Source organism: Carya illinoinensis, chromosome 11 (genome assembly GCF_018687715.1).
Source record: "Carya illinoinensis cultivar Pawnee chromosome 11, C.illinoinensisPawnee_v1, whole genome shotgun sequence".
Classification (NCBI taxonomy): Eukaryota; Viridiplantae; Streptophyta; class Magnoliopsida; order Fagales; family Juglandaceae; genus Carya; species Carya illinoinensis.
Genome location: NC_056762.1, coordinates 363,493 through 507,671, shown reverse-complemented (window position 1 = coordinate 507,671; position 144,179 = coordinate 363,493). Strand labels below are relative to the sequence as shown.

At 36.4% G+C, this 144,179-nt stretch overlaps 7 protein-coding genes, 1 long non-coding RNA gene and 1 pseudogene across 22 annotated transcripts; 4 read left to right on the top strand and 5 right to left on the bottom strand.

The window, feature by feature from the left end:
• Positions 1-9,251: 9,251 nt before the first annotated feature.
• Positions 9,252-12,145, bottom strand: LOC122281756 (transcription factor bHLH137-like). Its single transcript, XM_043093519.1, has 8 exons — positions 11,645-12,145; positions 11,274-11,456; positions 10,976-11,041; positions 10,817-10,885; positions 10,628-10,711; positions 10,320-10,517; positions 10,023-10,147; positions 9,252-9,826 (listed from the first exon to the last, which is right to left on the bottom strand). Exons 1-7 carry the CDS (start codon positions 12,014-12,016, stop codon positions 10,055-10,057), a joined length of 1,065 nt encoding a protein of 354 aa, XP_042949453.1. The 5' UTR covers positions 12,017-12,145; the 3' UTR covers positions 9,252-9,826; positions 10,023-10,054.
• Positions 12,146-45,253: 33,108 nt separating this feature from the next.
• On the top strand, positions 45,254-52,352 carry LOC122281475 (poly(A) polymerase I). 7 transcript variants are annotated; one of them, XR_006230239.1, is made up of 15 exons: positions 45,254-45,516; positions 45,676-45,781; positions 45,892-45,993; positions 46,266-46,363; positions 47,362-47,469; positions 47,602-47,735; positions 47,888-47,960; positions 48,046-48,091; positions 48,270-48,379; positions 48,482-48,589; positions 48,666-48,725; positions 49,253-49,314; positions 51,355-51,667; positions 51,858-51,973; positions 52,111-52,254. XR_006230239.1 is itself a non-coding variant. In XM_043092974.1 (14 exons), the coding sequence occupies exons 1-14, from the start codon at positions 45,427-45,429 to the stop codon at positions 52,306-52,308; spliced, it is 1,605 nt and encodes a 534-aa protein (XP_042948908.1). In that variant the 5' UTR covers positions 45,254-45,426; the 3' UTR covers positions 52,309-52,352. The 7 variants fall into 7 exon arrangements, 6 of the variants coding, with proteins under 6 accessions (XP_042948908.1, XP_042948913.1, XP_042948910.1 ...); XM_043092974.1 differs by lacking the exon at positions 51,858-51,973 and having other exon boundaries at positions 45,895-45,993; positions 52,111-52,352; XM_043092979.1 differs by lacking the exon at positions 51,858-51,973 and having other exon boundaries at positions 45,255-45,516; positions 45,652-45,781; positions 45,895-45,993; positions 52,111-52,352.
• A 237-nt stretch (positions 52,353-52,589) lies between these two features.
• Positions 52,590-56,314, bottom strand: LOC122281476 (mitochondrial phosphate carrier protein 3, mitochondrial-like). Its single transcript, XM_043092980.1, has 6 exons — positions 55,870-56,314; positions 54,465-54,826; positions 54,326-54,369; positions 53,319-53,533; positions 53,098-53,222; positions 52,590-52,948 (listed from the first exon to the last, which is right to left on the bottom strand). Exons 1-6 carry the CDS (start codon positions 56,170-56,172, stop codon positions 52,888-52,890), a joined length of 1,110 nt encoding a protein of 369 aa, XP_042948914.1. The 5' UTR covers positions 56,173-56,314; the 3' UTR covers positions 52,590-52,887.
• A 7,794-nt stretch (positions 56,315-64,108) lies between these two features.
• LOC122281538 (coiled-coil domain-containing protein SCD2-like) lies at positions 64,109-72,381 on the top strand. Of its 2 annotated transcripts, XM_043093110.1 has the most exons (17): positions 64,109-64,648; positions 65,069-65,238; positions 66,123-66,198; positions 66,373-66,414; positions 66,500-66,562; positions 66,998-67,047; positions 67,127-67,154; positions 67,897-67,971; positions 68,091-68,201; positions 68,270-68,330; positions 68,589-68,705; positions 68,812-68,930; positions 69,190-69,259; positions 69,739-69,780; positions 70,814-70,854; positions 71,387-71,513; positions 71,970-72,381. In XM_043093110.1, the coding sequence occupies exons 1-17, from the start codon at positions 64,277-64,279 to the stop codon at positions 72,104-72,106; spliced, it is 1,701 nt and encodes a 566-aa protein (XP_042949044.1). In that variant the 5' UTR covers positions 64,109-64,276; the 3' UTR covers positions 72,107-72,381. The 2 variants fall into 2 exon arrangements, with proteins under 2 accessions (XP_042949044.1, XP_042949045.1); XM_043093111.1 differs by lacking the exon at positions 69,739-69,780.
• A 15,401-nt stretch (positions 72,382-87,782) lies between these two features.
• On the top strand, positions 87,783-94,909 carry LOC122281795 (dual specificity protein phosphatase PHS1). 7 transcript variants are annotated; one of them, XR_006230320.1, is made up of 11 exons: positions 87,783-88,176; positions 88,331-88,417; positions 88,500-88,678; positions 89,152-89,356; positions 89,998-90,174; positions 90,309-90,469; positions 91,308-92,397; positions 93,044-93,199; positions 93,341-93,568; positions 93,928-94,174; positions 94,302-94,445. XR_006230320.1 is itself a non-coding variant. In XM_043093578.1 (11 exons), exons 1-11 carry the CDS (start codon positions 88,105-88,107, stop codon positions 94,666-94,668), a joined length of 2,880 nt encoding a protein of 959 aa, XP_042949512.1. In that variant the 5' UTR covers positions 87,784-88,104; the 3' UTR covers positions 94,669-94,909. The 7 variants fall into 7 exon arrangements, 5 of the variants coding, with proteins under 5 accessions (XP_042949515.1, XP_042949516.1, XP_042949512.1 ...); XR_006230319.1 differs by having other exon boundaries at positions 93,928-94,185; positions 94,302-94,442; XM_043093578.1 differs by having other exon boundaries at positions 87,784-88,176; positions 93,928-94,085; positions 94,302-94,909.
• Positions 94,910-95,620: 711 nt separating this feature from the next.
• On the bottom strand, positions 95,621-105,243 carry LOC122281796 (chaperone protein ClpC, chloroplastic-like). Of its 2 annotated transcripts, none has more exons than XM_043093584.1 (10): positions 105,091-105,243; positions 103,348-103,932; positions 102,732-102,847; positions 102,494-102,616; positions 102,207-102,392; positions 101,729-101,944; positions 99,120-99,337; positions 97,701-97,776; positions 97,527-97,616; positions 95,621-97,168 (listed from the first exon to the last, which is right to left on the bottom strand). In XM_043093584.1, the coding sequence occupies exons 2-10, from the start codon at positions 103,916-103,918 to the stop codon at positions 95,990-95,992; spliced, it is 2,775 nt and encodes a 924-aa protein (XP_042949518.1). In that variant the 5' UTR covers positions 103,919-103,932; positions 105,091-105,243; the 3' UTR covers positions 95,621-95,989. The 2 variants fall into 2 exon arrangements, with proteins under 2 accessions (XP_042949518.1, XP_042949519.1); XM_043093585.1 differs by having other exon boundaries at positions 105,023-105,148.
• Positions 105,244-109,627: 4,384 nt separating this feature from the next.
• LOC122282791 lies at positions 109,628-111,878 on the bottom strand. The gene is made up of 4 exons (XR_006230467.1): positions 110,961-111,878; positions 110,750-110,821; positions 110,354-110,488; positions 109,628-109,880 (listed from the first exon to the last, which is right to left on the bottom strand). It is a non-coding gene; the product is annotated as an uncharacterized LOC122282791 (long non-coding RNA).
• Positions 111,879-116,954: 5,076 nt separating this feature from the next.
• Positions 116,955-121,508, top strand: LOC122281244 (annotated as a pseudogene).
• Positions 121,509-128,685: 7,177 nt separating this feature from the next.
• Positions 128,686-134,730, bottom strand: LOC122281478 (auxin response factor 2A-like). The gene is made up of 15 exons (XM_043092983.1): positions 133,758-134,730; positions 133,551-133,663; positions 133,139-133,234; positions 132,890-132,946; positions 132,639-132,794; positions 132,445-132,529; positions 132,095-132,185; positions 131,684-131,848; positions 131,364-131,483; positions 131,186-131,261; positions 130,939-131,110; positions 129,882-130,825; positions 129,608-129,798; positions 129,284-129,483; positions 128,686-129,073 (listed from the first exon to the last, which is right to left on the bottom strand). The coding sequence occupies exons 1-14, from the start codon at positions 133,870-133,872 to the stop codon at positions 129,306-129,308; spliced, it is 2,559 nt and encodes an 852-aa protein (XP_042948917.1). The 5' UTR covers positions 133,873-134,730; the 3' UTR covers positions 128,686-129,073; positions 129,284-129,305.
• Positions 134,731-144,179: the final 9,449 nt, after the last annotated feature.

Genomic DNA, 144,179 nt, shown 5'->3' with positions numbered 1-144,179 from the left:
GAAAAAAAGTGTAGTAGCACGAAGTAGTGCAGAAGCTGAGTACCAGGCTATAGCTCATGGAGTATGTGAGATATTGTGGTTAAAAAGATTCTTGAAGAATTAAAAAGATCAATGGAGATGCCTATGAAGCTATATTGTGACAACAAAACTGCGATTAGCATTACTCATTACCTAGTACAGCATGATAGAATCAAATATGTTGAGATTGACAAACACTTCATGAAAGAGAAATTGGAGGAAGGTACTATTTCTATACCGTTTGTTCCAACGATACAACAAATAGTTGACATTTTTATAAAAGAATTGTTCAAACCAGGTTTTGAGTTTCTCATCAACAAATTGGGCATGATAGATATTTATGCACCAAATCGAGGGGGAGTGTTGATGATTAGGATAATTAGTTTTTGTTTCTAATAAATTCAAATTAAGATTGAATAAGTTTGTTAGGGTAGTTTATTAATTGTTCCTATTTTTTTTTTTTTTAATTTCCTATTTTTGTGTAATCTGGTAGATTATGATAGATTTATGTGGGAAATACTTTGGATACAAATACTTCCTGTAACTCGTATATAATTATTAAGAAATGATCAATTTTTTCCTTCTAAAAAACTTTCAAGTGGTTTATGTCACTATCATGGCACTCTTGCCCCAAAGCGAGCTCAATCACGCCATGCATACACATACAAAAGTTGGTAGGTTGCACACCAGTTGGGAAAGCCTCATCGGCTTACCAGCCTCGCTTTAGTAATAGGCATGTAGCCTGCCATCTTATCAACAGTGATGGGCAAGCTCCAACTCACCCTGTCTTAAACCTCATGGCAAGCACTTGCTTGCCAATCCAAGGTCATGGCAAGCACAAGGACTTGCCAGCATGAAACCTTCAACATACTAAGGTGAGTAAGTATTCCTCGCTATTAAGGTGCACATACCATGGCCATTCTCGCTAGAAGGTTGAAAACTTCCAGAAAAATCCTTGCCACCAAGGGCTCTAGAGGTTGGCGAGATGAATCCCGCTAGCTATCCACCGAGCAAGGACTAGTGCACACCCATTGCCCACGACAAAAAAATGGACTAGCTTTGAAGCTTGCCCACTATGACTTGCATGGTGAGCATGGGTGCATTGAACTCATCGTATGTGATTGGCTCCCCTCCACTTCTAGTTTGCATGTTGCGGTAGGTACATTTCGACAAGAAACGGTTTAAGAAGACTAACCAATGCCCACATGTGCTCTTTGTCACATGCGTGGTTGCTCGCATGAGATAGAGGGTATCAAGCACACCGCATTCACTAAGTCGCCACACCTCAACACCATATCTTCACCAGAGTAGAAGCATACACTGAGCAATAACATTTGCCCAAATCACCAACGCTATTCCCGATCAAAAAAGGAACTCTCCAAGCAACAAACTTTCCAGAGGAACAATGCTCTTCCCAAGATACGAGGCTATTCCGAGCAACGAAAGCTAAACTGAAGCACTAAATAGGGGGATGCCTTTGAACAACATGTAGGCATATCAAAACCCTGTCTTCACTAGAATAGACCATCATAGAGCACTCGTTCAGACAACGCAGTCTTCAAGGCAACGCAGTCTTCAAGGCAACGCAGTCTTCAAGCCTCACTTGAGTCTCTCAAACCCTCGGTCCAAGAAAACGGCTCAGATTTGTGAGTCTCAAACTTATAATTTGGATTCCACTAACTAGTTTGGTTGTTGGTGAAAACTTCTCAGATAACTAGAGTCAAGCACTCAGACCTCTCGCCACAGTAACGCAGTCCAGCATGCCTCCCATCACAACAAAGCGGTTGAGCAATCCTCTCAGTCACTTGCAAAGTTGAGTGTTAGCAATACTCATGAGATCGAGACTAACATTCACACCTCAACAACGCAATCGAGTACATGACCTGATGTAAGGGTATTCGGGTATGACGATGCTGAGTTGGCAAATTCAACGTTGATAGTGCTGGACTACTTCAAGAAGGCATATCAATGCAAAATATGGCATGAAAAATGTGAAGATTGGTCGGATTTGGGCATTTTTGTGCATGCGTTAGTATTTGGCTATAACTTTGGCTATCAGTATTAGAATTGTACATATAACCCCATTCGGAAAACTCTTTTTAGCGCACATGTCCTGTTCACCATGCTACATCTAGTGGTCCCTGCCTCGACCTCTAAATCAGCCATTTTCTCACTTGTAATCATTAATTTAAGTTTTTTTTTTTTTGCCTTTTATGGTAATATTTTACTATTGCTTTTAGAAATGATTCTTATTCTAGCTGCACTAGATTTTGGCAAGATTCTTTGTTTAATACGGATTTTATTTTTATACAATAATTGGGAATTGAAATTTTCGAGCAAAATTCTTAAAAATCTTTGGTTTCCTTAAGCCCAAAAGCCAGGCTTCAAAACCAATTTTCAACTTTGACGAATAAACCTATTCTTAAAGTTCTCTCTATGTTTTGCATCCTTTCTGTTGATTAACTAGCCATAAAAATAATTCTTATTCTACATGGCATCAGGATCAAGGCTAAAACTTTCACTATGACCACTGCCAATAGTTTACCACCAAGAACTATCCTCCAAGCTCCAAATACGCCTCGAGCACATTGCCTCTAAGAACAGGTTGACGGACTCAAAAACTACCTGAGATAGACTCAAGTAGTCGACAAGCTCCCTGACCATTTAAGTGAGGGTTATAACAAACAAACTCTAATCTTAATGCAAAAATAACAACACTAGCATGAAATCACCTTAAAGAGGGTAAGAACTCCAATAGTGCCAACAAAAATGAAAAAGATATCAAATATAGAGATATGTGCTTTTCACAATGTTCGCAAACGATAAATAGTAACACGTGACCATGGGTACGCTTGACTATCATATAAACATTCACACAAACAAGAGTCCCAAAGGCCCATCCTTAGTAGACGTTATTCGTATTTACATGTCTTCTCGAGGCTTGCCCTCATAGATCTTCGTTACTTCATGCAATAACAAAATATCAAGGACATGTTCCCAGAACTTATCTTTCTATTACTTTTGTAGACTATCTCCATTATGATTAAGTTGAAGATTCTCAAGACTCTTTTGTTGGGCAAGTTAACCTTAAAAACCATGGGCATGTACTGTTGGGTATGAAATAAACCCAGCCTTGCCCATTGGGAAACAATTACTAATTGTGAAGGAAGAGATAAAGCAAAAGGAAGTTGACTCATATAGGGAAAATGTGAAAGCAACATAAAACTAGTATGAATCAACCACTCTAAAGAAGAGAAGAAATCTCGATAAAAGTAGAGGATCTTTATAGATTTTAGATGTATTTTCTATACACACATAGGTCCCTTAGATCTTCTCTCACCAAAAGAAATGCGTCTTCTTCAACCTCCCTATAACTCAGATTTCCTTATGTGTATTGAGAAATACACAAGACCATGAGAGACTATACAAATCATCAAGCATAATAGATTTTACTCCAAAATAATCCATAAACGTAAGGTTTTCAGCTAACTCACGTAAATATCTACATTTCTTTCCTTTTATATTTAAATGCTTTATTTATTATTTACTCTATGTATGAGCATTTTGTATGAGCATTTGAGCACCATGCAGAAAAAAATGCATTAACATGCATCACAAAGGAAAACTTTGTATTTCTCGATGGTTGAGTAATAAGTCGTTCGGGTTTACATCAATTCAATAATATATATTAAAAGAAGCTTATTTTGGACTAAAATTCTCTAATAATTCTCAGCCCAAAGCCCAAATATGAATGGGTATGGGTTTATATTAGGCTAACTTGCTGTGACCCAATTAAAGGTTTGGACTTAGGAACTCCTCCGTTGATCTCTACTACCTACCAACGATATTGCGCTTAGATTTTTCAATTCAACTAGCTAGCTAGATAGCTAGGTCGGTCAAGAGATTTTGTAGTAGTAAGAAATGCATGTTATATCTTGCCTAGCTAGCTGCCAATTGTGTACTGCAATATGCATGGTCAAGTCAAAGGCATGCAAGTTGGACATGCATTAATTGGCGTATATATATATATAATACATGGACGGTGCTACAGGCACCGCTGGTAGAGTCACCGTTAGGTAAAAAAAATTTTTTATTTTTTTGATTTTTTTTTAAAATTATTTTTTAATACTTTTAAACATTTTAAAAAAATATAAAAAAATTATAATAATATTATAAAAAAATTACTTAATTATTAAGAAAAAGAAAAAATTAAAAAAAAAAATAAAATAGGGCCAGCGGTGGCCCAGCAGGAGCCACCAGCGGTGGCCCTATCATTTTCCATAATACATATATATGGCATGGCAAAGGCAATCTATATACTATATGTATGTATAGTACCTGATCATCATCGATCATGTCGTTTTGACGGCCGGCAACGTCCAAGCTCAATTTGTGATCTATGCATAGAGGGAAGGATGAAAACCCCCGGCCTCAGTTCATTTTCCTGGGACAGCTAGCCCATGCTGTAGCTGCAAATAAGAGATATGGACACCAACAAATTAATATATTAAGTCGGCAATACTGTCACAGTCTAGCCAATTTTCTTCTACTCTCTCTGTCTCTGTCTCTCTCTCTCTCTCTCTTTCCAGGACAAAAGGGACAAAGGCAATTTAATGGCCTAAGGGGCCGTGCCATGCGGTCTTGCACCTTCAACACCCCCTGTGGACCATCGGTGTGGACCCCGGCCCCACTCGCCTCTACCATGGTCTGCACCGTCCCAAGCATTGCGTCCAGGCCGGTGGTCCCTCCCAGTCCCAAACCCTAAAGCTAGCGTCTCAATATATATATATATATATATGGGACACGCTTAATTCATAATGTATTCATAAAAATGATAAATTAAATATTAATCCGATGTACACTTACTAGCTTATCTTTTACCTAAAACAACAAAAGAGGGCTTGCAAGTAGCTAGAAAGAGAGGTTTTTTTTTTTTTTTTTTTTTTGAGTAAATGCTCTTGCTAGCAACTTTGCTTTTATTTTTTATTTTTATTGTCTTTTAGTTTCAGATAATTTGTCCAACACCCAGAAACATGACCTCCAACTAGTGTTTCCTGTCGTCTCTGTGATGTTTCCAGGAAGGAGTAGTAGCTGTTGATGACATAATAATTATGCATGGCGCCCTCATGTTTTTGCTAATAATATATATATATATATATATTTCTGTGGCGTTTAATATTCTTCAAATGGTACGTACAGCTTGTTGGAAGAACTAGTAAGTTATAGCGAGAAGGAGAATTAATCTGTGAGATTTTGTCCCAAAAACCAAAAAAGAGTTTCGTTTTATACGTTGTTTTACGTACTGATCATCATCATCCAACGTACGTACTCAAGAGGTTCTTCTCTTCTTCATGTACGTACGTCCTTCATGTACTTAGTCGCACGGAGCTGATAGAAGAAACTAGTTAAAATGAATGAGACACTATGGGAGGAAATTACCAATTACGTATAAAAGTTGAAGAGAGCTAGCGGGAATAACGACTTAACTCTACAAAGTACGTACATACACACCAACAATATATACCAAATATTTCAAAAGCAAAGATCTCGATCGATGCAAAGTATAATATATATATATATATAAAGACCAAAAGAAATTACATATCATATATATTGATTGTATGTGAAGGCATGCATTTTGTTTGGAAATTGCTAGCTTCAAGAGTTACGTACCTTATATATATATATGTGTGAGTAGTACTGTTAAGTAACTAATTATTGTTGTAAATATATAGCTAGCCGGCCAGTTACGTTACGTACGTACCTGGAAATTAACTAACATGAAATATATATTCGATTCTCTAATTACTAAAATATTAATTTACATATATAGCCAAGATATCGATCTCTATATGAAATATTACATACTATAATAAATATATGTACGTACGTCAAGGCCTATATAATTAAGCTAGCTCATGTAAATAATTGTATTCTTCCCAAACATTATTGTATCATGATTTAACCAATCGATTAAGCCGGCCTTCCAATAATTTGATCCCCGACATAACGTAACCCTATAGTTAGATCCTTGTACCTATTAGCCTACAAAAGCTCCATTAATTATCATGTAAGCTGTTAATTCAGTCCAAATTAATGATCACTTATCATTATTAATTAACGTACACGTACAGCTAATACCACGTACTACTGATCATAGTGATCTATATGATTAGTATCGAGAGATTAACGTCTAGTGGCCGGCCTGCCGGTTAGCATGCATATACATTAATTAGTACTGTTGGATCAAATTAGATGTGTAGTTAAGGTTTCATTTTAAGTCAAACATTAATCGATCCGCAGGTTGAGATTCTTAGTCGCAAAAGCAGGGACTACTCATGATGAACAGTACTTCCAAACTAATAAAGAATAACATGACCATACATTGATGTCGGGCAAGGCAACATGGACACGCAAATTATGTAAATGATCTCATGTATCATGCCCCAGTATGTCCCCATGACATGTAACTTTTCCAAACCATATATATGACATATGTTGACATGAGATTGTGACGACACCACAGATAGATCGGTGTACCATACTACTCTCCGAAGATCAGACAAGGATCGAGAATTTGCATATTGCATGGCCATGAGGGCCTCCACGTTGATAAATATATAAAAGATGATGGGTGCATGGGTTAATTATACCATTAATATCCGCCGGTGCATGTCTAACTCGAGATTTTGATATATCATGCATGTATATATGTTCGTCATGATAAAAGTCGACACATGAACTGATATCGAGGAGTGGTGCTTGCTTAATTCATGGCCGGCATTTAACCCCATATCAAGATTAAACGTCCTGATTATGACAATTAGCATGCATATATCTATATATTATTAATGCAGTATATTTTAGAAGGGTTTCCTTTCTTTTCCCATTATATTTTTCTCTGATCTCTTTCCCAACTTGAAAATTGTTTTCATTTTTTGCAGGGTAGTTTTACAAGTTTCGAAATAATTATGGATAATGCTTATCTATATATATACAAGTCGATCGGCTAAATCTTTGGATGCACAATTAAGGTACGTACTTACGTAGTCGTACGACCAATATTAATATGGACATTCAAATTATAAGAAATCTCGATCTGGAATCACCATTTTGTTAGAGCCGAAGCTAACATCATTAATAACATCCTCGTAATAAATTTCAATATTGAGTAAGGAAAGAAGATGAAGAAAGCAGTAATCTATTAATTTAGTCGCCTAGCTAGAAGAATATATATTACTGTATTCAGCCTGACATGATGATATCATGATGGACACAATGTCATTACATGACTAATCAACATGAGGGAACCAATAATATATTTCAATAAGTATGAAAGCAAAACATGGTGGACCCCAGAGAACAAATTGACGAGTTGGTGAGATACAAGCATGGTTAGAGCATTTAAGGACTTGGTTTCTATATTTATTTATATATTAATGCTAGCTAATATATATCTAGTTCTGTACTTGATCCAAAAAACACTTGATCGAGGAATTAAGTTCAGATCTTAATTATTTGTGAATATGTTTCTCTTGCAAACCGGTTCTCAGCTAATTGACAAATGAGAAATAGTTAGGATATATAAAACAACTAGTTGGGTGGGCCATATATCTCTGGAGAATTCTGTCATATATCGATCAATGCTATAAATTAATTATGGTTATCCCTCAACTTCTATAAATAGTTTATATAAAGTATACAGCTTAGTCGGCGGCCATTGCTCAAAGCTAGCTGCTTGTAGAGGTGATCAGAATAATCAGTTCAACCTGTGGAACAGATGGGACTTAAAATTGCTAAGGAGAGATTGAACTTTCTTTCTAAATCAGATATAAAAAGAAGCAAATTACTTTAATCACAAAGGGATTTCACAAGAATAATCGTATAAATTGACATGGTTTGATGTGATTCGTCAAATTATAAAGTTATTTTTATTGTAAAATAAATCTAACAGATCAAATTAAGCTATATGATCAGTTTATGATATTATTTTGTGTAAGCATTATTCTACAAAGAAAGCAAGATATATAAATAGTATGTGTGTCTCTCATTGAAGAGCACATGCAAATGATGGTCCAATGAATCGGTCTGCAGGACATTGCAACATGTGGGTCAAACGTAAAAAAAGGGAGGAACACCAAAATCACATGGATTGTCACTATCTGTTGCTGCACCTTAAGATACACACACTCTTATACTGTCCTTTTTTTCTCCTTAAAGTTGAAAAAAAGTAAAAAGAAAAAAAAGAGTTTCTTTGGATTGCGCGCAGATCGATGTCAATAATGGTATTTGAAGGTTGCCGGATTAATTGAGCATGCACATGATCATGAGTGTCCATATATAAGAGCATTTTTTTTTATAATTAAGCACGATTACATGATCAATTAAATATACAAAAAAGAGATGTAATTTACCCAACAAACACTGCATTTAATGATTGGGTTACCGGTCAACCATTACATTGTTAAGTCTCGCATGCATTGGCTACTTATAATTATTAGGTGAAAGTAGGCTTTTTAGAGAAAATATTGCAAATCGACTAATCGTTTCGTAGTTATGGCTTAGATATGACTGGTTACACATTGTTGTTTGTTTCATTAAACATGTAGTTTATAAGTAGTTTCAAAACAAATCCTAATTATTCAGTTTCTTTTAATTTATATTTATTTTGGATGAACTAAACGCGGAATGCGGATCAATAGTTTTTACAAGTTTTGATAAAAATATTTTATAGACAGTCTGTGGATCACACAATATATTACATACTGTGTGTGGTAATGTAAATCACAATATTAATTATAGCGGGATGATCCACTTGTGCATGCATGCATCATGTTTATATTACAGCTCCATACTCTAGAAATTAAGCAGTTTGTAGAAAATTATAGGGAATATATATGATCTGAACCTAATTAGTATGATCTCTCTGTCTCTGTCTGTCTCTTTCTCTCTCTCTCGTCGAGTCCACATCTGATGCAAAAGCTATGCCAATTAATGACTCCTGTTTTTTTTTTTTTGGCCTCGTGCATGGGATCAAGACGCATGACATAAAAAGAAAAGGTTGTGCAAGTATGAGTTTCCACACTGATCATCAGTTATTGCAAACTAGATTTTCGGGTTCTTTTGTATTCTTCTTAATTCGGAGCAAGGAATGCACGTACACTTTGTTTTGTACCGAACATTGCCTAAAAGAGCAGTTATTTGCTACACTGCTAGGCGCGCAGAGCAACTTGTAATACAAAAGCCAAACAAGTGGCTAGATATCATTCAGATTACTGACCAGGAAAAGCAAGTATCTTTAGGTAGGGGATGCTTCTGTACATATAACATGGGTAGGGGGAATTCACTTCAGAAGCTAGCTAGCCTCATCCCTATAATACTGCCAAAACACAGAAGATTCCACCGATACAAATAAAGCCAACTAAACCAACAAATGCCTGACCGGTCATGTCAACAAGGCATCAAGCTCTAATTTGTTAATAGAAAATAATGGTAAAAATAACTGTAATAACAGAATAACTGTAGCCACGAGGATCATCTTTGTATATTTCTTAATATATTTTACATATATTTTTCAGAAGTCTCTAGCTAGCTTAATTAACCACCAAAAGCTCTTCGAATTTGTGCGCGACTTGGGTAGTCAACAAGGCTACAGAAACAAGGCATCTATTTGGTCGGTTATATCTGTCCTTCATGTTCTTCGACCATTGATTTCGCAGCCCTTTATTCATGTTCAGGCATCACTTTAATCTATTGAACATGGAGAAAGAACTTTTAGGTGAATTAGCCCCCTCCACTGGAACCGATGCTGAAAAGATCATAAACCCAGAAAAAGAGCAAAAGTCATGATATTGTAGAATACAACAAATAATTAAGTATAAATAGAACGCTCACGTAAATATTATATATATATATATATATATAAATGTATGTCTTTTATTTTCATTATTATTTATTTATTTATTTTTTCTGATCGTATGAGTCGACAGGATTTGAGGGCTGACCGGTGTTTGTAGGGCAGTTGTTTTATTTAACATTAATGTAAGAAACACAAGTTGTTGCTCAACCCAGATGGATTAAGAAACTTTTGTCTTTGGTCTTCCGCCTCACAAAATATACCAGCAATATCCTGAAAATGATATGTCTGCAACCGTTAGGACAGCAGAAAAGAAGGCCGATAATTAATAACTTTCAAAAAGAGATTTGGAGGGTACTAATTAAACTTTATGGCGATTGATCGTACGCACCAGTAATACATGAAAAATACATGTGTGTGTGTATATATATCATGTTACATGTACCTGGGGGAATGCGTTCGGTCTTTGTCCTGGTTGGAGTAAAAGTGAGGCAGAATTGTTCGTGATAGGATGGTTATTTTCTGTTGTAAAGGCGGAGGTCGTGGGTGTTTGACCAAAACCTGTGGGCAGGGTAAGGCTGCATTGTGTCACAGATGGCAGTGGGGATGCCATAGTTATTTGCTGTTGCATGCTCGTCAATCTCTGAATATATCAATATAAATTCATGTCAGAGATAAAGATCTTGATCTCTCAATATCAGCCTTAATGAAGGAAGATGGGTAATCCACACACACACACACACACACATATACCTCAGGCCTGGCGATGAGTCCATCTAGGTCCATTCCATAATCATAGAACATGGGGTTCACCGAAGCAAGCTTCATTGAAAGGAACTGAAAAATCACAAAAAACATTATTATCAATAACTACGTACGTACGTTTCTTTCAACAAATGTATTAATTACAACTGACAAGAAATTAATTACGTTTGATATTACCTCTACTTGATTTTGTAGGGACTGAACATAATTGATTATCTCATCCAACATGAGGGCCTTTCCAGTTACCTATTTTGAACCAAGCGCACATGAAGTTGTCAGAAAAACACTGTAAAAGAATCTATTTCCTTAGAAAGACATGAGAGAACTGAAATCCACCTTATCACAGCCTGGAACCAGTCGTTGTAATATCTTCATCCTCTCGCTTATTTTCTCTCTTCTTACCTGGAAACAATTTAGAGAAAAGATTTACGATGAGACACTTACGTATTAATGGTCATACATATATATATATATATATATATATGTATATAAGCATGCATTTAATTGGGTAGGTATGAGTACTTTTGGCACAAAAATTTGGTCTTTTGTGGTGGATAAAGTGGTAATATTTATCTAGAATGATGAGAGACCCTGGGATGAATCCGAGGGGTGTTTAAGAAAGAAATTAACATACTCTTTCTGCAAGGCTGTGGCTATCTGTTGCCTGACCCCTTCTTGCCCTTACGTGGATGTAACCTGTTGGAGGCTCTTCAGAAACTTTCTTCTGATCTTTCTTTTCAGCTTTAGGCTTCTTCGCTTCTTCTTTCAGGGCACCATTCCATTTCTTTTGCTTCTTACTCTTCCCTTCTGTCGGATCCTAATGAAATGAGTACATGAAGAACGATTCAAATCCATTTTGACTAACAAAATTTAGAACTAAAAATTCAAATTCTTGAACACCAATAACAGCTCACATCCAGTACTGTAAATTAACTTATTATCATTGTTCTGCTATGTATAATTTGAATTTTTATATCATTTAAGCTCGATCTTGGAGTGGGCTACCTTTGATTGAGCAGTAGTCAAGGATACCCCATTTCTGTTCTTCCTTTTCTTCTCCATGGGAGTCACTTTCTGCGTAACCTGCTCCCCACTATCAAGCTTATCCACCACTGTTGATGACTCTGTACTCTGCTTTTTGGCCAGAGAAGGCTCATTATCACTAAAAGCAGCCTTTGAACTGTGGTCAAGACAGCTACTTTCACGAACACTAATATCAACAGGAATCTCTTGGGTAGGTTCTGGCGGGTAAAATTGAGAGAAATAGTTGATGTTGATATTTTCTTCTTCCACAAAGCTAGACATCTTAATAGGGGTGTTTGGCAAGAAAATTGGGTCAAGAAGAAAAGGTTGGTGTTGGTATGAAAAGGCTGCCATTCAAGAGCTTTAGAATTGGAAATGAAAGTTATCAAGAAAGTGATAGGAGAGAAACTGGGCTGATGATATTTGAAGGCAGGCAGAGGAAGCAGTCGAGGAAAGTGGGTCTGATTCTGCGACAAACTAAAGAGGCGAGGTTTATATAAAGGCCCCCCGGGGGGGGGGGGGGGGGGGAGGGGAGAGAGAGAGAGAGAGAGTAAATTGCTAAATAAATTATGTTTTGGTAACTCATTACCATGCAAAGTTTGTGTACATTTGACCATCATCTCTCTCTCTGTGAACCGAAAAAAGAAAAGTACATAAAGGAAATGAATAGTGCATCCGGAAGGTGGGGGATTGTAAAGCTTTTATATGTGTAGACATCATTTTTTGTTTTTTATTTTAGGATAAGATGCCCTTTTCTTTATTTTTCATATTTCTAAATGGTAACTTGAAAAACCATTAGAACCTTACAAGTATATATTGTTACTTTGTAGTAAAACTTGCTCCAGGGCGTTGTGTCAGCTAGCTTCTGCTATATTGTATCATTATCGATCAAGACAGTCCTTTGCACAACCCTCTTTTCTTGTAAATGATCAGGAAGTAAGTACTAATTTTAACGTTGTTGGTCTAGTTTGTGGTGTACGTTTAAAAAACACACACACACAACAACAGGCCGGTCAGCTGGGTTTTTTTAACAAAGTTTCAATAAGAACAGTACTCGTTGAACAGTTGTTCCTGTAATTTATATAAATCAGGACTCAATAAAAGTTTAATTAGGTTGTAGATGATCAGGAGGCGCATTCCTGCCTGACCTGCTCTGGGGCTGTAATTTAAAAAAAAAGGTCGATGGCAGGTACTCTCATATCATAGTCAGCAGAGACCGAGAGGGGACAACTGATATCTGATCACTGATCTCTTTTAAATATGCTGCTATTTTCAATCAGTGAATAGTTATTAAAAAGAAAAAGAGTTTGACGATCGATCCGGATGACATTCACCGGGCGGCCGGGCCTGCGTAAACCTGATCTTGTTTTCCTCCAACCCTTTCAAGTTTGATGGGATGCTCCTCTCTCATTTTCCAACCCTTCTTAAAAATAATGCACGAAACTTACACTCTTAAAAGTATATATAATATTCAGTACTCTCTGCATGCAGAAATAATACTCTAGCTCGCTAGCGTAATATCGAGGATATGGATAATTAATGAGACATGTATGCAGTACTGATGATGAGCTAGGTATGAAATCTTAATTAGGACATACACGCGCATACGTATACGTTTGGGCGAAAAACAGCTACGTACCTTATATATAGTTAGGGAATATCAATATACGTCGTTCGATCAAAGGACAATATCATTATCCGTATATATATATATATATATATATATATATATATTCATTAACGTGTTATATATACAAATTAAGGAACCTGATCATGATCAGTATCATGCAGTTCGGACTTGACATTAATATCCTTATTTTATATATTCCGGTAGGCGCTCCATCGGCCGTATGAATTAACTAGCTACCTGCTGGAATATGCCCCCTGCATCCGGAATCATTAACTTTGTCTCCGTTCACCTCGTGATCATAAGATAAAAGGCTAGCTAGCTGCAGTCTCACGCAAGTATATTATATATAAATATATATATATATATATAGCAATGACTAATTTTGTTAAGGGGTGTCAATATGTGAACCCAACACAAATATGATAAAAAATTAATAGATTTGAGTTTGATGTTAACAAGTTCAGTTCAAATCGATTCATTAAAACTTGATTAATAAACGATTTGATAATGGACCAATTTGTTTTGATTCATTCATATTTATTTTAAAATTATAATTTTATTATTATTGTGTTAATGTAATATTAATGGTAATTTATAGTATATATGCTTATATTTTTATTTTTTAGATTGTAATTTGGAACTAATGCTCATATATATTTGTAATTGTAAAGTTTGTAATATAAATTTAATTACATGTTAAAATTTGAAAAATATTAATATTTTTTATAATTAGTAGATAGTCTTATTTTTTTTAAAGATATTGTAACTTCTAATAAATATAGATTTTAACTTTTATGTGAGAATATATTAATCAAGTCAAATAGATTATGTGTATCAGTTTAACTTATTTACATAAAACGAGTTTAAATGAATCTGGTAATATATTTCTAATTAATTATTATATATGTCAAAACATGTGACACGATACGAATCGTTTTCTAAATGGATCGGGTCATTAGAGTTTGAAAATTTGACATATTTATCTTAAAGGGTCGGATTCGGATTGATCCATATAGTCTAATTTTTATGACTTGATACAATCACATAAATGCGACCCAAAACACGAGTTTCCACCCCTAATTTTGACCTCGGCTCTAATATATAAATAATAATTTCTTAATTAGATCGATCCATCTTTGCATGCATGTCGAGAGTCTAGACTGGATTGTGCATGTATGTGATGATCAGCACGAGTAAGAGGCTCTATCCTTACAAGATTAATGGAAGATCAACTCCTTTCTATTTAATTAGCACGAGGTTGGTCCATGATTGGCATTCATATTGGAATCATTCCTCCATAATTTGTAGGCTCAAATTAGTCTACAGACATGAATTGAGTCTCTCTCTCTCTCTCTCTCTCTCTCTCTCTCTCTCTCTCTCTCTCTCTCTCTATATATATATATATATATCACAACTGAAAAACGATTTCCATTCCAATTTCAAATGTGTCACAATCTGATATTCTATCTATGGAGCCCATCATGTTTTTCAGCAGTTTCAGATAAGATAGTATCCAGAATATATAATTGGTACAACCGGCCACCTCGTGATCAAAATCTGCAACCACCCCCGCCTGCCCCCAACCCCATTCTGCAGATAAAACAAACCGACACGTAGAACTCGCAAATTAATCCCAAACCAGTCGATGTTTTTTTAATTTTCTAGGCTCAAAGGTCGAATTAAAGCCACGATGAATTTTATTAATTATTCTATTGTCCGACTAATATTTCTTTATTAAACAAAGAGAGATCGGAACAATAAATAGATAAAAGAAATATTAAAAAGAAGGGCCATTAATTAAATAGATAAATAAGTGATTAACTTTACAAAAAATATATAATCGATTCGTTAATATATTATATATTCTAGTGTTATATAAATATAAATATATATATATATATATATATATATATATATATATATATATATATATATATATATATATATATATATATATATATATATATATTATCATTCGTTTAATTGTATATCAGGATCTGAATTGTGCTTTATTTACTTGTTGACTGACAGAGAAAGAGTTATGATTAGCCATGCATGTGGTCATTGAGGCTACCATAGAAATGTCATTCAGTCATCTCTACGAGGCGTACGCGTGGTGGAAGAGAGTAATAATGGCGGAGGGTCCTCTCGCTGGTGTTTTATTTTTTTTTGCTGGATCTCTCACTTGCCTAATATTTAAACTGCATGCATGCTCCCGTTGAGGTACGATTCAGACATGGTCTGGCTGGGAAACCCCCTTCCGATCCGTGCACGAAAGTATTCATCGTTCACTAATGAATCGTAAGGTATCTTTTTCAGGTTTTCAGGGGTCGATCAGCCCTGTTCGCCATGAAAAGAAGCACCAATGTAACCAGCCCCAAGGACTGGAGACTTTTCAAATGGTCGCCGTTATTGAAGCAGCCCTCCACCAGTACTGGTGATCGAGAGGAGTAAGAAAATGTTCCCCTGCCCCATGCTTGGGCATGGATTCCAGACTAATTATTGAAGAAAAATTTAATTATAAATATAATTACATATTAATATATGCGTTAATTTAATGTGATTGATCAAAAAATAAATTTTATTAAAAATATTGTTAATTTAAATTTTGAATATAAAAGAATCAGTATTGATACGTAAATTAATATACGACTTTGCTTATACGTAACAAAACTCAATTATTAATTTGTTCAATATGCTTATATATATATATATATATGTGTGTGTACGTACACAAATAAATTAATGAGTAGGAACAGTGACTAATCAGATTGCTGGAGCTGCATGCTTACTTAATTATATATATTAGCTAGATCAAGAAAACATAGAAATTAAGCTAGAATTTATTAAAAACATAATATATATATATAGTACTACTACATCTAAAAAGGAATTATATAAATTAATATGGTTTCATCTGATCTGTTAGATCTATTTTATAATAAAAATAATTTTATAATTTGACTTATCACATCAAGTTACGTCAGTTTGTAGAATTTTTTTTATATAATTTCTTTATAATTAGAGTATTTCCCATATAATATAATTACTACGATTATGATAAAAAGAAAAAAAAGAAGGATCACTGGTTGATGGCAGACCTTGCACTACAAGTTAGTGTAAAACTTGTTACATCAATGGAGTCTCACCATGCCAAAATTCTCATCTTAGGATCAACAAACAATTTATTCAAATAAGCAAAAGTGTCCATTCCTTTATAACCTGACGCCTTTAATAAAATTGCTACAAGTTGATCCTAGAATAATAAACAAAGTAGGAATAGAATTCCTTAACAAACTAAATTTCTAAATACTAAAACTAATGGATTAATGTCCTTATTGATAATCACTAATGGATTAAAATTCTTATTTCCTTGTAGCTAACTACGACTTAATACAATTACTATGACTTATAGACTCATTCTGGTGTTGGACTCCGTCAATTTTCCCAACCTCAGAAAGAATCTGATTCCAACGGATGTTGAAATTGATAGAGCTCTAAGATACCTGGGTTGAGACATTGTACCTCTTCAGTTTGAAGCCAACAACAGTCTGACAATGTTCTACCCTTCCATTTAATGAGAAATTTTTGGTACCCACCTTGCCAAGTTGACACGACTTGGTCGTCTAAAACGGCCTCAATATGCTTACGCGGCTTGTGAGTCTTTGGTAGATCAGTTGTAGTAGTGCTTCCATGAAAAGAAGAATCATGCCTATGATAGATAGTATATTATCAACATTGAAAATGGGACTAAATTGCATCTCTGGCAGAAGCTCCAAAAGATAAGCATTAGAGCCCAAATGCTGTAACACCTTAAATGGCCCTGCTTTTCTTGAGTGTAATTTCATGTGTGTACCTCGTGGAAATCTCTTAGGTCGTGTAAGCACAAAATCCCCAAGTTGGGATTCTGCCTGTCAACATCAGCATGTTTCTTGTAAGTTTCATTGTTATTGGTTATTCGACGGCGCACCTCCTTGTAGACGTCCTACATATGGTCATAAAACTCCTCGGTACCTTAACTAATGCAGGGTGGCAAAGGCAAAGGAACTAGGTCAAGTGGGTTCCTTGGTTTCATGCCGGTTACTACTTCGAATAGGGAATGACATGTATTGTGGTTGATTGAATTGTTGTAGGTGAGAAGTAGGAGATCCTAGGTAGTGTTTATATTTAGCAACAAGACAATGTAATAAGTTTCTAAGGTTACAATTGATAGCCTTGGTATGTCCATTCATTTACAAATGGAATGCACTTGAAAACTATAGTTTGGTTCTTGTCTTGGCCCACAACGTCTTCCAACAATAGCTGACAAACTTGATGTCTTGACTAGAGACTATTGTCTTGGGTAAACCATGGAGGCACACCATTTCACTAAAAAATACAGAGGCAACCCAGGAAGCATCATATGCCCAGCAACCAGGAATAAAATGAGTCATTTTCAAAAAATGATCAACCACCGCAAAGATTGAATCATGCCCTCGAATTGTTCATGGGAGGCCTAGCACAAAGTCCATGCTGACATCCTCCCATAGCTTTTCTGGTACTTGCATAGGTGTGAATAATCCCGTATTTTGCTTGTGACCTTTAGATAATTGGCACACATGACATTGATGAATAATTCTGTGCACGTCATATTTGAGATTGGGCATAAAAAAACTTATCTTCAACAAGATGGATGGTCTTGTCAGGCCTAAGTGTCGCGCAATCTCCCCTGCATGCAATTCTCAGATAACAAAATCCCGAATGCTAGTGTCGAGTAAACACAACCTGTTTTGAAAGAAAAAAAAACTACTTGTGAGTGTATAATCAAGGTGGGACCTGGGTGTTCTTGATGAAAGAGCACCATATATAGTTCTGAAAGTCTTATTTGCTTTGTAATCATCTTTGATGGAGTTCAATACCTTGTGGTGGTGATTGTCATCGTAGTGAATAAGGAAGCCTTACTTCTAAGAGCATTGGCAACCGGCAACTTGGTTTTCAACTCCAATTTTGTGCTTTACGATGAACGAGAACTAATAGTCGACCCAGCTGGCATACTTGGCACTCAAATGCTTTTGTGACTGAAGGTGGCGAAGAAGTCATGATCCATATAGAGAACAAATTTTTGGTGAATGAGATAGTGTCTCCAATGGTGTAGGGATTGGACGACTGCGTAGAACTTGATATCATAGGTAGAGTAGCGACGCCTCACTTTATTTAACTTCTCACTAAAGAATGCAATGGGTTGTCCTTGTTGACTAAGTACCCCTCTAATACCTATGTGGGATGCATCATAAGCTACTTCAAACTGTTGCTTGAAATTGAGGAGACAAAGGATGAGGGCTTCATTGATGCGTCTTTTCATTTCTTTGAAAGCTTTATCAACTACTAGAGACCACACGAAGGGCCATTTCTTAGTGCATTCCATAATTAGGGCCATGATGCTATCGAAGTACTTGATGAAACACTGAAAGAAAAAAGCGAGGCCAAGGAAGCTATGTGTTTCATGTACATTTGTTGGTGCTGGCCAGTCAAGAATGGCTTGCACTTTTGATGGGTCAGCTGAGATGCCGCCGGTAGAGACTACAAACCCCAGGAAGAGTACAAATCAGTGTTGGGTGAAACAACACTTCTTGAGGTATTTGTAGAAGCTCTTGAAATACAAAACTTGCAGGACTTGGCGGAGGTGGTGTAGGTGATCTATGTAGCTGGGGTTGGAAAATGAGTATGTTGTCAACACTACCACAAACTTGTTAACAAAGGATTGGAGGATTTGGGTCATGACTCGCATAAAAGTGCTAGGAGTGTTTATGAGTCCGAATGGCATAACTAGCCATTTGAAAAGACCATCCTTTGTTTTGAAGGCCATTTTCTACTCATCTCCTGCTTGTATGCGAATCTTATGATATTCGCTCCGAAGAACAATCTTTGAGAAAAACTGTGCACCATGCAGAACATCTAGCAAGTCATCCAAACGTGGGATATGGAATCTATATTTTACTATTATCTGATTAATAGACCGACTATCAATACATATATGCCAGCTACCGTCTTTATTTGGGGTGAGTAGCATAGGTACCGTGTAGGGGCTGAGGCTCTCCTGGATGAAGCCCCTATCAAGTAGTTCTTGGACCTGCCATTGGAGTTCCTTGTGCTTAGTGGGACTCGTACGATATATGGGCATGTTGGGCAGCATGGCTCCAGTACTAAGTCCACAGCATACTGGATGTTGCACATGAGGGGTAGGGTGAGTGGTAGCTTCTCGGGTGTAATGTTTGAAAAATCTTCTAGAATTGCACTGACTTCGGCGGGTAGTGCTTCGACATCCGATTGAGGCACACTGCATTTGGAGACTAGAGCAAAAATGACCCCATAATCATGATGATCTCTTGTAATTTACAAAGGGTGAGCACTCTATCCTCTCCACCATGTGTGTCAAAGTCATGAATTTTCATAGGCTGTAAGTCACCTTCCTGCCATTAAACACAAAAGAGTAAGTGTTCTTATACCCATTGTACCTGACCCACATATTATAGAGCCACGACCGACCCAATAGTAGGTGGCATGCCTTCATTAGAATCATATCACAGCGTAGTGTATTTACATAGTATTTTCCTAATGAAAAAGTGACCAAACACTAATGTTTGACAGGAATCAACATATCATCTACCCAACTCAGTTTATATGGGCTGGGATGTTTCTCCACTTGCAAATTTAACTTCTGCACTACCTCATGAGAGATGACGTTCATTCCATTGCCGTTATCTATGATAAGGTTCAAGGCTCTACATTGGTGCTCAACTCGTGTATGGAATATGTTGCAGCACAGCCTGTCATCTCCACTTGTCTCTTCCTTCTTATGCCCTATTAACACTCTCGAATGACACATAGAGGCAGCTTGGAGCCTTCCAGCACTTCCTTCGTTGTTCCTTCTCCATCATCATCCCAATTAGAGTATGACCCTTCCTCTTCGGATATCAATTTATTTCACAGGTTAGTGTATGTTGTTGTTCCTGCGTGGGGCAAGCCGCAACAAAGTGTCCCTTTCCTCCACACTTGTAGCACTCTTTGGGTTTACTTTTGTTGGAATCATGCTCAAGAGTGAACTAATTTGGGGTGTTGTTGCTTCAGTTGATTGTTCGTTCTGCTTGGACGGTTGTGGGTCACTGTGCTGTGCCATTCTTCAATGTGGGTGCTCCCTAGGTGAGGGCTAACTTTTTTTTGATGAAAGAACCATACTGCTATTCAACACACAGGCTAGTTGGTAGGCTTTTTCGATACTTACCAAACTGACAATGATGAGCTCCTTTTGTATATTATCCTATAGTCCAGCCTTGTAACTATTTTTTGAATACAGGACTACGGATGCTGAGTTCATGAAACCTATTGGTGTATTCATCTACAATGTGTCTTCTTGTCTCAGCAACAATAATTCCTCGAACAAAGTTTCTTTATAATCAATTGGTAAACATTTTTCTTACAATTTCACTTTCATCTCTTCCTACTTGGCAATGGGTGGTTGGTGCAGTCAATGTAGTTATTCCTTTACACTTTGCCACCACACCCTAGCTTGTCCCTTCAATTTCATTTTGAAAAAATAGTGATTGGCTGTTACATTGAACCAGTCAAAGTAATCCTCCAAGAATGTGATCCAGTCTTGGAAGGCATATGGGTCTACTTTGCTATGAAAGTCAGGTACTTCAACATGTACTCATTGCATGGCAACATCATGATGGGGTTCTAGAGTCTCTCGTTGATTTAAATTAGTCTCCATGCAAGGCTGGAAATTATTGTCCCTAACATAAGTGCACATAACCCATTGAGAATTTTGAAAGGGGGTAAATGGTGGTATTTATGAATGGTCACCGCCATTAAAATCACCTTCATGTAGTATCTTGGGCCCCTCCTTATTAGCTTCTTCCTCTAGTTTGGAGTTGGTCGAACTCTTTGGTTTGTCGAATACGTGTGCCCACTTGACATCGAACTTTTTCGCAATGGATCCCACTTGATTGACCACTTCCAAGAGGACATCATCGCGTTGTTGCCACGTTAGGTTAGGGGTATTATACAGCCTGGTACTACATGCACTCATCGTGGGACAATGGAACTTGGCTCTGATCTCAAAATTAATGGCAGAGCATGCATTACAAATTAATGTAAAACTTGCTATGGCAATGGAGTCTCACCACGCCAAAATTGCCATCTCAGGATCAACAAATAATTTATTCGAATAAGAAAAAGTGTCCATTCCTTTACAACACGACGCCTTAAATAAAATTGCTAACAAGTTGATCCTAGAATAATAAATAGAGTAGGAATAGAATTCCTTAACAAACTAAATTTAACTAAATTTCTGAATACTTATAAAATTAATGGATTAACATCCTTATAGATAATCACTAATGGATTAAAATCCTTATTTCCTTGTAGATAACTGTGACCTACACTACAAGAAATCTGGACTATTCTGGTGATTTTCTAATCGCTGCAAATAATTTCGTTGGCAATGTAGACTTTTGCTAGCGATTTAAAAATCGCTGTGGGTTTTAAAACCAATCTGTCTCAAGGTCCATTAATTGGACTATTGGCACGATGGTTAATCATTGGGAAACTTGAGTTTTTTATTTTCTACATCGCCATTGTGTGGGGTGCGAAATCGATTCAGATATATTTTTATTTTTCCCTGCCCCCTGCCCCCTTCCCCCCCTCCCCCCATCCCCCCCCAAAAAAAATCTAATTAAGACGAACCCTCGGTTGGCAGAACTGAAGTGAGGCCCCTTCCTAGCGTTTGCACATGACGTAACTAGAAATGGCTGAATAGTACCAGTAAACTTATAGCGAGTTTGTTATCGCCAACATATGGAATTGGTGGAGATTTTTCCACTTTTCTCGACCATTTATAATTATCGAGAAAAGTGCCTTCTGTTATAGTGCTAATAAGATAACTACAACTTATAGATTCCTTTTGGTGCCGAACTCCATCACTGGCCTAGTCACTTTGTCTAAGTCATTTATATATAGGGCCATGCACTTCTAAGAACATGCAAGTACTGCATGGAAAGTTGATATGAGAAATTAATTCACTCGAAACAGCTAGCTAGCATATATAAATATAATACCATTAGCTAGTACATGACCCGAAAAGGCTGGCTAGTTCATTAAGGTCAATTTTGGCGTCCAAAACTATCCAATTCTACAATATCACGCAAGTATAATATTATACCCATAAGCTACCAACTATATAACTAGCTAGCCAGCAGCTTATAATTAATGATCACGATTGAATAAGCAGCTAGATAGCGCGCATGCACGCATATGTTCGACACCACCTAGCAAAATCTTTTGATCTTAATTAGCATGACCATATATATATAGGATATCATTGGAAATTACGCCTAGCTTCTTAATTGTAAACTTTAGAAAAAACAAACAGGCCGCGGACGTACTCATGTTATCTTTTTATTATTATTATTATTTTCCTTTCTTCACTTGATTGTCTCCTGGCCTGGCCGGGAGATGAAGGACTTTCTACGGCATCGATCAGTTTGTCTTTTAATTGGTGTGGGTGCAGCCATTGTACAATAATGAAGAGGACCTCCTCGGGGTTTTGTGGTGCGTATCTTTTGAAAGTAACAAGTCGACCACGCTTGCTATTAATTGGACGTACGGTTTGTTTTTGGTGCATGGGATCGTGATTCCTTTCGTCACTGTATTCAATTCTGGATCCACAATCAATTTTAGTAATTAAATTAATTACGCGCAGTCTTAATTACAAATTTAAACCACGTACCTATATATATATATTAGTTTTTTCATCCAAGGGTTTACATGAGGACTGGATCGAATCATGCAGGGGAATGACACAAATAAAACCCAATAAACGGCGCGCGCGCGTATCATGCGCGCACCATTCTAGCAAAATTACGAATATTAATTAGTACTATTCATGACACTGCGAGAAATCTGGGATCTATCTGCAATATCATATTGTTTTCTTTGAAGTTCATATATCATGAACTTGTGCTGATGAACAATATTTGGCAACATATACAGTATTTGCATGAGTTGGATGATCTGCATCATGAGCTCAATAAGAAAAAGGTTTTTATCATTTTACAATCATGTGCGCGCCTGATCTCTTTTCCATTCGAGTACTACAAAAGAAATTAACTGCGCCAGACCATGCATATATAATTTTCAGCGTGAATGTCATGGGATCGGACTCTTCAGTATCGCCGCCTCTAATAAATTTGCACAAATATTGGACATACATAGCGTTCGAGGATCGATGTACGTTCTATAAGAAATTTCTGTATATGCATATTGCTTTTGTTTTTTTTTTTTTTTTGGTTAATATATATGTCACGTCTCCGACTCATGATCATCTAGCTTGTTACTTTGTCATACACTCATCGGTTCGTACGAACTTCACGTTTTTTTAGAATATCAGCAGGTGTCTTTCGGTACTCCTAGATTTGGTTAAATCATTAATAATTAACGCGTCGACTAGTCTGAGGACTCTTCGTCGACCATACATGAGGTAAGAATAATTTATGGCGCGCGTGACAGCTAGCTAGCTAATTAGGTCAATTGCCTGCAAATTAATGATACTAGATCTTTCCTTAACAAACAAAACATCATGTACGTGCATCATGAACTGCAGCTAGCATTGAGATCGTTTAATACTACTATTTAAGAAAACTTGCTACTACGCACTTCTATTATTTCTTATAATTAATGCTAATATATATATGTATATACACAAATTAAAGAGTCAAGCTAGCTAGGAATTATATAGTAAACTGATCGATGAAATGTATTGAATGTACGTACGTACTCGTACAGGAAAATAAGCTGATCATGATCAACATGACTAGTAGTAGTGCTATCAAACAATATTAATAATAAGAATTCATGAGCCCCACCCCTCCTTTCCTTTGTCTTTCTCAAACATTCATAAACTAGTAAGACAAGCAACTGTCCAGCCTTAATTTTTAAGCTCATGTGATGGAAAGACGTTGGTGTCGTTAGTCATAGTTAACAGGTCATGAATCAAATGTTGCTAGTAATGATCAGATTTTTCTGGCGATATTATATCATGCGGCCCCTACCTCTAATTGCGGCGCCTAATTCGGTGGTTAATAATTAAATTATATGTATATTAATTATGTAGCCAGCTGATCGATCCCTAAATAACTGACGTCTACAGAAGGCAATAGGCGACGGATAACAACAATGTGGTAGGAAGTTTACACCACAAAAGTTAATTATATATTCATATACGTACAGCTTAATTCCACGAAATTGCATGCATGCCCACATAGATCATCGATCGAGCATCCAAGCATGCACAAGGCTTCAAGACCATTATTAATTATTATCATTTACTGAAATCACTTTTGAAAGCATTCAATTATACATATATATAAACGTTGCTCGTACGCGGTATCTGGCCTTAAACGCGTAAATTAACATTGATTCGGACAAAATACATCTAGCTAGTATACGTCCGTACGTACGTAGGTCAGCACTGATCTCTAGATCATATGCAGCTAGGGAGCTTTGAGCCAAATTACGTACGTGCAAATGTAATTTCGTACGTACGTGTTTAATTTGTGATCAAGCAAATGCAAAGGGCAGTGGTCAGTACCATATGTGTGTGTCGTGCGTGTGATCTTAGTTTAAAGAAATACACGATTTTGTCTCCTTCGAAAACGTCATTCAATATTACATGATTTTTGTCTGTATGTAAAATTTTCTCGACTAGCAGTGAACGAAATCCCTCTCTCTCTCTCTCTCTCTCTCTCGGATGCTTTTAATTATCAGCCAGCTAGCTATTACTGAATAAGTACGATGGGCCTACATGATTTATATGTTCCACAGTTATCGGCTTGTTTAGATATATAGCGATAGTTCTAGTTTAACATATGTACGTGATCAATCATGATAAATCACTACAAAAAAATAGACCTTTTATAACGATTTTTATTTTATTAAAAATAAAATCGTTGTAATAATTAATAAATTATCAAAAGCAACGATTTTAATACGCTGCAGACTTTTAAAATAGTAATTTTCCTTTAATTGTATTTGCAGCGATTTTTAAGTTATTGTAACGAAAAAAATCGTTGCAAAATAAAATTCCTATTCATTCCTGAAATTTGCAGCGACTTTTTGTGTTATTAAGATGATTTTTATTGTTGCGTGTAACATTCTTATTTTGCAGCATGTGATTTTCGCTAGGATTGAAGTGCCGCGCCAAACACCGAATTTCACTTTGGAAATTTCCCCCAACCTTTTTTTTCCCGTGTCTGCCCACTTCGACTGAGATTGGAGCTCATCTGCACTTCGACCCATTCCCACAACAAACTCCAGTTTCCATTCTCAATCCTTGCTTTCGAAAACCCTTCCCAGCGTGCAACGACGGCTTCAGCTCCTCACTTGGGTTACCAATTCTCCCATTCCCATTTCCCCGCGATTACCTTCTCTAGAGCCATTTCTGGTTCACCAATTGGGAAGAAGATTTTAATCTTTGATGTGGGCAAAAAAGATGCAATTATAGCGGCGAACGTGCAAGGAATTTAAAATCGCTGGAAATGAGTATATGCAGCATTTTAGAGGGGTTTTTGCAACGATTTTAAGCGCTATAAATGACCTGATTTCTTGTAGTGAATTGATAAAAATATATAAGAAATATTGAATCTAATTTCACGTACATAATTTAAGCAACGGAAAAAATACTAGTATAGTGTCTTGGCCGTATCTCTGGGCAATTATATTATAGTGGTAAAAACAAGAAGAGTACCAACGCTAGCTAGTACTCATGAAATGGTAATTGCCTTCAATGAGAGTGAATTAAGTTAAAATTCAGCCTAGATGTAACTCAATCATGAAAAGGCAACCCGAATTTGAAAGACCAGGCTGCGCATACGGTACTGGCCGGTGTACTTAGATGATTGATGGCTCCTTTATCTATGGATTCTCGGTCTTCTTTGGGTTTGGAAATAATGTCTTAACATAAATTCTTGCTTCGAGGCATGGCTTGTTACAATGTTATCAATTGGACCTGTACAACATTATACTAACTAATAATTCCTTGACAGTTGTGGACTGGATCAAAAAATGGCTCATATTCCCCTTAATGGAGTTACAAAAACCTTTGGGAAGATGTTGATCTCTCTCCTTTTTATATCCTCAACATTAAGTTGGCCTGTTCTTATTAGATAAAGCTAGAATATTCCCAAATTTTCGACTGTAGCTCTTAAAGATAAATGAAATCAAGTGTTTGTGTAAATTCTTTCTACTATATATAGTGTACGTATGTACAAAGGTGTATTGGGAAATACAAGCTATATTCATAAGTGAAATGGCGCCATTTGACAAAATGGCACCATTTCAATACCTATTAAGTCCCCCCTCCTCTCTCGAGTCTTCAGCCTTTTCAAACTCTCTCTGTGTCTCTCAGACGCTCTCGCGCCTCTTTGTCTCTTGCTCTTGCTCTCGTTCTCTTCTCTCTTCTCTCTTCTCTCTCACAACGCACGACATCTATCCAGTATCCTCTCTCGCCGTCGCATGGTATTGCATCAGTTGCGCCAAAGGTAAGACTTCGTTGCTCGATTTCTCCATTTTTTATTTTTTATTTTTTGAGTTTAAATCGGAGATTGGAGGAATGATGGGCTGAATCGGAGATGGAGGATGTGAATGCTTGTGAATTTTTTTGCTGTGGATTTGTGTATTGTGATTGTGCATGTGTTTGAACCGATTGGTTAAATTTTTTTTTTTTTTTGGTAGTTTGTAGGGTTTCGAATTTTTATATTTTGACAACCAGCTTAAACCGAACCAAACAGGTATACATATATATTTTTAATTTTTTATATTATATTATATGTATTATATGCTAAATTTCTAATTAATAAAATGAAATTCTAATTTTATTCTTCAAGTCTATTAATCTTATAACATAAAATTAATATACCACTTTATGTAAGTTAGACACTACTTATACTAGTATAAATAGACATTAATTATACTATTTTAATGTTATTATTCAAGTTTATTAATCTCACTTATAAGTTAGACACTACTTATATTATACTAGTATAATTGAGCATTAATGAATTAGTAATTTTTAATAATAAATAATAAATTATAATAATTAAGTTTAGTCTTGAAACAATTATAATATTAAACTTATATAGTGTCACCCGTGTAAATGGTAAACTGGATAGGAAAAATTGAAAGTTTCAGTTTCGATAATGAATCGGTTCGTATCAGTTTTTAAATTTTCAAAGTCGATGTATACCTATTCGATTCTAAGATTTGTCCAAAATTAGACTCATTAAACCTCTAATGGTTTGAAATACAATTAAAGGATTTTGGGCTTAGTTGCTATATAGGGTTTTGTAGCCATTGGGTCTCTTTGAGAGGTGGTCTTGTGAGTGTCTTAAATTATGCTGAGGGAGGAGGTCAAGTTTGGTACATAGAGAATAAATAGCAAGTCATCCAAGCGGTTGGTGAAAATATCTACAAGTTGGAGTTGTACAGAGACATGCTGAGTTTGGAAAAGGCCAAGAGCAACTTGTTCACGGACATAGAGGTAGTCAATCTCAATCTATTTGCTACAAGCATGAAATACATGATTTACTGTCATATGAAGAACACTCAAGTTGTCATAGAAGATGACAGGTGGCGATGAGATATGGACACCATGCAAGGTAGTGAAGTAGAAAAGAGATCCATGTAAGTTTTGCAGTAGTGTGAGCCATTGCATGATACTCAATTTCGGACCTAGATTGAGAAACAATGTGTTCGTTTCGTGGAAAATCATGATATATAGTTGCTACCCAGGAAAAAGCAATATTTGTTTGTAGAGAGACGAATTTGAGGACAACTTGTGTCAAAATTGTAAACTTCTTATTTTAGAAACTTAATTTTATAGTGAAAGAATAGTCAAATATATAGATACAAGGGACTAAGCTATCTATGGTAACTAATAGAGTATGGAAATAAGTTACAATTACAAATAAATGGCTAATTCCTAAAATCAAGGTGTTGCTAATTTTATGTTGATTTTTGCTGATTTTGTGCAAGTGTGATCCTGTCAATACTCCCCCTCAAGTTGGTGCATGGAGATCTGTAATGCCCAACTTGCATAAAAAATGATGAAAGAGATTTCGTCCTAATGCTTTAGTGAAGATGTTAGCAACTTGCTCATGTGAGGAGGTGTGAATAGATGTAAGAAGTCCTGACTGAATTTTATCATAGACAATGTGACAGTCATTCTCAATATGTTTGGTGAGCTCATGAAATACAAGATTGTGGTCGATATGAAAAGCAGATTGATTGTCACAATATAAGCTGATAGGCTCGAAATGAGAAACACAAACATCAGTAAGAAGATGTTTCAACCATGTGAGTTTGCAAGTGGTGACAGCCATGACGCAATATTTAGCTTCAGCAGAGGAATGTGCCATGGTCGTCTATTTTTTTGTCTACCAGGAAATAGGCCATACTCGTGCCAAGCTGAATGAAGTAGCCTATGGTGGAGCAACGGGTAGTGGGGCAGCTAGCCCAATCTGAATCGGTGTAGGCAGTAACATGTGAATTGCTGGAGGAAGAGAAAAAAATGCTTTGTCTTGGACTGCCTTGATGTAGCGAAGAACACAAGTAATAGCGTGCATGTGAGGGACATGAAAGGCATGCATGAACTGATTGAGAATGTTTATTGCAAAAACAATATCAGGACGTGTGATAGTCAAGTAGATGTGACGTCCAACAAGTCGTTGATAAGCACAAGGATCAGGAAGAAGGGTGTGTCATGATCAGTGCCAATGAAAATGGTAAAGAGCAGTGGAATAGTAGGTGGGTTCAACATAAGTAGTGAGAGTAGATTAAAAAAGCAGGGTGAGAAGGTAAGAAGCAAGAGTAAGAAAGAAAAGCAGATAAAGGGTGAATAGTACCTGAGGTTAGTGTAGCAGGTGAAGATGCAGTAAACTCCGTGTGTATGGTCGGACATACATAATCTTGAAGGTAGGCAGGTGGAGTAGTTATGCGACGAGGGCGAAGAGATGGAGGTGGATCGGGAATATTAATGGGGGGATAGGGAGAAGAGGGCTGTAATATGGGCTCAGGGACAAGAAGAGGAAGAATAGGGAGAGGTGTATGTGTCGGATCAGAAATATCCTAGAATGGAAACTGTTGTTCGTGAAAAGTGACATCATGGGAATATAAGATGACTTGGGTATCAAGGTTATAAAGCATGTATGCTTTATGAGTGTCGGGATATCCAAGAAAGACACATTTAGAGGCACGAGAGAAAAATTTGTCACTGGAAGTATGGAGGGTTTAAGCATAACAAAGATAGCCGAACATGTGTAGATGACCATAGCTTGGTGGGTTATCAAGAGAAGCTCAAAATGAGATTTATTTTGGAGAATATGGCTCAGGGTGTGATTAATGAGATAGGCAACAGTGAGGATACATTTATCCCAAATGTAAAGGTAAGTGAGCTTGAAATCAGAGGCTACGAGTGACATTCAGGAGGTGTTGGTGTTTACATTCCGCAACGCTATTTTATTGTGGAGTTTCAACACAAGTATATTCATGAATGATGCTGTGATTGTGGAGATAATTTTAAAATTTGTGGAAAACAAATTCTTATCCATTATCATTTCTAATTATTTTAATCATGGTGTTGAACTGATTTTGGATTGTGTAAAAAAATGCTTGAGATGAGTATAAATTTTAGATTTATAACGCATGAGATAGATTCAAGTAGTGCAGAAAAAATCATCAATAATTGTAAGAAAGTAATGAATATCACAAATTGAAGAAGTATGATAACCACCCCATGTATCGCAAAAAATATACAATTAAAGGCAAAAATAATTTTATTAGCATGAGAAGGAAAAGGAAGTATAGTGTGCTTAGAACGTGCACAAATATCACAATTAGAAATAACACAAGGATTATTATTAAAAAGACTAGAAATAATTAAGCTGGAATGATGACCTAGGTGTTGGTGTCATAAGATCTTATTAGCAGTAGTTTGAGTAGAGAAAAACATGATGGTTTTGGTCTATACACATAAAGTCCATTGCAAAGCTCACCCGCTCCAATCAGCCTCGTTGAGTGTGGGTCCTGAAAAAGAAAATTGGTAGAGGAAAAAGAAACAATGCACGAATGATTAGTGGTGAGTTGAGGGACAGAGAGGAGATTAAAATTAAACTGAGAGACATAGAATACATTTGGTAATGTAAGGGATTAGGTCAAGGTGCAAGTGCCAACACCTTCAATTTGAAGAGTACGGCTAGTGCGTAATATGACAAGTTGCTCATGAGAGGAAGAAGTATGGCTTGTGAAGAGGGTTCGGTTGTGGCACATGTGGTCACTAGCTCTACTGTCCATAACCCATTCACGGCGGCTATAAAAGGAGTGAGAGGTAGAGACGTTATCCACAAAATTTGCAAAGGAAGGTTTTGGGCTGAGTAGATCCAGAAGTTTTTGGTAGAGATCTAGGGACAGACCAAGTAACGGCGATGAAATGGTGGTGGTGGAAGCTTGATGGCACATTGGCGACAAACTAGTGGGTGGTTTGCTGAGAAGAGAAGGTGTTGGCCTGTTCCAAGGTTCACGGCCTATTGGGTATCCCACAAACTGCCAGTAGCGATTACACAAGTGACCTCGTCTGCCGCATTCGGTGCATCGAAGTGGTGGTTTCATGGAACCACTGGAATGGGTGGTGAAAATTTGAGACTCTGATGAAGGGCATCGAATGTGTAAAAGGCATTGTTGCTCCTCCTAAAAAAGAATAGAAAAAATTTTCATGATGGGGAGAAGGGGTTCGATGGCGAGGATATGTGTTCTAAGTTGGGAGAAGGAATTGTTGAGTCCAAGCAAAAACTGGTAAACTTGTTAATCCTCTATTTGCTGTTGTAATTCTTTGAGGTCACTACTATTTTGTAGATGGTTGAGTTTATCCCAAATTTGTTTAATCTGGTTGTAATACTCATGGATGAAATGGGTGTTTTGGTGTAGGGATGAGAGTTCACCTTTGAGGTGATAGATACAAGCATTGTTCCCATGGCAAAAAGGGGATTGGAGATCAAGCCAGACTTCATAAGAGTCGGTATGAAATTCAAGAGAATTGGCGATGGAGGGACTAATGGAGTTAAGAAGCCAGGGAAGGACAATGTCCTTTGTTTGATTCATTCGGTGTAGTTGGCTGAGTTGGTATCAGGTGGGGAAAGTGTGCTATCAATGAAGCTTAGTTTGTTTTTGGCATTGGGAGTATGAGTCATGACTTTTTGCCATTTGAGAAAGTTATCCCCTGTTAGAAGGCCAGAAACTAGAATGAGGTTAGGAGAATTGAAAGGATGAAGAAGGTATGGGGAGGGAGGGGGGTTTGAGGAAGAAGCCATGGAGGTGTTAGAGAGAGGATTGGTGAGGCTGGTACCATGTCAAAATTATAAACTTCTTATTTCAGAAACTTAATTTTACAGTGAAAGAATAGTCAAATATATAGATACAAGGGAGTAAGCTATCTATGGTAAGTAATAGAGTATGGAAATAAGTTACAATTACAAATAAATGGCTAATTCCTAGAATCAAGGTGTTGCTAATTTTATATTGATCTTTGCTAATTTTGTGCAAGTGTGATTCTGTCAATAACATGACCAATCTGCATTAGAAAAGGTATAAAGAACATGTGTAGATTGGAAAGTGAAGTGAATGCCAAGATTAATAGTACCATGTAAATAATGAATAATGCTTTTCACCATTTTGTAATGAGTAATAGACAATGAATATATAAATTGTAAAAAAAAGTTAAAACTATAGGCTAAGTTGGGGCGAGTGAGAGTAAGTTATTGAAGAGCACCAACAATACTACGATAATAAGCAGGATGAGAATAGAGAGCTTCACTAGTGAGTAGGGCTGTGCAGGAAACTATCTGATCCATCCTACTAAAGAGCAAAGTTTTGAATACCGTACCGGATGTCGTACCGGTTAAGGCACTGGAACGAAATATTTCGGTACCGATATCATTTCGTGTACCGTTTCGGAATAATATTTCGATATCGATACCGTTTCGGTACCGGTACCGTTTCGTGTACTGTTTCGAAATAGTTAATACCTGAATAAATTATATATATATATATATATATATATATATAAGCATTTACTGTATTCCAAAATAATAACAAAATAAGTCATAAACTTAATACTTCTCAATACAAGTCTTAAGTTTTAAGTTACAAACTAAATAAGTTCTTAATCCAACTACTAAAATAAAATCACTCATCCTCATCAAAAAGACAATAAGGATCAAGATTCGACATGTTAATCAAAATATTTTCATCAATGTCACCACCATCATCAACATCAACACCAACATTATCAACGTCTTCTCCATTTAGTGAGATTAATGGCTCCTCAATACTTGCCCAATCCAAATCTTCTCCATCAAGAAGCTCAGATTCTTTACTCACCCATTCTTCCATCAAGTCAATATTTTCAAGATTGATTGGATTTAAAGCATCTCTTCCCTTTTTTATGCTCCTGTAAAAATAAAATCAAACATAATTGAAAATATTATATATATTTTCAAAAGTGAAAGACATTAATAATAAAAAAATTTACCTCTCTCGCAGCTTTAAGTTATAACGAACAAATACTAAGTCATTCAAACGTTTATGTACTAAGCTATTTCTCTTCTTCGAATGAATAAAATCAAATGTACTCCAGTTTCTCTCACATCCAGTTGCACTACAACATTGACTTAGTACTCGAACAGCAAACTTTTGAAGCGTTGGAACCTCGCAACCAAATTGGGTCCACCATGCAACTATAACAATAATGTAATTATAAATTATTAATTAAATGCAAGTAAAATAAAATAAGATAAAATTTAAAGTACAAAGTCACACTATTTAACAAATGATATTAATAAATGATAATACTTGGATTAAGCTTATCACGCTGGCGGATTGCTAAAGCATGTCCAAACTCACCTACTGCATTATTATACGAGTCAAGTTCTTCAATGATCTTATCTTGATCATCAGGATCAAGTTCCATCTTCATAACACAACTGTTGAAACCTCTTATAACATCATTATTTTGTTTTAAAGCTGGGGCTATAGAAAATTCCAGGGTTAAGAAGACAACACCCCGCATGTAATGGACTGTGAAGCTGCTTATCCCATCTAGAATCAATGATCCTGGTGAATGGACTGAATATACTAACTTTGTTATTACATCTTGCTTTTATGTTCTCTTTGGCTCTTTCCATTGTATCATACAATTATCCCATCGCAGGCTTCTCATTCCCGTCAACAAGTCGTAGAACACGAACCAAATGCTCACTAATTTTAACAATAAATTGACATTGAGCCCAAAACTCTTTATCTTCTAAAACAATCTCAGCTATCTCTTTCCCTATGATGCTTTTAGAATGTCTTGATGCAATCCATTTATCACAAGTAAACATTTGTCTCAGTTCTTTCTTAAACAAAAGCAAGCATTGGATACTTAAAAAATTTGTCGCAAACCTTGTAATTGCAGGACGACACAAATCATGACCTTTGGTGAACTCTTGTCTCATCAATGCCAAAACCCAACCATGGTTTTAGATGAACTTTGTTATCTTTTTTGCCTTTTTTATAGTATCATCAATAAGGGGAAAATATCTTGGATCAGAAAAATTCTCCAACATCAAGTCTATGCAATGAGCTGCACAAGGAGACCAGTAGAAAGAGCCATACTTCTGCTGTAACTTTTTTCCTGCAGCTTTATAACTTGCATCATTGTCCGTTATGAACTGTACAAGATTCTCAGCTCAAATTTCTTGAACAACCTCATCAAAGATATTAAACAATGTTTCAGCATCTTTTCTAAGGCCAGATGTATCAACAGACTTCAAGAACATTGTACCTTTTGGACAATAAACTAAAAAGTTGATTATTAATTATTGCTTCTGATTTGTCCAACCATCTGCCATTAGTGTACAACCGGTGTCATTCCAAACCTTCTTAATTTGTCGCAAATAATCATGAACCTCATTCACAACCATCTTTAACAAATTTCCTCTCAACTCATATAAAGAAGGGCCCTTAAATCCTGGCCCAATAGCATTCATGGCATCGATAGCTGGTTGATAAAACTTGGATTGAGCCGCATTGAAAGGCAGATTAGAATCATACCACCAGCGTGCTACAACCATCTTTGCTTGTACAAGCATCTCATTCGAACACATAGAACTCTTAATTGAAGGTTGGGCCCTAGGAGTTGTTCTTGGAGCAAAAAATCTACTTAATCCCCCCACTGACTTTCCAGTTCCAGATTCTCCTGACTTCCCCTTACCTTTTGAAAGCTGAGACTATCCCTCAATACTATTACTATCATCAATATCATCAGATGTTAAATCTATATCGCCTCGAATCTCTGAGCTTATTTTTCTTTTCTTCTCTTTGCTTCTTTTCATTTCATCAAGCAACTCCTTCATTTGCCATTTTACATCTTCAGAGACTTTTTTACATGCCTCTACATTGCCTGGAATTCCAGCTAGATGATACTTCAATCGAGTGATCCCGCTACCTCTAATTACTTTATTACAGTATAAACATTCGGTATTATTTCTTGCCCCTGGCACTGCACTTGCATGGGCCCATGCTGGATCTTCTGATCTTACAGGAGCAAGTGTCGTAGATGTAGCACCGGTTGATTGATAACTAGACATTTTTATACTCCTATAAAACAACCTCATAATTCAACACTTATTCAAATTAAGTGTTCAACACTTAATAGATTGAAACTTAACATAATTTATCAAATGGATTAAAAAATACTGCTGTCATTTGTAAATTAATTAGCCTCAATAAATTCAAGTTTCTATACATGCATGCATGCGTGTATATATATATATATATATAGAGAGAGAGAGAGAGAGAGAGAGAGAGAGAGATCCAACCTTTTCAAAGTCTAAACTCCATTCACAAACTATGCTGACAGAAGAAATGCTAGGATCATGACTGTGATCATGAGAGTGGTGATGATCATGATTTCTGCATATGAATACTAATATAACTGTTATAACTTATAGATTTATATAGTTATAAAACCTAAAAGAGTAACAATAATTTTTTTTTTTGTTATTTGATATTTAAATAACAAAATTAAACCTACTCTTTTTGTTTGTCTGCTGTAGTTTAGTCTTTTCAGCTATAATATTTGCTTTCTTTTTTTAACACGTACAGAGCTTTTCCTAAACATTCTTTTATTTATTGGCATTGCATGCAAATATAAAATAGGCTAGCTTGATCCATCATAGAGATATTAACGATTGATTTTAGAAATAAATTTAATATTTAAATTATATTTTATAAGAATAATGTTAGATATAAATTATAATTCTAACACATGTAAATTTTGCACTCTTTTTTTTTTTTAAAGATTTGTCATTAAAAAATAATTTTTTTAAATATCAAATTTATATACTTATTGCTAATTCTTATTGCTAAATCATGAAATGTTATTTTTTTATTTCTTATAAAGATTAAAAAAAAATCAATAAGTTAAAACTTGAAAATTAAAAATTAAAAATACCTTCATTATCAAATCCGAATGGCCAACCAAAACAATAACAAATCAGCAAGTAAAATGGGACAAGCAAACCAGCAAGTGTACTGCATAGGCCAAGAAGAGAAGGAAAAAAAAAAAATCACAATGCCGGCAACAAGATCAAATCATCAGAGAAGAGAAAAAAAAAATAAAAAAGAGAAATAGGCCAAAATATAAAAAGCAACTAATCAATTTAATATCTTTTTATGTATGCTACCTGTAATGGAGAATTGGAGATGATGGACTCCAGGAGGACGGGCTGCAGCTGCACGGCGCAAAGGAGAAAGCAATTCATGGGGAAGAGGAGAGTAAAGACTAAAAGTAAAAGCAACTAAAAGTAAACCTAAATGCCTAAATGACATAAATAACCTTGACTTTTCACATAAATTACAAAATTGCCATAATAGTAAACCGGCTGAAACTTTCTTCAGAAATTCAAATTATGTACCGGCCGAAACACATATTCCGGCCGAAATTCGGAATACCGGCCGGTACAGTCCAGTACCGGCCGGTACACCCGGTATTTTTACCAGTACGAAATACATATATTTCTGTACCGGTCTAGATACCGGTACAATATGTACCGACCGTACCGGCCGGTACGGTATGGTATCAAAAACACTGCTAAAGAGACCCGACTTGACCCAAATCAAAAAAATTGGTTTTAAATGGTGCTCAGGTTCGACCCGTTCAACCTACTAAACCCCAGCAACCCGCTAAATGTCACTCAAAAATCAAAACTGAGAAGAAACCCCAACAAAGAAAGCTAGGGCTGCTTCATTTTTTTCAAACTTATTCATGTATCTAATCCTTATCTTTCCATTTAATCCTTTTCTTTCTTACTGATGGAAATGATGATGCTTTGGCGTGCGAGGGTTGTTGAGGGCAAAAGGGAGAATAGCACGGGAACAATGATGGCAATGGAGAAGTTATAGAGATGAATGATGATTGTTGTAGATTCACGAAGAGAGATCAAACAAGTTTCAAAAAATCCAGATCCATACAACCGTATGTGTTGCTATACGTTTTTCGAGAACATGTTAGAGATGAAAGAGCCACGCTCGGAGAAGACAAACTAGATGGTGATGAGGAGGACAATGGGGAGGAACAGAAGTCCCGCAAGGCCCAACAGCTCGGTGATGGCAACAATGATGGCCTCACCTTGGTCACTGACAGTGACGACACCACTAGCACAAGAGCCACCACCATAGCCAGTAAGACACCATGGCGTGCACCACCTTGTGTCTCTTCAATCATTTTGTGAGTAGGAGGTTTCGTGAGTTTTGGAAGTTGTTTTTCTTCCTTTTTCAACTTTCTTGATGTACTTCTTTTGTAATTGGAGGGAATGAGCTAAGATACATGAGTCGTCGTCTTGGAAGTGTGTGTTTCGCATGGGTTGATCCAACATTGGTTGGGTCGGGTCAATTTGTGTTATTAGTACCCATGGGTTTGCAATATTGCATTTGGGTGCAATCTAGAATGTCAAGAGCATATTTGGCTTGTAACAAGATGAGACCATCAGGAGTGTGGATGACTTGAATGCCTAAGAAATAGTGGAAGGGACCAAGGTCTTTCATAGCAAATTGTTGACCAAGAACATTAATGAAAGTATTAAGGAGAATAGGGTTTGAGCCAATTAAAAATATATCATTAACATATAATAAGAGTAATAGGGTATCGTGAGCAGAGTGATCAATAAAAAATGAGGGGGCAATCGTGCTACAGGAGAAATGATAAGAAATAAGAAAGTTACTAAACTTATCAAGCCAGGCATGAAGGGCTTGTTTTAAACTGTATAACGCCTTGTTTAATTTGTAAACATGAGAGAAGAGAGTAAGATGGATAAAACTTGGAGGTTGATTTATAAAGAAAACTTCTAGGAGATTACCATGGAGAAAGGCATTCTTAACGTCTAGCTATCGAATGTTCCAAAGATAAAATAGAGCTAAGCTAAGCACAATTCAAATGGTGCCCTTTTTAATGACAAGAGAGAAAGTCTATGTATAGTTGATACCAACAGTTTGATGGAAGCATTCACAACAAGACACGCTTTCAAGTGATCAAAGGAGTCGTCAACATTGAGTTTGGTCTTGAAGACCCATTTGCAGACAATGACATCCATGTATGTAGTCACTACAAGAGATTGTATTTTTTGGGATGAAAATTTTTGTCCCAAAAAAGTTTTGGAGATGAAAATTTTTAGTCTCCAAGTTGTCTTTATAAGACCATTGCAGAAAGTATTTTTCAATGAAAATATTAATTTCATCCCAAAAAATATTTTGAGGTACAAAATGGATCCAACCTGTTTAAACTAGTTTGGAAAGAATTTTTTTGGGGATGAAATAATTTTGTCCTAAAATTTAGTTCAAACTGACCATATTGTGTTCGAACTTATAGTTTACTATTTGGACAAGTTTGTAAATTAATTCGAATGACAATAATTTGATTTCTCCTGTTTGAATGAAAAGAGTGTTCAAACACTTTCTTGTTATTCGAAGGTTTGAGTTATTATTCAAACATAGATAATTTGATCGTACAACGATGAACATAGTTTGAATAAAACTTTATACTTGAACGTTCAAACAAACCAAATAAGTTCAAACAGTTAAGTTACCGTTCGAATATTGATAGGTTTAGTTCTAAGGAATTTTATGCATTCGAATGCGCACACATGCACTGTGTTTGAATGTAGTAGAAATCCATTCGAACTGGATTGGCGATTTTTTTCTTTTGAGTGGTTTTTATGTTGGTCATTTGAGTGGTGATGGTTAATGTGTTCAAATGTTAATAAATAATGATTATTGTTTGAACAATAAGCAATTGTAGAGGAGATTATAAATTTAAAATGACAAAACTACATTTAAAAATTATAATTCAAAAATCACAATTGTTCAAATATTGCATTCGTACAAAATTTCAAAAAGACAAATAATAAAAGAATAAGTTCTAAGTTGATGGTGGCATAGAGTTTTGTGACATCATTAACTACACATGTTTGAAAATTTTTTGTGTTTGAATTTCCATCTCCCTCTATAAGTCTTTTTGTTGTTGTTCTCTTAATCGTGTCTCCATATCTGCTGCATAATGTAACTGATTCTCCAACTCTTATTGCTTAGACTTCAATTGTTCGATCTCGAGAGTTGTTATTCAATTTATTTTGAGAAGATGATGAAGTTAAGAAGGAAAGCTTCACGCAACGTCCTAAACCCCTCAAATATCCAAAATGGGATCCAAGAATCTGAATAAAAACCTAGACATCATAAACTGAGGATTCATCATACACAACATTTTACCGAAGTGCAACCATCTTCTCCTACGAAAAAAAAAAAACAAGTAAAGTGGTTAATCATTGCATTTAGTATAAATAACATAAATTTTATTAGACAATAAAAAAGAATTAAAATTTCATAATTTGCTTATACTTGAGGACTGATCCAAATACCATCTCTATTTGTAAGCAATTTAGTATGAAATTGGGTTAAATTATAATCAGTAAGACTATCTTGTTCCTGCGAAAGAAAAATTAATGTTACAACTTCAATCACAAATGTTCATATATTAATATTTAACATTGACTAGTATAACGTTACCAATTGCTTTGATAGTCAATAAACAGATCTAGAACCCACATGAATGTATATCTTTAAATTTAATCCACTTGCTTTGTTGACAATACTTCATTGCTACAAGAAAATAAATAACCTTATTACTATATTAGTTTCATGCATCTACCATATCATAATGAAATATAGAAGTGAAATGACTTAATATGATGGATTTTAAAACATATCACAAGAGTCTCTCAGGCCCCGTTTGGTTACACAGATGAGATGAGATGTTTTAAATAGTAATGAATAAAATATTGTTATAATATAATTTTTTAATATTAATTTTGTATTATAATTTAAAAAAGTTAAATTGTTTATTATATTTTGTATGGATGTTTGAAAAAATTGTAATGATGAATAGAGATGAGATGAGATGTTTTGGGTTTTGGTAACCAATCATTCGTCTGAGTTTATATCTTGGAATGGGTTTTGACGTGCCTATGCTCCACTACTTCTTAACTTTTGATAGTTTACATGACATCTACATTTGTACATCCAGAATGTATTACTCATAAGCTCATCATATAAGTAAAAAACTTGATTTGCTTGGTAAGCATGACGAAAGGATCATCCTTATACTATGTTTGAGATGTATTGAAACTTACAAAATATTCATTATTACAAACTCCTAATCTAGGATTTCTTACATCCCACTAATTACACTTAAACAAACAAATTATATGCTCTTCAAGTGCATTAATCCAATGATATCAATGATCATTTCATAAAAATCAATATTATCCTCCTTATGCTTTCTTCGACAATGACCCCACGATTTTAAATTTTTCTATATCGTTCTCTGTTAGTCGTATGAAATCTATATCCACACATTACATAGGCTGAGTATTGAATTACTCGTATGGATGGACCCTGTGCTAAAGCATACTGTTCATTTGACATAAAGTCTTTTGAATTATTATCATATCTCAATATAACCTACATTAATAAATTTAAGGTTGAAATTCGAGCCTTTATTAGAGAATGTGATGTGTGCCAGAGGAATAAGGTTGAAACCATCTAACTTGCAGGGTTCCTTCAACCACTTCCTATATCAAAGAGGAGTTGGGTGGATATTAGTATGGATTTCATAAAAGGGTTGCCACCCTCACGAGGGAAAATTGTTATCATGGTGGTAGTTAACAAGTTAAGTAAGTATGCTCATTTTTTGTTACTCACACATCCATACACAGCTTTAACAGGAGCTAGACTCTTTATAGAAAATATATTCAAGCTACATGGGATGCCATAAACAATTGTAAGTGACAGAGATCCCATATTTACAAGCCAATTTTGGAAGGAGTTGTTTAGGATTTGTGGGACAAATCTGCTTATGAGTTTGGCCTACCATTCTTAAACAGATGGCTAAACAGAGGTAACAAATAAAACACTAGAAAGTAATTTACGATGCTTTTCTAGTGACAGGCCCAAAGACTGAACACGATGGCTACCCCTAGCAGAATATGTCTACAACACCTCAAGACATAGTTCAACACAAATATCACAATATGAGGTTGTATACAGACAACCCCTACCACGGCTATTGCCTTACGAGCCAGGGTCAACTTATATACAGTTAGTTGAGGAGGAGTTGAGGAGTCATGATTTTATAGCCAAGCTGGTTCGCGAGAATTTGCATAAGTCACAGAACAAAATGAGACAATATGTTGATAAACTCAGAACTGATAGATAATTCAAAGAAGGAGAGTGGGTTTACATGAGATTAAGGTCGTATAGATGGCGAAGAGGAAGAATCTGAAGATTTCACAGAGATATTACGTCCATTTCAAGATTCTCCAGAAGGTGAGAAAAGTTGCATATCAATTAGATGTGCCCTTGGAACCACAAGGATTCCCAACCTTTCATGTATCGTACCTCCAAAGGAAGTTCAGAGCCCAAGTCCAGCCAATACCACAACTTCCCCAAGTCAACCACAATGGAACCCTAGCTCCTAAACCAGAGTAGGTATTGTAGTAGTGACTTATGAAAAGAGGGCATCGTGCCAAAGTTGAGATCTTGATACAATGGAAAGGGGCAATAGTGGAGGATGCTACCTGGGAAGATGAGGAGTTGCAAAGGAGGTTTCCTGATTTTGTGAGCAAAATTCTTTGAGAATGGAGCATTGTTAGGTACAGCGCAGAAAGAGCAAAGTGTCTGAAGGTTTCTTAGGGTTTCTTAAGAGTCTTACGTGTTTTATATGTACTCGATCATTATGTAATTTCTTATGGGTACTTCTGTAATTCTCGCATGATTCATGGGCTGGGTTAGTTATCCCAAACTTAGTTAAGAAACTTATTTGTTTAGTTGTAGGGCCATGTTGTTTAGATAATGGGTCAGTCGGTTATTATTTCAGTTATAGAGTCTATGTTACAAATAGTAGTCCCTATTTACAAGTTGAATCAATGAAAATTGTGTGTTCACCCAAGTGAGTGTGTATGAAGGTTCTGGTCCTCAGATAACCAGAGTTCTAGTTTTACTTTTTTCATTTACAAAATCTGGGCTTTACTTAACATGAATGACCATGTTGTGCAAGGTGGAGAGCATGGGGAGGATCCCACGATTGACAAAGATGGAGTCTCAGAGTTGTCAGTCTTAAGAGGATCGTCATACTAAGTTGTAAGGCAAGGAGGAGAAGCAGTCTCAGGAGCTAGAGCAAACACGACAATTGATGGAATGGGGATAGAGTTAGGAGGAGACCTGCAAGGAAAAAGTACTAGTAGCATCTATAGTGTTGGTGTTAGAAATAAGATAGTGTCAGGCATGAAACATAGATAATACTTGAGGAGTGGAAGGGGTAATATGGAGATTCCCAAGTTGTTTGAATGGAAAAGTAGACTCATCAAAAACTACATGACTGGAAATGAAAGTTTTTCAAGAGGGAGGATGAAACATTTGTACCCCTGATGGTGATCACTATATCCCATGCACGATAGAGTTTTAGGGTCAAACTTATTGTGCTTAGTGTTCCATGTATAAGGATAGAATTTGTATCTAAAGATGTGAAGATAGGTATAATTAGGAAAATGGCCATAAAGAAAAAAAAAGTGGATTTAAGGTGAATGGATGTGGAAGGAAGGCGATTAATTAAAAGACAGTAGTAGTAAAAGCTTCAACCCAGAAGCGCTTTGGGGCACCACTATGAAAGAGCATTGTCATACCTATTTCTTGAATGATGTAGTGTCGGCGTTCCATTGAGCCATTTTGCTTAGGAGTATGAGGGCAAGAGTATTGGTGCAAGATACCCTGTTGTTGCAAGTACAGGTTGAATTGGTGGTTGGAGAATTCATCGCCTCGATTAGACTAAAAAAATTTTATTTTTTTCCATTAAATTGATTTTCAATATATTTTTCAAGTAAAAGAAAAGAATTAAAAAAAATTAGGAATGAACCTTGAAAAACCCATCAACCAAGCATGCATAAAACTAAAATTTTGCAACAGATAAGATAAGTCAAATATCTTTCAATTTAATGTGAGATTTACCTGACCTAATAATAGTATCACTAGTATGTGCGATTTCATGTAATGTGCCATTGCCAATAAGGACAACATCATTACTAAGGTAACGAGGAAGAGTTTTAAGCATACTTGAGTTACCTATCATGTTAGTGGATGTCCTAGTGCTGACTGTCCATTTAGTATCATGAATAGTATTATTAAGAGTAAGAGCAACCACCACTTGTGGGACATCCTAAGGTTGAAGTGCATGGTCGAAACGATGCCAACATTTGAGTGCCGCATGTCCCTTCTTTTCGCATATTTGATCGGTTTCATTTCGGTGAGTGTCATGAGCTAAGTTCATTCCAGCAGGTTGACGATTTTGAGAGGACCATTGTGGGAAACGTTGGTGGGTGGCTGATTGGGTTGGTTGGACTGGGTGAAGCCATATCCCTTGTAGGGAAAATTCTAGCCAGAGTTACGCTGCCCTTGGGTACATGTTTTCTATCCAAAACATGCAACAAAGGGATCAGAGATTGAATCATGAAGGTGGAAATGAAGTTTGAACCTTTAGCACAAGCTCTATGTAAGATGGCATTGGCGACTTGGCATGAAGGTGGTGAAAGGTTCATATTTCGGTTTGAGGCTGTCCAAAAGAGAGAAGACTTTCATTTTATCTTCCATCAATTGGCCAATAGCTACAAGATTATCAAATAAGCCCTTGAAAAGACGCAAGTGTTCAACAATGGAAGCAGTCGGTTCTTTCCTCAAGTAAGCTAGCTATTGTGTCAAGTGAAATTCCCTCTCTTGGGAAACTTGGGCATATGCCTCTTTAAGAGCTTGCCAAACCTGGTTCTAAGTTTCAAGGCCAAACACTAAACCGAGAACTTCTTCGAACATAGTTCAAATGATCCAGTCATGGAGAAGGCGATTTGCCTTACGCTAGTGTAGGTAAGATTGGCTTAACTCTTACTTTGTAGTGAGAGATTCATCATCGGATTGGTTGTCGTATCTGGGTGGTGATGAGAGTTGCTGGTAAGGTGATCGACTAGGTCTTGGCCTTCAGCTAAGGCCAACAATTGCTCCCTCCACAAGGTATAATTCCCCTGATTGAGTGAAAGGGTGACAAAATGATTGACACTCAGATAAATAGATTCCATGAGACTTGAGTGGAAGACTCTCTTGCACTCTCACATGGCTTTGATACCATAAAGACAAATGAAATCCAAGTATTTGTGTAAATACCTCACACATAGTAAGAGCACACATGAGAATCTTCTATTGTATATAGTGAATAAACAAAGGTGTATTGGGAAATATAAGTTGTATTTGAATGTTACAAAGAATAAATTACGGGATATGGTTTAAAATACAATTAGAGAATTTTGGGCTTAGTTGCTATATGCAGTTTTGTAGTTGTTGGGTCTCCTTGATAGTTAATAATCTTGTTTCTAGCTGTTGGGTCTCTTTGAGAGGTGGTCTTGTGAGTGTCTTCATTAGTTCTACACTTTTCTTGATATATACCTTCCAATGACCTTTGGGTGTATTATACTTGTTTTTACATTATTTCTATATATAGTTAAGTACTTGGATGAAAATTTGGTTTTTGGATTATTGAATCCAAACAAGCCCTTAGAGTTTTGGCCAACCAATAATTGAAAGGAAATAACACATTGTTAGGAGAGTTATGTTATATGTAAGCTTGGTAGGAGAATTTTGAAACATGAAAAGGTAGTGTGGTTTAAGATAGGAAATTAAACATCGTTACTTTTTTTTTTTTTTAAAGAAAGGTTCAAAAGTTGATGATCAATATTACCTTATCAGAATAGAATGACACTCACTAAAAACTCACGACTCCAATTAATTGAACAAAATGCAAGTTAACATCACCTCACAATCCAAAGAACATAACCACAACACATCATTATCAAAACCCAAAAAAAAATCCACATTTACATCTCAAAGAAATTGGTGATTGATATCATTTATTAACAATCCTCTCATCTCATTGCAAAAGATCATGCCATGCAATTACTTGTGAAGATAACGGCTACAGTAATTAAAACTAAAGCCTCAATTGGCAATACAAACCATTTCATTAAGAGAGAGAGAGAGAGAGAGAGGTGTCAAATTCTTTCCAAATCTTAGCCCAAACCAAGCCCGCTAAGTGAGTTTCGAAATGAAGTGCAAGGTCCATAAGCTATTATCGTATTCTTTAGGTGACCCGTGGCGCTTTCAAGCAGGCCTCTCTATTTTCATACTAAAAATTGCTACCCTGTTTATTTTACTTTTCAAAATTCGATATATCAGTTTAATGATATTTTTGATAATTTAGAATTTTTTTTTTTTTTGTTTGAAACCTTAATACTTCCCTAAAACAAAACAAAAACCTCCTCTGGTTCACTCTGCTGCTGTTCTAAAACCCTACTTTGCAACGAACGAATTGAAGCCATTTTTGGCGTGGCGTTTAAGCCCCATCATGTGAATCAGCGGCCCACCCATGGCCATCTCCTGCTTAGGATTCGCATGCAGACCCCATTTCTCTCTGCGTCTCCCTCTCCTTTACTGCGTTTCCCTTCGCGTTTCCAAGGTAATCCTACCCGTACTTCTGCACCCACACGTGTATACTGTATGCTATATGTACGTATATACATACATACACACATACATACAGGTTAATATGTGACTATGATTGTATGTCCCCTTTATAAGCTCTCTGTATCAGTCGTTGGCTTTCATGTCTGTTTAGCTTCGACTGAGTTCGGTGGCGGCAGTTGAGGCGTTTGAGGAGCCAGAGTTTCTTACTCCTATCAAAGACACTGGTGAAATCAATTCGGTTCATGGAATAGGCAAAAGTAAATCTTTTTGCTTTCCTTGCGAATTTGGTTTTTATTTCGCTTCCGAGTTTTCATGCATTTTCTTATTTCTTTATTATTTTATAATATTTCTTTCTTTTGGGGTGAAGTAGGTGGAGACTGGAAAAGGTTGAATTCTGAAGAGCTCGGAATTAGAACTTCGATGATTCCAAAGTCTACGAGAAAGGTTCTGAACGGGCTCAAGAGGAATGGTAGCACTGTAGCACTTGGCTTATAGATGACTTTTATATAGAAGAAATTGTGAAAAAGTTACATTTTTAGGCTTTTATATTTCAAAAGTTAATTTAATTTCTGTTACTTTTGTTAATGGAAACTGGTTACATTGGAGTTGTGAGCATAATTTTCTCCAAGTTAACATCAGGGGAACATACTCCTGGATGCTAAATGACATTTAGAAGACTAACCTCGGTGCATTGTATCCGCACTTGCATTTAATGCTATTATTTTATGTTTTATGTTTTAGGATATGAGGCTTACCTGGTAGGAGGCTGTGTACGGGATTTTATCTTGAAGCGAACACCAAAGGATTTTGATATAATAACTTCAGCTGAACTTAAACAGGTTAGCCTCAATTTCTACGTTCATCCCACACTGTGGCGATGCTGATGTTATAAGTTATAACATGCTTCTTTAATTTGTTGCTTCTTTTACATGAAACTGTTTGTCATTTAAACGTCTTGATAATTATATACTGAGTGACAAGTTTCACGAGAGGCTAAGTAGTTATTATGAATCAACTTTCACGACAAGCTATGTGATTCAATTCTCTGTGTGCTATTTTCTTATGAGTTTTAGGCTACTGGTGATTTTTTTTTTGTTATGTTTCAAGCCTGCTAGAAACAATTATCAAATTTGGAAGTTTCTTAAAACCAATAATTTGAAGAAAATATTTCATTTATGAGTACAGATTGATTGAGTCACTGCTACTGCCAAGTCAATAACAATTGTGGAAAACTTAATAAAGACGCTAGCCACAAAAAAAAATCAAAATCAAAAGAAAAAGAAAAAGAAAAACAGATTAAAAAAAGTGGATTCTATTATTGTGTGTAGTTCTAAAAACCAGCATATGTGTGAGTGAAGAAAAACCAGGCAACTTAGATGAGAGTTGAGCAAGGAATGGCCTACTTAAACCATGATCGTCCTGGTTTAGTGTTGCTGTACATATTTTATATCAAAGTCTAGAGATGTTGTTTTCTGCTTGGATAATCGCATGCAGAACAGATGGCAGACTGCATAGTAGAAGAGTAGTATATAGTGATATTCAGTTTAATCCAAGAGGATGATGATGCTTCCATTTTGGCACATGAGATTGGTATCAATATCTATTTATTGCATAAAGTATTTCAGCATAGAGGATTATGAGGTTTCCCTTTGAAATCATAGCATCTAAGAAACTCTTTTTTTTTTTTTTTTTGGGTTATGGTCAATATTCAATTCACAAACTGATTTAAAGCTGCAATGTTCGTTGTTCTTCAAACCTGTATTATGAGCGCAGTATCACAAGAAAATCAACCATTTGGGATTTAACAAACGATTATGAATGTTGGCCATATTTTCAGGTTATTAGAGCATTTTCATGTTGTGAAATTGTTGGCAAAAGGTTTCCCATATGCCATGTGCACATTGACGATACCATTGTGGAGGTTTGTTATCTTCGTATCATCCTGGTATATCTTTTATCTAGGGGTGAGAAATCTGGTTAGCTTGATTTAACCGTTAGGGCTGTCTTAGCAGACTAAATATTATCAGAGGCTTTTTGTTTGTTGTTTTGATATAACTTAATTGTCTATCCAAATTAGGTTTCAAGTTTTAGCACCTGTGGACGGAAGTTTGAAAAGGATTTGAGTGATGATTTTAATAGGCCTGCTGGTTGTGACGAGAAGGATTATATTCGTTGGAAGAATTGTTTGCAGCGGGACTTTACTATTAACGGGTTGTTAATAAGACCCTTGTAACCTTTCATTTACTTTCTGTGGTGTGGCTTGTATTTCTTTTCTGTAGTTTCTTTGTTTTACAACTTGACATTCATTTTGTTTTTGGTTTTTCCTTTCTTTTCATGATGTTAATGTGTCCTCTGTATTGCAGGTTGATTTTTGATCCATATTCGAGAATAGTTTATGACTACACAGGAGGAATAGAAGATATTAAAAAAGCTAAAGTGTGCATGTATTTCTTAACAGTTGTGGTTTCTTGAATCTATATGATGATGTTCGTTATCCTCATTTACTCTTCTATGGGCATAGGTTCGAACTGTGATTCCTGCAAGTTCTTCATTTCAAGAGGATTGTGGTACGATAGTCTGCAGTATTGCCTATTTACAATTCACCATGTAACATGGACACTTCTTTCTTTCTTTTCTCTATTATGTGAAGAGGTTAGGGGAGTAGGGGGGTCACTCACACATAAACATTATGGACAATTTTGCACGGTCGCCAAGAAAATAATGTCTAACTGCTTATCTCTGCAGCTCGCATTCTGCGTGCAATAAGAATCGCTGCTCGTTTAGGATTTCGTTTTTCAAGGGAGACAGCTCATTTTGTTAAACATTTAGCTTGCTCAATATTAAGACTTGATAAGGTAGTTGAAGAGGCCTTACTTTCTCCCTTTGTGGCATTCTCTTGTAATTACCTTGCATGAAACTGTTCTTGGCTAACTTGTTTCTCATTTCAAAATGTTTAGGCTAGGCTTCTGATGGAAATGAACTACATGCTAGCCTATGGATCTGCTGAAGCTTCTTTGAGGCTATTATGGAAATTCGGACTCTTAGAAATACTTCTACCCATTCAGGAATAGTTTCATAGTTAAACTTCTTTTGCTACTTGTTACCGACGAATTACAATTTTAACATAGCTTCATATTGCAGGCAGCTTATTTTGTTCACCATGGTTTCCAGAGACGTGACAAGAGATCTAACATGCTTTTGGTAACTTCGATGACTTATCCTTTGATCATGTGCTTCTTGCTTTGCAAGAATTTGAAATAAGTTGTTCTGTAGGAAAAATACTTGAAAACATGATTTTTGGAAGTTTACACACTCTTGCTTCAACATTGTTCTACAAATATCATAAACTAACTCAACAAGGGTTTACTTCCTCCACATAGCAGGGCCATGATTTCATTTTTAACAAGATTTATGAGGCTGCCTTGTACATATTTTTAGAAGTTCCTAAAAAAAAAATATATCTTTTAGAAGTTTTAAGGCTCTTGTATTGCCGCTAATGATACTGCATCCTGGATGTATGTATATTGCTTTTCTTGTAACTTAATTATTCATGCATGCTCTGAACACTACCATTTTGATGCATTAATAGAGAGGATTTGAAGTCTATATATCGAGTAATGGTTTTTAGTTGCATCAGTATCAGAATATCTATTATTTAGGTATAATTAAAGGGGCCTGGCACCCAACCAACATGAAGTTGACCCTGTTTTCTGGTATTTTGTCTGCAGTCTCTGTTTTCTAATATGGATAAACTCCTGGCACCTGATCGGCCATGCCACAGTAGCTTATGGTAAGATCTTTATCTAAAGCAAATACTTATTTATTTTCTTAATTTTTTAATCCATATTTTAGTCATAAAATAATGTCCCAATGCTTGAAAATGTCTTCAAACGGTTTAAATGCTTTTAAACATTAACCTATCGTATATTTTTCTCTTTAGTCTATGATATATCAATATGTGTTTTAGTTATGAGCAAAGTTTATGTATACTTCTCCTTCAAGTTAGTTATCAAAAAAATATTTCTACTTCAAGATCTTTGCCAAATATAATTAGTGGATCACAGAGAAAATTAGTCTTAATAGCTTATAAAAAAAATATAAGAGCTGAGCACTTTCCAGTAGAATATAGATTTAGCTCGCGAGACATCCCCACATGGTATTTCTAAAGTTCTAGGCCCTCTTCAGCACTGCTGTTCATAAATCAAAGTTTACAGATTCAATGCAGAAGCTACCTTTTCTTTTCTCTTTTGGTTTATCATTTGCAATTGAATCATATAGAGAGTCAGTTTTGTTATTTGAAATATTTTTTTAAAATATTTTTTAAAAATATATTTCGTTTGCTTGCCACATAATTTTCTAATATGAGTTTAGTCCGGCAAAAATACTATATATATATTCATTCCATTGCCGACTAGGTTGTATTATTTTAAGCAATGAACTTGTGGTTCTTCATTTCTCAAGGTGGATAAATAATTGTGACTTAATTCTCATCAAGGGTTTGTCCTGTAAGTAATCTAGACTCATCAAGGGATTTTTAATTTCTTTTTAAAATGAAATGTCTCCAGGGACACAATTCAGTAACTTTATTCTAGTCATGGCATTTGATTTTGTGAACGTTATTTTGCTTTTCCTTAGGATGTGGGCAATGTGACCCAAGTAGACAATGATATAAACCATTAGTAGTATCATCTCTCTCTTTCTCTCCCTCTCTGAAATTTTATCTCCCTTCACTCTAAATCCTTATAAACTTCCCCTATTTGCTCCAATAGGAGGGCTTGTCTCCTCCCTCCTCTCCCTCTCCTCCTCCCACAAGCCCTTGTCCATAGTTTCCTCGTTATTTTCATTTTCTTTTCCTCTAGGGGTCTGTTTGTTTTCCTTTAAAACAATTTCTGGACATTGAAATGCCATATGCAGCCACACCCCTATGCTTGTCACGTACCAATTTTCAAGACAGAACTCGGAGTGCCACCAAAAGATAGGCGCCTATGTCACGTGAGCTTCATGAGCCGCTGCATATTTGGGCCTCCAAACAGCGCATGTTAGGCTAGCTTCTTGAGCCACTGTTTCACGGTTGGCACTGCTGGACTCCTCAACTTCGTCTATTGGTGCTAAAAAGATGGCACCCGAACATGTCTTGGCTTAAAGAGTAGCAGTAGAGAATTATCCTTAAATCTTCTGTCCTTTGTCTTTTCTTGGCCCACCCCCACCAGTGCATGAGCCCCCCATGCCGGCTCAAAGTGTCCTTGGTGTGCCATCATCAATCGAGGCCGTCTGATTCTCTTTTTCTATGTTTTTACTTTCACTAATAAAGAGTTTGGAGGAGGAAGATGTGGAGATCTCTATCGACAATACCAAAATAGCATACTGTAGTTCCCCTTTCTGGATGTGGCTTCAAATTGCAGGAGTAGTCCACCAGTTGAACTATATGCAAACCCCTATTTTAGTAGTCCCCTCAGGTCAGTCAAGGAACATGGGCTCCAATTCAATTATTTGGATCCAATGCCCTTTTTTATTTTATTTGCCTGCATTGCGTCCACAGTAACAGGGTTTTTGTTAGAGTCTCCCACCCTCCTCTTGTATTCTTAATATTTACATACACATTTTCAAAAACAGAGAGGACCCGGGGGGGGGGGGGGGGAGGGAGAGATAGAGAGAGTCCATGTATGTTTACATATACATTACTTGGAGCACACATTTTGAACTTGTTAATGATTTTTTTTTATAACTTGAACAAAAGATTGTATATTGACATACATGGAAATAGTTACAAGCTGATCAGAAGTTGGACAAAGGAAAGAGTCGAAAGACTAATGATGGTTTATGTTTTCAGGGTTGGGATCTTAGCATTCCATATAGCACTGTCTGAACAGCCTATGGATCCTGTGGTGGTTGCTGCATTTGGCCTTGCAGTCCACAATGGTGGAGATATATTGGAAGCAGTAAAGATAGCTATGAAAATCACCACACCACATGATGTTAGCTTTCATGAATTATCAGAACAACAGAATCTTGAGTCCCAGGCATTAACAGATGCAGTGATGGATCTCACGGCATCCGTTAAACGTGCACTCGTTAAGATAACTGATGAGCAATTTGTATCTCAGGCAATGGAGGGTTACCCTGAAGCACCTTATTCAGATCTGGTGAGTATTTTCTTTCTTTCTTCTATTTTTGTTTTTATTTCTGTCCAGTTTTAGGTAATCACTTACATAAGGCTGTCAGACTAGGTCTACCAATAGGGCATCACCTATGGACTTGAAGTGAAAATAATAGTTTCATCACTTCTAGCAGAAGTACAACCTCTAGTTTCAAGCCTTTGAAATTAATTTACAGGACCTTTGTGTATGCAACCAAGGAAGATCCATTGTCACAAGTTAGGATCTCATTGGATCTTATTCCAAGTTAACTACCACCACCACCAAGAATGACAATCTGTTAGGCAAAGGATGGTCAGTGACTTCTCAGTTTTTCTAGGTCTTGTTTTCTTTTTCAAATATTGTTGCATCTTGAGGAACTTGATGTATCTCATCTTGGTCGATTGGGAAATCCTCTAGATACACCTGATGTTTTGAATCTCGATTTTCAGGTATTGATCCCATTGGGATTATATTTGAGGGTATGCAGGATTTTTGAGTGTGTGAGCGAGGGTGGTGAGAAGGGATTTGTGGCAAAGCAAGGCAGCAAGATTGACTATGAGTTGTTGGCTCGAGGGGGACTTCAAGAAGTAAGGCACGTTTTTGCAAGAATTGTATTTGATACGGTTTACCCTATTAGACTGAATTGACAGTATGGTCATATATAAATAATGAAATAAAATATTTTCAATCATGTTATAAGCTGATGTATTGTTGATCTTTAGTAATATTGTTGGGAAGACCTAATCGCCTTGCAGAGTTTTTTAACCTTACTTAGAAGATGATTTTGGGATATTTGGCAGACTCAAATTGAGAACAAAATTGAAGCCTTCTGGTCGAGGAGTTATGCCCTTAACACCACATTTGAATTTTGTAAATTATAATAGAGTTTCTTAATTAGTGGGTTTTAAAGACCTATAAGAGGAACCAATTGCCGTAAAATCCAATTGCAAAATATGTGATTCATATTACCATGTCCACACGCACATATATGTATGTATGTCCTATAAGAGGAACTTGATCCTCCAAATTCACAAATTACTAAATAAACACCGATCAGTTCAAGGACGAAATCAAAACCATCCCTAGAGGGATGAAGAACTCGAACAATATCCGGTTTTAGAATAGTATACTTCCATGGCAGGCATCAGCAACCCCAGTAAAATGATCTGTCAATGAAGAGAATACAAAGACTTTGCTGACATTTGTCTGTCGGCCAGCATCTAAATTCACACCTTTGCAAGCTCAGTAGCGGCAACAGGAGCAGGAGAAACACCACCCGTAGTTGGACTAAAAAAAACAAGACAAGCGTCATGATTGAATAATAATCATAGGGAACGTATTTCCTACATAGACCACTCAAGAATGCTAGACAACACAACGAATGTAGCAGATCAAAGTAAAAAATAATCTCGGATGAAGCGAGGGAAGAAACTTACAATCCAACAAAAACTTTGAAAGAATCATAAATCCCCCATTGGAGTCCTGTAAGGGTTCCAATCATGACTATGCGGAGAGGAAGGCCACGGGTAAAAAGACCCCACAACCCTAGGTTCTTCACAGCCTGCAATGGATAAATATGACAAATAAAGTGAGCAAATGAGAAGAACTATATATAGGCACACATAACCATGATGTTTTGTGCAAAGAATTCACGCACATCACCAACAGTAGCACCCTTGGCATTGTTGAGGAAAGAAACCAGGTTGTCAGCTGGGTGTGATACGACAGCACATAATATACCAGCCACATATCCACCAGCAAAGCTAACCCCAAGTTGAAAAGACTTGCTGCACTGGTCTTTTGGGGTTGGGATGGCATGCTTGTATAGCATCTCCACAATAGTCTCGAAGGATGCGAATTTCATCATGGTATCTGCAAGACACCAACTCCGATCATCAGAAACTTTCCAAAAAGGGAACTAGCAAGATTCATCTTCTTGCAACCAAGCCAATTACATAAATGTAGATTGATAGAGACGAAGGACTAATACAAATCTATAGTTGATGCTGCTACTCTTTTGACACAACAATCATGACTCAATTCCCTTGGTCAGGCTTCACTGGCACATACATTAATTAGCAGCTACTTGGTTTTTTTGTTTTTTCAATGAGCAAGTTGAAGACAGAAAAGACACTATAGAGCACTAGGTGTGGGGTGTCAAGAATGGAGTTGGGGCAGAGAAAAACTACCAAGAGAGAGTACAAAACGCAGCTAAAGCTTTGTGCTAACGAACGCCTTGCAAACTATGCTAGCTCTAACGAACTAAAGCTAATTTATTTATGCCAGTTATAATATGGGGATGTAGGGCAGGACAATTAGAATGCTTCCAATGTCTATTTTGCAAGATGTACGCAATGAGATTGACATTCATCTGAACAGTTTTACATGATAAATCATCTATGAGGATCCATTGAATATTGAATATGCTTGATAATTGGAGAAATTTTTGTGATCATTTTGAATCACCATTATGAAATCTAGGGAATAGTTTTAAGAGATCAGTGTAGTTGCACAGAGCTCAAAGTTTAGCATTCATGGCATTAAAAGCACTAACGTCCAAAGACCAACAAAACTAAATTTTCTTTCAGTTAACCGGTTAAAAACAAAGCATGTCACCAGAACGGTACCAAAGTAACATGAAAATATGGAAATGCTTCCCCTTACATGGAATCTGACGTCCCCAAAGAGGAACAAGTCCTTTGTACAATCTGCACAAGCAAACATAAATATAAATTTAAAGTTCCAAATGTGAGAACATAGTTACCACATAACAAAACTGAAGTATTTTATACAAGTTCCATACCCAAGGGCTCCTTCAGACTTGATGAACTTGGGAAGTCCATCTGACAAACCTCGGGCAAACCCAGGCTGAGTTTGGACACGAACTTTCACAGCCTCCATGGGGCAGAGGGCAACATCAGCAATCACTTCAGCAGAAGCTGAACCAGCAAGATAGATCAAGGTTTTGTACTTGGTTGCATACTCAGGCCCGGCAATGTCCGAGTAGTACTTCTTAAAAAACTCGTATAGTCCATATTTGCAGGCGCCCTGCGCACTGTAACCAAGAAAAGTGGGCGCCCAACCCCTGAAGAAACCTCTAACTCCCTCCTCCTTCAGCAAAATGCCAAATCCAGACGAGATGCTCTTATATTTAGCTGGATCAATCTGCAAGATTTCATAAAATAATCATGGTTCAATTCTTCCAATGAAAGTGAGGATGCATACAAACGTAATGTATATATTTTCTTAAGGAAAATTCTGGTACCACACTCATATCCCATTTCTATCATAGTATGATGAGCTGGCATTATACATCCATTGTTGAATTTTTCTTTAAAAAAATTAAAGGAGGATCCAAACTACTATATTTAATATAATGAAATGGAAGTGTAATGGTTGTGATTGGTAGCATTAACTCGTTTTAACTATACATACACTTGAACCGAATAGTAATTTTAACTATTCAGAATCGGCGGCCCCATGGATCCTCTTTTCCAACTAATTTGGAAATTGGATCCGCTATCTTGTGTATGTTTTCCTGCTCCGCTATTGGAATATCAAAGAGTACGTTGACATCGAATATAGGTAACGAATAAATTGGATAACCGTAATTAAAGGAAGATGCAGTTACATCACCAGGACTTCAAAATGTGACAAATCTACCCGTTGACCGGGACGGAAAAATAAAGACGGTGTCTTAGCCGCCGCTGCATTTAGAAAGTTCAAGGGGAGACAGTCGCATTTCAAAGCTTTGAGGAGACCCAAATTTTCTGCACATTTTGATGAGTTTAACGCGTACCTCTCGAGCCCACCAACCAAAATATTTTAGAATCATTGCGTATAAGGTTGAAAGCTGCTATACGCCTTAAAAGCATACCATCAATTCCAAATACAAATTGGCATCTACCCGGGGAACGAAAAATGCAAATCTGCTTCCTTTCTCATATTCATTTAAAAGACTGATGATAAATATAATAATAACTCAGAAAAAAAGACCAATGTCAATCTCCTCATTCAGAATTGCGTATCCAATCATAAATCAGAATTCAACGTTACGTTACAGGTTACCCTATTAATAGAAAATTATGAGTCTTCCAAATAAAACAGAGGAAAAGATAATAGAGTGAAGTAGATGTTTAGTATAAACAAGTAAATAATTAAATTTTGAAAAGAGAAAAAAAAAAAAATGAAAGCTAGCGATGAATGACCTGCATGTTGCACTTGACGACATCAAGAGGAGTAAGGGCCGTGTGGGTGAGGCCACATGCGAGGGTCCCGCCGGCCGTGCATGCGGCATAGAAAGCTGGCGAGTACATCTTGATCTTCTCCTTCGGTGCAGGGACAACGAAACTCTTCGACGAAGATGATATTGGCGGTTGTCCATGAGAATTCGTCACCCTCGTCGTCGCCAAGGTTTCCAGATCAAACAGGCTTGTTTTCTTCGATAATGAAGGAGAAGAGTAGAGGAAGCTTGGGATAAGAGATTTGCGAGATTCGTTTGGGATAGACATTTTTGCCGTTTCGCTTCGGTTTCTCTTCGCTCGCTCGCTCGCTCGCTTTCTCAAATGTGTTTGGAGCGAGAGAATCGAAAATGAATGGTTATTTGTTCGAAGCCCTTTTCCAAGCTTTGCGCGGTCTTTAGTTCGTTGCTCTTGTTTTTGCTTCGTTTACGGCGTTGACTCCTCTATGCCTTGTGACTTGTCGGCATAAACTTTTATTTGTAAATTTAAATATTTAATACATTAAATTAAGCGTACACAGACGATATCGAACATTATTTTATTAATTAATATAAAGAAATACTTCTTTTCATTATTATTTTTTTTATAATTTTGATAAAAAAATAATTATTCTATTCTCAAATCAGTATTTAAATAATAAGATTTAATTGTTAAAATTTAAATTTTAAATTAAATTAAATTATAGAAATATATTTTTAATAAAAAGATAATAAAAGGTTGGATTAATGTTAAAAAGTTTTGTTATATATAAACCTATTTGTCACAAACCATATATATATATTTTTTAAAAAAAATATTTTAGAGTTTAGAATTTTCCAATGTAAAAACTGAAAGGCAGAAGTTGATGATTAGATTTGAGAAACTTAAAAAGTTTGACGGTCTTTATTGAGATTCAAAAGCTGACAAAGTCAAAGGAATCGTAGGTGCTTGGAAAATAGTAGATGATGGCGGGGAAGATTATTCGAAGGTAGAATCGTGGTTGGCCTTCCCATGCAACACGTTAAACGGTTATGGTAGTTTACAATTACAAGGAAAGATCACGCAGCCCAATCTAGGTAAGCACTGACGTGTGTGTATACAATAAATGTATATATATATATATATATATTTATGTATATAATGCTAATCATCGACCTAATGTGCATGGGTAATTATACTCTTATTATACTTCTTCTATTAATGCTAATCATCGACATAATATTGTTGTATAATTTAGAATAAAATAAATTCATCAATCAATGTGATCATATAATTTAATTAAAAATAAATTTAATATTTTAAAACTGATTTTTTTTTTTTTTTTACTCTATGAGTTTCAAAAACGCTGTTAGAAAAAAAGATGTCCCTTTTCAAAGCACTTAAGTGTGCTATATATATTGTAAGTTATAAGGAGAGTATCAACCTTATAACTTTTTTTTTATATAATTTTATATTAAAATAGAAGATATTTTTATAAAATTAAATTTATTTTTAATTAAATTACATGATTATGTTGATTGAATGGATTTATTTTATTTTAGATTATGTAAAAATGTCATGTTCTGGTATTTTTAATTCAAATTCAAAAAGTAAAAGAAAAAACAATAGTTAGATAGTAGTAAAATAAGTGTAAAGATATCATTATCCAATATATATGCCTAGTTTGCCTTCTCCCCAATAAACACACCCCACCATTAATTTGTATGAGAAATGATAGAGTTATTGCTCTATGAGAATTTGTTTACACCTATATAATAAATTAATATTATTTTAATTTTAATTTTTTATTTGATGGATTTAAAATTAATAGAAAATATTATTATATTTAAAGTTGTATATAAATTATGAATGATTAGTAAGCCTATCACTTCTCAATTTGCAACCAGTACCAATTGTTCAAGCAAATCTACCGTATTACGCACCGCTGAACATGCACTAGTAATTATATTGACCTGATCACCATTTTTTACTATCGTACATTTATCACCATAGGTACATGTGCATAATGAAAATATCATTTTGAATTATCTGTATGATATTACTATTGCCACAATAAATATGAGGATAAGTCATTTGAAGGGCACCCATATCTGTCAAAAGTCAACGTAACAACATAACCATAAAAGTTCAAATGTAGTGTTAGCAAGAGCAAGATAGTCATAATCTATACTAGAGCGAGTAGCAACAAACTGCTTCTTACTATACTAAGAAATCAGGGAAGTCTCTAATAAGAAATAATAACCGGTGGTGGATCGACAATTAGTGGGATCTTTAACTCAGTTAGCATTAGAATAAGCCCCAAACTAAAGATATGAGTGTGAGGAAAAATAAAGTCCATGAAACAGAATTTCCTTGATGTAGTGCAATATACAAAGAATGACAGCATAGTATGTAGATTGATGAGCACTTATAAATTGGCTAACCAAAGGTAACGCATAGGAAATATATGGTCATGTGATGATGAGAAAAATAGACTATTGACCAGCTGCCTATAGAGTGTAGCATAAAAAGAGGCTTGCTGTTAGTGGCAAAAAGCTTGACATTGGTCAGTCTTGCTATCCGTCAAACCAGCCAGGGAAAGCAAATCAGAAGCATATTTAGATTGAGATAGGTAATAACCATATGTGTCAAAAGTAACTTCAAGTTCAAGAAAGTAGTTGAGTCCTACCAAGTCCTTCATCTCAAAATTCTAACTCAGAAAGGTTTGAAGACTTGGAATCCCAGAAATGCCATCTCAAGTTATAATCATTTGGTCAACATATAGAATGATGATAATAATACCAACATTAGTGGTCCAAACGAATAGTGCATAGTCATGTAAGTTGGGAGTAAAATCTTGTTGAGCGAACACAAAATTGAATTTGGCAAACCATGCATGAAGAGCTTGCATGAGACCATAAAAAAAGTACGACAAAGGTGATAGACTTTGTGAGGAGGATGCCATAGCCAGTTGGAGGTTGCATATATACTTATTCAACAAGATTATTATTCAAAAAGGCTTTATTGACATCTATTTGAAGTAATTTCCATCAATGAACTGCAGTAACTAGAAGCAAAGATCTAACAAAAGTTAGTCACGCAATAGGTGCGAAGCCTTCCCCATAGTCAATACCATATTATTGGGCAAAACCCTTGGCAACAAGGCGAGCCTTATATTGCTCCACCAATCCATCTGCACAACTCTTATTTTTGTATATCCGTTTTAATCCAACTGCAGATTTTTCAAGAGGCAAATATGCTAAGTTCTTAGTGCGAGTTATGATGAGTGCGTCTAATTTATTTGACATGACTTTTTACCAAAGAGGATCAAAACTTGCTTCATGATAAGTGGAAGGCTCATGAAGAGCGACAAGAGCATATAAACAGTGATAATCGTGGGCAAAACCAAGGCGAGTCTTATATCGCACCATTGATCCATCTACACGAATCTTAATTTTGTATACCCATTTGCATCCAAGTTCGGATTTTTCAGGAGGCAAATCCTCTAAGTTCCAAGTACGAGTTTTTGTGAGTCTATCTAATTCATTTGACATGACTTTTTTACCAAAGAGGATCATAACTAGCTTCACGATAAGTGCAAGGCTTATGAAGAGAAGCAAGAGCATAAAACTAGTGATAATCTTGGAGATGTGCAATAAGAGCTCTTACTCGACTAGGGTGGTGTAGTTCAAATACCTAGGAGGACTCTGGGACATATGATGTAGTTGGAGGATCATCAGACTCATTAGGCATATCAGGAGAGGCCATAGTGAGACTATCTAATGAGCTGTACGGCTCTGCAATGAAGTCATGGATGGAATTGATGAAAATTTTATTAAAAATAGGTGAATATCGTGAAAGTGAAGAATAGAAACAAGAAATATTGGTAAACATTCTTTGTTTCGAGAATATCACAACAGAAATACAAAGACATCTACTAACAGGATCATAACAACAATAACCCTTTTGGGAAAAGTCATAACTAAGAAGCAATATAATCGAGAATAGTTTAAGTTATGTACGTTCATATGGAGGCAAAGTGACAAAAGAAGCACATCAAAAAATGGAGTAAAGAGTAAATAGGGATTTACCATAGAGAATCTCAAAATGTATTTTGTTGTGAATAGTTTGTGAGAGAATCCGATTGATAGTGTATACAGCAGTGAGAGCAGCTTCACCCCACAATTGTTTAGGAATAGAGGTAAAGGTAAAAAGAGTACGTACAATATCTAAGATGTGTTTGTGTTTTCTTTCGGTACATCCATTTTGCTGAGAAATATAGGGAATTGTTAGGTATAAAGTTACAAATGTTGTTTTATATATATAAATCATGGGTTTGTTTCTCCTGAACTAAATGAAAATTTTTAGTTCTTATTCCGAAAAATAACCAACCTGAGAGAGTAATTGAATATCAACCCATTAGTCTATGCAATGTAGCTTATAAGATTATTGCCAAGGTCATTGCTAATAGACCTAAAACTATTTTGCCTTTTGTGGAATTTGATAGTCAGTGTGCTTTTATACCAGGTCGACTCATTATTAATAATGTACTTCTTGCTTTTGAGACTATTAATAGTATTTAGAAGAAAAGTAGAGGAGAAAAATGTATTATGTCAGTGAAACTTGATATGAGCAAAGCCTATCATAGAGTGGAATAAGTTTTTTCTTTAGCAAGTTTTGTTAAAATTAGGGTTTGATTCAAAATGGGCAGCACTAGTTATGTCTTGCTTAACTTCTATCACTTACAAGGTGTTGCTGAATGGGATTCTTTGTGGCATCTAGAGGTTTGTGATAGGGAGACCCATTATCTCCTTATTTGTGTTATGTGACGAAACTTTATCTACTCTTCTTCAACATGCTGAATGTAGTAGTTTGCTTAAGGGAGTTAGGGTCTCGCCAACTACTCCTCCTATCACTCATTTATTATTTTTTTATGATAGTTTAATTTTCTATCAAGCAACAAATTCTGCAAATGAGTGTATTAATTATTTCCTAATCTTTATGATATTGCCTTTGGTCAGAAAATTAATTTGGATAAGACTGAGTTGCTAGTGACCAAAAATGTTGAAGATCAGGTGGTGAATGATATAAAGAGCCTTTGGAATGTCACTTCATTGCAACAACATGATCGTTATTTAGGTCTCCAATATTTTGTTGGCAAATCTCGTAATATAACTTTTAAGGTGTTTAAAGAGAGAAAGCTGCAAGGTTGGAAGGAAAAAATGTTATCACAAGTTGGTAGGGAGATTTTAATTAAAGCTGTTGTTCAGGCATTTACCAACACACACTATGAGTTACTTTAAACTACCTAAATCATTTTGCGAAGAGATGTTTGCAAGATTTTGGTGGAGCCAACAATGTCACACTCGTAAAGTTCATAGGGAGTGTTGGAAAATGCTGTGCACTTCCAAGTTTCATAGTGAGATGGGTTTAAATATTTGGAGTTATTCAATATTTCCTTACTTGCAAAACAAGATTGATGATTATTACATGATACTCATTCTTTACTTTATAAAGTGTTTAAGGTTAAATACTTTCCCAAAACAGATTTTCAGAGCTCTAGTATAGGGCATAGCCCTTCTTATGTAAGGAGAAACATCTTTGCAACTAAACAGGTTTTGCAACTTGGGCATTGGTGGCGCATTGGTCGAGGGGATAAAGTTCGAGTCTGGTAAGATAATTGGCTCCCAATTTCTTCATTGCATCAATTTCTACTTAGCCAATAGCTCTTACCCGCCCATGCTACTGTTAGTTGCTTGATGAATCAACATTTATAGAGTTGGAACCAAACTCTAGTGCATGCAGTTTTTTCATCTTTTGAAGTTGAGCAAATTTTAAAAGTTCCTTTATCCCCACTGTATTGTGAAGATCAAATCACTTGGGCATGTGAAAAAAATGGTCTCTATTCAGTGAGTTTTGGCTACCATTTACTATTAAATTCATCATATGCAGGTCTTGTTGTGGAATGTTCAAATTCCTATTGGAGATTGACTTTTTGGAGAAAATTCTAGAAGTTAAAATTACCAAATAAGGTGAAGAATTTTGCATGATGGGCTTATCAAGACAACTTGCCTACAAAGGAAATTTTTTTTGAAAAGAGGTATTATTAATTAGGATCTATGTGCCCATTGTAAGTTGGATGCAGACACGTGTAGTCATGCTCTTTTTCAATTTTCATTTACTCATGTGGTTTGGCTTGTTTGGTTTCCTAAGGTAGTGGATATGTTGGATACTGTTTGTGATTTTCAACATCTGGTGTGTGAATTGATGTAGGCAAATTTGAGTAGTGTTTTACTTTTTACTTACTATTGCTTGGGGTTTGTGGAAATATAGAAACAACTGTTTATTTTAGCAACAAGACTGTGGCGTTATGGGCAAGGTAAATAATTGTTTTGCCTATTTTGAGAGCTATATAATTGTAAAGTCTCATCATTTGCTACCAAGCAAGAACTATGTACTTTCATGGATTCCACCACCATAAAAGTAAGGTTAAACTTAACTTTGATGGTGCGTTCCAGTCTTCTGGTCATGTTGGCCTTGGAGGGATTGTTCATAATGATAAATGAGAGAGTTTATTTGCTATGTGCCTTAAGGAAACTATTGTGTTTGATGTTGATGAAATAGAAGTTATGGTTGTATTTCGAGGTTTGTAGATGGTTTTACATATGGATTTTTCTTATTTGATATACTAGAAGAAGATTCCTTGGTTGTTGGTTTCGATTCGAGCAAGTGGTGCTACTTTATCAAGTCAAAATTTCTTGACAAGGTAGATTCAGCTTATCCTTCGTAGGTCCATGATTTATGAAGTATTATTGACTCATGTTGGACGGCAAGGGAATGATGCAGCTCATTTATTGGCTCGACATACACAACTTATTGATGATACTATTGATAATACTTCTCATTCCCATTGATACTTATTGACTTTCTCCCGAGTAGAGTCTCGTTAGATGCTGAGATTTAATGTGTTAATCAGTATGTATTAATACATTTTATTGTGAATGAAGCATTTGATATTATAATATATGTATATATACATATAAATCAACAGTATGGATACCATTTATAAGCCAACACCTCACACGACAGCTAGCCCAAACTCGATCCGTCTACAGCTTATGTTTACCCTGTTAGTTTTATCAATGGGAAGAAGTTTTCAAGTTCCCAGCTTGTCCAAAGTTGTCTTATTACGTAATACAGATCGACTTCCTCTTTGCTGCGCTTTCTTGCCAATATTGACATACAAGTCAAATTAGTCGATGACATTGTGGATTGTTTTAACAACTACGTACGCACGTAGCTCTATTATGGCAACTCTTTTTGGGGCTGAGGAAACATATAAATATATGGGTCGAGATCAAATATTTTTGTTCACTCCAATTTTCAAATATTTGTTGCTTCTCTTTTGCACTATAACATTAGTTGTTATGTTTCACGTAATCATGACATTGCCTAGCCCATAATTTGGAACCTAAATTGATGATTTCTATGGGTAAATTTGAAGGAAGTCGAACTCATGATTTGCCTTTTTAATTGGCAATTGATGTAAGCTTCAAGCAACGGATATTGTATAATTTGGCTTGAATTTCAAGCGTGATTGAAAGTCGATTGGGAATTAAAAAGAGCACGAACCAGTACGTCCTGTCCTGATCTTATATATGCATTGAGGCATCCCGGCCGGCCTCATGCATGGTCTGTTACTGTTAGCATTCTATGATCAATAACAATATTTGTCTGAATGCATGGCAAATCTCGATCCGTGTACACTTTTTCACAAGCTAATGTTTGATGCTGCATGCATGCGCGCCATCCGCGCGTCCTTCCCAGGCAACTAACCATTTAGCCTTGTACCCATTTAATTGTATTTATAAATAATTGTGATTGTAAGTATAACTTTGAGTATAAGAATAATTTGAAAAATAATGGTGAATAAATTTGTATGACCAGAAAAGTTATGGAAAAGCTTGGTTTCTCCATTCTTGAGAAAAGTTGAAGGGTAGGGATATATAAGTTAGGGCTGATTTGGATATCCAAATTAAAATTATTTCATCGACACTCGATTTTTATTTCACTTTGATACTTGTTATCGGACTTATGCTTACACGTTTAACACGTCATCACTTGGTTCAGATCCAGCTACGACTCTGTGGGGGCCCAACCCATCTGCATTTTTTTTTTTACCGTCTCCCACCCGCGCTACGTCAAGTTTATTTTTCAGTGTCAAACCAACGAAAACGTCACCGTTTATTACTACTTCTGTTTGACCACCTCCAAACTTTAAACCCAACCTCCGTCTCTCTCTTTCCCCCGACTTTCCTTCGACTTTCTCGAGAAAATCTAGCTCCGATAAAAATCTCGGCTTCACTCCACAAATACTACATACATACCTATACGTACAAATACTACATAAATAAATATGGATCGGAGGAGGCCTGCGAGTCCGGTGTACTCGCGGCAATGGAGCGGGTCAAGCAGCACGGGGTCATCGTCGCCGGCTATGTCTCCGGCGCATCCGAACTCGCGCCAGTTGACTACTGGATTCTCCAGCGTCAAGCGCACCCAAAACGCCGCCGCTAGAGTCGCCGCGCAGCGGCTGGCTAAGGTAATGGCATCACAGGCCACCGCCGATGAGGACGAGGACGAGGACGACGATCTCGGCTTCCGATTCGGAGCCCCGCCTCCACCTGCACCCTCATATCACTCTGCCGCCAGCAGTAATAGTAATAATAGTAGTGCTACTATTCCTGCGATTTCGGTTACTCGGCCTAATCGATCTCCATCACCTGCAGTAAGTTCGAGAATCTGTGTTTTTGGATCCATTAGTGACCGGGCTTTTCTGAATTTGGTTTAAAATTATTTGAGTTATGCTGAAATGAAGTTTGACAGAGAATTGTTGTCTCTAAATTTGCTTAAAAATTTTGGATTTTTCTTTTAAGGATCTGAGTAGAATCAAATTTTGATGTTAATTTTAATAATAAGATAAAATATGATCGTACTTTTTTGAATTATGATTGAGAATTTGAGATTTTATTGATTATTGAGATAAGTGTTGGCTTTAATGTTTGTGCTTATGTTTTGGGTTTTATATATGCTAAATTCAATCTTTCAAAAAAAAAAAAAAATTTAAATTCAAATTGGGTGGTTTTACGATTTATATGATAATATTTGGTGCACAGGAGGCTAATTGGGTTTCTGATATTTTGATTAGTTAGGTCGGAACTTTGTAGAGCATGTTCCTACTGTTCGCTCCACATCGACTGGAAGACCGTCAAGGTCAGTTCGTTCAACGGCTTTCGTGCCACCCAGCAAATCGTCACTTAGGACACCGATGACCATACCTCCGATCGAACCTCCTACTAGTAGGAACAGAGAGAAAAGGTAAATATGCTGTTTTGTTACTGTAGAGAACCTGTACCATATATAGCAATAAGGTTTTCTTTAAATCTCCTTTGATTTGCTTTGCACATACAGTATGGGTGTTTATATTTCTCATCAATGGGGTAAAATTCGTGTTCCAAGTATACTGATAAGAAAAAAATCCATGTTCTAAGTAATTAACTCCGTTGACTAGTGCTGTTAAAAAAAACTCTGCTGACTAGTGTATAATTTAAGCTCTCGCTAATAATGATTTGTTTCGTAGTTCACAATTTAAGGGCCCTTTTTGTTTTTGACTGAATTGTTTTGAGTCCTAGTCAAAAAAGTACTTGCATAGGCAGTTGTTGTGGATGTTGTAAACCTGTAACATTGAGTTGGAGCAGTACCCTCTTTTCAATCTAGGTTGTGCATGTTGTTGATGGGTCAAACATTATTCATGAGTTTGTGTTAAGGTCAATATCCCTCTCACTCAGTCCTCATGGATGAAGGGCTTCCCGGCCTCTGGAGTGCAGTAAAAGTGTTTTCCCCTACATTGGTACTTTCTGATCCTTAACTTTGGTGCACATAAATGAGCCAATTCTCTTCAGTATCTATCCTTGTCCATATACATGGTTCTTCCTTATTGTTATACAAATCACAATCTGCCTTTGCACTCTCTATGCTGATTTTGACTACCTACTGATGGTGAGTGGGATCAACTTTTGCTTTGCATGAATTCACATATGTGCCTATGCCTATTTTACATATGTAGGTGTTTATAGGTACAGCCGGCGCATCTATCTGCTACTTGATGAGGAGTTGACAAAATTTGTTTTCTAGGGTGTTTATGCACAATTGATATTGTGCACTTTGTTGCTCGGATCTCATGCATTGGTCTTATAATGCAGGTATACACCAGATATTGGTCAGCTCAACTTAAAAGATACAGGAGATCAGCGTGAGGCTTCTGCCCTTCGCGATGAGGTATGCCATTCACATCCATCAATTATGCTTTCACAACAGTCACCAATAGCCCTTGAAATATTTTAAAAGAATCCATATAGGGTTTGCACCAACTTTTAGCACAGCATTTTTTTATGAGCTAGCATTTTTTAGAATCTTAAATGTAATTATAGAAAAACTGTATCAAAATTGCAGCTTGACATGCTACAAGAAGAAAATGATGTCATAATTGATAAGGTGTGCAGTCCAAACTCAAAATAAACTTATTTTTATGCATTGTTACTTGTGATGTATGACATTGATGTCCAAGAATGTTGTACAGCTTAGACGCGCTGAAGAAAGACGTGAGGAGGCAGAGGCTAGAGCTAGGGAGCTTGAGAAACAGGTCAATTATAAGAGTTACTTATTATTACTGTTGTTATTCTGAGTTTAAATTAGGTTACCTCTATTTGTAAGTTTGGGTTTCACATTTATTGCTCAGGAATATTACGAATTTCCCTCCTTGTTTGATAGAACATGGACAGGGCAACCTAAATGATAGAAAACTTATTTTCCCCACCACTTCCCCACTATAAAAGAATTGGTGCTAGAAAATGGTCTAAATTTCTTGGTAGTGATATTTTACTTATGTCCTCTGACTTCAGCATCCATATACATTGTACTATTCAAGTAGTTATTTGTTAGACCGCTTGCTAAGTAATTAGTTGGTCTGTTTATTTATTGAAAATCTTGATCTTGTTCATGAGATTTATCAAATTAACTCTAAAATTATCCCTCAAAAAAGTCTTAATTCTGTTCGTGTTCAATTATATTTTTACAGGTTGCTGCTCTTGGAGAGGGTGTATCCCTCGAAGCCAAATTGTTGAGCAGGTAGACTTGGTTTGATTTGCTTTGCCATTTTGTTGCTTAATGTACTCGGCATGTGATTCTATGTATGACTTATCTGCAGGAAGGAAGCAGCATTGCGTCAAAGAGAGGTATATTTGAAGCAGTTGACAAGGGCAGAGCATTTGATTTTGTCTGGTTGAAAAAAAGAAACTTGAGATTTACTTTCTAATGACCATTGGACCAAATGGCCATTTTCCTTCATTAGTAAGAGGCAAAAGGGTGAAGTTATGGGTTCAATCAAATGTGGCGCTGTGAGTTATGCATCACCTATCTGAAAACAAAAAAGATGAAGTCACAGATGACCTACTCTTGCTTCTCCTATTTTTAATGAAGTCTTAAGGGTTGTATTTACATTCATAGCGTAGGAAGCTTGTCTGTGTTTATTTTGATGTTGTCGCTATGTAGACAAAAGGATTAACTTCTTGAAAGCTTCCTGGGTCTACTGCAAACTGATATTATCTTCTTGATGGGGATTTCACCGAAACTCTGTCTCAAGCTGTGTTAGTTATCTGCTGTGTTTGGATGGCTATTGATGGTTGAGCTATTTGTGTTGTGCTGTATCTACTTGAGTGCTTCTCCTGTGTTGCTGTTGTCATGGTTGACTTCTTTTGTCTTCGCTATTACGCTGTTGATGGGCATGTTATTTGATAGCTTGTGTTAATGTTATGTTGGCTATGGCTATGTAGGTCGGATCCTTTCCTAGCTATGTTGTGTGTGTTTGATTTACTCTTCTATAGCATTTAACGGGGGTATGCCCCCAAAATATTTTACTTGTGTATTTTGCTCAGACCTTACCCACAAAAGAAAAACATATACTTTTTTTAATTACAGGCTGCTCTAAAGGCTGCAAAACAAACGAACGATGGCAGGGATGACGAAATATCAGTTCTTCGTAGAGACGTCGAGGTAATTTATGCTGATAAGTAGGCTGATATGTCCTCTTATGTTAAAATATGTATTGTCCTACCTTGATGTTCTACCCTGATTTTCCCTATACTTTCATGCCTTGCATTTTATTTGATCAGAACTTGAAAGATGAGGCTGCAACAGCTCTGGAACACCTCCAAGAAGCAGAATCCGAAGCAAAGGCTCTCCGGTCAATGACACAGAGAATGGTTTTGACTCAAGAAGAGATGGTTCGTCTTTTGATAATAAAGTTGAATTTATGACTCTGTCTAAACTCCTAACTTAATTACCATTTTAGGAGGAAGTTGTTCTGAAGAGATGTTGGCTTGCCCGCTATTGGGGTTTAGCTGTAAAGCATGGTAATCGACTTTTTACTATCTTCTTCTGATTTAAAGAATAAATTGTGTTCCTCGTGTTTACTCAATGGATCCTTGCTTGATAACCATCCCAGGATGCATGAACTTGATTGTAAAATTTCTTTTTCTATGTGGATCTGGTTTACGATTCTTATGTTTTTTTAGAAAAATTTTCTTTCTCATCCGATATCTTGACAGACCTATACTTTAATTCTTCTTTCTTTCTTTTTCTTTTCCGGTGGTTGCTCTTGTGCTTTATAGGCATATGCACAGATATATCACTTTCAAAGCATGAGCATTGGTCGTCTTTAGCCCCTCTTCCATTTGAAGTTGTCATTTCTGCTGGACAAAAGGCTAAGGAGGAATCTTGGAATAGAGGCTAGTTCAACCATTTACTGCAATAATTAGATTTTTATTAATATTCAATATTTGATTTTTATAGCTAGCGTGGAGTTAGCCTTTCACATTGTTTGACATGGAGCAGGTGGCAATGATCCAGACAGGAGCAAGCTTGTCCGGGATATAAGTGATCTCACGGGAGAAGGAAATATAGAGAGTATGCTTTCAGTTGAAATGGGTTTGAGAGAATTGGCTTCTCTAAAGGTTTTTCTTTATTATAATTTTTTTAATGTTGAGCTGCGTTAATTTTTCTGTTACTTTGTTGTCTTTCCAAGTAATTTTCCTTTAAGAGATGTATTTTTAAAAGATAAGGTACATGCTGTGTTCCTTAAGGGTTGTTCTGAATATAACATGGATTTTAGGAGTTTACTTATAAAAAAAAAAAAAAAAAAAAACATGGATTTTAGGAGTCTGTTTCATCCCTCTATACTTCCAATTCATTTTATGTCACTGCTGTTTCAAGGTTGAGGATGCTGTTGTGCTAGCGCTGGCCCAACAAAGACGTCTGAATTTGGTTCGGCAGTACAGTCTAGGTATCATATTATCTCTTTTCATTTTCATTTATATTTTGGCTGCATGGTCTTCTTTCACTGCATCTATCTCTTACCTTCTATTGGTGTCTTATATTTTAATGCCGATGTTTCCTCGATTACTATTTGAATATTTGTTTCTTTTCCTCATTTGACAGACGTACATTTCTTGTGTACCTTGTACAGTACATGACACTATGACTGCTCAATTTCTATATGAATATTTGTTTTTTTCCTCTTTTGAGAGACGTAGGTATATTTCTAGTCGTACAACTGATTAACAAGAGTTTAATTTCATTTTATTTATGTTTTTTGCATTCTTAAACCACTATATGTTTTGGATGCTATGTTTGGATAACATTTTTTAAACCCAGTTTTTCAAAGTGGCTTCTTTCTGGGAACTAGCAGATTATGAAGGATAACAGGGATACTGACAGTAACATGATCCATTGCTTAGTTATCTCATTACTTTTGAATTACAGATTCCAAATCAACCGGTGATCCCAAGTTTATGGAGGCATTTGGTAAGAGAGATACTCTGTTCTGTCACCACAATATACCATGTTGTCCTTTAGAAATGCAAAGATTAAAGGACACTTGTTTACATAATCATTTTAAGAGAATATTTGTACTGGTAGGATCCTTCTAGGGAGCATACCATTTTACAACCAAATTTGACAGAAGCAGTTTTCATTTTAAAAAAATACGAAAGAAATATTTGAAATATTTGAAAAATGATATCAAAGAAATAGGATTATTCAATTCGATCAAATTTGTTCGTCAAATAGTGCTAAGTATCATTTTCCATACTAGTGTTGGCAGCTCATCTAGATTGTGGGATATATTTGTCACCTATCAAAAAAGAAATATTATTCACTTACAGTCCTTTTTTTTTTTTTTTTACCTTATGTTTTTTTTTTTTTTGGGGGGGGGGGGGGGGGGGGTACCTTATGTTTTTTTTTTTTTTGGGGGGGGGGGGGGGTGGTTGGTTAAGGAGGGCAAGCTGACCAGAAGTTTCATGTCAAAATTCAGTGGGCTCAGAACATATGTACAAGAGAAATGGCGCCTTGCACTACATTTAGATCACATACTGCATATTCCAACATGTTTCATAGTATGTTAACCTTTTATGTTGTTGTGAAGTGGTTCGTCCCTCTCACCATTAAACAACTGATTGGCCATTTTGCATTTTCTGTCCGTACTTATATTATATTCAGCAAAGATTGTTTTTGGGTGAATGTCTAGGATTTGCAAGCGATCATGTGTACCCCTTTTAGCCGTGCAAGAACTATCAACATGTGCTTGTATTTTAAATATATATTCTTGTATTTGTATCACCAAGTTTTTTGGTAAACAAGAATTTTATTGAGGAAAATGATAGGCATAGCCCTCGTACACTGGCCATATACAAGAGCAACACCTAAGCATGATTAACAGCTGTTAAGAAAGTTATTTCATCACAAAGTTGTTTCATCATTTGTTCAAAACTGGTTGGGCAATTGAATTGAAAGGGACGATCTTATGATTAATTTTTGCTTTCATCCCCCTTTCCTGCAGAATTAAGTGAAGAGGAGGCAGAAGATGTCCTTTTCAAAGAGGTTAGCTCCCTTTTCATTTGATTTTTTGTTTTTTACATTTTGGCCATGCTTAAGTCTCAGATATATAAACCCTTTTATTTATTATTTTATTTGATGTTCATTTTCCTCCTTTATGTTCTTTATCACTTGATAAGAATGCAGGGCCAATATGGAACTTTTTAAAAAAAATGTTAGTTTGGGGAAACATCAACAGTTTGTAATTAGCAAAATCCTTGACAACTGAAAACTGCTGGAATTAATTTCTTGATTTGACAAATGCTGAACTTCTGCTCGATTTATTTGATTCATTGAAGTCATCATCGAATTGACTATCAGAAAACTTGGTTAGTATTTGCAAAACTTGTTAGTTGTTAATAGGTTATTCACCTGAACAGCTTGAAATGATTGAGTTGTCCTCCAAGGCTTCAAAAGCTTGGTTTCTAGATGAATTACATATTTTGGTTGTTGATTTGTTCATGGTCTTCATATATTTTACAAAGAATTATCTATGACGTGAGTGTACATAACTTTCACAACTCAAAAATGTTTGTAGGCTTGGCTGACTTACTTTTGGAGAAGAGCTAAAGCACATGGAGTTGAAGAGGATATAGCAGAAGAGCGGCTTCAGTTTTGGATCACCCGTAGCGGGCAGTCACCAACTTCACATGATGCAGTGGATGGTAAGTTTTATGAACTTTCAGCTCTATATATATATATATATATATATATCCTTTCTTTTCTATTAGGTTTTGAAATTTTGGACAGTACCAATGATAAATATGTATAGCCCTCTAACTGTGGTAACATAGACAGGCCATGTTGGGAGCTTCATGTACCTATAAGCTGTGGATGATGTCGTAGGTTAATCTCTCTTGGATACAACATAAAAAATCTATGAAATTTTATTGCCACATATTTATGCAGATTGATTTTCATTATACCATGTGGATAAATGCATCCTCTAACCTGTGTTTCAAAAGTTTACTTGTGAATCAAGAATGGAATAATATTTTCCAATGCTTAATTCCTCTTGAACTGCTTGTGTATGTGCATAAGCCACGGTAAAAAATTGTCAGTCACCATATGTTTATTTTACTTACAAGTGGACTCTGGGATTCAATGTGTGGTTGTGGCAGTGGAACGAGGTTTATTGGAGCTGAGAAAGCTGGGGATAGAACAGCAACTTTGGGAAGCATCTAGGAAGGAAATCGATCAGTCTTCTTCTTCTACAGCTGCTAATCACAAACCCAATGCAGATTCAGAGACCTCGTGAAGGAACGCACCTTGATAAGTGGTCAATTCTTTTAAAGTATATTATATTTTTCATATTTGTTTTTCTACACAAGGTTTTCATCCATCTTGGTAGTATCCCTCTTATTGTCTTTTCGCCACGCCTAGTCTCAAAATCATACTTGTGTAGTGGTTGATCACGCGTCTAAGATTAACTAGAGACAGGAGTGTTACAAGATGTAGGTGGGGATTGTAAAACGGGAGATATTTCCTTTATTTTTTCATCTTTGATTATATTCAAGTTGTGGTTATACCAAATGGATGGTTTTAAGTTTTTATTTGTAGTATATATTTAGATATAATATTATCATGTAAGGATATTGTCTTAAGTGTGTTTTTCTTTTTTAGAAAAAAAAAAAAAAAAAAAAAAAAAAAAAAAAGGAGTCTCAAAAAGGTTGTATGTAGACTAATGGAGTTGACTGAGTTCTCTCTCCCAAGCCTCACGAAAGCTGCCCCCAAAGCCCCATCCCAAAACACCTTCGACCAAGCCAGAGGGAGGGAAGACCTTCGGCTCCCACTCCCTCTTCTCCCCATGTCCATGCGTCATTAGTTTTTATTTTTAAGTGTTTTCATGCCTTTCTTCCAGTGCTCGGAAATGGCCCGACTTACTGCCTTGTGGCGTTCTAACCTCTACAAGCGTAGTTTTTCTGCTCACTGCCCATCGATCTTTCAGAAACCCGAAGAAGTATAACCAAACGATCAGTGCGAGAGATCCACGAGCTGTCATGTTGTAGCATGCCTTCTTTCGATGAACGCTGCTTTAGGAGGCTCAGAGGCTCAAGCTCTTCCCGTATGACTACCCATACACCGTTCTCTTCGACGTGTGATCCTCATGCGTGGCTACAATCTCCCATAAGTGTTCTGGGCCACCGAAGATTCAAACCGTCTGTAGCATCCTATCCGTTCCTGTTATAGCTTTCCTTAACCAAAGGACCATCAAATTAAACAAGTGGAGATTTTCATCGACCAACTCTTAACATCAAGATGTAACACACCTCCACCCGTCATGAATGTTGGCCATGGCAACGCAATCCATGTGCTTCTTTTGTGGTGCGTTGCTTGCCGCATCTGTACCAAAAGCGCAATTAGAACGTTTATCTTGGATTATCTTGGCAGACAATTTTTTTCAACGTTGAAGATAGTGGTGTAAAAAAAAATCGATAAACCGGTAAACCGGACCAGACTGAACCAAACCGGTGGCTTCGGTCCGGTCCCGAGGTTGGTATGGTCCAGTACCGATTTTAGTTTTCTTAAAATCAGTCAAAATCGGTCTTGTTTCAATTTTTCTTTTTCTAAAATCGGACCGGACCGAACCGATTTATATATATATATATTAATTTTTTATATTATATATAATATTTATATATAATATATAACTATATATAAAATAATTTTGTATTATATGATAAATTACTAATTAATATAATATTAAATTTTAAAATCTTATATCAATCGCATTTTACTATTAATTAATAGTAAAATGATATAATATTAATTAATTACTATTAATTAATATAATATTAATAGTTATACTAATACTATATCACTATATATTATAATATACTATAATATATCATTATATTATATATTATAATATAATTATAATATATATTATAATATACTACAATATTATCACTATAGTATTATATACTATAATATACTATATTATATAATATAGTACATTAAAACCGGACCGAACCGAACTAGAAACCAGTAAAACAGGTACATACCGGTTCGGTCCTAAATTTTGTCCAAAACTGGGCCAAGCCGGACCGGTTACACTCCTAGTTGAAGAATATAATTTTAAAATTTTATTGCCACATCCGCCTCAATTTTATTTTTCATTAGTTATCACAACATTTTTTTATATATACAATATGTATTTATTTTAGTGATTGAATCAAATTATTGAATGTTCAAGTTTTAAAATTTTATATTTTTTTTAATAAGAGTTGAGTAGAATTATCATTGAACTATTTTATGTTGACGAACAGTTCATTTCTTTTTTGAATACTTAGAACTTAATCAAGAGTTGCTTAGTTAATTTATTTTAGTTCTATTACTGAGATTTTAATACTAGATACAGTTACTTTTGCATACTTCCAGCGTACTCTACTGATATGATTGACTGCATCAATTTTTTAATATTCAGCCAATCACATCAGTGAAGTGTGCAAAAGAGTACGTAAAAGTGATTGCACATAGAATTTTTTGTATGAAAAATGCTAGTTTGTCCTCCCATTTGCCCCTAGTGCAAAAGTGTGTGTAGATATAAAAGAAAAACTCTATACATCATACTAATATTCTACTTTCATCCTATTATGTAAAATGTGGTACATTTATCACTATCGAATGATTCATTATTGGATTATTTTTTATTATCTAATGGGGACAAATATGTCACATCTTACATAGTGAGATGAAAATGTGGCGTATAAGGTTACTCTGTATGAAAACATGGAAAAATTATATCGACAAATCCAAATACACATGACAGATAGACCTAATTGGAGAAAGAAAAGAAGTCTAGAAAAACATAAGTGAAACAATTATCCATAAATAAAGTATATTGAGAAGAGAAAGGTTTGAAATGTGCGCATCATTAAATAGATCATAGGAATTGTTCTCCATAAGAGACTATTGTAATTATTATTGGAGGAATAAACCATTGGTTAAGGCAGTTTTCTTTGCGCTAATAGTTTATCAAGGAAAAATACTAACCATGGATAATTTATTATAGGTATTAATAGCGAAAGAAAAAATGGAGATGAGTGGATCAAAGTGTGGTTGCAAGTGTCTTATGGAATTATTTTTTTGACGAGAATTTGGTTTTCTTTCCTCACCATGCCTATATCTAAATGGTGTTTTCCTTCTTTTTTTTTTTTCTCTCTCTCTCTAAAGTGGAAAATGATTGATCTACAGTCTTCCAAACTTCCATGCCACTGATCTAGAAACTCTGAGGAACATGTGCTTCACACTTGGACCAAAGCAATGCATGGAGAACACGCGCCACTCATCTCTGAAGCCCCTATAGTCTCTCACACGCCACTCCAACAAGCTCTCCAGCCCAGATTTTCAAAACCCACCATCCCACTCTCCTCCATGACTAGTGTGTGACCTCCATGTGCTAGTACAGATGAGCAAACCTTCCTAGAAGTAAGTCGACTAGTTTGATCTGCCACTTATTTTACTGTTTTCCCAAAAACTTGGAACTTGCACATCTTTTTACTTGAAGAAAAAAGTTGAAAGAATTATTTGCTATTGTCTACAAATCACATCCGTCCTCAAAATCACCCCATGATTTCTACTCGCTATAACTTACAAGCCTCACCCTTATTTTTTCTCAAGCTCCATCACAAAAGACACTTAGAACACGTTCAAGAGTGGACACTTTGCAACGACATCTTGTGCAACGGATCTTGAACTCCTTACTCTTTCTCTTATTAGGAGAGTTGGTTTCTTTTACTTGATGATTAGGAGGAAAAGGAAGTGGGTCTCTTCAGCGACCACTCCAAAATAGCAAAGTAGAGTACCACTCATCCCATCACGGTTCATAGTCATAGCTTTATAGTCCACAGGTTAATCTATGTCAAAACTATTGTCTAGGTGGCTCCCCTTTTGGTTTACACCAAAAAATTGGAGGATGAAAGAGCATTCTCATCCGTTTCCCTATAATCTTCCCTAAAACTTGGCTAGAAATCACATCTCTTAAAATTTCTCCTAAATTTTACTTATCTTTTAAAAATCTCATACATCTCATAGACCAATCATGCTCTCTTTTCGAAAGGAGAAGTTTCTGAGAAGGAAAAGAAACAAGTTATTTTGACTTTAAACTTGTTGGATGAAAGATGAGAAATGTGGAAAGATTGTAGATAAGGAGTGGATTTCCACTATATCCTCACCTAACTCTATGGAGAAGGTTCAAAATATTTTAAAAAACTATAGCACTTCCTTAATTAGGTGGAGTTGCATCAAGAAGACAGATGCTGAGAGAGTCAATTTGGAGAAAACAGAAGTGTTAAAAAGTCTACAAGATGACGAGGGTCCACACAATGTTGAAGCCATAAGAAGCTTGCAAAAACAATTAGGTCTCTTGTTAGAGAAAGAAGATCTAAAGTGGAGGCAATGGGCAAAATAGAATTGGCATCAATAAGGGGACAAAAATACAAGATTCTTTCATGCACATGCTACTAAAAGAAAGAAGAAGAATTAGATACTAAAAGTGCAGGATTTAAACTCTCAAATTAGAACTGATTAGCAGGGAATTCATGAAGCTTTTCAAGAGCATTTCATAAGTGTCTATCAGTCTGTTTACCCTTTTTCAAAGACTATAGAGTTATGCTTATCTCAGATGGAAATACGTGTGACAGATGAGATGAATATGTGCTTGTAAAGAAATTTTACAAGGTTAGAAGTGGATGAGGCTCTGCAACAATGGCCCCTTTAAAATTCCAAGGTCCTAATGGTTTTGGGGCCTATTTTTATCAATCTTTCTGGAGCACAGTGGGTGATGAGGTCAGTATATCTATTTTTGATTTTTTAAATGGTGGTACTATGGACAAATCTGAAAACTCATTGCTTTAATAACTAAAGTTAAGAATCCCATTAGTGTAGGCGAATATAGGCCTATCAGTTTATGTAATGTTTTTTTTTTTTATAAATTCATTGCAAAATCTCTAGCTAATAGGATGAAGAAAGTACTGCCGCAAGTAGTTTCCTGGAATCAAAGTCCATTTATCCCAGAAAGGTTAATTACAGATAATATCATTATAGACTATGAAGCTCTCCATATAATGAAAACTAGAAAACGAGCTCATGCAGGGAGTATGACCATAAAATTGGATATGTCAAAAGCTTATGATAAAGTTGAGTGGGGATATTTAAAGGCAGTCATGGTCAAGCTTGGTTTTGGTGAACACTGGATTCAGTTGGTTATGCAGTGTGTGACTACTATACATTATTCGATTTTGGTCAATAGAATCCCAAAGAATACAATAATCCCTATTAGAGGCCTTAGGCAAGGAGATCTATTGTCTCCTTATCTTTTTCTACTTTGTGCAGAGGGATTAAGTTGTTTGGTAAATAAGGTTGAAAGAGAAGGGAATGTTAGAGGGATATCAATATCAAACGGAGGTACACGTGTAAATCATTTGCTCTTTACATATGATTGTATTCTTTTTAGTAGATCAAAGTTGTAGGATTGGCAATGTATTAAACAGATTTAGGATGTTTATGAAATGGCTTCTAGACAAAGATTGAATTTGCAGAAGACATCCATATGCTTTAGTTCAAATACCAAGGTTGAAATAAGAGATTAGATTGAGAAAGAGATGGGAGCAAGAGTTAGTGGGGATTTAGAAAAATACTTGGGTCTACCTACAATTCTTGGTAGATCAAAATATGCTTCTTTCAAATGTATAAAAGAACGAGTTTGGACTAAAATCCATAACTGGAAGAATCATTTCCTTTCTCATGCTGGTAAGGAATTTTTTATTAAGGCAGTCATTCAAGTTGTGCCTACTTAGACTATGAGTGTTTTCAAGCTTCCAACAAGGTTGTGTAAGAAACTTTCCTCTCTTACAGCCAAGTTTTGGTAAGGACATGAGAAATGACAATAAAATTCAATGGAAGAAATGAAGTATGACAGGGATTGCAAATAGTAATGGGTGTTTGGGATTTAGGGATATTAAGATTTTTAATGATGCTATGCTAGTAAAGTAGTTTTGGAGATTGCTCACAAATCTAAACTCTTTAACAACAAAGATTATGACAGAGAAGTATTACAAAGATGGGGATATTTTGGTTGCTAAACTTGGGAATAATCCATTACATCTATGGAGGAGTATATGGAGTTCAAAATACTTGATTGTAGGAGGGCTAAGACGGAGAGTGAGAAATGGTCTTAAAATTAAAATATGGGATGGTTAGTGGTTGCCTACACCAAACTTTTATAAAGTATAGTCCCCTGTCTTAAAATTCTTCATAAGGATTTGACAGTGAGTGCATTCATAAATAAAGCAAAAGGATGCTGGGATTCAAGGCTGATTCATGAAGTAATGGATAAAGAAGTAGTTGTAGTTATTTGTGGGCTTCCTCTGATCAAGCTGGGGTATGAAGATAAATTTTTTTGGGGATATAGCAAAAAATGTTTGTTTACTATTAGAAGTACATACCATTTGGCAGCTGATAGATTAAAAAAATCAAAATGGAGGACCGTCACATAAAGACACTGCTATAGAAGGGTGGTAAAATATGTGGAGTTTACAAGTGCCTAATTTCAGTTAAAGTTTTTTCTATAGAAAGCAGCTAATGAGACTCTTTCCACAAAAAAGAATCTGCTTAATACAAAGATCACTGACAATGGTCTATGCCCAATAAATAAATTGGTGGAGGAGTCAACATGTCATGCTTTATGGACATGTAGTGTTGTGTGTGATGTCTGGGCAGAATCTCAAATCTTGTTATATAAATGGCCATGTGTCGAAGAAGGTTTTTTAAACTCTGTAGCATAAGTTGATTAGTATACTTCTAACTCATGAATGAGAGGAAATAGCGTGTCTTTAGAAGGATATGGTTCAGATGAAATGTTGTTGTTTTTTATGGGAAGTTTGATAGTCCAACCACACTTTACAATCATGGCAAAGTTGGCTTATAGGAGTATCAAAAGGCATAGTCTTTATCAACAGTTTCGGCTGAAACAATTAGCAGCATAGATAGAAATGTGAAATGGAAAAAACTAGCAAATAATTTATATAAAGCTAATTGGGATGCAGCTTTTGATGAGAATCATTCAAATATGGGCGGTGGGGTTGTTATTAGAAATTGTGAAAGAGATTTAATTGCTACTTTATGTATGTCTCAGTTTTTTGTAACTAACCATGTGCTAGCAAAACTTAATGCCTTATGGAGAGCAATGACATTTTTAATGAAATTAGTTTGACTACTGTTATATTTGAAGGTGATACAATGAATATCATTAAGGATATTAAAACACATTTTTGGTTTGTTCAACTCATTGATGATATGAAGGGGTTTTCTCTGAGAGTGACTATTGGCTTTTGCAGTATACACCATGAGAAGGGAATAATGCTGCTCATCAGGCTGCAAAGCTGGCTTTGAGATATGAAAATGAAGTTATATGTTGGGAGATGGACCATATGTATTAAGCAACGTATTTTTGTTGAAAAACTCTGTAATTATTGACCTAATGAAAGAAATGAGGAGGTTTTTATTTATTTAAAAAAAAAAAAACAACAAAGTTATTTTTTTTATATTATTCCTTATCATTTCTGTATTCTATTGAAATAATATTTCTCTATTATTTCTTTATTATTTTTCTCTCTCACTTAAATTTCCATTCTTAACTACTAACTTTTTTGTTTTGTTTTTTTTTTGTTTTTTGTTTTCCTTCTATTTTCAATTATCAACTTTTACTCTAATTTTGTAAATACTTATTCGATTTTCTTTCTTGAGTACAATAATAGTTTTCAAATATTACTGTATGAAAAATAATAATTTTTTTAATATGTGAATTTTCTAACGTGATGGTATTTGTAACGAATAAATAAAAATCTTCATTATGGTTTTGTCCAAGATGTAATGGTAATATTTATTTGCCTTTGTTTGACGGTAACATTTTTATCTTTTATATAACGGTAATGTTTTTTTTTTTTTCATTTTCTCCAATGGTAATACATCTTCTCCGCATGACAATGATAATAGTTTTTGTTATTTCTTCAATAGTAATATTTTTTCTCTTATATCTAATAGTAATAATTTTGAATTTTTCCTAACGGTCATATGGAATCTAACGGTAAATCTGTGTTCATAAATAAGCGGGCTTTTGGTTCCTTTCACATTTTCATGAGCCTAAGTTTGATTTCATCTTAAGAGAAATTTGTCAATCCGGCCTCATCTTCCACTTACTCCTTAAATGGCTCGTTTGTTCTTTTGCAAATTGCTGATTTACTTATCCTCTGAAGATAAGTTGGAGGTTATTCTTAATAACAATAACGGATCAACATTGAGTCATCGTGGCAATTGCCAACATTATAAGTATATTTGGCGTGATCATATTCAAGGACAAAAAATGCTATTTTGCAACTATTTTGCAGAAGCATCAGTATATCCTTGAATCTATTTTGAGGAGATTTTGTATGAGTTGTCCTCTATTTCTTTGTATTCAATACGAGGTAGAGGCTTATGAGCCATACTTCATCCAAAGAAGAGATAATGGTAGAGTATTCGGTTTATTTTCTATGCAAAAGATAATCACAACATTTAGAATGCTTGCGCATGAAGTAACTGGTGATTTTATGGATGAATACGTACAGATTAGAGAAAACACCACAATGGAGAGCCTAAAATAATTTGTGAAGACAATCATAAATATTTTTTCTAATGAATATTTGCGGTCTCCAAATACTAATGATATTGCTCGATTATTCGTGATTGGTGAACAACATAGATTCCTAGGGTTGCTATGCATGCATTGGAAATGGAAAAACCATCATGCTGTCTGGAAAGGTATGTACTTCGGCCACAGTTGTGAACTAACTATTATTTTAGAAGCAATTGCTTCATATGATTTTCGGGTATGACATGCATTTTTTAGATTACCAGATTCACATAACGATATCAATATACTAAAGAGATCTTTCATTTTCATTGAACTTGCCTAAGGGCGTGTACCTCTAGTAAATTACTCAATCAATGACAATGACAACACTATGGAGTACTACCTTGCCGATTGTATTTATCCAAAGTGGTCAATATTTGTGAAGACAATTACATCTGCATAAGGAAATAAGAAAAATATTTTGTAGTAGCACATGAATAGTAAGAAAGGATGTAGAGCATGTATTTAGGGTCCTTTAACAGCACTTTGCAATCATTCGTGGATATGCTCAAATGTTCAAGATCAAGGAGCTAACAAATATAATTAAAGCATGCGTTATTGTATATAGCATGATTATCGAAGATGAACTTGATGATAATCAGGATTCCCAACTTCAAGTATGATTAAGTTGATGATGATCTTCCTCAACTGTCGCACAATCCTACAACTAAACTTATGGACTTCATTCAGAGTCATCATGAAATTAGAGAGACACTTCAGCACATTATCAACTCCAAGCAAACCTATTTGAACATTAATGACAATTATATTCCCAAAAATAGACTTGCTACAATCCACTATAATTTATCTTGTTCTTAGTAGTGACTAGATATTCCTGCTTGTTCAATTTCCATTCCCTAAAAAATGTTTTTTTGAAGAAGATGTAAATTAAAGCTGTAATATATTCATTATCTATAATAGTTTAAGTAGTTGTAATGCCGAACTTATTAATAGATTCTATTCATCCACAAAAAATCATTATCAACAACTTTAAGCTTCCAGAATAAATATTATCAAAGTACAAAGTATAACATACAAACGTTCAAGTTATTTAACACTAGCGACTAACCAACAATTCAAACTCACTAAATAATGTTGTCAAAATTATACAAATTCTACTTTACCTCAATAACAACAAAATTACATAAAAATCACTCCTCTCTCTCCAATTGCTCACTTTCTGCTCTCTCCTCCGCTTGTAACCGAGCAAATTTTAGTCTCTCGGACTCCAACCTGAGTCTCTCGTCCTCTTACCACATTTTATGTCCCTCTCTTTCTCGATCATAATGTATCTTCTCGCCCTTGAGATGGAAAAAATCTTTTTCTTGAGTGCGTGACTCTCCATAAGTGTATATTTCATCTAACTCAGCTGAACAATGTCCTCAGTTGGCCTGCCTTGGGCCTTACATTTTGCTTTCTCATTTTTCCTTGCCTTTGGCCTCTCCAATTCAATAATATCATTGTCCATAACATTCTCCACCTCAATATCACCCACTAAATCTATAGTGGTAGTTGAGGTACAAGTTGGGGTCAGGGACATCGTCGACCTTCACTTTGGACCTTAATTTATGAAATGTTGAGTCCATTTGGATTGGTCCTTCTACATGTGCCAATAATGCTCAAACTGAAAGAAGGTATTCTCCAGCGATTAGTACATGATTTTCACTTTGTCAAACTTGCAATTAAAAAGAGAAACATAAAACTAATATATATAAAACATAACTTGTATAAAAAAAAACACATGAAAAAATTAATAAGAGTGAATAATTATACCTTGTTTTACTCAATCATGCCACTTTGATTCAACCCTTTGACTTGGATTAGTTAAACACAAAATTTCTTGGATGCCTTTTGAATGGCCGACCACTAATGTATTAAGTACCCAACTTTCTGTTTAGTTGTACTTTGTTTTTATTAATTAAAGTATTGACTATTTTTTTTTCATAATTGAGCATGTTTTCAGTCCATTCCTTAGATGGCAACTACGCTGGAATTAAGCCATGCCGAGATAAATAACTTGTCTTCTTCGAGGGTGATGTTCACACCCTTCGTTGATTTTGTTGTGGAGAGAGGCTCTATTTGGAGTGGGGGTGAAGAGTTTTCAAACGTTACAGGAGATTGTTGACTTTTACCACCGTAAGTGTAGTCAATGTGAGGGTCCTAGCTGAAGAGGTTAGTGAAGTATATATGTCCATGGCCTTAGGAATTCATCTCTAACAAATTATAGACACACAACAGTTTGTAAACATGTTAGAAAGTAAAGAACAATAGAGACGTGATTTTGCTAACCGACTCAGGAAATGATTGGTAACATATAGGAAGTGGCAGCACCCTCGAATGGCTGCAACAATTGGTTGCCATTACTGATTGGTCGTCCGAGTTACCCTGCCATGGAGGTTATGTGCCAAATTTTCTATGTCTTCACTCAACTTTGTGATCATCACAATCGTGAGCGATAGAAAATGAAAATCCAATGATAAGAATATTCTAATCCTGTTTAGAAAACTGAGCAACATTACTAAATCGTATGGAGACTAAGAAATAAAATAGTAATGATCCAAACAGTACTGAGCAGCATGCCAAAATCTAACTACAATAGCCAAAATAATAAGCTTTTAGGTATACATCCATGAAAGGATGTTCATTACTAGATATATCACATCAAAACATGTGAAATAAGAAAGTAATCCAAGGTTGAAACAGAAATGAACATGCTATGAAGGAATCCAAATACTTAAACAGATAGCGATACTAAACAAACAACATACATACTAAATGAATAAGAGCAGCATTATCTGCTTCTCTAATCATATTGCATAAGGTATAAATTTACATCATTTAACCTAAAAAATCGTCAGACAAGTATTTAAATTTTTTCCTATGGGGTTCAAAATGGTTTTTTTATTTACAACATGCATAAGATAGGAGCCCAAACTCAAATGGCTACAAAACTTTAAACCCCGGTTGCCTTAGTGAAAACTATCACAATAAAAAGGTGGTCATCCCAGTTCAAATTACCCTGCCATATTGATCAAGCCCCATTAACATCACTTGTGAATTAGTTATATCGTATGGAGTAATTAGAACCATCATCATAGCCTTACACTAGACATGCAGTTCCAACGAGAGGCCTAAATCAATACCAAAGCTGCAAAGGACAAAAATATAACTAAACACCAATGAAAGAAGCAATAAAGGACAACAACCAGATAAATAAAGAATACAAAACAGGTGTAGAAGAGATCACAAATGACATCTATAAACAACAAAAGGTCTTAGCTCAAAATATTGTCCAAAAAACAAGGGAACGAATTTTCAATATACAAATATAATATAGCAATAGATTTATCAAATCACAAGCGCATAAAATAGCTACCTAACAATAACAAAATGAACACTTAAGTGACTCAAATGGCTAACTATAACTGGCTCAAATGGCAACATAGTTTGAGCAATAGATTTCGCAAATCACAACCGGGTTGAGTTGGCAATGCAAATAAGCAAAACTTCCACAACACCATATCATTTGTTTAAAAATTAAAATTACTAAAGGAAAATAATATATTTAATTGAATTATTTATTATTCAAAATTATTAGTGATCTTTTAGTTCTTTTTTATGTTTTTTTCCCTCACCTCATATTACAAATTACATCAATAGCTCTTATAAAATCCACTTTTTAAAGGCTCTTTTTGTTTTATAGTAGCACAAGATATGTTGACATTACCGATTGTTCTTAAGAGTGGTGTTAGGGAAGGGGAGATGGAGGGTCATTAAGTGTGCAGATGCTTATACAAATACTTGCCACCTATGATTATGAAGAAATTCAGCCAAGAAAACATTAGCTATGATGCAAAACTGATCTAGATAGAAAATTTATGATATTTTGCCTCTGTTTTATTAATCTTATTTCGGGAATGCACTACATTTAGAGGCAAAAAGTATTTGGTCTTTTAATCCAAAGTGGGTATTATATATGAAGATCCAACTAAATGAACAAAACATGGAAAATATATAGCAATGGAAGTAAGTTTATATGAATTTTGTATTCCTTTCCAATAAAACCAAATACTTTTGTAAACTGCTACTAGCTAGCCAAAAGCAGGAGCTAGCCTTGCACATTGCACATATTCATACAAATTCAGAGATATATATATATATATATATATATATTATATAATACTTTCTTATTTCAAGCATAATTCAAAGAACTTCAGTCACATCCCTAAAATTATCATGATATATATTGGCAATAGCATACCCAAACTGGAGATCAGTCAGTTTATAGTCAATAGCATACCCCAACAAACAGATCAGTAAGTTTTTATAGCATACCCAAATGGCTTAATTATATTCAATCAGTCATGGAGATCACACCCAAATTGGATCAAATCAACTACAAGTCCTAATCTTTCGAATGTTGGAAATAGCCTTGAAGAAAATCCAAGATATTGGCAATTGCATGATTCATTCATATTTTGAATGTTTTGAAGTAGGAGAACATTCCAAGACATGTAATATGAAATCATCTTCTCATAAGCTCGAATGGAAAATCCAAGATATAGAATAAAACCCTAGAGAAGCTCATAGACAGAGAGATGTGAGATACCAAATCCAACCGTCAGTCCGAGGCTAGGGTTTTCAATTTTGACAATAACAAAGATCCAATTAATACATAATGCAAAGTACGGATTTGAAATTGTGCAATGTCGCAAATGAAAGCCATAGGAGAAAATGATTTGAGAGTGTGTGTTCCAGAGATGAGCTACCGTTGATGGTGGTAGAAGGTGCAAGAGAGGGACGATATGAACGACAACGTCAACAAAGATTTTCTTGTGGGACCAACAGCGAGAAAGGGAAAACAATCTCGATTGGGGATGTATAGTGTTTCTCCAAAAAATCAAATACTTAATTCAGGGATTCGGATGGTAGGGGTTATTCAGTTTCCCCCAAAAATTTTATCCAAAATTTAGAAATAACAGCATTTAGGGAAGGGGATGATAATGCTCTAATTTCTAGCAATCCTCTAGAGCAGAGTGTACCTGGTTATCTATTTGTAGGGGTTGAAGTATTCTACTATGGCATGACCCATTTAGGAGCACGATTATTTGTGCTTAGTATGACATATTACCTTCTTGAGCATGATTTGGTTGTCTTGCACAATTATCTTGTTTGGATTCATTTCTATAGATCTCGACCTTTTAAAGATACAGTTTGTTGAGTTTTCATGTTAAGCTTGACGTCTTTCTAGGCTTTACTCTGGGCCTAGACGGTGTGTACTACATCGTACATATTTTCTATTAAACTAATTGAGTTGTTTTACTCATTGTGCATACACCACATATTTGTTATAAACAAAAAAGGAAAAAAATTAAAAGATACGTGATATGTGGGATGCTAAGTAAAATTATTCGAATATAATATTATTTTTAGTTTTATGCTCCACTAATATATTTTCGCATTTTTTTTTTCATGTTAGCTTTGAACGAGCTGAGCTATTCATGTTAGCATTCCACACTATACTTCTTTTATTTTTCTTTATTTTTGTTCCATAACAAATATGTGTTATATGAGTGATGAGTATAATAATTTAATTAGTTTAATAAGAATAAAATAAAATAAAATAAAAATATATAATGATGTATGATGTGGACGAGCATAACCTATTATATTATACCAAATTTGAAAAATATTAATAAAGGGAAGATGTGATCTCGGGAGGTGGGGGTGATGAGATTAATAAAGAAAGCAAGAATGCAAGCAAAGGGAGCAATCAACCATCATTTCCATATGCTTTAAAAAAAAAAAAACCCCACTATTTCCATTTGCAGTATTTCTTCCAACAGAGGCGCTTCACGCCGGTCGGGCTCTAAATTAGATAAAAACAGCCCTCCATTCATGTAATGCCACGTAGGAAAAATCAGTGTTAGACAAATGGGGTCAACCACAGGGAATCATCAATTCGTTAACCCCATTTTCGTCTTTCCGTCTGCAAGCCCTTCTCCCCTTCTCGCATAACACTTGTCTCGGACGCATCCCATCTCAGCACGACGCCGACTCTCACCCTCCTTTCTCCGCATCGCCGTTTGCCCTTTTGTTTTGTTTTGCTCCATCGTGTCTTGCACGACCAACGCAACCCCCCCATAAACACCTTAGCCGCGACAACCCCTCGCCGCCGTCACATCGACCCAAGCACAGCTGTCGCGCGGTGACCAACACCGCCAAGTCGATTGGCCACCGTTTGGGCCCTTCGGTTCCTCCATCAAAACTCACGCCCAGCCGCGTCGCACTTCTCACGGCAACACCACCGTGAACCTCCCCACCAGAGCAGCCCCAACAGTGAGAACCACCATCACTGATTTCTGCCCAACCACCCCTTAAGCAAGTTTTCTTTTTTTTCCCGTCTCTCTCTCGTTGCTTTTGAAGAAGAGAGTAATTTTCTGATTTTTTTTTTTGTGCATTTTCGCCTAGCCCCATCGCACTTCTCACGGCAACACCGCCGTGAGTCTCACCACCAGAGCAACCCCAACGCTGAGAACCACCACCAGCCAGCCACTAATTTCCGCTCAACCAATCCTTAAGCAAAACCTTTTTTTTTTCCCGTCTCTCTCTCCCTCTCGTAGCTCCACCATCTCACTCGTTCACTCACCCAAGCCGATTTCGCCCCTACGCCCACATGAATAATTGCCCAGATATTCTGGGGCGAAAGTTCCCAGTTTCCAAAAACAAAACATGCACAAATCGGTTTTGATGAGATTGGGTTGTGGTTTCCTCTTGCGCATTTGTGTCTCTTGGAGAGATTGAATGCTTTGGGTTTTTGCGTGGTGTGGAGAGTAGATTTCAGCGATAATCCATGATGATGAAGGCCCTTGAGAAACTTTGATTATCAAAATAATACGGAATCCAGTGGTGAAGATTTGCTAACTGCAATAATCTCTTTCAGTGTTTCTGGAAAATTTTTCTGGGCAACCAAACACTAAGTTAATGAAAGCAACGTAAGAATTTCAGTATTTATTACAAGTAAGCAGGAAAAAATCTAGAATGAAATACCGCGATAAAATCTAGAAAGCATTTCCCTTTGTTGTTTAGAAGGCAAATTCGAAAACCAGAAGGCTTTGGTTCTTCTTATCAGGTGAGATGCGGTCACACCATCATAAAAATGAAATGCATACGTGGCAGAAGTGTATTGGCGGGCTGATTTTAATGGGTTATCAGCCCAACCGGTCAGAAGGTTTTCTCTTCTTTCAATTCCAAACGCCCCACCGCACCTGCCCACAACCATTTCCTCTTGCAGACGGATTTCATCTCCTTTACACTTTCACGCTTTATACGCACACAAACATGAGACATATACGCTGCTGTGTTGGTATTCCTTGAGGCAACAAACACTACAGGTCTACGACAATGGTGGGTGTGGCCCCCCACGTCCTGGAAAAGCTTCACTCTCTCTTTTCTTCTCCCTCAAAAAGAAAAGAAAAACAAAACGAAAAAGCGACTGCTTCTACAACTACTGCTACTCCGCTTTTCCTCATCGTACTTTGACTCCTCCCAAGAAAGAATACCAAATAAAGAAAATTACAATTATGGCGAATGACCAAAAGCCGGACCCTCTTCTTCCTTCTTCTATTACCAACTCTGTCTCCCTCCCCCTCCAGGTATTTTTATTCTTTTAAAAACAAAAAATTTAATATCTATCTATCTATGTATATAACGGTGTGGGGATCTAGCGGTTTTCTTTTGCATCACATACACATATGCTGAGATCGCTGCTGGATTTGTCTTCGCTCTGCTTTTATGCCGGAATTGCAGGCTAAAGACGAACACAGGGAAGATTCCGAACTCGAACTCGGATCCGACGATCCTTACCCTTCATTGCCCTTCTCCGTCACTTCCCGGGTCAGTTTATGATTCGTTTTGCAAGCATCTAACTTTCTTTCTTTCTTTCCTGTTGTTCCAATAAGAAAAAACCGCAATGCAGGTATTGTATATGTTGGGAGACATCACGGCGGGGCCGGCGTTTAGGTTCACCCAATGGCTGGAATTGGTCCGTAAACGCACCGCCAACTATCGCTCATCTGGCTTCCCCCGCCTCCACCCCATGCCTTCTTCTTCTTCTTCTCCTCCTTCTCCTTCTCCTTCCTCTCCTTCTTCTTCTAGGTTCTTTCTTAATCCCGCTGCTTTTTGGTTTTAATTTTTTATGAGATGATCGGACTGTTTGGGTTAATAGAACTGAATGACAAATTGATTTCTTTCCATTGCACGGAAAAAAGTGGAATTCTTGGGAAATATCACTGAGTTAAAGAAAAAAAGTTATTACTTTGAACTGTTGCAAATGAAACATTAATTTTCAGCAGACTGTAAAGCCAATATTCGTTGCAAATGTCACTGATTGCACTATTTAATTTCCTTGATTCCCTGCACTATATTCATCCATTGATTTAGTTATTGCAATTAATATCCCTTAGTACGTGCCCCTCAAAAAAATAAAATATCCCTTAGTACGTAGGCAAACGACAGCTATTCACCATAATGTCACGAATTACTAATGAACAAGCAATTTGTCTCGTATTTATTTTTGTTTGTTTCACATTGTTCTTGTCTCGTTTAGTCATCACGGTTTTGCAATTCAGTGCAGCGGAAGTCATCGATGATCCAAAGAGTCCTCTGCCTCCTGAGCAGACCGTGGAGACCAGTTTGTGGGAGAGGCTTGGTAAAGCTGCTATGTTGGACATCGAGTCACCCTCTTTCTCTTGGGACATGCTTTCCTCGCTTCACCACACCGAGCATAGTACTAGCACTGAACAGTCCGAGGATGAAACAAACAAGGCTCTTGAGGTATGTGGTTAGTATATTGAAGTGGTATGTTAATTGAATCTATGTCAGCATATCATAATTCAATAGACAAGCATCCAATGAAAAGAATATTTTCTTGCGTGTGTTTTCAAATGTACGTATAAAGTTGTCTCCTCTAGTTTGTGTTTGGCAAGTCCTTCATTTCCTAGCGTCAAGTGTCGGTGCATGGTTACACATGGGGACTTCCTTTTAGCTACCTTTCATATTTTCTGTACTCGGTCTTATAAAAAGTTCAGATTTTTACACTAGGTGCTTCCATCAAACGCTTATAGTTGGAAACCATTTAAACTATCTCCTAACATAAACATATATCTATTTGCCATACCCATATATAAAAGAAATCTTTTTATGGATGCAACTTTGAATTACCAAATATTCCTAACAAGCTGATAAAAATGTCCTTTTGGCGTCTCATCCAAGCGATAAATTCAGATAATGTTCCCATATATATATATTGAAAAAAATAAGTCATGGCACCTCATCCTACTCAACTGCATATCAACTGTTTCTAGCTAGAGAAGGCTACAGGATCTCCATTGTACAGGTTTGCCATATCTAAACTTGTTACATTTCATTACTTTCTAATCGGTTGCCTGAGCTTCTCTTCAGTTGTGCATATATAGGTCACTGTGAATTCTGGAGGAGTTGTCTTCTTTGCCTTATTCAACCAACCTGGGAATGATGATACTTCTTCAAAGGAAGCAGCAGCTGTTATAAAGATATCATCATCAAGAATGGCCACTCAATCTGAACGCCTTGGCTATGAATTTGCAAAGTGGTTAGGAGTCCGAACTCCACAGGTTGCACCTTGTTGTTACTGTAGTCATATGATATCTACCATCCTAGGAAATTAGGCTATTCTTGCCAGAAGTAATTCCATTTGAAATTTCCTTTTTTTTTTTTCCTGAAAATATATATTTTTGACATCACGCAGGGCAGAGTCATTCATAATTCTAGTTCAGAGTGGCTCCAGATAAAGGAAGCTGCAGAGAAAGCAAGAGATGCAGCAAGTTCAGATGGAGACGAAGTTGGGGAAATGACTTGTTCAGAACTTTTGGAAGCACTTGACCTTAGCAGATGCCTGTTCTTTATGAGGTGCAAATGGAACTCAGATTATCTGTGAATGAGGTGTAATAGTATGGCAGCATGGGATATACATCTTTGTGGGGGCAAAGAAAATAACATGAACCTATCTAAGTAATTGTTCATCTAATCACAGTCCTTTTAGGTGTTTGTTTAGTTAAGTGATTCTATGCTCTGTGTTAGTCTACCATGTGGTTGAAGTTATGTGACTGAGCCAAGTGTCTTAGTGCTCTCTGCTGTCAAGATGATCTGTTTCTTTTAAACCTACATATATCTGTGCTCTACTTTTTGAGGATTTGCGAATTCCTCCTGCTTATTCTAAAACTTTCAAAGGCCCACCTTACTCTATATGGCTGCCTTTTATTGGGATGTACTGTTAAACGTAAATTGGGATAGTCTGCTAAAATTATGGTAAAGCAGTATTAGTAAAATCAGGAAATATCTTATTCATGATCTAACTTCTGTACATGTGCACATCATAATTTAAAGTTGGATCCCTAGGCAACTTGTTTTGCTTGTTGGATTCACGTATGCAGGCAACATTTACCTTAGATTTTCCAGATTGAATTTTCTGCTTTCGATTTTTCATCATTTATGTTGACAAGCCTGCATCTTGGACCCTTGAGCCTGCTTTATCTTTGTTGAAATTAGGAAATATTTGATAAAATAGAAAATCCTACAGTTTGAGAAACAACCTCACTCAATACCATTGTTAAAGTCCATGTAACACAGTTGACTGCAGTTTGAAGAGAGTTTTATATTTCTCAATTTGTGGCAATGCAAAACGTTTCCTAGAAGATAGGTAGTTATTTTTGAGGTGTAATGAAGACTGAATGTTTTGATTCTGCAGTTATGTGCATGGATCTCCCTTACTGGAGAGCTCAATTGCATTTGAGTCACGGGAATATGCTGAAGAAACAGCATCCGCTCTTGGCAGGGTCTTGATGTTGGACCTTGTCATTAGAAATGAAGATAGGCTCCCTTGCCGTCGCCTCAGATGGCGTGGAAATTCTGCAAATTTGTTGTTGGCTGACAAAATGGCCTCTGCAAATATGGATGCACTGGAGGAAGCATTTGATTTTGCAATCAAACGATACAGACCCAGGGTGATTAGAGCTCTTCAAAAAGAGAGAAGGGCAACTTCTGTTGATGGCAGATTGAGCCCTCATAGTTTAGGTTTGGCATCACAGGCCTCTGATCTTTCTGATATCATGGAATCGCCTAAAACTAGTGAGAAGAGCCTAAGAAGTCAGACATCAGACGAGTCAGTGTTTTCTGATTTTCGTATTCTGGCTATTGATTCTGGTGTCCCTCGTCGACCTCCCGCTGGAAAACGTGCAAATGACCAGGCCAATTATCCTAAGTTGGTTGAGTTACTATTTAATAGTTCTGAGTACTCGTCTAACCTTCTACATGACATAACGGGAGGCAAATTAGGGTGTCCTCCATCAGAAGATGCCAAAGTGACATCTGATATATCTGCAACTGAAATGACCTCCATTGTTCACGAATTTCGTAATGGGTTCCGAGCTGCTCTTAGGGACCTGCAGGGGTTTCATATATTACTACTCACACTACACCAGAAACTGGAAAGCTTATTACGAGCATTTTTGCATATTATAAATAAAATGTCCTTCGGGGAGCCTGATAAAGAAGATTTAGTGGTTCCTGAGTCACCTTCACAGGCTGCTGGAGGTGTTCCTTGGCTATCGCCACAAGGTAAGGAACGATTTATCAATGAAAACCATCCAGATTTCTGTGATTCAGAATTTCAGAGAACTGGTCCAAGGTCATCATCTTCAGGAAGTAAAGAAAGCTCAGACTCCAGTTCTCCAATGTCACGGGAAGGGTGGCATGGAAAGTATTACAAAGGAAGTGGGGAGCCTGTTCGAAGTCTGCGATTGACAGCAAAGCTGCGTGACTTCCATAAATTTGCCAAGGTTGGTAATATACTTATATGAAAATGTTTTTTGATGATTTATTTAGTTCTAGTGGAAATTTTAATCATTCATGGCATGGGACGATATGTGCTTTTAATATTTTTGGGTAGGTTTTATCCTTTGAATTTGTGATGGACAGTAAATGGCATGCTTCTCAATTTTGCTTCTTTTAGAGAAACCGAGACTAGATTTCCTGCAGGGATGTTTGAGCCTAAAACTAACCAAACTGGTTAGTACTGAGGATTCTACGTTGGCTTTATTGCTATGTGTTTATGACTTTGATCTATGGCATTTACATGGGTATTATTTTTGTTAACATCTTTAAATTGCACAAAGTATGAAACATGACTAGTGGAAAGAGTGTAGTAATGAATGATGGAACTCGTAGCTGCATATTCATTTAGGAGTTACTTATTCTAACTATACTTGGTATATGATAGTTCTTTAAATGTAATACTAAATTTTCTGTCTACATGCGGATTAAAAAAAAAAAAAAAAAACCTGGAAATTGAAGGTGGAAATAAGTGTCTGTGGATTGACAAATAAATCAATAGATGGTAGAAAGTGGACAATAGTGCAAGTATTGCATGTATTAGATCTCTTGTTTTTTCACTTCTAATACTTCTTTGTTGGATTTTGTTGTAAGCATTCTCAGATTGATGCTGAATCAAATAAAGAGTTGGAACAGTGGAATGAAATGCTAAGAAATGATGCTGTTAGGATCTGCCAGGAGAACAGTTTCAACACTGGGTTTTTTGAGGGTAGTGATAATAATAGTGTTGTTGATGCTTATGAATTGAAGGTAATGTCCTTTTTTTTTTTTTTATATATATATATATATTTTTATGCGCAAGTGAAATTCTTTGGGACTTTTCTCAGTGTGTCTGGGTATGCATTTTTATAAAGAGAGTATTTTCCATTTTTTAGCAAATCTAACTTTCAGGTCAGACTGGAGCACATTCTCGAGAGAATTGCATTGATATCTGAGGCTGCAAATACAGAGAGGCCATCTTCAATCACAAGTAGCCTGTTCATTGGTGGGGCACTGGCTGCAAGATCTGTATTCACACTGCAGCACTTAGGAATTACTCACATATTATGTTTGTGCTCAAATGAAATTGGGCAGTCAGATTCTCAGTTTCCTGAACTATTTGTGTACAAAAATTTTTCTGTAAGGGCCTTTTCATTTCTTTTCTACTTAGATTTTGGTCTTTCAGTTGAAAATGGTTCCAACTCATTTTGCGTGTCCAGTTAGATGCGGTTCATGATGTTTTAGTTACCTCATCATACACGAGCATTTTATCTCTCTGTATCTCTCTGACTGAACACTGAACACAAAAGAAGCCGAAAAGAGAGAATTTTTTTCCTCCTTACCTTGTGTTGAACATAATAACACATGCTGATATAATATTTAAAATGTTGATTTGTTTTTTAGATCTTATTTTATGTATTAGTAAGATCAAAGGTTTTGCTGATTATGTAACTCAATTACCAATATTTTTACTAATTGTACTACCTACAATTGAACAGATATCTGACAATGAAGATACAAATATTAGCAGTATCTTTGAAGAAGCTTGTGATTTTATCGATCACGTTGAAAAAATTGGTGGGAGGGTTCTAGTTCATTGCTTTGAAGGGAAAAGTAGAAGTGCCACCTTGGTGATAGCTTACTTAATGCTCAGGAAGTAAGTGAAGAATATAGTCATGCATCTTAGAATATAATTTGGAGAATACCATCAACGTCTCTCTTTTGGTAGCCTTCAGATCTCACCTGGTAGCTGCCTTGTGCGTCCATACGTGATATTGAAATATGATTGTGCAGATATCTGAAGGACTTGTACAAAAGTGTAGATATCTGAAGGAAACTCTGTTTTTTAAAACTCTTATTTTCTGCAATGCAGGAACCTAACTCTACTAAAAGCATGGAATGCCCTCAAACGAGTTCACCGCCGAGCCCAGCCCAATGATGGCTTTGCTAGGATCCTTTTGGATCTGGATCGGAAACTACATGGGACAGCATCCATGGAATGGCAACAACGAAAGCCGATGATGAAGGTTTGCCCCATTTGTGGGAAGAATGCCGGTCTGAGCAGCAGTTCACTTAAGCTTCATTTGCAGAAATCACACAAGAAGCTGTCGTCAGGAAGTGTGGACAGTGGCATGACCATGGAAATACAAAAGGCTTTGACGGTGCTCAAAATTAGCCGAGGTGGGAGCGTAAGCCCTAAAAACAGGCAGTCTCACTTAGTAACTGATGAATCAGATTAGCAAAATCCCTTACCATCTAACAGAGTTGAACACATACAACTTCCAGGTGTAGTGTGGTATAAATTGATGCTTTATGTCCTATCCAGATATTTTGTAAGTGTCCCTAACGGGCTGGATAGGTTCAGTTTTTTGTTCTGCATTGGTGGTTTGCAAATAATAAAGTATAGCCTCTTGATAATATTCTTGCATACGGGATAAGAGACAAAATAATTAATTGAAGTACGCCATATTTTGCCCTAAATAGGTACTCTCTGTTTCAAGTTGAATGTAGCACATCCACCACCAAGAGTGGTGGCTTAATGGTCCTTGTCCCTTGGTTACTCCCAAGAGGTCTGGCATGTACTAGGTCGTGTTTGAATTCGAATATAGATTCCCCTCAAGTTATTAGTATTAGCTGTCTAAGGATTTATTGAATTCCCTAGTAGAGATGGGGTCTAAGCTAGGGCTCAAAAGCGGTTTGAGGGGGCGCTTGTCCAATTCATCTTCTACTATGGTCACGATAGGCAGGAAAGCTTCAGATTTTCCACTCCTATCTTCTGCCAAAAATAGAATGCAGGACATCTAAAACACCTTATATATACATCATTTCAAGCGAAATGACGATAATCCACATCCCCAATAAAATGGTGTTCAATTTTGATTTGCTTATTTGGGATATACTGTTATACATTTTGTACTTAAATTCCCAAAATTGACATATTGCCTCTAACAAAAGTAAATAAAATCCAATTTTAATTGTTAAGATTGATGAAAAATAAATAAAAATAGTGAGATACGATCCAAACGTGACAATTGGCAGGTTCAATCTGCAATATGTCAACAGTTTTAATTGAGTGCATGTTGTGCATGCATATTTTGTATAATGTTTTTTGGTTGTATCAACCTTGCATTGTAAAATTATTTCTAAACAATATAGCTATGTAATGACGTGCACATCATGAGTCCTGGAGAATGATATCATTCGCTCTGGCTTTCATTGTAAAATTTAACTTGGAACGAACTAAACCGGCTAAAAGGAGTTGGAATACATGATCAAAATTTCATTCCACATAAGGTTACTTTAGGCCAAGTTAACAGCAGGTATCGCTGGATAAAAAGATTTCAATCCTTCATTGTCACTGCCCAAGTAGCAACACCTTACAACCTGTGAGTGACCTATGCGTGTTTTATGAGACGAAACCAAGAGCATAGAAACAGCCATCAATTAATCCACAGCTTCCAGTTCCGCTTTCAAAGTAGTCTTTTGAAGAATACCAGACTACGACTATTTCAAGTACAGACAACATATTGGCAATGGTCATCAAATAAAAAAAGGCTGGCTTTACACGGTAAGAGCCTCTCCTAATGGCTCAGGAGCACCACCACTACCATTGAGCACTATCACATTGCCATCAGAGTCAACATCCACAATAACTGAATCACCCTCTTTGATCTCCCTCGCAAGCATCTTCTCTGCCATGCTGTCCTCCAGAAGTCTCATTATGGCTCTCCTCAGAGGCCTTGCCCCATAGCTTGGGTTATACCCTTCCTCAACCACTCTATCTCTGAACCTCTCTGTCACTTGAAGCTCTATATCTTTACCCTTCAGCCTATCAAAAACCTCTTTCAGCATAATATCGGCTATCTCCTTTACCTCCAGCTTTGTGAGCTGCCTAAAGACGATCATCTCATCCAATCTGTTTAAAAATTCAGGCCTGAAATATTGTTTCAGTTCCTCCGTCACCAAGCTCTTAATTCGATTATAACTGCTATCTTTCTCATCATAATCCAGATCAAATCCTATCCGGCGGCCTCCTTTCTCAATGACACTGCTTCCCACATTTGATGTCATTATCAGAAGAGTATTCTTGAAGTTCACAGTTCTGCCCTTGCTATCTGTCAATCTTCCATCCTCAAGAATTTGAAGCATCATGTTGAATACATCGGGATGGGCCTTCTCAATCTCATCGAAGAGTACCACGGTGTAAGGACGGCGTCGAACAGCCTCAGTCAGCTGACCCCCCTCTGTGTAACCAACATAACCAGGGGGTGAGCCAATTAGCTTTGAGACAGTGTGTCTTTCCATAAATTCACTCATATCAAGCCTAATCATGGCTTCTTCAGAGCCAAAGTAGTAAGCAGCCAATGCTTTTGCAAGTTCAGACTTCCCTACACCAGTTGGGCCTGAAAAGATGAAGCTGGCAATTGGACGGTTGGGATTCTTGAGTCCAACACGGGCTCGGCGAATAGCTCGGCTGATGGCTTTGACTGCTTCATCCTGACCAACGACCCGTTTATGGAGGGTCTCTTCCATCTTGAGGAGGCGGTCAGATTCATCTGTAGAAACTTTCTCCACAGGAATGCCGGTCCAAGAGGAAACAATATGTTGAATATCCACCTCGGTCACAACAGGACCTACATCTCCAGCCTCACTCTCTGCCTTAGTCATTTCCTTACCTTTGTCTACAAGAGCTGATATTTGTGCCTTAAGATCCATTTCTCTATCCCGTAACTCACCAGCCTGTTCAAGATTTTATGTATTGTCAATTAACACATGAAACAAAAGGTAAACCTGAGGGGAGAAAGAAAAAAAAAAACCCAGTCGAAAAAACAAAGCAGGCTTTATGAATTAAAGATACCAAACATTCCTTGAGTGTGACAATCACTGGTATGAAAATACTATTCAACTATCACCAACTCTCAGATATTCACTAAGCTTGAAAACCCTTATATAATTTAGTTTCTCAACAAACAAAATTGGTGTATTTTCAATATGATTCACCTGCTTCAGGCGAAACAGTTGCTATATATGCTGTCCCCTAAGAACTGAAACTATGAAAACAATGCAAAAGTACTAAACCACATAGATCACTTTCTACCTTCTCAAAGTCTTGGCTGCGAACGGCTTCATTCTTCTCCTTTGTGATCTGTCTGAGTTCCTTCTCAATCTCTCTTGCTTCTTCTGGTAGCTGAAAAGAATGTGTCATGTTGTCAATCAACAAAGAATGAGGACAACACAATGGATGGTGCCAGAACTGATATACAGGTCATACCTGTGCATGACGTAGACGAACCCGAGAACCAGCTTCATCAATCAAGTCAATAGCCTTGTCAGGCAGAAAACGGTCACTGAAATGTAAACAAAAATACATTAAAACAAAACTATATAAATGAAAATGAAAATAAAATGCAAAAGAAAAGTAACCAACAGCAACGTTGATGTTATTAAAGGGGCCACCACAAATTGTGGAAGTTACTCTTCCATTTACAGAGAGGTAGCTGCATAATTCAGGGGGAGAAATTCTTAGGATAATACTTTATCCACAGAAGGTGGCCACCTATTGTACTTTTTAATTTTTTTAATATATATTTTTTTGAAAGTGTTTTTAAATGATATTGTGATTTTTGTTTATTTTTAAAAAATATTTAAATATATTAAAAAAATGCATATAAAAAATGAAAAAAAAAACAAAGAAATTTTGTTTTGCCTTTTCGGTGGCCACCTTCGGTGGCGTTTCTCTGTGGATGTAGCAGCGTCCAAATTCTTAACCATCACACATATAACGTGTCCATCACTTGTTCAATTGTGCTACACAATTCCTTGGGAGGATGTCTTCAACCAACTCCACCACATACCATTAATTCGTTTTGTCCCAGGTTATACAGGTACAACGCAAAAAGTTAGAATTATTGAGGTTAATAGTTCTTTAAACAACTACCACGATCAAATACAAGAATATAGAATACTTATATAAAGAAAAAAAATACAAGAATATAGAATAAATCATAAGGCCTCTCAAATTTATCTTTTGTTTTCATATTCAATTTCGAAATTAGTAGTAACTTTTTAAATTGGAGTATTTTTTTATGTATAATTTTTTTTTTTTTTTTTTTTTTTTTTTTTTTTTTTTTTTTATGGATAAAAAAATAGAAGGAATCAGCAGGACTTATAATTCAGGCTACTAATCTCCAGCATAGCAAGAAAGTATTAACACCTGAAGCCCCAAAAAGTCACAGCAGCTCACAAGGAAATGCAGATTAGAAATAACATAAAGAGTTTGGTTAGCCCTTGGGACTGCACCACATAAGGTTTATAAATTTTAAGGTTCTGTGAGGCAAAGAGCAAAAGGAGAACGAGACAGCAACAATTGCTGTTCAAATGCTAAAAGAAAGGAATTCTAGCAGAAAAGATATCTAGCAAGCATGCCGGATAGTAGGAATTCATGCAACATACTATCAGCTGGTGCTCCAAAAAATGTACTGTACCTGCTGAATTGATGCTGGTTTTAAACAAAAACTCTTAAATTTCTTTTGGAAACTCATCAGCAAGTTTCCAAAATAAATAAAATATAAAATATTTTTGCATTATATATTATATTGAAACAGCCACTTTCAACAAAAATTTCCCAGTGGCAGCAACATTATATTTAAGAACGATGGTGCAGAAAAGTTTAATTGTTTTAGAAACAAACCTGATGTACTGGTATGAAAGCTGTGCAGCAGAAACAAGAGCTTCTTCTGTGTAGCGGAGCTTATGATGAATCTCATATCGCTCCCGAAGCCCCTTTAAAATCTGTATGGTTTCATCCACTGTTGGTTCAGGTACTTTGACTGGCTGAAATCTTCTTTCCAATGCTGGGTCCTTCTCAATATGCTTTCTATATTCATCTATTGTTGTGGCTCCAATACACTGCACCAGAAGAGATGAAACTGACCAACTGAGACTTTCAGCTATACAACCAAGTTATGCTCCAGTAAGCTAATCTGACAATATAAACAGGCATTGAAGGATGTACATTGTAACTAATCCTTTTTATTGTAGTTACCCAAAAAGAAAATCTCCTGTAACAACTGAAGTTGGTGACACTTCAATTTCAACTTCTTCTTTTTTTTATAGCAGGAGCTTCGCCAAGGAAGGGACCTACGGACCCAAATCCGTGTATCTGGTAACTCAGAAGAACTCCTAAGACGGAATTAAACCCAGGAAGGATGTCTGAGTATACAATTCATCCCATGCCAACCCTTTGACTACTAGGCTGCACACTGATGGGTCAATTTCAACTTTTGCAGTCAATGAAAAACACAATAGTACAAATCCTAGCAAAGATTGGAACTGTCAACAAAGGAACAGCTAAGCTAATTTGACCACACTAACAGAATTGGATGTACATTTTGGGTGGCTAAGGGGATTGAGGATTGCTTAGAACTTAACTGTCATGAAAGTTTCTTCAAAGAGCTAAGGATGGGTAATGGAGTATTTATCATTCAACATCATGTTAATGCAAGAAGCAGCTTTATGCAAATCTCAGAATTTCAGAATGGAAGGAGGAAAGGTTTGTTGGTGATTCCGGAGGGCCCAAATGGCATTGGATGGAAAGGCTTTCTACAGTCCATTCGAAGTTTTATTGGGTCCAAAGTGGGAAGGTGTTCCTTAGTCTACGATGCTTTGTACGCTGCAGTGTTGAGGTCACAGGTGGATAGTCCAGTCGAGATCAGCTCCGTGGAAGAAGGAAAGGGTAAGGCATTTGTTGGAAACAAAGGCCGTTAGGTGACATTGGGAGAAGTCGAGGGGGTCTTGTGGGACGTCAAAGCTCAATTGACGGGAGTTATGGAGTATGTGAAAGATTTGATGATTAAAGTGAATAAGGGGTTGGACCTAGTAGTGGGTGTCGGTGATGGGTCGAAAAAGGACAAGGGAGGGCGGGGGGTAGATCCTATGGGTTCGAAGGCCTCAATTGCTTTGGCAAAGGGCATTTCAACACTGTCACAAATAGCGTCGTTTGTCCATGCAAGTGTCACTCAGGACATCGGCAACGTGTCGTCCATGAGGGATCAGTAGGCCCACTACAAATGGGGTTGGCACTTTGGAAGAAACAGTCGAGCCTCTTTTTACAAATGGGGTAACAGAAGGTAGTGCTTCCCCTACCTATTCTATTCCTAAGGGAGCAGTAGGGTTTGACAAGGTGGAACCACAAGGATCGTCGGGGGGTGAAGCAAATATCAGCAATGTCATCATTGATGGAGGGGAGGAACTTTTTATGGTGACAGAAACAATGGACAGCAACCATTTAGCTGTCGAGGAGACTCGGGATTTGAATGCAAGATATGGTGGGAAGGAAATTATGGGTTTGTCGTTGGTGCCAAGTGTGGAGGAAGGCTTAGAGTTGGGGGTGCAGTTGGGTACTATGTCTGGGGATAATGTTACTCCCCTAGTTTCTCTTCCTCCGTTAAATGATATAGCAGGTTCACCATCGGATTGGGTTCTAAATAAAGTTAACGGGTTTAAGCAAATCGTGGAGATTTCAAATGATGCATATGAAGACCAAATTAAAGCTCTATTCACTATGATTGAGGCGAGCCACGCGCTTGAAACCAAATCAAGTTTCAAGAAAAGCAAAGAGTTAAAGCGTCTTATGGGCAATTAACTAAGACGCTAAGGGAGGTAGTTCAAGTCGAGGGAAGACTAAAGGGAGGGCATTGTGAAGACGGTTGGCTGGGGTTGGGGAGGAGTGTTCCATTCCAATTTGCGTTTGGTGTATGTTGGGTAGTTTTCATGGGCTTTTGGGTTATTCGGGGCACTCTAGTATGGGCTAGCTGTTTTCTTGTATACGTCCAGTGTACTTGGTTACTCCTATTGATATATATATATATATATATATAATATTTTTACTTATAAAAAAAAAGGTATTGTGGTATGTCAGGCAATCAAATCCTATTTCATCTATAGAAATACAAATTCAGACAGTCCAGACGCCAAAATCAATCCTGAAGTGAAAATCTCATAGAGCTCAAATACAAGAACCAAAATTGTCCCCGAGGTAAAACCCAAGGGTCAACAAAGTCAAAGGCCCTAGCACCACAAAACCTAAACGAGATAGGCACCACTTAAGATGTTGGAGAAAGTCAATCTGAAGCTCAAACATACATAAAATACAGGCAAGGCATGCAGCTCCCAGCAACCAACAATTTATAGTTGCATCCACAGTCGATGATATGCAGCACCAGAGAACCCAACTTGAATCTAAGAACTTCATGAATAAAAAAAATGCATTCATTATGTTCTCTTGCAGGCAAAAATTACCTGTAGTTCACCTCTTGCTAGAGCCGGTTTCAATATGTTTGCCGCATCAATTGCTCCTTCTGCTGCTCCTGCTCCAATTAAAGTGTGCACCTCATCTATGAAGAGTATTATCTCATCACTTTGTTTAATTTCCTCCATGAGCTTCTTTAATCTTTCCTCAAACTCTCCACGATATTTTGTGCCGGCAACAAGAAGACCCATATCCAAGGTTATGACCTAAATCGCATAAAACAGAAAACATATATCACTACAATTTACATAGTTTTCAGCTTCACCAACTTATACATCAACCACTATGTAAATCTATATGCAGAGAACGTAAAAATGAGACTTTCAAGGTTGGATTCCTCACATATAGGAAAACTAATATCCTACAATCTTAGCATGCTAGGAACATGCTGAACTACTTTACTAGTTGCACCATACAGCCAATACCCCAACCACCAGAACCTTGTAAAATTCTAACTGGGATAGTTACCTTCTTCCCCTCTATTGTTTCAGGAACATCACCAGTTGCAATCCTTTGAGCAAGCCCTTCTGCGATTGCAGTTTTCCCAACTCCAGGTTCTCCAATAAGACAGGGATTGTTTTTGGTTCGCCGGCCCAATATTTGGGTAACACGTTCTATTTGCGGCTGCCTTCCAACAACAGGATCCAATTTACCCTATACCACCAAGAAAAGAGTTAGAAACAACCCTCTATATGAAAAGAAATAGCATAATCTCATCATATAAGCAAAGGAAACAAAGGAGTTGTATAAACTACCTCCTCTGCTAGCTTAGTCAGATTGGTTCCGTATTCCTCCAGTGTTGGCATCTTATTGCCACTGCTTCCTCCACCAACACCAGCACCAACAGCTTCAGTGCTCTCACCAACCATTCGAATAACCTGCTCATTACAATTAAAGCTTTTTCATGGTTAATTACTCTTTGTGAAATAGCAGTCAATGAATTTCCAAACTATAAGCAAAAATGTGTGATGTAAAGGAACATGCAGTGCTTGCCTGGGTGCGGATGTTGCTTGGGTCAGCACCTAAGTTCTCAAGAACACGAGCCGCTACACCCTCACCCTCACGAAGCAGTCCCAGAAGCAAGTGCTCAGATCCAATATAGTTATGGCCTGCAAAATTCATGAAATTTGGGTTTTCAGAAACCTTAAAACCATAAATTATTCTTACGAAGCCAGTATTTACTAATCACAAAAATACGTATAAAACCCTGAAACTCATCAAACAATCTATTCAAGAAATTATAATCCAGCTATTAGCATCCACAAGTCATGATACACCACAAGTTATCCATTTGGTATAGCTCATGTTAACAAGTAGACAATTTTTTAAAATGATTGTGCATAAAAAATTTTCTAAAAAAAGTTAGCAAGTTTTTCAATTGAATGATGGCAGGCAAACTCACCGAGGCTTATGCCGATGTGTAAACCACATCAATAACCCAAGGTGAAAGCTAGATATAAAAATAACTGGGGAAACAACGACGGGCTAAATAAGAAGAGAAGTAAAACATGAAAATAATAGTCGTGCAGAATACAAAATTTTCCCTCACAGTTGCTAGCCACAAGATCTAAAGCTCATAAAGAATTAAAGCAAGTCAAGAAAATGCTACCAAGTTGGCGGGCTTCCTCCAGCGAGAGTTCCAACACACGCTTTGCTCGAGGAGTGAATGGAATCTCCACAGCGACAAATCCACTACCCCTTCCAATTATCTTTTCCACTTCTACTCGTGCATCTTTAAGATTGATTCCCATAGATTTAAGAACCTTAGCAGCAATGCCTGTTCCTTCACCAATAAGACCCAACAAGATCTGCTCCGTGCCAACAAAATTATGACCAAGCCGTCTTGCTTCCTCTTGTGCAAGCATAATTACTTTAATTGCCTTTTCTGTAAAGCGCTCAAACATTGCTTTAGCTACACATCTGCTGCCCCTTCCTTGCGGGGAATTGATTGTAGTTGCCACCCTAGAATTAAAATCTAGCCTCAGTCCAACAAGAGTATCTAAATAATTAAAACTTCGCAATCCAGAGAAGCTTCCCATTCGCAATCCCGGTGCTTGTAAACTAGACATCATTCTAACACTCCTTTTTGCTTTTCCATTTCCAGGTCCTTTACTTTGGCTAGACCTCTGGCTTGCAACTAAAGCAGGGATATTTGCTGACTGCACCAAAAAGCTAGCCATGATGCCAACCTACTCTGCATTCGGTGATGACGCATGTCAGTCCAATTCACACACACACACACACACAGAGGAAAAATGGTACATGAACTACCAAGTTGACTCAAGATGAAAACCAACAAAGTAGTTAAAACACATCAAACCTTGCACTGTTTTAAGGAAACTGTAATATGACTAGAGAAGGGTATAGAGTGATAAGAAACCACCATCAATCCTTTTATAGGGGTTCACTTCCTAGGATTACGCAAGATACAACCTAACTCATAATTTTCAAAAAGGGCAAGCATTAGGAAATGATAATGTAAAATACCAAGATGCTATACAGCAAGTAACGGAAATTGTAATGACCAAAAAAAAAGGATCACCTTTACAGATACAGAGGTACATATTAATTAAGGGGTTACGTTTCAATTGATAATATCCTTCTCCAGCTTTTTGTAACGCAAACCCAGTAAAAGTTTTGGGTGATAATAGCCAGGACTCTGGATATTACACAAAATGCAGCATAGGTGCAATCCCGCTTCAAACTCAAACAAGAAACGGCTCCTAATCGAGTTTTCGATCATGGGGTTCAGGCATCTATCAAATCATGCGATGCGACTCAGCAGCTAACAAACAGCTGATAACTGTGCTTCTGGAAACAGGAAAATGTCTTCGAAACAATGAATATATGAAATATTTACAGAACCAAGTCGATTTACAATCATTGTTCTTTTTTGTTTAACATGCCCCGCCATATATATTTATACACGCTTAGAAATTCCGAACTACCTTATAAATAGAACTAAATCAAATTACAAACAAAATAAGCACCTGCCATAAAGCAAAAGAGTAACAATGAAAACAAAGCTCATATATATATATATATATATATATATTTAAAACAAGTGAACAAAGTACGAATAAGGGTAACTTGAGAGAGAGAGAGAGAGAGAGAGAGAGAGAGAGAGAGAGAGCTCAGTAAAGCTCGCATCCAATCAAAAAAACCAATAAGATATCAATTAGATAAAGAAAACCCTAAATTCGAAAACTTAAACGAAAACCCAATGATTGAACACCAAAGCCCTAATACTCAATGAAAAAAGTACCATTTTGAGAAAGGCCAACCTGAACAAACAAATGGAAGTTCAAGAAATGAAATTGTTAGAGGGCGAGAGAGAGAAAGAGAGAGAGACCTTGAATGTTATTTGTTTGGGCAGAGAGAAAAGGAAGACGAGGCAGAGGCTCTTTTCCAGCAGCCGGCCAAACTGCAGGGGAAGAGATATAGAATATAAAGTTATATGGAAGGAAAAATGCAGTTTCAAGCGTAACTATATATATTAATATGTGTATTAATTTAATATGATTGATAAAAAATAGTTTTATTAAAATAATATTAATTTAAATTTTAAATATAAAAAAATTAATATTAATATATAAATTAATACACAATTTTAACATAAATAATCGAAGATGGATGATTTTAAGTTTTGATTGACAAAGGTCCACCAGTGCTGGTGTGATACCATCCAAAGAAAAAAAAGCATTGCACGAGTTTGTCTGCTGATAAACAAATTTGCATACCAATTGTTTATTAATACTATTATTTTTATATTTAAAATTTAAATTAATATTATTTTTATTAAAATCTAACTTTCTGATTAATAATATTAGATGGATACATATATTAATGTATAATTTGTTTACAATCAATTAATTTTTTATTTTTTATTTTTATTTTTTTTGTGGTTGAAATTCATAATCCAATCCAATCCAATCCAATCGTATCCAACTTAACTCAATTTATCTTAATATTTAAATATAATATTAAATTACATTAGTATGAAATGACAACTTTGTGTTAAAAGAAAAAATAAATAAATTTAATTATTTATATTATATTTTTAATATTCACATAAATTCGTTAAGAATAAATAAGTGGCGTTGAATATTGTTGAGTGATTGCATGCATGGAGGATCAGTTGGCATGCACATGCAGTCGGCTGGCACATTGGAATTCCAATTAGGTAAATGATATAAACAGCACGTTACTGTAGCACAGGCGTACACGAGACCAATTACAAAACAGTGACAGAAATAGAAATATCGACCACAAACGATAGTACGTAGTTAGCTACCTTCTTGTAAGTTGTAACTATTCTCACGACTCACGAGTCATCTTGTCTTATTATTATTATTATTATTTATTTTTTTCTGGTTCATTCAAACTATTTTCTGGTTCATTCAAACTATTGCATTCACGTACGTACATATGAACATGATGAGAATTAATTAAGCTTCTTCTTCGAAGCTTAAACTCATGACTGTATGCTTTACCAAATTAAGGAGCTTGCATATAATATAGTAATGAAAATGTAACTTTTGCATGAATTAATTTAGAAATTAAGCTTAATAATTACCATGCACGTACGTACGTACGTTATGGCCTGTACCATTTATACTGTATATTAATGCGATTAATTAACAAGTAATTATCGAATTATAAGTAATTGGTGAGTGCATGTCTGATCAATTAACTTTGCCAGCTTGCCATCCTACGTACTGATCATCATGATCACCTCTCACTCAATCGACTAGGTCCAGCTTCGACCGAAACAAATACGCATGCATATGTGTGTGTATATGTATAACTACTAGCTAGACAAGTAACCCAGTATATTTTCGTCTGGATTCACTCGCTCTGAATTCAAACCACGCAACTGAATGAAAGCAACACACACGGCATATATATAAATATAATTGCGTCAAAAGTCCAAATAGCTAGCTAGCTTTAGAACCATATTATAGATATCATGTATGCCATCGATCGATCTGATGTACATATATACAAGATACCTTTTATTTTAGCCCCCTCAATTTTGACTAGCGGCTTTTTTATCTATTTTTCCTTTGATCTGCTACAAATTGTTGGATGCTCAACACCCAAGTGCATGATCAACGCGCACTCAAATGAATGCTAGCTGTAGTACTACGTCTCTGTGGTTATTATATTCTTTTCTTTTACTCATATATAGGCAGCAGCAACAGAGACAAACAATACTAGAGCCACAAGCTGGACCTATACTCAAGCTCGATCCATGTCAACTTGGCTGATCGTTTCTCGTCTCTCATTCAATATTATTGCATTTGCAATCCCTATGTACCATTTCAAAAATCTTATATATCTACTCACAAGATCATGAAGGGCGTGCTATACTAGCTAGCTTGGTGGCTTCTTAATTTTTGGACAATGCCAACCAGATCTTAAGTGAGTTATTAAAACAGATCCAAAACCAGTTCTTTCTACTTGCATAAACACATAATCACGAGAATAAGATACATAATTACAAGCAGGATCACAATTTCTTAATTTTGCTATATATTTAGCTAGCTAGGCATTCGTCATAATTGTCAGTCAGCACTGTCTGCAGAATTCACTTGTCCAAATGCATGCCATTACTAACAATCTTCTGTGGTATATAGCCCATGAAGTACTCACGAGGTTACACGAGAAATATTGAATACATTTTTTTCTTCCAAAACCGAAGCCACGAAAGTAGTACTGCAGCTGATTTTTAAAATTCTTGTCACCCTCGATCGCTCTTTGCTCCAGGCCATTCATTATTGTCAACTCATTATTGTCAACATTTTGCACTTAAATGTGGTGACAGATTTCCAGTACTTGATCACTAGTGTTAGATTATAGCTAGATGCCCAAACATGAGTGAATAAAACTATAAAAAACTGTCTACAAAAGACAAGAATTATATTCTATACCCTAATTAAAATACAAATCAGTATCACCCAACGTTAATACTGCATAATCTCCATTTTCTCCAAAACTACGATCGATATATACAAATTATTAAAGATACGTGTGATCGATCTCGAGAGTCCTACGTACCATATCAAGCTGATCATTTAATATATAACAACCATTTAGATGAAGATAAATCTGTGGAACACCAAACTATTACATAGCTTATCAAGAAGTTGTTGCCTTATCTTATCTTTATTTACCTGTACTTATCTTTACTTACATGTACTTATATATAGTACTATTATGATCTATAAGTTGTAATTGAAACTGTGTAGTCGTGTATATAATTTTTTTTTTATATATATATATATACAATCAATACAATATGATTAGTATCGTTGTTGACCCAGCATTATTTCATTACTTCTAATTAACTTGGTATCATAGCAAGAATTTGCTCACGCACTTCAATCTAATATGGCCTCATCTTCATCTCATGTTGTTCCTCACTTTGTCATTCCAAACATCAAACCTTTTGTCTCAGTCAAATTAGATGGAACCAATTATTTGAACTAGACTACTCAATTCATTCCATTTCTTAGAAGTCATGACTTACTAAGCCTTGTTGATGGCTTAGAAGTGTGCCCTCCTCAATTTCTTCTTAATTCCACTAGGAAATCTACTTCTGATATCAATTGCAAGTTACCTGGTTTGGCAGAAGAAGGATCACTTTATTTTGGCATGGATAAAAACCACTCTCAGTGAGAAAATTCTCTCTACAATTTATGGATTTACATTAACGTCCAAGCTGGCACTACAAAAAAAGGCAAAATTGGCGGCGTTTATATACATGGCGTTTGTTTATGCGCTATATACGTGGCGTTTGTTTATGCGCTGGTAGATATATAAAATTACCGGCGTTTAATGTTTCCGCTGATAAATTATTGAGATTCCCGGCATTTAAATTGTTACGCCTGTACTAATATATAGCTTTGGCAGCGTTTATAACAACGCCGCCAATATAGTAATTATGTGCCGGGAAGGTAATAGTTTCCCGGCATTTATATTGTTACGCCGGTAATAATATAGATTGTTGTAGCGTTTAAATAAACGCCATTAATTTATTGATTATACGCTGTTATATTAACCGTGTTTGCCGACATTTATAATATTACGCCGATGATAATATATAGCGTCAGTGGCATTTCATAAAACGCCGACAATTAATAGAGTTTGCGTTGGTAAAATGTTGAATTTTTTGGCATTTATATTGTTTGAACAAATGCTGGCTATTGATTAATTTAACACTGGTACATAAGTAGTTTTCCAGCGTTTATAGTGTTACTCTGGTAATAATTATATAGCATTGGCAGCATTTACAAAATGCCAAAAATTGATCAATGAAACACCGGTAATTGATAAATGCACCGACGCCTATATTGTTACACCGATAAGAATATATAACGTCAGTAATGAAAGCTATTATAAATTTATTGATAGTAAAATAAATAATAATAAAAATTTATTTAAATGATATGAAAATATCTACAAAATCTTAACTAATTGAATATCTGAAATGCCCTATCGGTAAATGCCATATATTGCATTCCAATTCTAAAGGGAGGGAGTTTAAATAGAACTATAGAATAATAAGACTATTCATCCGAGTTTCAGACTGGGTACCCAGATATGCCCAACCCGAAAACTAAATTTCAAACTTAGACTAGGTCCGGTCCGGCCCGGCTAATCCGGGTTATGACCCAAGTTGAAACTCGGATGAATCCGAATTCTTTAAAATCGGGAATCCGAGTTTCACACTAAACCGGGGTTTTCTCTTTTTTTTTTTTCTTTTTTTAATAAATAGAAAAGCCTATATATTATTAAATTTTTGCATAATAATAAAAATATATCAAAACAAAAAACTTTATGTAAAAAATAACTAAAGTTAGAAACTAATTACCATTGTAACTAAATGCATGCAAAAGAAAATATATACAATATTCAACACAATATAATTCACTACATTATTTTGTATTTATACATTGCTTTATAAAATAAAAAATTATAATATATGAATCATTTTGATTTTGGAGACATTGTTTTGATCATGGTCCTCTCGGGTTTGGCAGTAGACTTTGGTTTCATCAGGTGGAGAGCTGGAATCTTCAAGTTTTGGGTCCTCTTCATTTGGATTTGCTGCAGTCATGGAATTCTCAAATCTCCAATCTACAAAGAATTCAAAATATCTCTACTAAAAATATATATACATGTATATAATTGATAAAGTGACCAATAAGCAAACTGCAGTACAGATTTCTATGGACTATTGAATTCCCAAACCTTGAAGTTCAAATTCTAACTTCTGAGTTATAGTTCTTAATTTGAAAACCTTATCCATCTATTAGCTATAAAATGCACAGATCTATGGACTATTCCTACATTAATTTACTTCTAGAGTGACTTAAATTTTTAACCTGCCGCTTATCAGAAATAAATTTCAATTGCCAATAGATGAATAAATTTTTTTAAAATTTTTAACCTGCCGCTTAATGTTCCCTAAGCATTACTTCCACTTCCAAAACCACAGGATACAACAACAACATTAAAAATAATAAATAAATAAATAAAAATTAAAAAAAAAAAGTAGCATGAATCTTTAGCATTATAGGTGGACAACAGGAAGAAGAGGTTGAACCCACCCAAAAGCATCACGTAATAGAGCACATTCACTTTCCAAGAACATCGGAGCTTCCATGCACTCCATTGCCCATGCATGAAGACAAAGTCGCACACATGCATCATATGCAGTCACAGCATGCCATGGTCCTGGAGCACTGGATTTGATTTACAAATCAAATAAGAACAATAATGAAACAATTGATTTACCACCAAAAGCATTTTGCTACTTGCAAGCCTAGTCGGTTAATATACTGCTTGTTACGGGACCCATTATAGTTATAAAAAAGTTAAACACCAATACTTTTTTATTATTGTGGGACCCACTAAAGTAGCGTGTTAAGTGTGTGAAAAAGCAGGCTTGCAAATAGTTTTTTCCCACCAAAACCATCTATAATTGCAGTGTTGGATAGACATACATTGCATGAAATGTTGGGAGGCGAGCTGGATATAAACCTGAAGATGCACCTTCTTCAGAAGTGGCTGTAGTTCTATTGAAACATAACATAAAAAATTATTATATTTTCCAAATTTATGACATAAACTTGAGTGTTCATATGTTAAACAACAGAAAGTGTAATATGCATATGGCTTTTGCCAAAAAAATAACCATATGAGGATCACACAAACCTTACAAATTTCTCAGGATTCCTATTTCCAGAATCATTCTCTGGCTTAGCACTGGATGTGGTTTTTAATGTATTTCGATCATTTTTGGTTGATACTGGACTTCTCTCAGTACCTTGATTAATTTCTTGAGCAGAACCACAAATAGGTGGTGCACTGGGAACATCATCATCATCATCAAAGAACTTTTCACTCTGCAGGTTTCTCGATCAAAGAAATAAGATTCACTTGATGGTAAGAATGCAATGCCAAGCATGCCAAGAACACATATTAACAAGATATTTTCCATATATATCATAGTAGTGCTAATAAAGGAAACAATTAAACTTCTGAACTTTCTCATCCCAGGTCATGGGAGTAACCTTGGAAATACATGAGTCATTGGTAGGTAAATATGGTACAAATATTAACATAGTAAAAGAGGGTAAATTGCTTTGTGGTCCACCCCAGCATTGCTTGAAAGAGTCAAAAGCAAGACCTCACTAGACACACTCGGTTGACTAGCAAATAAATAGGCATACAGTACCCTAAATTGGAAATATTGCTTGCATGGCCAATCAGCAGGTGTCATCAGACCATCAGTCCTGGTTATCTTCACTGGTTTACAATAGTCAAAAGGCACAATCCAGGTGCACAAAATGTAAGAAAATCAATTTTGAACGATGTCAGAAAATTAATTTTGATCAATGGCAAAAGAGCTCTAGCTCAAATACCAGTCAAATTCCTTGGCCATCCAAAAAAATACACCCAATTGTAGTACTAGGTGTTTGAAAAACAAGCAGATCATTTTCGGTAATTTTGAATATGCCTGAAGTTATTGTCTATAAACAGAATATGCCTGAAATTACTAAAATTGCTGCAAGCTTATATCTATTTCTACATTAATATTTGATGCTGACAGAGACAACTCATGGGAGAAAAGGTTCCTGCACAATCAGCAATGACAGTTACAATCGTTAAGAACCAGAATTGTAGCTATGAGATTAAAAGATTTGTTTCAGACGCAAAGCAGGCACACCACTAACATCTGGCTATTTGACTGAGCAAGGTTCCAATTCTGAAGCTGCAATTTTTGAAGACTCACTTGCAATTTCTGCAACTCAGCTACACTGAGTTCAATTGTTTTAGGGGGTCTTTCATGATGAAGGATTGACAGTTTGAGCATTGGCATGATCCCAACCCCCCCCCCCCCCAAACGAAAAACAACCCAAAAAAGAGAGGGAAAAAAATTGACCAAGCCACATACACATAGAAAACATATTTATATTCAATCACAATTATGCTTTGGAAGCATAAATATGTATCTTTTTCATTTTTCTTCTTTTACGCAGTCCATGATAACAGAAGCAAGAACATCATTTCCACATCTTGCAATATTATACTTCATAAACTGACAAATATTTAATTCATTGTATGTAAAAGCCGTAGTGGAAATGACTTCATCAATGCACATACCTTCTACTACCAAACCATACTAGATCATAAAGAAAGGTTCCATACTAGATCATAAAGAAAGGTTCTTCCACCGAGAGGAAGTTAATTGTTCCAATAACACCTAAAGGCCAGCATATGCAAACCCATAAAGCTGGCAAAACAATTTAAGTTTTCAATTAGCAGAGATAAGTACAACAATTGGCTAACAATTTATGGAAAAAGACTACGAACTCAAGAAACTCCATATTTATAAACTCTTCTACAGTTTGTATGATCAAAATCAAAGACCTTAACTGGGCATAAATGACTGATACATCTATTTGAATGGTCACCTGATTTTATCAATTCAGAGAAAAGAAAACATAAAAACCCGAACATACTAAACTGCATCCAAACTCTTACAAGAAAGCAGTTGTATCCAAACTCTTATTTCCATTTGAATTTAAAGCTCATATATTTGAACTCCTCTGTTTTCATGGAAACCAAACAGAAAAAATCTACCGAACATACTAAAATTGACATAAGTGATAATAGCACTTCAATATTTTAAATGAGAGACAATCAAACCTAACTGAAAAATAATCCCCAAATCTAACTCTTACGGAGGTTACGGTGGTGTTGAACGGAACCACTCATGATGTGAAAGAGATACATAAACTCACAAGATCTAAGATTTTCCTATTTTAGCTTTCGTGTACCTCAATCACTTAGCTAATCCTCTCATTTCCACCCCTAAACTCCAAAATTTTGTAACTCAATAATGCAAAATACTTCACAAAAGCAAAGCAGTGACTGCTATTTTGAGGGAAAAACTGAATAAAATTAGAGAAAGAAGATAGCTTACCGAAGGTGACTTGGTGAAGAGGGAGGACAATGATGGTGCGCGAAATCAGTAGCGATAACAGAGTTTGATGAGACAAATAGAGAGAAAGTGAAAAACGGAATGGAAGGATGAGAGAAAAGAACGAAAGCTTACCGTAGTCGTTGGTCGAATGTTGACGACGGTGGCCGTGCCTAGAGCATCGACAATAGAGAGAGAGAGAGAGAGAGAGAGAGAGAGAGAGAGAGAGAGAGAGAGAGAGAGAGAGAGAGAGAGAGAGAGAGAGAGAGAGAGAAGGGGGGAATGGGGATCGTAGAGTGGGAGATTACAGAGAAGGAGAAGGGTGGGATAAGAATTGATTTCTCCGGTGTTATTTTTGGAGGGAATTCCCGCTTTTTTTTTTCACAACAAATTTTATTAGGGAATGATATTTCGTCTTTAAAAATTAATGTTCAAATAATAAAATGGTTGTTTGAATAAAATTTTCAACCATAATGTTTTTTGAAATGAAATTTAAATTTTGTCTCAAAAATTTTTTAAAGACAAAAATAAATTTGTCCCTAAAAATTTTTGTCTTTAAAAATTAAATTTGTTGTAGTGTTATCTACTAGTAACCAGCAGAGGGTAATGATCACTTGCAACCCATCTAATACCATTCATTTTTTAGATAATTTAAAAAAATTAAAACCGTGACATACATACATATATATATATATATATATACTAGGTGGGAGTAACGTGCAAAGCACGTTTGTTTAGTTTTAAGAAATGGTTATTTGTAAAAAATAATATATATTTTATAAAAATGATTTATTTCACTTAATAATTTAAGACATATTGGAGAAGATAAAAAATTCGTTCAAAATATCATATAATCCAATACATGTTTATAACATCCATAATTTTAACAAAGATGCATACAAAAAATTTAATAAAAGTCTAACACAAACGATAGTTCAAAATATGTGTCGTTTGAGAGAACAACCTAGACGATTGTGAACAACCTTTTGTATTAGACTTTTATCTTCTAATGCACAAGCCCTATACAATAAAAAGTTCCCTGTGTGGCCCTGACATCCACACTCAAAGAACAACCTAGACGATTGTGAACAGAATGAAAAGTTCCCTATGTGGCCCTGACATCCACACTCACGGGAGAGAAGTGGAATGCGGGAAAGAAAGAGGGAAGAGAAGAGCTGCGGGAAGGGTGGAGAAATATAATAAAAAAGAATATAGTTAGAGGGAATGATTCCCGCATTTTTTTCACAGTAAATTTTATTATGGATAGAAATTTTATCTTTAAAAATTACTATTGGAACAATAAAATAGTTGTTCGTATTAAATTTTGAATCATAACATTTTTTGAGATGAAATTTAAATTTTGTCTCAAAAGATCTTTTAAGGTTGTAAATCCAATTGGAAGAGATACTTTTTTATTTTTTATTTTTTAAAAATTAAGAACAACTAGAATGTCTGGATTGGCATATATGTAAATCCAATTGGTTGGAGGGAAGCCAGAGTTGAAGAAAGAGAGAAAGAATGTTTGCAATAAGGGTGTGCAACCGGATCCAAATTATTAAAACTGGGCGGTTCTCTGCTTTGAATTAATTAGGATTTCAATCCGGGCGGATAACCGGATTTAATCTAGATATTTGGGTTTTTTTTTCAATTTTTGACTTAAAACCCGGATATCCGGATTTAAAAAAAAAAAAAAAAGACATTAAAACTTTTTTTTTTTAAATTATAACCTAAATTCAAAAAAAGAAAAAAAAAGAATGGACAATTGAAGTGCACATCATATACGGTAACGATTTTGGAGCTGTATTATAACAATTAAACAAAAGTTAATATGGGTTTGTATTACAACGATTTTCAGAATAATGGTTAAATTGCAGGGACATCATGTACGGTTTTTAGTACAGCTAAAGGGAATAATGAGTTAGAGAATCTTACATACGGTGTGTTTGATGGTGGAGAGTTGTTCTCTGGCGCCTTCTGCTGATGGTCCTGGTATCGTTTGATGGTGGGTTGTGGCTATGATGAAAGATACTGCTGATTTCACCTATCATCTTTGTCTCTTTGTTCCATCGTCCAAAATTCCTCTGCTATTTGTCAAACCAGTTCCATTATCGGTGCTAGACCAGTTCAGCCACCGCCACACCTAGTTCCAACGCCTCTCTAAGCTTAATTTGAAACTCTCAATTGCTCTCTCCTCAAGCTCTCATCCGCACCCAAACTCCCCATGGGAAGGTAAAGAAGAAAACTCCTCAATGCTCCCACTTTTTACACGTTCCATTCAATCAATACCTTTCGCAGCCTCCCACTTGACCTATTCTACTAATTCCTCAAAACAAACAAGAAAAAGAAAAATTGCAAGCGCTCAGATTCAAACCCGATTCTGGTTCCTTCATGTCCTTAGTCTCATGAATTGCCCAATTTGGTTCATAAATACATCATTTAGGACCAGACCCAAGCACGGAGGGACTACATCGAGTTCAGTGGGCACAAAAGGTAAGGATCATACTTTCTTGGTGGGGTGTTTTTTTTTTTTTTTTGTCAAGCATGTTTGTAGTGCAATAATTTATTAAGCGATAAAATGTAGTTAATGTATATATTTAAAGCATATGATCAATTAAATATTCATGTTTAAGATTATAATAACATTATTATATATATTTTTAATATTAACATAACATTATAATAACATTATCTTATATATAATATATAATATTATATTATTATTATATATATTATATAATATAATTATATATATTATATAATATAATTATATATAATATGAAAAAATATTATATTAACGTTTCAATTACAGATAGGATTGGAATATTGAAAGAGTTAAAATTAATCAAGAAATTAGAAAATAGAGGTGGAGAAAAGGTAATTTTACATTAAGGTGGAGAAAAGGTAATTTTACGTTAAGGTGTACATGCTCGAATATTCTGTAATTTCCTTTAAAATATTGTTATCAAAACAAAAACTAGTGGAAAGTTAAGTTGGCGCCTCATACGCCGCCTCAAAATTTCAGAAAATTCAAATTTCCCTCTGTTATGCAATTAGCGCCTCTTATACGCTGCCATTTCGCTCTGAACAAAGACGAAAATCATCGAACCTTCAACACATCTAACGCTACCGCCCCTGTGATCTATGGGTGCTGCGAATTTGGAAAGCTTCCAGATTACTGTATGGTCTTCCACTCCACACGATGGTAAGCAGTTTTCCCTATTTTTCTCTCTCTCTCTCTCTTGCAATTTCATTCCTTATTTCATGTAGTTTCCCCTTCACACAGTTCCAGATTTCATGGGTGCTTTGTTCATAAGTCGAGAGAACGGGTGGCCATTGAAGTCATCATCGTACGAAGGTAGGATTTCCCTTCTCATCCCGATTCCAACAGATTTTAATTTCTCTCTATTTTTTACTTTTGTGATTTTCTTTTGGAGAATTGAGTGGTGTCATTAAAGATTCCTCGAAAGAATCTTTAACCTCTAACCAGACTTGTGTTTTCAAAGAAGAAGCCCGCAAATAAAGGGGGGTGGGGGGTGGGGGAGGGAACATAACAAATAAAAGAAGAGGGTTTTGATATTTACCCAATGAAATTGCGACATTTTGGACCTGGGTATCTGAGGAGGCGGCAAGAGGAGGGTTATTCAGCTTGCATGAAGGTTTGTGGAGATGGGTTTTTGTCCTAAAGCCATGGTTTTGAGGGAGAGGAGGTAAAGTTAGCTGAAATGGCATTTGAGTGGGTAGAGGAAGCAAAGCTGGGTAGTATCTCTGATGCTGGTTCTGGTTGCAGGACCCATATTGATTTGAGTACTGTAGTAGCTGATGCTGATGCTTATGAGGATTGGCTGTGTCCCTGAAACTTCTCGTTTTGGTGCATTTCTTGTTAGCATTGGACTTTTCTGTCTATTCCATCACTTACTTGAAAGCAAAACAAGAGTGATAGAGAAAAAGCAAAGGGGGGTAATGGACATGAGATTGAGAGAGAGAGAGAGGTTCTGATTTTGGTAAGCTGACGTACACACGCCCACACATTTATGAAGAAATTCCTACCTTCTCTCTATCAAATGTTGCCAACATTTCGGTGTTACAGTACCAATTGGCAATTGCATGGCTGTCGTCGAAAGTCTTCAACGTCGTTGTTGTTGGTCTTTTCTTTCTTTTCCATTAATCTCCCTCTCTCTCGGTTATGTGCGTGCACTGCCTGGCCTTACTTGGTTCTCCAACGAAAAGGTGGGTAGGTTTTTACAGTGGAAACTTCAATGGATGATCACATTCACATATAGTGGAGCACCGGGTCCACACCTTGCGTCATGTCCAAATATTTTTGGTCGTGGGTCATTTTCTCACACCTCAGTATGATCCACCTCCTACCACTCCTACCCCTGCTCCCTCCTTTACCCAAATCATCACTCGTTTTAAGACCAACTCTTTGAAACCTAAACAATTTCCAGACTATAATCTCTACTATTTTGCCAAATATCCACTACAAGCCCTCTACACTATAACTTTACCTTCTGAACCCCAAAACTATAAAGAGATAATGAGGGACCAGTAATGGATTGATGCTATGCAGGCTGAAAACAATGCTCTACTGGCTAATCAAACTTGGACCTTATGTCCTCGACCTTGTCATAAACAAGTTGTGAGGAATAAGTGGGTGTTTAAGGTTAAACAAAAATATGGCGGGAGCATTGATCAATACAAAGCTAAATTGATAGCAAAAGAAGTTGATCAAGTGATGAAGTTGATTTTAATGACACTTTTAACCCTGTTATCAAACCTGCTACAATTAGGCTAGTTTTGGCCCTAGTTGTGCATCATGACTAGCTTATTCGCTAACTTGACATATCTAGTGTCTTTCTACATGGTTACCTTAAAGAGGAAGTTTACATGGAGCAACCTCAAGGATTTGAGGATACCCACCTTCTTGACTATGTGTGTCGGTTGACCGTTGAATAAGTCCATCTATATAGTGGTGTAAATCGGTCCAGTCCAGTCTGGGGAGATGATGGACCGAAATCAAGTTGATATTTTCATTTATCTTCAAGTTATAATAAATTGGGTTGCCTTCAAAATTTAATACATGCATTTAAATCTTTGTAATATAATTTTGTATAGTTATGACTTGGATGCACTCATGTTTATCCTACTAATGTTAAATAATATGCATATTGCAATGTGAGAGCTATCCTTGTAGATCTTAATTCAATCAACATAGCTCATATTGAAATTCAGATGGTCGTTTTACTCTATGATTCATTGATGGAGATTATGTCAAAGAGTTCTTAAGCATCACAATTATTAATTTTGGCATTTGTATTGCTTCATGCTTTTGAAGCATTCACTTCCGCATTAACAAATTGGAAAATGTAACCACGCTACCAAATTCCTACAACATCTATTCTATAACCTTAAAATGACAAATCATTTTCAAATCCTATGTTTATTCTCAGGAGACTTCTTTTGGGTTAAAGAAGAATTGGGTACAAATGACTTAAAATAACTTTATTTGTACATTGGTTCCATTTTCGAAGCCTCATATTGGCCTTTGAGGCTTAGATTCAATGTTGGCGATACCACCCAAGAAAATGGATAAGTTGGGTCCATTTTCTGTGTCTGTAGTATTAATATTTGTGGAAGAAATCCAACATATTTGAACCAATCTAGATGAACCATTAAAGTGTTATTATTATTGCTGATGGGTACACATGTATTTTTGCTTGGGCAAAGGCATTGCTCATGTTGGAGGATATAATGGTCTAGGTCGTGTCAAAACCCAAGTTTTCAAAGAAATGGAATAGAATATGTTCAATATTAAAGCACATTATCATGACTCTTACTAAGTTTTGCACATCATTCTCCAAGATCTACCACTAAATCATTGTTAGAAGCTTCTAATTAGTGAAACTGGTTCTGCTATAAGTACAAACACCAGAATGTTTGCTTTGATTTAATCCTTAATTTTCAACCATAATACAAATAGGACATATAACCAGTGTTTTTAATTTCATACCGTACCAGTCGGTACGACTGATATATGTCGTACTAGCCACTGGTCTGGTACAAAAATTGTACCTGTTTCGTACCAATCCAAATACCGGCCGTACTGGGCTACGTACCGGCCGGTATTTTGGCTTTTACTTTTTTTTTTTTTCATTTCTTCAAACTACAAGCTCATTTTTTAACCCTCAATTCAGATCGGGCTATTTATAATTTATATATATAATATTTATGTAAAATTTATTCATATATAGATTATTATTTTGAAATATAATTAATATATATATTTATATATATAATTTATTCATATATCGATCATTCTGAAATGGTACATGAAACGGTACGGGTACCGAAATATTTTGTTCCAATGCCTTGACTGGTACGGCATCCAGTACGTTATTCAAAATATTGCATATAACTATTAAATTGTAGAGCTATGGAGCATACAACTGTCGACCATTTCCTAATCTTAAAGGTTATAGGCTTTGCTATATATATAAAATTTGTAAAAATTGGGATACAACATTGATAACATAAGCATCCAATTTTGGCAATTGGGCACGTGCCCTTACTAGTAGATAATAATACATACAAATGCACACAATGTAGTATGGAAAGCCAGTGATTTGTGTAACGTTCGAATGGTAGTGTGTTGCGAGCTCACAAACTCTTTTCTTAAAAATAAAAAACATATACGTACAAAAAGCCAAACTCTTTTTCCTTCTGCAACGTTCCCCCTCCTTTCCATTTCCCTGCTTTTAACTCCTACAGAATGTCATTCTCAATCAGTTTACCGAGAACTTCCTTGCAGACAAAACCTTAGAAGCACTCTTCTTAAACGAAAGAAGGAGAGGCCTGAAGATGCTGTCTAGATTAAACATCGTTGTCTAGATGGGTTTCTAGAGAGGACCATCACTCTGCTTACTGGGCCAGAACCAACAAAGACGCTTACATCAACAATGGCGACATCAATTGCGGTGTGGCAAAGAACAACAAAGACGATATAGATTCACTCTCATCCTACAAGTCCATGCTGGAACTTGAAGAAGAATGGTAGAATATGGACAATAATACTATCCAAAACCACTTAATCTTCCCACCCAATCTCACTGACCATGTCCTTGAGAGCCTATTGCTACACCCAACTGACTCATCCTTTTATTGCTCTCCAGCTTTCTTTCTTTTCACCAACCTCGACCCTTCTCAGGTGCACTACCTTTTGCCTCCCAAACCTACTCCTTCTTCGCTTATTAGCGGCCTCTCGAACAAACCTTTAGAGCATGGGTTTGATTTCGGGTGCGACGTTGGGTTTGTCGAAGCCCAAATTTCCAATGTGCCCACTTTTCTAAACATACAAGGTTTTTGAGCAACTTCACTGATTTGAGCTCCAATTCTCATATTAACACTCCTGGTATATTCTCATATTCCCAACTTCAGACAACACGTCTGCCTACTTTTCCTGAAGCTAGTGCCGGGTTCGCGGGGTGTAAGGATTTAGATGACGATTCTGGGAATGCTCTGTTTATGAATAGGTCTAAGATTCTAAGTCCGCTCGAATCTTTCCCTTCAATGGGCGCATAGCCCACTCTTTTTCAAAAGAGAGTGGCTCTAAGGAAAAACTTGGGCAGTTGTGGGGGCAATTTGGCTATTTCTAATGCTATTGAGGGAGATAAAGGGAAGAAAGAAATTGGGGAACAGGGCGAGGGAAATAGGAAAGGGAGCATTGGGGATGATGTGGAAGATACAAGCTTTGATGGGTATGTTCTAAATTATGATTCAGTTGAGTTCACTTAGAACGATAAGGCAGAGGGCAATGCCAAGGACAAAGGTGGGAGTAGCTCCAATGCAATTAATAGTATTACTAGTGGAGAAAAGCAGAGGCGAAAGAAGAAGGGGCTCCCTGCTAAGAATCGGATGGCTAAGAGGCGCCACCAGAAGAAGCTCAATGATAGGCTCTACATGCTGAGTTTCGTGGTTCTGAAGATTAGTAAAGTAAGATTTTTTCCTCTTTTTTGCTGTGTTTTTCTCATGAAATCCAGTATAATAATTTTTTTTTCTAGGTTCATACATTCCTCCTTTGGTTTCTCTTTGTTTGTATGAAAAACTAACTTTTTTTAATAAGTTGCATCTTTTTTACAAGGTCCATAGAATTGAATATGAAGGTAGCATTGATTTCTATCACATGATTCTGATAGCTTTGCATTGTTTTACATTTCTTTCACAATAATTTGTAGGAAGACTGCAAGAATCTCCATAATGCGCCCAAAAGTGAGATATAACATTAAGTATTTTTCAGCAAAATTATATTGATTTGATGAGTGGCTAATGCTAGATAGAGCCCTCTTGTGATTGATTTCTATCACATGACTCTGATAGTTCTGCATTATTTTATATTTATTTCACAATAATTTGTAGGAAGGCTGCAGGAATCTCCATAAGTTGCGCAAAAGTGAGATATAACATTTTTCTCCAAAATTATATTGATTTGATGAATGGCTAATGCTAGATAGAGCTCTCTTGTCACTCATTTGAATTTACTTCATGTCTTGCTCCCCTCTATAGTTAACTCATTCAAACTCAACCCTACTAGCTCAATTCCCCTACCACCATACATAAACTTCATTGTGAGTTGGGTGAAATCTCAAATAATTGGACCAAAGAGTTTCCAACCATTTCACACCCAACACTACATCACAGCCCCCAAGAGCTAATATATAAGAAGTACCTTTTTATTTACGTTTGAAGTGTACTGTAATACCTCTCAATATGAATAATCTACCCGCTTGCTATTTTCACCACAATCCTCTGTGTATCATCCAACAGCCTAGTGTTCTTAGCAATCGAGGGGTCGAGGAAGTTATGCGTACTCCCCGAATCGACTAAGATCACCACTTGCTCTCATCCAATTCTACCAAGCAGCCTCATAGTTTTAGAGCTGGGTGTCCTCGTGAGTGCATTAAGTGAAATCTCCGGTTCTGCATTCACTGGTTGAGAGAGTGACTCCCCTTCCTTGGTTGACTTAGTAACCATATCCCCTTCCCCCTGCATCTCATCTATCTCCTCCTGACCTTGCAACAAATAAATTTTAGGTGTCTTGCACACATGGGCTAGGTTCCATTTTTCTTCACAATAATAACATAGGTCCTTCCCCCTCTTTTGATCCATTGAAGTAGATGATATCTTCTTAGTAGTAGCATTATATTTTGGTTCCTATTGCTACTCTCCCCACTCAAGCCAATAGTATTAGAATACCCACTGTTGAACCCCACCTATCTCAGTGCTGATTTTAAGAGATTTCCTTGTGCTTCTCAAATATTCATCCTAAATTCGAGTTAACCGAAAAGTAACATTTAAAGTAAGAGGATTAAACATATGAACTGGTAACTTGATCTCATCTTTAAGACCACTTAGGAAACATTTTAGTTTGGGGTGATTGGGAAGGCCTCTTAACCTGTTGGATAAGGCTTCAAATTGAGCTCTATAAGCTGCCACTGTCGTTGTCTGTTTAAGATGGGTGAGGGTCTCCATAGGATCTTCATACGCTGTTGGTCCAAAGCGAACCAGCATTGCACGAACAAAAGTCTCCAAATTGTTGAACTGTGTTGAGTCAACTGCATCCTGTACCAGACGAGGGCTTCTCTCTCCGTGTTATAAGATGTCATCGTCACCACTTCTCCCTATAACATATTCCCTAATAACCAACTCTAGAGAATGATAAAACAACCAACACAGTGACATGAGTAAATTAACAGCAATTAAACGCACTTTTTGGTTATATCTCCCAAACGCTACGTATTACATAAAGCTTAAATGACAGACTCTAAACTACAACCCAAAACGACAAACTTAAAACACCCTCAAAATGATTCGTTTCACTTATTCCTCTCTTGTTTGGAAGCTTCCTCAAATGGCGTCCTTTCCAGTTCACTTCCTTCACCTCCTTCCCTTCGAAGACAACCCCTTCTTCAGTTCACCCCCTTTACTTCACTTCCTCTTCATCTAGGGTTTCTAACAGCTTCCTCTCTCTTGATCCTAGACCAAACTGAAGCCTAGTCATCATCACACCTCAAGTCTGGTTCCTCTCCACTCTTTTTATTTTCTACCATGTCGCCATAAGCAAAATCATGTCGAAAGCCAATTAAGGCTGAGGACCGACTAGATTGGAGTCGGAATGGCCAACCTCCGACTTTGACTCCAATTTACTCAGAGGCCAAATTCGGCCTCTGACTTTGACTCTGATCTGCACATATTCCTCTCTGACTCCGACTTTGACTTGTCGGAGTGGAGTCAGATTCTAGACTTTTTTTGTCTTTTTTAACTTCATATTTAGCCCATTTTTTTTCTTTTTAAAAATAAAAAATTGAGTGAGCTTTCAAATTTCAAATTTTTCAAAAATTACAATTTAAACAAAATAATTCACTTTTGATTATATATATAAAAAAAATACAACTAACTAAAAACAAGTAACAAGTAACATACTAACATGCTCATGCTGTCCAAAATAAAAAATAAAAAATAAACATCCAACTAATCACTAGAGTCACTATAATAAACATCCACATCCATCATAATATATTAATAATATTTACTTACCACTACTATAACAAACATTTTCTAAGTTCCCAACAACAAAAGCAATCCAACATTTTCTAAGTACTAAGTGCCAACCAAATTAAATATTCCCAACAAGTTCAACAACAAATTACAAACTTACAAATGCACCAAAATAAGTTAAATAACAAACTTCCAAATTACAAACTAATGCTCAACAAATGTTCCCAACAACAATAACGTAAATGTAACAAACTTCCAAACAACCCTACCTCCAAGTTTGTGCCTAAAAAAAAAATGAAAAAATTAGTAAGGAAAACATATAGGAGAATATGCCATAATTGTCAATGTAGGAGAAAACATTGCTGTTGTGATTCAATAATGCCTTTTCATTTAGCCATTGATTCTTAGGAGAATGACATCTTGTGGGCTATTTTTCACCCAAGAGTGTGCACTTCACAACAAATAGAAACATAGAAAAATAAAACTGATTTTAAATAGAAATGATCCTCAGTCAATAAACTACCATTCACTACATACTATTTTTTTTTGAAAATGTGAATTCATTCATTCGTCATAATGAAGTTACAAATGTGACTTATGAGTACAGAAAAATCTAAACTATAAGCCAAACTACGCATCAGCACTGAAACATCCCCGCACACTAAGTGACGGACTTTGTCTCAACGTCTAACCTCTCTAAAACGAGAGAGCATTCTGTATAATACAGAATATCCAGCCCCTCCATCCTCCCAGGGAGGTGGAATAAGGGACACCACCGCTTTGAACACTAAGTCCAAAAGCCTACACCTAAAACTACTAATAATCTACAAACCAACACAGCAAAACAATGAACAAAACAACAAAGCCACGTAAACCCAGCACCGGCGTGAGCTCGGCAGCATACCCACCCCAGGCGTCGGCATTAGGAGCCCAAGAACAGCACGAGTACCCAGCTCGTGTACGGACCACACTACCTCCACTGCAGAGGTCGGCCATACGTCCCCCGGCCGTAACGCCGACTGCCATGCTCCACCAGCACCAGCCCAAAGCTGTGTCCGAACAAAAGGCTCGTAACCCCGCTCGGTTTGAACATGGAACACAGACCAAAAACTAGAAAAAAGAAATTAAAACCGTGCAAACAACTAAAAAAACACAGAAAAACGACGGACAAAAAACACAAACAGTGGTGCTCGCTGAGCAAAAACCACTATTAGGAGAAAACCGACGGCCGGTCGATGATTTCCCGGAGTCTAAGGTCCTGGAATAACCAGGTTTTGAGTCGGCAGGAGGCTCCCCGATGGCGCGTGACCCCCACGCTCTGGTTCAAGCCGGGACTCCATCCCGCGTGTGAGGGCTACGCTCCCCTCCGTTTGGCGCCGCATTCGGTGGTCTTGAAGATTGGCGGCTGGCCAACATCTGTGTGGGGCTCGTGTTGGCGGTCGGTGGCTGGGAATGACTCCGTCAGTAGCTCCCCTTTATTTGCATGAGAACACAAAAAGCTGAAAACTGACAATAGAAGAACGAAAACAGTAAAAAAGAGACCAAAGATAAAAGGAGGAGGGAAGGGGAAGGGAAAGAGGGTGGAGGGGGTGGGGGAGCCGAAGCTCCCCACCCCGTCGAAGGCTCTGGAGGTTTAGGTTTTTTTTGAGAGAAAAGGAACGGGGAGAGAGAAAGAACCCCATTCACTACATACTAGTTACTTCATAAGAGAAAACACCACCAAGGCTGGCATTTAATTAGATGCTTGGCATTTCACCCTCACCTCGGATCAACTGATTTTAGAAAAGGAATTTGGCATCCATAAGTCTTTACACATGATCTCATTTCAGCATAAATAGCATGATTATTTAGATAGACTTAAATAGCATGATCAAATATTGAAATGATTATTTAGAGCTGGGAGGAAACAATAAAACAGTCATTATGTACACCAGATTTTCATCATGCATCACTTTAATGATGACAACAATACCACGATGAGTAGCAGAATATTAAAAGCTAAAATGTACACTAGATTTATCCATCATCATAAATAAATGATGAAAATGATACATTAAAAGCCAAACCCACATGATCATTAATAAAAAATAATAACACTAATAAGTATTCAAACAAGTTAGGTAAAAATAGCCCCAAAATGAGTATTCAACACAGCCCCAAAAAGACCATCATTCCTTTAATCCAACAACTTATAATAATTAGAAATTTTAACCATAATCCATAGGAAGATCAATCCTAGGAAATGAAGGGTTTAAAGTACTATTCCTATCTGTGTTGAACTAAATCCATCAACATTCATTTCCTTATTATGAAATAGAAAGCAGTAATGGGAAAGCTGATAAGTGACTATTAGTGAGATAAAAGAGATTTATATGAAAATTGGTGTCATCAATGGCTATGAGAAAAAAATCTCTCTTTTTTATTTTAGGTTTCTTCCTTGGGTTCCACAATTATGATTTCATGTACAACATGTAAATTCATGTTTTATTTTATTTTATTTTATACAAATGGTAGAATCCATTATAATTATACTCAGAAAGAAGTTTTTCCTTAATCATTCTGTAGGGACTTCATTTTTCCATTTTTTTTTTTTTTCCCTTTTAATCTACTAGACTACCAACTCAATTATGAAAGAAAAGGAAAGCTGAGAATTGAAGATAAAAACAAAAGAAAATATCTATGACCATATTACCTTTGACCAAACGAAGGGAGAAGAGAGAGAGGGCTTATAAGAGAAGAGAAAGAAGTTGTGCCGTGGGAGGGGAAGTGACTGTGTGAGAGTGAGAGGCTAGAGGGTGGGAAGCGGTGGCATGAGAGTGAGTGGGGAGGCGACAGCACGGGAGGGTCTGAGGGAGGCTAGGGTTTTTTTTTTTTTTTGGAAATCAAAAATAGGAAATTGGGAATATAGGGATTCAGAAACTTTGGGGGGAGGAAATGGGATTATGGGAATACTTTTAGAAAATGGCGCCCCTCTCCTTTACATTGTTAGTAATAACTTAGCATAATAATTATAATTATCATTCTATTCTATTTATGATTTTTATAATTATAATTTTTTCCATCACTCAATAGTTAATTTAATTGTTAGTATTGATTAATAAAAATATTAATCTTGTAGTTGTATTATAGTCTTGATTATTGACAATTACATATTATTATATTATAGTATTACATGTTATAGTCTATAGAGTTATACTATAGTGATTCATTACATATTGTAGTCTATAGACTTGTGCTATGGTTTTTATAAACGGATTTTCTTTTGTAAAAATTATTAACGATTATTATTTAACTAGTTTCAAATTACAATTTACAATATTATTATACTATAGTATTACTTGTTATTAACTCAATATAATAATTAATCCATCAGGCCAGCTAGTATATTATTAAGTTTAACTAACTATGTAAGATATATTTATATAAAATTTATATTATCTATACTTTAGTTATTATACATTAGTATTATATGTTGTTATAAATTTATTATTTATATATTAGTGTTTATCCATTAGTGTTACGTGTTATTATACATTAGTATTATAATGTTACATGTTATTATGCATTTTAGTATTTATACATTAGTAATTTAGTGTTACATGGTAATAATATTGAATGGCATGATGTTTACATACACTAAACTATTATTAGTCAATTTAGTATATATATATATATATATTATAAATATACTATTTTATAATAATTAACCCATTGGCCCATGCTAGTATATTATTCAGTTTAACTAACTAAATAAGATATAGTTATATAAAATCTATATAATCAATACTTTAGTTATTATGCATTAGTATTACATGTTATTATAAATTTATAATTTATACATTATATTATTGGATGTTATTATATTTATATTTATATTATTAATATATAGAAAAACACATATTTTTTAAAAAAAAATGTACATTATCGGAACATAGTTGGAATTAGAGTCTGCGTTAGAGACCAAGTAGAAAGTTGAAGTCGGAATCAGAGTATCAGAGTCGGAGTCGGCACAACTCCACCTCCGAATCTGATTTTGACTCCGATTTTTCATTGAGGAAAAACTCTGACTCCGACTCTGACAAGTCGAATTCAGAGCAGAGACGGAGTAGAGTCGGGGGTCTAATTTTTAAATTTTTGCTCCGCCCTAAAGCCAATGGGCTCAAATCACTCGGCCAACTCTCTAGCTCATAGCGAAATCTGCACTATGGTCTATCGAGAGATTCCATGGAAGACAATAAAAACACAGACTATCAATCACGATCACACCACGCTGCCTCCCCCAAGTTGCCACAAGAGACTGCTCTCTGCATTTGTTTTGAATGGATGTGTTTATGTTGGAAGATAGTGTTACATATATATATATTTACACACAATTTTATGCATAATATTATATATATTACAATATTAGGCATAATATTATTAGTATTAAGTATTCACCCTATTTTCCAAATTGGAATATAGATTAGGCAGGAATCAAATGGTGTTTTGCCTTTGAATTCGCTTTAAGTAGATCATGTGTTTTAAGCGGCAGTGTGAAATAAATTGTATGCGTGCCTCAGATTTAGATTACCCCCAACCCAATCTTGTAAAAATATATAAGCACGCCGATGGCTACCCAACCTTTGCAAAGTGGGCACAGATTCCAGCAAAGAATGCGACCCCCACATGCAAAAAGATAATAAGGCACCTATCCCAATTATGCTTGCCAAAGAAGTAGAAGTGGGTCGACTCTCACCATCAACACAACGCACAACCATCTAAAGCACTCACTACAATTTTTAATATTACCTAAATACCAATATCGTATCGAATAGAAATTACTCACGCCCCCAACTTATAATCAACAATAACTTTAACAGAAATGCACAAATTGTTCACAGCATTAATTTTGAAAATCAAAACTTTTCAAAACCATCAAAACGAAAACATTAGATGATTGAATTCTTACACAGAAGACATTAGAAGCGTGTATGTTCTTACTTACAGTAGGGTAGTGACTACTAGTGAGGCTATATGTACAAGGTGGGGGATGGTCGGAAATCGCAAGGTTAGGAATCACCTTGCCCCACAAAACAGTATACGTACATATTTTATGTATAAAATTGTACAGCATAAAACATTCAACATGTGCAAAACTGGTAATATCATATCTGTCATCTACATCTCATATCTTAGAGACAAAGGAAGGAGCTAACTAAACGAGCGTGTGAGACACATCCATGTCAATTAGTTCATATTTCCCAACTGGAATGACTGTAAAGCACTCTCCTCCGAACCCTGCAACGAAAAACTGACAACAGAAGAACATAGCACATATTATCTACCACCATAAATCCGCAGAAGAATAAGAATCTTCAAGTGACAGAAAACAAAAACAAAATCCCGTTGATAATAAAGCGTGTCCAAGGTCATTAAAATATACCCCAATTTGTGATAAATACCACCTTGAGCCCATTTGTATACTACCAAATATATAATAGCAGCTTGAGCAGTACATTACCTAGAACCCATGAGAACCAGGCCTAACATTTCTCAGGAGTTGATGTGAAAGAAAGCGGCTGCGATTTCACTTCATTCGCATTCCCTCCTTCACCAACCAATTGATTATCCCCGCCCTTTGAATCAAGGGTACCTGGGTTCATCTTCTGGACCTCCTCTCTGGTGTAGATGAAAATCTTGCAAACCATGCCACAAAATTCTCTGTTATACAGATAAGACAGTAGTTATATAAGATTTCCAGTGAAGAAGACAAACATAAGTGAGGGCACATGAATGACTTGATAACAATCAAATGAACATGCAGAACAATGAAAAAAATCCTTACTGCCAGGGATCATCCCCAACAAGCATCATATCACCCTCATCATCAGTGTATACAACCAACCAATTCTTTTGAGGAGCCATCAATCCACCACCAAACTCAAACAACTGGTCCAATTCAGCGATCAGTTCTTCATAATTATTAAATTTAGTTAGGTCCACTGACCTACCAAGTGCAATCCCCTGCTTGTGAACCTGAAATTAACAGGATCTGGTTGAGCAAGTTCAATCAAAACTTCATAGACATTTTGAAACTACAATTAAGATAGGAAAAATACCTTGGTACAACTCCTAGTTGAACTTCCTAGTGTCTTGCCTTGCACCTCTCTTGAATGTTGCTCACGTCTTTGTACAGATTTCTTCTCATTAACGGGAAGAGGATTATCTGCTGATTTTGAACCCTGGGATTGTTCTGACTTTTGATCAGACTCAAGAGTACGAGCCGAGTGTGAAGTATCAAGTATATGACCACCTGGTTCATTCATCATTCCCCTCTGTGGTGCTACTGGCACTGGTGTAACAGGATTACTAACGAGGGATACGCCAAAGAGCTTGTAGTTCCCATCTTTGGGTTTCACAGCCTCACATTGCTGTACTGATATGGGTATAGGCATTGGCTCTCTTGAATGAGCAGGTGTCTCAAAATGACATGGGGCTGGTGTGGGCATCAACAGGTTTCCTTGTGGCTGCTCAACTCTGTGACAATGGAGCATGGAGGACTCAGCAATGGCACCATATCTAGCATTGCCTTGTGCTTGATAAGCTACATTGCCAACTTGTACAGGACGGTTCAGATTAGTATCTAACAAGTTAAGTGAGAGATTGGAGCGCAAGGACCATTGGCTAGCCAGAAAGTTAAACTTTCCTTCCTGGTCAAGTGAAAGTTTTCTTGAAAACTTAACAGCTGCAGCAGCTTGATCAACATAGGGTGCACAGGGACCATGGGAAATATCAGCATTAGCCCCAAAGCCCGACAGCAAATCCGTGTAAGTTGGTTCATGCCTCCCACCAGACATCCAGTTCTCTGACACATATCTTCTCGACGCAGAAACTACGTCAAGCTTTTCATCATCTAGTGAAGGTGGCCACACAATGGACTTTTCAGCAGTGTCAGACTCATTGCTCTCCACAAAATTGGCTCTCAAGGTCGAGAATTCTTGACCTTGCAAGACCCTTGAAAATCCACTTGATGGCGAAGGGTCTAGAGTCACTTTAGATGAACCTAAACATGTTGCAAGAGTTAAAAAGACATAAATAGCTAAAAACCTCATAAAATCAGCAAAAAACTAGAAACAAGAAATAACCATTAGGTTCCCACAGCAGATAAGATTGTACCTTCCCTGGTAAGAACTGAGGAGTCAGGGGATAAGGGCACCATGTTTGATCGGGCCCTCTTTGGTCTGGGCATTGGAAGGGAATTTAGCGCAGGAGGAGCAAGAGCTGGCTCTATTTTCCAAGGCGAAACTTTCTCTGGGCGAGGTATAATAGTTGTTTCGTCCCATCTCACCTAGAAGAACATGAATGCTTTCACCTACCATGCTAAATGGCACACGCACTGCTCTAAAAACTTTTAAAATACTACCTTGAGGCATCTCCATTTGGACTTTGGCCACCTCTTGGTGTCAGCATCTTCAACTCCAACTATGGTACCAGAAAACCTGCAATATAAGAGCATTGTGTCAGTGAACTTCATTAAGCTACTATTAAAAGAAAAAATGATCGCCATTAAACCTAAAGGAAAAAACAAGGACTAGTGATACCTTTGCTCAGGAGCTTCTTCACCTTCAAATCGCATTTTGAACCTCATCCCGATGGAGTGGTTATTCTTGATAGACTCCATATACTGATCGTAGGGAACAATAAATTCAGCGGGACTTGTCCTGTCAGAAGATATTTAGTAAATCACTTTAGTTAAAGACCAGAGTTCTAATACAAGTATGCAGCGTCAAATTTAGAGGCGTTGCCAATTTCAAGCACAAGAAATATAGCAGTATAATTCATGCATTGCACCAACAATGAAATAAAAAAATAAGCAGCCAATTAACTTCTTTGTGCAGTGGACATATATTTAACCACACACCTAGGCTTGTAGTACACAGTGAACATGGTCCTGGTAGAGATGGCATGCCATGCAGTGGCAAGGACACCAAGATGCATGCTGTGACTGGATATGACTGAGGATGGGACATTACCCTGCTGTCTCATAGCTCGTCTCACACCAACACGAAGCTCCCCATTCTCACCCCTGAGAGGTAAAGTATTACACCGCTGTTAGACACAAGCAAAACAAGCGAATTTTTTTTTAAAGTGTGTTTATGAAACACGTTTTAGAGTGAGGGTATGTTTGTAAAGTGATGTTACTTTTATGAGTTATTTTACAAAAATACCCTCTATTTTAATACATGGTTGTGTAATATGTTGTAAAAAGTGAATAGGTATAAGCGAAATAAGTAAAAACTGGAATCTCAAGTGTATGAAAAAAACAACACACCTTAAAAATAAAAACGCATCCCCAGCAACAAGCTTTTTAGAGCTAACAAACACGCTCCAACCACTTTGAAGCAAGTGCCTTCGCGGTTGGCCTGGCATTCAAATTTTTTACATAAATTTTTTTTATAAAACAAAAATGGAGAATACGGATGCACTTGTTAATGGTTGACCCAAAAAACTAACAGATACGTTAATAACTTGGAAGTATAATGTGCAACGTTGTTAATGGTTCGAGCAAAAAAGAAAGACCCCTCCATGCACCCGTGGGCAAGATGGAGTGGACAAATAGGCATAAAAAACATGGCAGTTGACCGCAATCACACACACGAAACTAAACATATAAACCGTTACCCCGAAAGATATGCCTGAATCGCCACTCATTTCCATGCAAGTCCTTGGCAGCCAACTCCTGGGTCGGAGGCTGCCTTGACATGTCCTGTCCGGAAAAAAAATAAAATAAAATAAAATCACAAACCCTACTTGGAATTTATTTTGATTGTAGAAAACGATAATTCATTAAATAGCTAAAGATAACAGAACCCAACGAGTGGCGGGAGACATTCTTCTGCATGACGTCTTAACACTGAAAATCCACCATGAGTGCTTGTATCCGAGGCCGTTAGCGTCTTACAGAAAGAGTGCACATAAAATCGTGGTGGAGGAGGTGGGGGAGGTTCCTTCTCCACAGAGTTCTCGTCTTGCTGGCATGAAACAGAACATCAAATCATAAGAACCTCAAGCCCGTTTCACTGGCTTTTAAATCAATTCAAGCTTGAAGCCAAACGAAGAAACTTACGTTTGCCTCGGGAATCAAAGTTACTTGCGCGAACACCTCATCCGTGTCGGCTTCAGCCTACAGAGATAGAGAGAGAGAGAGAGAGAGAGAGAGAGAGAGAGAGAGAGAGAGAGAGAGAGAGAGAGAGGTTAGTAAAGAACATCTGCGCACTTGTGTAGTTCAAAACCCTATTTAGAAGGTTAATTAAGATGAATGCAAAAGCAAATTAATTTAATTAGAACTTAAAAAGTCTCAATGAAATTCGCTTACCTTCAATTGTACATTAATGACCCGGCAAAGGATCTTAGAGGGAAGATCATATAAAGGCATCTGCTGGTCCGCCACTTGATTAGTAGACGCCTCCACCTAATTTAGCACACGCCAACAAGCCATCGAGTTTTAGCAAGTTCGAAAGAAATACAGAGCAAACAGTGATATTATTTTATTAAAAAAAAAAAAACCATTTTTAAAAGGGTACATAGTTCAAAGCTTTCTCGCCCGAAATAGAGGAGACGCGTACTTGCAACATTTTTTTTTCTTAATTTTCTCTATTAACTGCAACTAAATAAATAAAATTACGAAAAAAGAAAAAAGAAAAAAAAAAAAAAAAAAACTGGAAGAACCCAAAACAGCGAACGGAAGCACAACTCCGACGAATGTTTTCGAGGTATGCCCAACTGACCTGCTCGATATGTCCCTGAGGGAAATAGAACACACGCTCGTTTTCACGAGGCACGGTCACCAGTGGACCCGCACACGCGTGCCAGAGCTCCGTGTAAAGCGCCGTCTCGGCGTCTACAAGAACACACCCCAAAGCAGAATCCGAAACATGAAAACCAGATAATTGATCGGTTAGGCAGAAAGGAAACTGAGTTCGCCGGAATTTTACCTTTGCTGGTGCCTGAAAATGTGGAATGGCCTTTTTCCCCGTCCGTTGAGTTTCGAACATCGTTATGGTCGCTATAACCGGAAGTTCCATTTATAGAAACATCCGAAGCCGCCATTTCCCAGATATCTCCTAGCACAGATCTGTCATTAGAACAATTCTTAGCGCTCACGGATTTGACGACCCAATTCTCCAATTCCTCAATCACCGTAAAAATTCTCAGAGTTCCAGCGTATCCCTCTACTTCTACTCCGTGGAATCTACTGTCAAAGCTTAATCAAGAGCCTGACTTCAGAACTCAAAACCGAAACTTTTCTGCTCCAAAAACCACAACTCGAGCTCAATCAAAAGCCTAAAGCCTCGACAAACTTCAAGGCTAAGCTCCCTGAATTCCAAACCAATTCCTAAGATCCAACCAGCAGTCTATCTCTTTATCCACTCCTGCTGCCAATACACTCTTCTGCCACCAGTTCAACAGTCTCTCTCTCTCTCTCTAACCAGAGTGGTAAAAAATGCGTGCAATCGTTTCAACCGGCCATCAATTCTAACCAGTCTTAGCGACCGGCATTTAGCGGTGGATGAAGCTTTTCGAAACCGGGTACAGCCGGTGGGGAAAAGCGACAGAAATCCGGGGAGAAGTAAACAAATAAAGGCGACCGGATAGAGGGTAGCAGGGAGGAGAAGCGTCGGCCTGTGGTTGGTTGCGGGCAGGTAACGGCGTTTGTTCCTGGCGTTATTCTGTTTTTATAACGGGCATGGCTAGGCTGGGCTGTCGGGATGGGGACATGGAAACCTGGAAAGGAAAGGGAGCGTGGTTAACCCCTTCGCTCACGTTATGTTCTCAGTCGTTATTCACAGTATTTCTTAGGTTTCCATCTTTTCCTTCCCACGTGTATGTCTCAGTCGTTAAGACCTCCTTTCGTGCCCCGTCGATGGCTACAGTGCCACTCCTACGAGCAGCGTTCGTCTCAACTTCCACTTGGGTAAAAAAGTCGAGTCAGTTAACGATTACGAGGATTGGTAGATGGATATTTTATCTTTATCATTCCGGCCCCACTAGTTAATTCTTTAGGGTAGTCGTGTCAGTACGGCCCATACCGGAGGCCCATCGAGTTAAAAGGCTGCGAGTGTATCTCGCTACCATGAAAACGCACCCTTTAACGTGATTAATATGGTAATTATCGCCAATTAATAATACTTATTCCTAAGGAGTATCCTCTCTAACTTTATGTTAGAGGTGGAGTTTTTGTATGAAAAAGTCTGATAAGGCAGTTACGGTAAGAAGATTGCTAATGCAGGATGGTGATGACGGGGGAAGGTATGGAGGGGCTAGAAGGAATGTGGGAGAACCTCAGGCTGACAGAGAAGGAGGGCTCACTAATTGAACTTAGTGGAATGGAAGAAAGGATGCGAGAAAAAGGGGGGAAGAGTTTGGTTGGGAAGATCTGGATTGATAGACAGATTGGGAGGAAATTGGTGGAATCCACGATGGGGAAGATCTGGAGGGTGAGCAAGCCGACAAGGTTCCAGGAGATTGGGACAAATACTTTCATCATCACATTCTCAACTCACACAGATAAGGACAAAGTTCTGGATGGACGACCATGGTTATTTGATAACCACCTTTTTGCACTTAAACTGTTTGATGGATTGACTCAAGTACAGTCTATAGTGGTTGAGACTGAAGTGTTTTGGATCAGAATGTTGAATCTACCACTAGGAAGTATGAATGAAGAATGTGGGAAGATGATTGGAAGTACAGTGGGTAGAGTATTAGAGGTTGATGTTCTTGAGGATGGCATTGGATGGGGCAGCTCATTGAGAGTGAGAATTGAGATTCCAATCCAGCAAGCTATTACAAGAGGGTGTATGGTTGCTATGCAAGGTAAGGTGTGGGCGAGTTTTAAATATGAAAAACTGCCTCGATTATATTTTGAGTGTGGGCTTATGGTCCATGGTGAGTTTGGTTGTTGTAAGATAGGTGGGGAAAGGGGCCTCAGTATGGGGCATGGCTTCGAGCTGAAAAAAATATTAAAGGAGCTTTATGGAGAAATGATTCCTTTAGAAGGAATAAAGGTGGTTTTCAACCTGGGAGTAGTGAGAGTGTGGGAGGGAGAGATCGATGGGGTAAGGAGGTGAGTGAGAAGGAATGGGAAAGTAGGGAAAAGGGGATGGTGAGGGAGGCTATGAGTGAAGAAAGAGGGGTAAAAGGAGGAGGTGAGAAAGTTGAAGGAAGTTTTAATGAGAAAAGAAGGGAGGAGGAAGTGGTGAGGGAGGTTGTGAAGGAAAAAATGGGTATTGAAATTCTAGAAATGAATAAGTAGAATGAGAGATTATGGAGTCTAAAGCTAGTAATAAAGGGGACGGGATAGGAGAACTAATGTTGCTGCAAACGGGAAGAGAAGAGGAGGGGGTTATAGAAGAAATGCAGATTAGGAGTAGAGGTGAGGAGAAGGAAATTGAGGGAGAAAAAAAAATCAAAAAACAGTGAGAGAGAAGATGTGGAGGAAAATGTTTATGGGGGGAGATGGAAGAGGAGGGCAAGGGAAAAAGGTTGTAATCTTGTCATTGAGGCCCTGAAAATTACTAAGAGGAAATTAGAAGGGGAAGGGATAGAAGAGGGAGGTAGTATAAGGGGTCTGAAAAAAATCAAAGCTGAAAAAGGGGGAAGAACAGTTGAGGTATCAAATGTATTGGCAGAGGCTGTGAGGCAGCCCCGCCAACAGCCATGAAAATCTTAAGTTGGAACTGTCAAGAGTTGGGCAACCCTCGAACAGTTCAATCCCTTTATGTAACAGTAAGGAAAACTAGGCCTGATATAGTTTTTTTGATTGAAACTAGAATGACTGTAAATAAAGGGTATATGCTATTGAAGAGAATGGGTTTTGAGGGTTGTGTAGGGGTGGACCCGAGAGGTTTTAGTAGGGGTCTTCTACTGCTGTGGAGGACAGAAGAGAGGGTGGAGTTAATTAATTTCTCCCATAGACACATCAATTGCTGGATTGATGATGGTGATGGAGGAAATAAATGGTTGCTTACTGCTTTCTATGGGCATCCAGATTCGAATAAAAGGCAAGATTCTTGGGATCTTTTGTCATCTTTTGATCCTAGGCAACTTAAGGGGTGGCTGGTAGTGGGAGATTTTAATGAAATAATATGTAATAGTGAGAAACAAGGGGGAAGGGATAGGAGGGAGGAACAAATGGAGGCATTTAGAAGGGTGTTAGAAGATGGAGATCTAACTGACCTGGGATGGAGGGGGAGTAAATTTACTTGGTGTAATGGGCATGAGAATGGATCTGTGATCAGAGAAAGGTTAGACCGAATGGTTGCAAATCATTGTTGGAGAAATAAATTTGTGGAGAGTAGAGTGGATATTTTGCCTGCTGTATGCTCAGATCACTGTCCAGTGGTGCTAACTGCAAACTGGGCAGTAAGAAGGGGTGGGGTGAAAAGAGGTTATTCTTTCAAATATGAGATAAGTTGGGATGTGGGAGAATGGTGTAGGGAGGTTGTGAAGGAAGTATGGGAGAGAAGTAGAAGAAAAATGGGGCCACACGAAAAAATTCAAAACAAGTTGGCAGGGTGTAGGGGGCTTTGAGTCAATGGAGTAGAAAGAAATTGAAGGGGGGAGAAAAAGAATTATCACAAACAATGGATGAATTAAAGAAACTGCAAGAGGGAAGATATTTCATAGTTTTCTTTAATAAAAGCAAAAAGTAAGGAAGTGGAGGAGTTGTTGGAAAGAGAGAATCTAAAATGGAAGATTAGAGCTAAGAGACATTGGCTTCACCAGGGAGACAGAAATACAAGGTTTTTTCATACTTGTGCTTCTCAAAAAAAAAAAAAAAAAAAAAGTGTAATTGTAAAGATTGATGATGGGGAGGGGAATGAGGTGCAGGGTGGGGAACAGATTGAAAATGCATTTAGAGAATAATTTATTGGGATTTATACTTCCTCAAATCCTACACTAGAGTAAGTAGAGTACTGTGTTGGTGGGGAGGAGTTGAAAATTGATAATGAGAAGAGGAGGAGAATGGAGAGACAGTTTCTACCTGAAGGAGTGGAAAGGGCTTTAAAGCAAATGTATTCTTTAAAATCCCCTGAATCTGATGGATTTGGAGTGGGTTTCTATAAAAGTCATTGGGAGGTGGTGGGAAATGAGGTTTGTGAGGCTGTTATAACCTTTTTAAATGGAGGGGAAATGAGGGATGGAATTAATCATACACTGATTGCTTTAATCCCTAAGGTGAAATCTCCAAATTTAGTAAGAGATTTTAGACCGATAAGCCTTTGTAATGTGTTTTACAAACTTATTTCAAAGGTACTAGCAAACAGGGTGAAAGAGGTGTTGCAAGGATGTATATCCTTAAATCAGAGTGCATTCATTCCTGGAAGGCTAATTTCTAATAACATAATGACTGCTTATGAGTTGTTACACTCTATGAAGACAAGAAAGAAGGGAAGAACAGGTTGTATGGCTGTGAAGCTGGACATGGCAAAAGCTTATGACAGAGTTGAATGGGTATTCTTAAATGAAATGCTATTGAAGTTGGGGTTTGGAATGAAAATGACTGAGCTTTTAATGAAATGTGTGAGCTCAGTTACCTACTCAGTCATTGTAAATGGCATTGTTGGGAAGCATATCAAACCCTCTCGAGGTTTAAGGCAAGAGGATCCATTGTCCCCTTACCTTTTTCTAATTTGTGCTGAGGGGTTGAGTCAGCTACTGAACAGTGCAGAGCAAGAGGGACAGATTCGAGGTGCCTCAGCTGTAAGAGGAGGAACTAAGATTAATCATCTTATGTTTGCTGATGACTGTGTAATTTTCTGTAGGGCCAAAGTTGAGGAGTGGAAGAGAATTGATGAAATCTTGGGCTAGCATCTGGCCAAACCATTAATAAACAAAAAATAGCAATTATGTTCAGCTCAAATGCCAAGAAGCCAGTGTAAGATGAGGTGGTGAAGGTGATAGGGGCAACTGGATGTGATAGTTATGAAAGATACCTTGGACTCCCAACAATGGTGGGAAGGGCAAAGTATAGAACTTTCCAAGGTATTAAAGAAAGAGTTTGGCAAAAAATCCAAAACTGGAAAAACATATTTTTATCCAAAGAAGGGAAGGAAATAATGATCAATGCAGTGCTTCAAGCCATACCAACATACTCAATGAGTGTGTTTAAACTACCTAAAAAGTTGTGTAATGATCTTGAGGCAATTATGGCAAGGTTCTGGTGGAAACAAGGCAAGAAGGATGCAGGTATACATTGGAAAAGTTGGCTGAAGTTGGGGGAATCTAAAAGGATGGGTGGTCTTGGCTTTAGGGATATGGAGAATTTTAATAAAGCAATGTTGGCAAAACAGGGTTGGAGACTAATGAAAAGGGAGAACTCCTTGGTTGCAAAAATCTTTAAAGAGAAGTATTTTAAGGAAGAAAATTTTATTGAGGCAAAGTTGGATAGTATGCCCTCATATATATGGAGAAGTTTGTGGTCAGTACAAGAGGTTGTAAGGAATGGAATGAGATGGAGGGTGGGAAATGCAAAGGATATAAGGATTTGGGGTCAAAGATGGTTGCCTGTACCAAGCTCTTTTTCTGTCCAATCTCCAGTAAGAGTGCTAAATCCTGATGCAAGGGTGTGTGAATTGATTGATAATGGGACAATAAATTGGAACCATAAGTTGGTCAGGGAGGTGTTTAGTAAAGAAGAAGCTTCTGTCATATGTGCTATCCCTTTGAGTCGAATGGGAGCATCTGATAAAATGATATGGGGTTTGACTAAGGATGGTAAGTACTCTGTTAGAAGTACCTACCATGCTGAAATCCAAAAAAGTATAGAGATGAAAGGACAAGCTTCAAGTGTTGAGAGAGAGGGGGAGAAATGGAAGAGTGTATGGTCATTGCAGGTGCTAGGGAAGTGGAAGCATATGATTTGGAGGGCCCTTCATAATATTTTGCCAACTAAGCTGAACCTTTGTAAAAAAAGAGTGTTGGAGGACTCAAAATATCCAGTATGCCTTCAAGAAGAGGAAGAAGTTGTACATGCTTTATGGTCCTGTCTTGCCTCTGCAGATGTGTGGGCAGAAGAGGGCAGCCCAGTACACAAATGGATCTTGAATGGTGGGGATTTTGAAGAACTTTGGAGGAAAATGGATAAGGAATTGCCTCAATTAGATGTGGAAAGGGTGGTGGCTATAATGCACTCGATATGGAGTAGAAGGAATACTTGGGTATTTGAAAATAAATTCTGCAGTCCTACTAGAGTTATGAAAAGAGCTTTGGTTAGCCTGGTGGATTTCCAACAAGTGCAGAATGAAGGTAATTCAGGTGAGAAGAAAAAGAACATAGCTAAAAAAGAAACGGCTTGGCAGAAACCTGAGGAACCATATGTTAAAGTGAATTTTGATGCAACTGTCAAGCAAAGAGAAAAAAGAGTGGGAATATGGGTGGTAATGAGGGATTTCATAGGGGAAGTACTCTTATCCTTAAGTGCAAAAATCATGCATGTTGCCTCTCCATTTTTGGCTGAATGTAAAGCTCTTGATAGAGCTTTGGAACTTTGCAAGGAGTTAGGCCTATATTCTGTAACAGTCCGCTAGAAATTCAATTGTGAAATTTCTATTAGCTTTAGGAACCTCGTGAAAACTCCATAAGTTTTCACGAATCCATTAATCGTATAGGTTTTAGTCTAACTACATAGTTAGTGTTATTATTTACTATGGTATTATAAATGTGTTTTTGATTATTGAAGATAGTTAGAAGTGTCAAAATGTATTATGGTTTGTGCCATTAGACTCGGAGGGTCATTTAAGGTTTTATGACGCAATAACACTTTTTCATATTTTCGGACGAAACGTCGGTTCAAAATTGTAGATATTATTGGATAAAAATATCTTAAGTTAATTTTGTGGATATTATTGGATAAAAATATCTTAAACTAATTTTGTGGATATTATTGGGTAAAAAATATCTTGAGATGATTTTTATAGATATTATCGGGTAAGAGAGTCCTACACTTAACTCTCACTCTAGGTAAGAGAGACCTATACTCAGCTCTCACTCCAGCCTCATCTCTTCCATATCTCATCCATAAGTATCTCCAGCCACTCCCCCATGAAATTATCTTCATTTACACTTTCCATTAAAAGAATACCAAATAATCTCTCTTAGACAGCTTTTAGGAGTTCCTTTGCACACCCATTTCGAAGCTTTTGTAAATATTTTATCATAAAGTCTTCTCATATAAGTTGTTCCTTTTTTAGTCTAGTTTACGTGGATATCTTATTTGTCCCATTTGAAGATTATTTGGTCAGTCAAATATTATGTAAACTATAGAAAGGTCATTCTGGGAGATAAACTGGAGAATATGTTATAGTTTGGAATTTTTGACCAAGCTAATGGATAGATATTGGTCCGAAATTTTTATGAAGTATTGTTAACATATATATATGATTATTGATTGAGGATTTTTTCATGATTAAAGGTTTTGATGAAAGATTTTCTTAGATTTAGAAACTTAGAAACTGGAAGAGGAAGTTTAACTCTTTGGTGGTTTAAACCTATTCCAATGACTTTGATAATTTTATTGGAGGATCCTAAGCATCTTATATACATGTTATATTATTATTTTAAAGATATTTGATGTTAGTTTCAAAGATATGAAATTTTATGCAAGAGATATTCGGATAGGCCAAAGTGTGGATGTTATTGGCTCAATTTATGTTTTGGTTAATGTTTAACCATGTGATCTTGAATTAGAAACTTATATATGTTTTAGAACATCTTTTTAAACCATATGATGGTTTGGTTTGAAGATCACATCTTTATAAGTCATAGATCAAAAGGTTAATCAAAACAAGTTAGAAACAAAAATCAATAGAAATAACATATGGGAATTTCGGCCCTATGGAGTTTTAATAGTTGTGATTAGTTTTAAATTTTTCTAAATTAATATTTGAGTTGAGGATAAAATTTATATGAGGCATGTAAATTTTGGTGACTTTTGGAGTTAGTATGCAAAATCCTTAAGTTATGGGTAAAACGGTCATTTTCCTACATGTAGAGAGTAAAATGGAAATTTTACTCTTTAAGTTAGTTTTTTACATATTTCAAATTATTAGTGATTTAGTGCTAACTTTTAGAATCACTAATTACAGTTCCTCGTGATCGCGCTTGAGGTTTTATAAGAAATGCGGAGATCGAGGTAAGTTAGCTTTTAACTTACTAACAGTCTATTATATGTGTGCTAAGTAAAGGAACTACAGTGTATATATATGTGTGTTATCATATATGTCATGCCATGCCAAGTTATCACATAATTGTCTATTACATAGAATTTATTCTGTCATCAGTTTTTATCTATTACATAATATATTCTGTCATATATATGAAAATTGTTACATAATATATTCTGTCATGTATTGCTATACATTACAAGTACGCCATGTTAAGTATGCCATCTATTACATGTATGTCAAGTCATGTAATATTCACTGTTGCAAGTATGCCATATTAAATATGTTGTCTATTATATGTCATATTACGAAATGTTTCTATCTCAAGTTGGTCATGTCTTTCAAGTTATGTTCAAATCACGTTATGTTACGTCAGGGTTTCAGTCCTTTCGTATTCCAATCATGTTTCATCTTGAGTTACATTCAGTTTCGTGGGGTCCACAACAACTGTGGCACACGAAGTATGGGGTCACAGCAATTGTGACACATACACTACGTGAGACACAACAATTGTGACATGTAGAATACATGGGGCCACAACAAATGTGGAGTATGTATTTAACTGCTTTGTGAAGCGTAGAATACATGGGTCCACAACAACTGTGGAGTATGTATTTAACTGCATTGTGATGTGTAGAATACATGGGGCTACAACAACTGTGGAGTATGTATTTACACGTAAAATACATAGGGCCACAACAACTGTGGAGTATATATTTTTTATGTTAAGTCAAGTTTCAGAATAAGTTCATGTTAAGACAGGTTTCAAATCAAGTTCATGTCAAGTCAAGTTCAGTTCACATTTCAATTTAAGTTATGTCAATTATGCTATGTTGTACGTCAAGTTATACTTTAATTACTTATGAATTTGATTATACATTCATGCTTTTACTGTCATCCATGCATCATTAGCCTGTGTGGAAGTTTTTGTTAACTTACTGAGATTTGTAATCAAATCTCACTGTGGTAGTCCCAACTACCATTCCTCCCGAATGGTAGATCTTGTTACAGGACCTGAAGGAGGATCAGGAGCTGATCAACTAGACACAGTTAACTAAGTGACGGTGCAACATCAATGTTCATATAGTAGGTAACGTAAATTACTACTTGAACGATGGAGTTGCATCTCTAGTACTTTTTGGATCATAACCATTTTGGACTAGTGTTGTGATCTTAGTTGTTCAATGGATTTTTATGTATGAAGTATGTTTTAAGCATTTGAGATATTTTCAATTTGGTGCATAGTATTGCTAAAGAAAAAATTTATCCGCTGCGAATATTGCATATTGTTATATGCATGTTAGGAACATTGCATCTTATATGTCATAAACGGGGGCAGGTAACCTTGTGTTGCATGTCTCGACGCTTCAAATGTCCGTTCGATCCCAAACGGAATTTGGGGGCGTCACATATTATGTATGGATAGAAGGGGATGCATTGCAGGTGGTGGAAAGAGTAAATAGGGAAGAAGAAGATGAATCGTGGGAAGGCCAAGTAGTGGGGGATCTGTAGAGAACAATTCGAAGATGCAATGGATGGAAGCTGAGCTTTATTCACAGGAAATGTAACCAAGTGGCACATAGTCTTGCTAAGATAGGATTGAACATAGAAGAGGAAATGGTGTGGATAGAATGTGTCCCACCTGCTTGTAATCAGAAAGTTATAGATGATAGAAACTGTAAACAAATGATTCATCAATGATATGAATACAAAAATAGGTTATTTAAAAAAATAATAATACTTATTCCTAAGAAAATAGTGAAATATTTGTGATATTTGTTCTTGATATATTAATCTTTTCATTCTTAAAGTAATTCCCAAAAATTTGATAATCAAGTCCTTGAAATTTAAGGAAGAGATCAAACTATCCTTATTAGCAATAATCATCGACCATATTCAGGGCATCATTGGTGATCCAATGTAATTTTTCTTATCTATCATAAAAATTCATCATATATGAATTTCTAACTTAGGCATCGAACATGCACCAGGCACACTGGGCTACCATATTTTCTTGTCACAAGTTAGCGGTCGAGATCAGTTGGCAATGAAACATACCCAAAACAGTAGCACCGTCTGTGGGATTTATACATAATTCCTTGTGATATCTCAACGTGGTTTTCACATGCCTGCTTTGACATGCTCTCACACAACTCATGACTAAGAAACCACTTCAATGAGTATGGAAAC

Coding starts and splice junctions, on each gene's coding strand:
- LOC122281795 (XM_043093578.1), top strand. CDS start 88,105: ATGGCGAATGACCAAAAGCCGGACCCTCTTCTTCCTTCTTCTATTACC. Junction 90,470..91,307: donor AGATGCCTGTTCTTTATGAG/GTGCAAATGGAA, acceptor TTGATTCTGCAG/TTATGTGCATGGATCTCCCT. Junction 93,569..93,927: donor TTGTGTACAAAAATTTTTCT/GTAAGGGCCTTT, acceptor ACAATTGAACAG/ATATCTGACAATGAAGATAC.
- LOC122281796 (XM_043093584.1), bottom strand. CDS start 103,918: ATGGCTAGCTTTTTGGTGCAGTCAGCAAATATCCCTGCTTTAGTTGCA. Junction 99,338..101,728: donor TAGCAAGAGGTGAACTACAG/GTAATTTTTGCC, acceptor CTTCTGGTGCAG/TGTATTGGAGCCACAACAAT. Junction 97,169..97,526: donor GCAGCCAAGACTTTGAGAAG/GTAGAAAGTGAT, acceptor AATCTTGAACAG/GCTGGTGAGTTACGGGATAG.
- LOC122281475 (XM_043092973.1), top strand. CDS start 45,427: ATGGCCATCTCCTGCTTAGGATTCGCATGCAGACCCCATTTCTCTCTG. Junction 47,470..47,601: donor GTTATCTTCGTATCATCCTG/GTATATCTTTTA, acceptor TATCCAAATTAG/GTTTCAAGTTTTAGCACCTG. Junction 49,315..51,354: donor CCATGCCACAGTAGCTTATG/GTAAGATCTTTA, acceptor TTATGTTTTCAG/GGTTGGGATCTTAGCATTCC.
- LOC122281538 (XM_043093110.1), top strand. CDS start 64,277: ATGGATCGGAGGAGGCCTGCGAGTCCGGTGTACTCGCGGCAATGGAGC. Junction 65,239..66,122: donor AGTAGGAACAGAGAGAAAAG/GTAAATATGCTG, acceptor CTTATAATGCAG/GTATACACCAGATATTGGTC. Junction 68,931..69,189: donor GAGAATTGGCTTCTCTAAAG/GTTTTTCTTTAT, acceptor TGCTGTTTCAAG/GTTGAGGATGCTGTTGTGCT.
- LOC122281476 (XM_043092980.1), bottom strand. CDS start 56,172: ATGTCTATCCCAAACGAATCTCGCAAATCTCTTATCCCAAGCTTCCTC. Junction 54,827..55,869: donor TCGTCAAGTGCAACATGCAG/GTCATTCATCGC, acceptor GAAATCTTGCAG/ATTGATCCAGCTAAATATAA. Junction 53,534..54,325: donor TTGGGGACGTCAGATTCCAT/GTAAGGGGAAGC, acceptor GGTGTCTTGCAG/ATACCATGATGAAATTCGCA.
- LOC122281756 (XM_043093519.1), bottom strand. CDS start 12,016: ATGGCAGCCTTTTCATACCAACACCAACCTTTTCTTCTTGACCCAATT. Junction 11,457..11,644: donor TGACTACTGCTCAATCAAAG/GTAGCCCACTCC, acceptor TCATTTCATTAG/GATCCGACAGAAGGGAAGAG. Junction 11,042..11,273: donor GCCACAGCCTTGCAGAAAGA/GTATGTTAATTT, acceptor AATTGTTTCCAG/GTAAGAAGAGAGAAAATAAG.
- LOC122281478 (XM_043092983.1), bottom strand. CDS start 133,872: ATGGCGGCTTCGGATGTTTCTATAAATGGAACTTCCGGTTATAGCGAC. Junction 133,664..133,757: donor ATTTTCAGGCACCAGCAAAG/GTAAAATTCCGG, acceptor GTGTTCTTGTAG/ACGCCGAGACGGCGCTTTAC. Junction 132,795..132,889: donor CTTTGATTCCCGAGGCAAAC/GTAAGTTTCTTC, acceptor GTTTCATGCCAG/CAAGACGAGAACTCTGTGGA.